Here is a 131,284-nt window from a genome sequence, read left to right as displayed (position 1 = left end):
CATTCGTAGATCCAAGTATGGCCACTTACAATGACAATGTTTGTGATTCACACCATGCTAAAAATACAGTAAATGATTTCTGATACATATATGTGCAATGTACATACCGTTTTTTAATTTTCATTGATGTAAATATGTTGTAATTTTGTTTTGCTTCTTGAATCTCCAAATGGTGGAAATAAAGATTGAACGAATCAATCAATCTATAATTCGCAAATGGGTGTGATTTTTTTTTTCAATTTTTTAAATAAACGCCAAAAAAAAAAAAAAAAAAAAAAAACAAAAAAAGAAAACAATAAGAATACGTATCATCTCTGAAAAATTCGTCAAGATTAACCGAAAAACTTTTTTGTGAAATCATGTGCACAAAACTTATTTAAAAATAAGAAAAACAAGTGAATGAAATTTTCTATCATCAACTTCCCTTATTTATGTACATGTAGCAATATATCATAATCACCTTCATATGGTATTTATGTCTCCCAGTTGATTTGATACGCAAGAGCATGTTTATGTACGAACAATTTCTAAAACGAGGCATGCTATTGACAAATAATTTGATGAAACAAAAGTATCAACAGTTTCGTTTAAAGTCAACATTTCGCAAATTCTGTGGTCGATACTAGTCGATATGTCAGCAAATACAATCTACCATTAAATCGAATGTTGGCTGATATTTTTCATGTAAATTGTTAGGCCATTATTTTTGCACTGAATTGTCTACGGATTTTTCCATTTCCCCGATCATGACAAGGAACACACTGCGGATGTAACCGGTCGACAGGTGATGCTTTCTCCTCCGTGGAACCTGATCCCACCTCTGATGTTTTCAGAGGTTGCTGTTTGCCCTGCTCCAAATTAGTATTGTTTTAATGGACTTTTGAGCTTGAGAATTGTTCGTTATCTTCATATTTCACTAAAATGACGTCTTTAAGTTTGGATGACCTTAATAAAAACAGTAATAGTTTAAACAAAAATAATAATAGTTATACTACCACCACATGAACTACTAATAATAATAAAATCTAGGTTTAAAGCTTTTTTTGCTGGAGTTGCAAGTAGATCTTCTGTGCAACTCGACAGGAGGCGACTAGAAAAGTCTAGAAAAGTCGCTTTAAAGTCCTTCTTTTAGAGACAAGATCCCTTTTTTCTTGATATACGTATCATGAAAGATCTCTTCATCCAACACAACTTTGCTGAAATGAATCATAACAACAGATTTGATATATTTCAAAAATATTGTTTAAATTATATTTGAGAGACTGGTCCCGTAGCTCTCTGATGAGATGCAAAACAGTTTTTGTACAATTGAAATTGTTTAAAGGGTCAGTCGGAAAATATCGTCTTAAAAAAACGATTACCAAAATATTCATTGTTTATAATTTTATTATTTTTTATAGTTTATAATATATAATTCATAATTATGTAAGGTCGATTTCTATGACTGTAGATGCTTAATCCCTGATTAAGAAAAAAAATATGCAACTATGAATGATATTAAAAGTTGAAATACATAGAGTTAAAAAAAAATCTTTAAAAACTATACAGAATTCTTTTCTGCTTTTGAGATATCTAAAAAATTAATTAAAACATCACAGGTCCTCCACATAGATCCCTGTTTGAAGGGACCAGTCGCTGATATCAATTAAGCGAACTCTTAATTTTGGCCAACTTTTATTCTACATGTCGGAACAAGATATTTACAAGTAATTAGGCATTGTAGAATAAAAACCTTCTCGATTTACCTTTCTTCGGAGATAGCAAGCGTCGAAGTGTGGTAATTCCAGTGAAAATAAAAACTCGATTTACATGTAAAAAAAAGAGAGTGTTTTATTATCGTTGAAAATTTTAAAAAATCTTAAGCTATTTTGAAGAAAATGTCTAGACACACACACACACACCCTCCCACCACCAAAAAATCGCTAAACCGACGAAATTTCAAGTTTGGAAGGGACATTATAAAAATAAAAAAAGAACCACATAAATCTAGATTTTTGTCATGCTCTTACTGACCTGAAAAAAGTCGTTCCTAATTGCATGCACAAATGGGCCAAAAGTAATGTAGGAACTATATCTATTACGCTTTAGACAACACAACTATTCAACAGATTTTTCAGAAGTGTTACATACAGTTCAGCATGTATGTTTACTAAAACACCCAATGATAAATATTGTTTAACACTTGTTACTGTATGTTCCAATGTTTCATATTATGAACTTGTGTTATGTTATTTTAGTTTGATATTTTGTCAGATGAATTTTGTATTTAAGCTTGACATTAAACATTGGTCTATGATAACGTAATTCTGAGAAAATGATTAACCAGTATCTTTATTTGTCGAAAGGGTACCTATTGATATATGTTGATTGTTCATTGACCCTCTGATAAAAGAGATAAAATTAAGATATATGTTACTATTCTGTTCTATTTCTTTATAAACTTGCCAAGTCAAAAGGCCATTTCTATCAAAGCTATTTATTTCAAATTTTGTATCGTAATTTATGCTGACATTGTTTGCATTTTTAATTGTAAATAAGATTAATTTTGGAAAATCATAAAAAGACATAATTTTTTTATGAGTGATCAAAGAGATGATGATCTTTTAGATAGTGTTTTAAACACGGGCATATATTTCTTTGACAGATTTAGTTGAGCCAGACGTAATCCCTGGATGTGGTTACTCTGTTGTGAATTCTTGTATACAGAAATACCAGTCTGACACTGCCGAGGCAGGAGGAGACTTAGCCAAAGTTTGCAAGTTGGTTTAATCAATATGTGTGGTACCAGTATATTGGCATTTATATATTTTCCTGTTTTCTCAATAATATTTCAGATTAAAGTACAAGGTTTTTGATAAGACTCGCTTTTGTGTATTTGCACAGGAAAATTCAAATCTTCTGTAGACCCGTGGTTGTAAGAGGAGAAGGCGGGTACCTATCATACAGAAAAAAAAATCATATTTGTTTCATCTACTTGCATTTTCGCCCTAAGTGCCGAGTATAGGTCAAAATTTGTAGCTCTCCACCGGCAAGTGGTGGCGTCTCCATATGAGTGAAAAATTCTCGAGAGGGACGTTAAACAACAATCAAATAAACAAAATCTACTTGCTTTTTACCTAAAGGCCCTAGGACGGCTCTGCTATTTTTAGAGCTGGGAGTCAAAGCCAAGTTAAGCTTACTCTGCTACAGAACTCCCGATCTGTACACACAAAACGGAATTAAGTTGCTTATCATTTTTAGCTCACTTGAGCTTAAAGTTCATACACGTTTTCTGATCGAAGTTTGCCTGTCGTACATCCGTCTGTCTGTTTTTATTCTTCCTTTTCAAAAGCACTTTGCAAGTTTCATTTTCTTCCCAAGGACCGCAGTGCCAGAAAAAGAAACATAATATGAAAGTTTCCAGACCTAGTGTAGATTTACATTTGGTCCTATCATGGCATGCAAGGTATAGGGTAAGACCACAACTGGGGGCACATTTTTTTCATATAAATGTTATACTAGTATAGGCAAAATATTACGAAATCCTTTTCTCCAGAATAGATTGGCCATGTTTGTTCAAATCAAGGCCCTCTGTGTGTATGGTGTTACCAAAATAGGTACCAAAGTTTTACATGAGAAAATATAGGAAAAATGTAAAAAAAAAAAAAAAAATAAAAAAAAATCTTCTCAAGAACAGCAAGGCTCTGATTTCTCATATCAATAAAGGTAGCCTGCTGGGGTTTTCATTGCGCATATTTAAACTTTTCAAGAATATATTAAATATTCTTAATGTGATTAAACAAAATTAATTCATAACAGATATCTTTAAAGAAATTATTTATTTGACGATTTTTAATAGATAGTTTGACGGTCACCGTTTTCGTGTGTTTATGACGTTATGATAAACTGAACTGAAGCTCTTTTGCAGGTCATATTTTTTTTATATTCAGTAAAAAAAAGTCTCTTTATTCTCTATACAGAGAGACAGTCAACATAATTGATATTAACTCCTCCGAAAAAAAAATATTGACGGTCATTTGAGACTTAGTTTTGACGGGCAATTAGAGTTTTCCCACAACATTATTGATTTTGATTCTGATTAGAAGATTAATTGTGACGTAATGATACCGTCGCGACTTCAAAAAACCTAAAGTACCAATAAAAAAAAGTAACACAATCATGTCAACTTGGATATTCGTTTGCACCACAATTAACGTGCTGACAATACATTGGATAAAAATGAATTGCTGAATTTTTATGAATAAAATGAAAATTTAATGTTAATATACTAGTACCACACATATTGATATGAAAATTTTATGATTGTTTTTTTTTTCCAGATAACAACAATTAATGACTATGTTTTCGGGCCACGTTGATTATATTAGCCCCCTTGGAACGAAGATATTGCCCACCGCTCCGCGTCCGGAAATATTTCATTCCCTGGGAGCTCACATAGTCAATGTTGCATCCAACCCCAGTCATTTGTACTTGGATCTTAGGCATAGGAATTTGCAAATCTCAAGTCATTTTAGGGGGTTGAAAATCTTAGCGCAAACATCACACACTTTTGGTGCTGGATAACGATTTTTTTTTCGATTTGAAAACGCAGATCTGTTGTATTTTACAAATTTCCCATTGAAGATTGATGGTAGACTACTTATCATGTCTTGAGGGGACCTTGGACAACTGTGAGCAAGATATGACTAAATACAGTACTTATCTCAAGTCGACTCTGGAAAACGCGAAAGTTATGATGAAAGGATATGGATGTAATGGTAACAAATTAATAAATTTGTAAAAGAGCTCTGGATAAAAAAAGTTTTTAGCCAGACTTTGCTTCAAATATTCATATTCCTTTTGATATTCATATGTCTACAGAAGAAATATGGTTCAATACTGCCGACTCGGTATTTAACAATAATCGTTCAATCAATCATATTTTCTATATTTCAGGAAGCACTTCAAAATTTCGACACTGGAGTCCGTTGCTTCTTCTGCTGGGCATAGTTATATGGGGACTTCACATGGATTGATAGAATTGGACTTTTATTTATGAATTTATGAAATATTTGCTAGATTTTCTTCTAAGCTGAAACAATGAATACTTTTATTTTAAAGTAGGAAACATCATTTAATATGACAGGAATTTTCTTTAAAAGAATAACAATATCAGTAATAATTTTTGTTTGAAATAAGGTGAAAATTTTTCTACTTTTAAACTTACTTTGTATTGAAATCAAATAAGGGAACGAGTTGTGTTTTGAAGTGAATTATTTCATTGCAAAAATACTTTTGTATATTTTTTACGATACAATTTCATTAAGTTACAATTGATTTACAAGCAAGTGAGTTGACTGATTGATGAGGGAATTTAAATTGTCACGGAGAGAAAGCAAGAAAATATGGAATATATACTAAGCATTTCATAGGGATTTTTCAGGGAGAAGATGATCATTTGGTCTGCATTTCTTACCAGATGTAAAATTTTGTTCAATTGGTTTCATGATTTTGTTTATTTTAATTCTTTATTTTCCTTATATTTTATTTAATTTATCTGTCACTTATCGATTACTTAGTATTTTATCAATGAACATAAAATATTCAATAAGAAAATCCGACTCATATCCGTCGACAATCGGTAAAGTTTTATCTGTTCTAGTTATCTTTGATTGATTGACTGATTGTATGTTGTTTTTTACGTCCTATGTGAGAATGTTTCACTCATAAAGAGACGTCACCCTATATATATATCGGGCTTCCAATGTAGACCTACACCCATCACTCTGGGTCGTTGAGCAGGGAGGGTTCTTTATCGTGCCAACGCCCACATAGATACAGTTTTTTAAAAGTCTCATCCAAACGATCAGTGATTTTACTTCTAATGCCGGGCGCTTAGCGAAGGAACAGCCCCACTACCTTTGTTTACGTCTTAGATTTGACCGAAAATCGAACCCGGGCCTCCCGATGACAAAAGCGAACGCCCTACCACTAGGCTACCCTGACCGGTAGTCATTTGTGAAACAAAAATGAAGTTGGCATGTAAATGAAAACTAAATTCTTCAAATTCTTCAGTTGGTAATGCATGTATGTGTATACCTCAACTTCCACACTCTTTGTCAAGGTGAACTAACATCTGTAAAAAAAAAAAGACTTATTAACAAACTTATAAGTTTATAAATTTCATTTACGTGTGATTAAATTGATGTAAAGATATAATTGAAGCTGCACATGTTTGCAATTGTTCTTAGGATGCACTACTTTTATGTTCTTTAATACGTCTTTCATTCTTACTTTCAAAAATGTAATTTCTTATCTGATTTTATTCGTAAATAAAATTGTCGAACTGGACGTAATGCACCATACATCAATCAACCGATCAAAATGTTTTAATCAATTAAAAGGTGGTGGTTAAAAAAATTGCTTCATTTCTATGTGACGGTATAAAAAAAACTACAACAACCCTTTCTGTGATACTGTTGGAACAAGTGGCAAAAATGACCTAAATTTTAACAGTGATATACATACACAAATATTTCAGCTTTATCTTTACGCCTACGAAGTCTAAGTGATTTTTGTTGCATACATGTTTCTAATAACCGACTCAATACCAAATAAAATAACATTTCAAAGTATTTTCTTTTTTTTTTAGTTAAATATTTAATTCACTATTTAGAAAGCCCTTTTTATATGTTTAAAAATGCTATGCTTTAAATTCTTAATGAAAGTATAAATTAAATGTTATTAAAGGTGCTTAGACACAGATTTGAAGTTAATATTTTCTCAAATTTTCTGTATAATATCACGACTTACATATTGCAATAGCATTTCACAAGAAAATATAATTAAAAGCTTATTTTATCTGGAAATTATTGGAACTACGAATTCCTGGACGCGTTTGATTAAAGCATCCTTGCACTTTCACAAATTTTATCTTTATCCTTAATATTAAAGAAAAGAAGCGATTTTGTTGTGTATTAATGAAAAACATTACACCTTTAATCAAGAAAATTCAGAGTAGAAATGTGCGAAAGCAAACCCCCTCACTAATATCGTCAGTCCGTGCTCAGTGTTGTATACAGAGTTTAACAAATTGAATACACCCGTGAAACGTAAATTGTTTTTGTAAACAGGGCACGAGCTCTGTTATTGTTAATGTTTACGATTCACCGAGTGTGTTCAATTGTTAAAGTCTGCACACACCACTGAGCACGTACTGACAATACTGTGAGCGGGTTTTGCTTTCGAACATTTCTACTCTGAATTTTCTGGATTATAGTTTTAATATTTTTCATTAATACACAACAAAATTGCCACTTTTCTTAAGTATTAAGAATAAAATTAAAATTTGTGAAAGTGCAAGGATGTGTCAATCAAACGTGTCCAGAAATTTGAAGTTTCAATAACTTCGAGATGAAATAAGATTTTTATTATATTTTAGTATGAAATGCTATAGCAACACATAAGTCATGAAATTATACAGAAAATTTGAGAAAATATTAACTTCAAATCTGTGTTCAAGCACCTTTAAAACTAAAGATTAAAATAAAAACAACAAAGCCATAAAGGAATTGTACACAATTTTTATTTGAATCTATCAAAAAGTACACAAAAGCAGTATTTACATGAAGAGAGCTGGATGGAATCCCTCCAAAATCTGAAAATTAAAAAAAATATTTAAGGCTTTAAACGATGAAAAAAAGAGAAATTAAATGAAAAACTGCAAAACAAAAATCGTGATGCTTAACATCGCAAAAGTTCTGGTTAGAAAGATCCGTTCAAGGAGTACCCTAATATTTTGGTAATATTTTTTATCTGTACACGTACAATCTAATATCATAATCATGCATGCTTGAGTTTCTGATTGACAGTATCTATGTAGTTTTTGGAGATCATGTCTTCCCCCAGTCTGTTGGAAATATCATGGGTATTAACTGCAACTGTTATTAGTAGACCTGATTATATTCATATCTAAACAATAAATTAAAATTTGGACGGAAAACGTTTTCATCAATGCGCTACGCAAATTTTACGTCGGTCAAAGAAAACAAGAGGCCCATGGGCAACAACGCTCACCTGAGTAACTTTGGCCCTGCTGTTCTTCACCAGACTTTCCCCCATGTAATACACCTATTGTGGTCCCATCCTATCCCAGGGGTCATGATTTTAACAATTTAGAATCTACACTACCCCAGGATACTTCTACATTAGTTTCAGCTTTTCTGGCCCAGTGGTTCTTGAGAAGAAGATTTTTAAAGATTTTTTCTATATATTTCAATGTTAAACTTGGATTCCCTATTGTGGCCCCGCCCTACGCCCGGGGGTCATGATTTTAACAATTTAGAATCTACACTACCCCAAGATGCTTCCACATTAGTTTCAGCTTTTCTGGCCCAATGGTTCTTGAGAAGATTTTTAAAAATTTTTTCTATATATTTCAATGTAAAACTTGGATTCCCTATTGTGGCCCCGCCCTACCCCCGGGGGTCATGATTTTAAAAATTTAGAATGTACACTACCCCAGGATGCTTCCACATTAGTTTCAGCTTTTCTGGCCCTGTGGTTCTTGAGAAGAAGATTTTTAAAGATTTTTCCTATATATTTCTATGTAAAACATTGATTCCACATTGTGGCCCCGCCCTACCCCCTGGGGTCATGATTTGAACAATTTATAATCTACACTACCCCAGGATGCTTCCATATAAGTTTCAGCTTTACTGGCCCTGTGGTTCTTGAGAAGAAGATTTTTTAATGACCCCACCCTATTTTTGTCTTCTCTTGATTATCTCCCCTTGTGAGGGGACTTGGCCCTTCATTTTAACAATTTAAATTCCCCTTCACCCAAGGATGCTTTGTACCAAGTTTGGTCAAAATTGGCCCAGTGGTTCTTGAGAAGAAGTCAAAAATGTGAAAAGTTTACAGACGGACGGACAGACAGACAGACAGACGGACAGACAGAGGGACAGACGGACGGACGGACGGACGACGGACAAAATGTGATCAGAAAAGCTCACTTGAGCCTTCGGCTCAGGTGAGCTAAAAATATTACTTTCATTTCTTATCATTTAATTATGATTTTGAAATAGTAAAATGAAACTTTCCTTCAGTTTACTATTAAATTTACGCATCAAAAACAATGCGTAGGAATATATCACAACAATGTTGCTGAAATTCAAAATGGCTACAGGCCTAACGAAGAAACAACGTTCTCAAATATTGTCGTGTCACTACCAACCTTTTCTAACAATAATTAACAGTTCTTTAACACAAAAAAAAACTTACCTGTTGTGTTATTAATTTTTTGGTATATCCCAATGGGTATATTTTCCCCGGTAAGCTATCTAGGTTCGTAAATTTAAAGGGATGTTACTCAGATATCCTAACAACTCTTTCTATAGCTAGGTCACAGAAATTTTGGATTTCATTTGTGCATCTCATCATCTGAATTTCAAACCGAACATATAAATATGTATCACAACCTGTCCATGCTGTAAAATCTGAAAGAGTCTGTTGCCTACTGTTTAACATTGAAAGAATTCCGTCCTCATTCATGCAATGTCGTTTTTCTCGATCATTCGATTCCTAAGAATTAACAGATTAACGACATTTCCCCGCTTTGGTAGCATAAAAACATTTCTTCACAGTTCTATTGTTCATACCAGTTATCTAAAAGTCAAATATTTAACATAGGTGTGCTGATTTCTTTCCTTCTTTCCCATTACCGTATTGTTGTCATCAGACGACCTGATTTGTTTAGCAAAGGGGGATAATTCAAAAAGAAACGAAAGTAGAAAATAAGTCAGGAACGTAACGGACAAGTTTCGAAATTCAGGAAAATATCTGTTAGAGAAAAAGTATTTAATTGTTCCTTCATGAACTTCTTGAAGCGGGAAATATACATGTAAAGACAACCAAGTAGTTCCGGTTGCAAAGTGCAAGCGAACTCCAAATTCTATTGATGCAGTTATCAAAAGAATTTTTTATCCAATCAGAATCATTTATTTTATAGAAATTAAATGATATTCATATCTAAACAATAAATTCTTTCTTTTGGATGTCGTCGGTCCTATAACAGCACCTGGAATTCAATGCTAATATTTACATTCTCTAATTTTCTCTCCTTTATTGTTAATTTCATTAATTTTTATTATGAATTTAGCGACTTTCTTATACAACTGGTGTGCTAAATAAACGTAAGAGCCGTTGTGACGTGGAGAATGAATATTGCGAGGGGGAAAAAAATAACAAAATAATTTTAAACGTACAAATGTTAAATTTGTATAATAATTTAATAGGGTAATTGTTTTTTATTAAATTAAGCCAAAATAATATACCATTTGGTGTTCCTGCTATGTATTCTACCGTGTAGTGACAAGGTTCCCTATGTGTCATAGGAGATTAAGTGTTGTAGATTTCCAATGGATTCCATAAAAAAGTTATACTGAATGCAAATGAAGCAAAACTTATTCAAAAACTTCTACATGAAATGAAGAAATCTCTTGCTGTGGCCTTCAATTCGACATTTAAACTTATATAGAGGACTTTTTATCAATTAACAATATTCATTTTCATCCCTACGTTGATTCGATATATCCCTTTGAATTCAAAACAAAAGACACCAAAGAGTCTGACACATCTGTTTTATATTTGGACATTTTACTAGAGAAAGATATTAATTTCAAACAAGCTTTATGATAAATGTGATGACTTAAACTTTTCTATTGTCAATTTCCCTTATCTATGTAGCAATATCTCATTATCACCTGCATACGGAGTATATGTCTCCCAGGTGAATCGATACGCAAGGGCATGTTCTACTTACGAACTAAAACGTAGCAAGCTATTTGACAAATAAGTTGGTGATACAAGGATATCAACAGTTTCGTTTAAAATAAACGCTAAATGCAAATTCTATGGTCAATACAATGACCTTGTTAGCAAATACACTCTACATGTATCGTTACGTCTAATATTGATTGACGTTGCCTATACAAATTGATAGACCATTATTTTCACACTTAATTATCTACGGAATTTTCCGTTTACCCGATCGTGACAAGGAGCAAATTGCGGGTGTGACAGTCGACCGGGGATGCCTGTTCCTCCATAGCGCCTGATCCTACCTCTGATATTTTTTTAGAGGTTCCGAGTTTACTCTGCTCCCAATTTGTATTGTGAGCTTGATTACTGCTCGTTATCTTCAAATTTCATGCAAAAGTTTTTTTTAAATAAAAACAATATTGTCATGTTAAACAAGTGCAGTGAAAGAAGAACTTACGTTTTTTCAAATGAATTTATGACACACACGTTTCTAATCAAATTATTACAGGTGATTTAAGTGAATTCGAGGTATTGATAATGGAAGATTTACTTAGCATTATCATCTAACTTGTATGTATAATCCAGTGCTACATATGACATGACAAGTAAATGGTCAAAAGCGGGTAAAAGGAGATCGTATAACGAATTCCTGTAGTACTTTGTTTCAAATAGTAACATTTTCCACAAAAAACAGCTGATAATAAATGTTGATCAAACGTTTGAGTAAACACAATCCCATTTGCTATCTTAATTTTTTGGTGATTTTATGAAAAGTTCCAATTTTATGTTGTGAGCAGGGTGTGGCCTCTAAGCGACGGAAGTTGCTTAAAATACTTTTCTATCTATCTTTTTCATTTTTTTTTAGATATACTTCGCTGAAAAACACATGCTTCCGAAAGAAGCATTAATTAAGGACTTTTTTGGAAAGACCTAAGTGACTTTGACACTTAATAATCAAATACCAGGACGAATCTTTGGTTTATTATCACTTTTTTTTATTACTGATTAGTATACTAAATATCTTTACAAGTTTTCAATGTACAATGTATTTCCTGAATAAAATCAGTCTAATTTGAAGATACTGACCAAAAAAATGTTTTTTAAAGTACATTTTCCCCTCCCGTCCCTTCGAAAGGATATATTCCGTTCAAATTTTAGTACATATCAAGCATGTTATGGTATACCAGGTGAATTACCGGTGTATAGCAAATTTGTTCAGGATTTCAAACGATAATTTTACTGTGATGATGTTGAGAAGCTCTTTATAACAAAACACTTTAAGTATTTTTTCATATTTTCAAGATCTAATGGTTGTGATTCGGTTAAAAGTGGGTCATTGAAAGAACATATAAAAAATGCACTATTTATTTCAATTAGATGTTGAAAAGTTTAATCAGATTTGCATGTAAACCAGATCTCATATTGTCTCGAATCAACTGTAGTTTGCAATGTCATATAATATTTAACTTTAAAGAAATGTAAGAGATTAAAATAGTACAGTTTAATTGTACTCTCTTGTGTCATGCATAGTGAAGGTAAATATGATATTCAAAACATCTAGATTCACCAAAAAATGAGGTAATTTTCATTTTTAGATATTTCTTTTGCAGAATAAGGAAACTTTTATTAAAAAATATGCCTTTTCTCTGTAATAACAAGCATGACTGATATTTTGGAGGGATTTTTTGAGCCCCCCCCCCCGAAAAAAAATCATAATGCATCTTCCTTGCATCGGCTTATGTACTTTTAATGCTTTTACAAGAACACGTTCATATTGTGACATTTGAAGTAGGTGTAGTGGACTCTTCTAGAATTCAATTTAAATTCTTTTGAAGTATCAGAAAACATTTGTTTTGAAAAATAAGAATTTAAAATCAAAATAAACATTTCTTTCTTCCTTTTAGGCTTTGAGCCTTGAATGACATCGACACATATGCAGAAACCTCCCATTCTTTTCTTTTTAAAGAAATACATGTAATTTCTTCCGGTATATACAGTCAACATCAGCGCACCCATAACATAATAAGAGTACTAGAGAACATTTCTTTGTACATGATAACCTTCACAAAACAAGTACGTGTATTTTTTCGACTATCCTCTAAATACTCCTCGTATCCTGAATGTTTTCCCCTCTATCCATTCCACCTTTTCAGGTATTTAGCATCGTACTTCGAGTAAGATTTTGTGAATCTTTGTGGAAAGTATTCAGAAACCTTTTTCATTTTCCTTTTTATTACGATCGTTCGTTTTGCGGGTTAAATAGAAAGTTCCGATTGATAAAAGCCATCAAGCAGCTATGATTTCAGGAGGGATTTTCTTAACAGCGTTTTTATTTATAGGTAAGAACTTTATCGGTATTATTTGTCTAACTAACATGAGCATCTAACCTCATAATTTTTATTTTTATTAAAAACAACCAGGGTAATTAGTTGAATAATGTTACTAAAGATATTTTTTGACATAAATTATTAAACTTGATACTTTATTCATAGTTGTCTAACCTAGAAAAGCATGCATGAGCAAATCCGGAAATAGTAACGAATTTGCACCTATGATTTTGTGTCAATTTTGATTTCCTGAAATCTTGCAAAAGCAAACACGCACAAAATTAACGCCAGTAATAAAATGAATTCTTTTCAATTTTTTGTCTTGTTTACGATTCATATTCTTGACTACGTTTTTGAGTTTGATCACTGGTTCTAATATCATTGTAATTTTATACACGTATAATTTTTACTTCTTCTGTTTACCAGAATGCGTCCTCTGTGCCAACACAACACAAGGAGGTGAGAACATAAATTCTGTGTAGAATATTTGAATTTAGAATAAACCTCTACAAACGTAGGGCTACTAGCACTTTGAAAAAAATTAAGGTTCATTGAACCTTAAAAAAGAGAGATAACTCTTATTGAAATATATCACTATTAATCATTTTATAAAATTGTCAAATTATAATGTCATTTCTGTCAAATTTTGCCAAGCAAAGTATGTTAAAATGTGTGCATTTAAAGAGCTACATGCGATACATGTATATGCATATTTTTGCCCCCATAAAAGTCAAATTTTGAAAATTTCTTGAAATGTGTTGAATGGTATATATTGTATGAAAATCTGAATCTACAAATAATATTATAGTTTTGAAGTAGTTATTGGCAATTTTTGTTTCTTTGACGTCACAAACTATTTGGATTTTGTGTGATTTTTCAGAAAGAGGACAAAATGGACAAAATTTGTTCAAATTTATTATATAATTTATAGAGCGCAAACCTGCTCCATTAAAATATTCACATATTTCATTGATATTAACATTCTACATATTATATCAAAACATTACGTTGGAGCAGACGTGAGCTCGCTGACTTTTACTCAAAATATCGACGTAATGTACACCTTTTTTCTATATAAATCATGGAAAATTTGAATTTACGTCACTTTCCTGAAGTCAAACTAAAATATGCCATAATTGGTGATGAATATATTTTAATGCTTTGAAGTCTACAGATATTCCCCTGATTTAGAACACAATCATAGATTTCTCCGTCCGAGTTTGATTTTGGGGGCAAATATTGGCCATTTTCGAATATAGTCCTTTAAATTAAATTTTTTTCATAATATGTTAAATTTTATGTCAGTGATCAGAGTCATGATGAACCTTAAATCCATGAACAGCTGAATGTATAAAATTCTTTTAAATAACTTTCACATTAGTGCCTTATTAGAAACAATTAACTAATTAGTTAATTAATTAGTCGTTATTTCGTAAGTTCTATGGTCGATACAATGACCATGTCAGCAAATACAATTTATCATAAAGTAAAATGCTGACTGACGTTTTTCATACTTATTGTTAGGCCATTATTTACACACTGAATTGTCGACTTTTTTTCCCGTTATTTCCCGATCATAACAAGGAGTACACGGCAGGTGTGACCGGTCGGCAGGGGATGCTCACTCCTCCATGGCACCTGATCCCACTTCTGATATTTAGAGGTCTGTGTTTGCTCTGCTCCCGTGTTTGCTCTGCTCCTAAATTTGTATTGTTTAATGGACTTTTGAGTTTGAATACTGTTCGATATCTCCATACATTTCATTAACTTGGGTTTTGCTATAGGTAAAGCTCCAGATTTTACATTTCAAATAATTCCGTACTTACTTACTCTACTAAGGACTTTTGCTGCGAACGTCCTTTAAACAAACACTGCAACTAAACTATTAATAAATCCATTTTTCCTCGCAGCTTATTTTGTGCATAATACCATCGCATTGTCAAAGATAAAAAAAAATCCATCTAGAGTATTGAAATAAAGAAATTTCTCTACATATTTTTTATTACTTGTGAACTTTACTTTAAAAAAATTCTTCTAGTCTCATCTATCATTTGATAGTAATTCTAATTTGGTTTGAACATATGTTCTTGTCATGGCCGTGGGAACGGGGGTGGGGGCGGGGGCACGCTCCCTCCCCCCCCCCAATAATTTTGCCGATATATAATATACTATAGAAAACATAACTACTATATGCTTGTGCCCTCTCAATAAAAAGGTCTGATGACCTTTAAATTTTTTTTGCTTGTCAAGGAATTTAGGTAGTTGATAGCCCCCCAACTGAAAATGTATAGTTGTGCCCCCTCAAAGTGAAATTGCTTCCTACGGGCCTGCTTTTGATGTATAATTGCAAACGGATTATGCAGAAGTTATTATAACGTTTCCCATCTCCCTATTAAAAGTTTAAATCAAGTCACAATTAATCATTCAAACTTTAAGTACATGGCCGTAGGAACCGGGGGGGGAGCACAGGGGCGTGCCCCCCCCCAAATAATTTTGCCGATGTATAGATTACTATGGTAAACATAGATACTATATGCTTGTGCCCCCTCAATAAAAACGTCTGATGACCTTTTTTTTCATTGCTTGTCAAGAAATTTTTGGCAGTGCCCCCTCAACTGTCAACTGAAAAATGTATGGCTGTACCCCCCCCCCCCCAACTGAAATTGCATCCTACGGGCCTGAAGTACATGTACATATGTACTTATACTATAATAATGATTCCATCTGGAATTTAACTTTAATAAGCTATTAAAACCGAATTATTTTTATTACCAGTACTCTATTTCATTTCTTTCCTGTATACTAATATGTTTGTGTTAATTAATGTACAATGTATTTTGTTCATGATTAATTTTAATTCCAATTTTGCTAAGTATTTTTGTTTTCACTATTATTCAGTAACAACCGCTCAGTTAGTGACAGAATTTGTCAACCCTACCATACAACCAGGTAATTTTTCTTAATATATTAGTGGTAACACCCTCTATGTATGGGTAATTTTCCTTTAAAAATCAACAAACATTATTAGCCCCCCTTTACGGGAGACTCAAATCAATTTCAACATATACTGCAAACTAAATTTCCTTCAGGTACCACTAATCTTTGCGAGGAAGAAATCTTGAAAGTTTATCGCGTGAATATCTGAATAGTTCAGAAACTGATCAACACGAAAAAAAATTCGAGATCAAATTATAAAATTGCGAGAAGTAGAAAGTTTGATTTATTTATCGAATTTTCTTGTGGAAGTTCATCTCCCTCCAGTGAAAACAGCAATTCAAGTATTGCGTATCTACGAAAGCCCAGAAGGCTCATTCGAGATTCAAAATCTAAATATATCGATTGAGCCTTCTAGGCTTTCGTACATGTACGTACATGTATCTGTATATTATTATGAAAAACAGAGATAGGCAAGCTTGAATTCGTTGTTTTCTAAAGAAAACCATTCCAAATTATTTAAGATATTATTGAAACAATGAACTTATCGATATGAAGTACTTTATACAGACAGTTTTGTACATAAGAATTTGTGAAATTCTTTTAAAAGGAAGGAATTGTTCCAATGCCGCTTATTGTTTTGTGAGGTTTAATTCAAGAGTAACTGCTGATCCAAGTAACAAGATTTTTGTTTGCAGGTAGGCGTATTAATGTTGTCATACAAAGTTGTTTTTTTAACAAATCTTTTTAACTCTCAAGAACGGAAAATTAAGCAATAAAAAGCTATTTTCTTATATCATATTACAGTAAATTCAAGATTTTTGATTTCTTCTTTTATCATATAAATAAGATGAAAACATACAATGGCTACTTGAAAAGAAACTTTTATCTAATATACAGTTTTATACATATATATAAAATATCATAAAAGTGAACGAATTTAGGCAAAGACTGACGGACAGCTATTCTACTGAAACATACTAGTATCCCCCCCCCCCCCAATCCATTAAAAAGTTCAAAATAGTCAACCTACTCTTATCATCTTCATTCATAAATATTTATAGGAAACAGTTTAATTCTTCTTTGAAGCATCTTGAATACAGGGACATGTTGAAACTGCTTTAACAGTCTTTGGTTTTGAAATTGTGCTATAGGCACTGACTGCTAAACGCTCCTAGAAAACGTAGATTTATTGTGTTCTTTAAGATTTTTTTTTCAATACTCTGTTCCATAAGCATTTTGAGCACACGTACAAAACTGCTCCAAACATAGCACCACTTATGTCCATATGACTCTAAAGCTTTTAACTCTCAATGTCAAAAAAGAATCATTTCATTGAAAAAGGAACAAATAGCTTAAGAGGTGAGTCCGATTCTACATGTAATAATTTTAAAAATTGTTATCTAAGATATACATGTGAAATGCTAAGAGGGATACAGCAGAGAAGATTCAATTTTGATTTTAAGATTAGTAATTTAAAGGTCAAATAAAAGGGAATTTATTGACTAGATTTTTTTTGAGGGGGGGGGGGAGAGTTGAACCATGTACTAAGTAAGCTTGTTAAACCTTTTGCTCACACACATGTATTCCTATTTTAACCCTAGCTTCTGCATGGGTGCCAAGTCCTATGGTGCGTGTAAAAAAATTCATCAACCTAAATCTGTAAACTAGAACATTTTAGGAGAATCTTAAATCCTTTAGTATCTCTGAGGTATTTTCTTTAATCAGACTGATTTTTTCTTTTACTTTCCTATTCATTTTTTACATTTCTTTTCATTTTTCCTTGTCAATCTTTGTACAGTGCATTTGTACCTGTGCAGTCTTTTAAATCTTAGAAAATATTGATCACAGATTATGACGAGATGTTGCTTCTTATATTTTGTTGGTTTGTTGTTTTTTAAGTGAATTGCAAACTCTTGTGTCATGTCTCCGCGGAGTTATTGAATTTTGTGATGAAGGAGATTCCATCAAAGGTTCAGACCGGTATGTCATTATGAAAGCTCTTGCGGACTCTTGCAGGTGTACTTCAGGATCATCTGGTAAAGATTGATTCATATTTCATTGTAACTGTTTTTTTTTTAATTGAAACACATTAAAATAACAATATTGATGAAAATTATTACGATTATCTTTGTGTATGATTTTTGTAAGTTACTCTATTGTATATTTCAGCTCACTAAATATATTTTGTATTGGCATAAAAGTTAGATATACGTAGATGTCATATTGCTGTTTATATTTTCCATGGTGTCAATGTATTTTAAATATCACTCTAAAAGTCCACAAAAGGAAATCAGACAAGTACAAACAACAAAAGATTTATTTGAGGTTTTTCATATAAGTATGTAGATAGATAAAATCAATTACACGTGCTGTAAAGATTTCCTTTTCATTAATGTTACAGTTGTATGACGCTGGAGAACATTTATATTAAGCCAATGTCAATCCTGTCACTTAATGTACAGGAAATGAACACCTTCCTACTTTGATAGCCTATTTGATTTACCAAGAAACTTTAATAATCTTCTTTAAATCAGATCTTTAGATCCGCTCACGAAGATCTCTTTTCAGGAGTACCAAGTACCAATTTACTTGAATGAATGAATGGTTTTTGAATTACTTTGAAGTCATGGGTTCTTCTTGTGATACATGTATAGAGAGCACTAATAGCTCTCATTTTCCGTATCAATAATGATAACTTTGGAATTAATATTTGAATTTAGACGTGAGAAAAAATGACCTAAAAGAATCGGAATAATTAAGATAAACGTGTAAATTTCATGGAAAAAAATAACTTTGACTGTTGCAAAAACTTTAAAACTATAATGACCGTAGTAAGCTTTTGTTGTTTGTAAATGGGTGACCACAAGTTATTTAAAAATATTCATTATTAATTCAAAAATAGATGAATTAATCTGCTAATCCAAGAATTCGTTACATTTGAATTTGATCCAATTTATTTAGAAGAAGCATCGTTTTATTTGATGAATTTGCGGCGACAATACTAAGAAAAGATAAATACTCATGTACATGTATTACAATGCTAATATCTCAACTCTCTTTCTTTTTCTCTCTCAAAAATTTTCGGAATCCTATTTATCATAATAATATATATTGGTATATATATTTATATTCATATTTTAGGAAGCATCTCGAAATTTCGACTCTGGAATGCCTTGCATCTGCTGTTGGGAATAGTTGTCTTGGGACTTTAGACAAAAATGTGGACTATGTGATTTAACAATGTTCAAATATATTGTGCTTTCCATTCAATAAATAAAAATTATAAAAATAGACTTAATGCATATCTGGATTTTTGCCTTGTTCTTTTTTTACAACGATTAATAGATGAGTTTAAACTGTGAATGGGTCTAATTCTTGTCACATAAGATTTTTTATGGAGATTTAATAATGCTTCCTTTTCTTCAAAAGACTTTCGAATTTCGAGATAGGAACCCTTTTTAAAGGGCGCAAATAGCTTGATATTGGGGTTTAATATAGTCAACATGCTGGGCTAAATAAATTTCTGATATTTAATTTGCTTACTTATTTTCGCCAACGATTGCTAATAATTTATCCATTACAACATTTTGAAACAGATATTTTTAGGTGAACTATCTCAGGAAACAAAGAAAATAATGACCATGCAATATAAATTCTATTGAATTATTTCATTGTATAAAAATAATATGTACACTTTGAGGTAATATTGTACTTGCATGTTTGCAATCGTTCTTTGGATGTACTAGTTCTTTTATATTTTTACTAGTCTTACTTAAAAGAGAAACGTGGTCATTCCTAAAAAAAAATATCTGCTAACTTAATACTCTTTCAGTAAAATTACAGTGTTTGTTTTGGAACTATCCCTGGTAAGTTTTTTACATTCCTGGAAATAAACCCTAATCCATACCCGGGAGGTCGTGAGTTCGAATCTCGGCCGCGACTGACCAAAGTCGATAAAAAATGGGTGGCCACTGTTCCTTCGCCATGCGCTCGGCACTTTGAAGTGAAAGTTGCGGGTCCTTCGGATGAGACCTTAAAAACCGAGGCCTCGTGTCACGGCTGGCGTTGGCACGATAAAGTTCCCTCACTGCTCAATGGCCCTGAGTGCCGAGTAAAGATCAAAATTTGAAGCCCTTCACCGGTATATGGTGACGTCTCTATATGAGTGAAAAATTCTCGAATAGGACGTTAAACAACATACAATCAATCAATCAATCAATCAATCTAATCAATACCTAAAAGACATTGTAGACGAAAGGTTCTAGTGGATGTGTTCCAAATACATTTTTATATAATATTAAGTATAGATAAACGGATTATTTTATCCCATGGCTGTTTCAGCGTTTTCCAAAGTGATTGGATGAACTTAAAAGAGGGGGAAAAAATATATTTTGGTTTAAATTATCACAAAATTGGCATTTGATTATGAAACAAGAGGCCCACGGGCCAGATCGCTTAGCTGAGCACTCTTGCTAGGATTGATTGATTGATTGTATGTTGTTTTACGTCCCATTCGAGAATTTTTCATTCATATAGAGACGTCACCATTTACCGGTGGAGGGCTTCAAATGTTGACCTTTACTCTGTACTCAGGGCCATTGAGTAGTGAAGGATCTTTATCGTGCCAACGCCAGTCATTTAAGGTCTCATCCAAATGACCCGCAACTTTCACTTCAAAGTGCCGAGCGCATGGCGAAGGAACAGTTGCTAGTTTTTTTTATCAGTCGCGGCCGAGATTCGAACTCAGGACCTTCCGATCACGAAGCGAGCGCTCTACCGACTGAGCTACCGTGACGGTCTTTGGCTAGGAACAAGGAAGGAATCAGTTCAGTATTGAAAAAAATTAATATAAATGTGGTTCCAACATTTGATCTTCTATTGAGACCTTGCCCTACCTCCAGGGACATAACTGGAACACATTTGAAACTACTCTACCTGAGGATGCTTCTAAGTTAATAAGACTAGCTTTGATGTTCTTGAGAAGAAATTTTTTATTGATATATCCATTATATTCTCTTTTATAACTTTAAAAACTTTGATCCCCTGTTGTTGCCCCACCCAACCCCAGGGGTCATGATTTGAACAAACCTGAATCTAAACTACCTAAGGATACTTCCACACTAATCATGGCTTTGCTGTCCTTGAGAAGAAAATTTTCAAGATTTTTTCCTTTATATTCCTATTTAAACTTTGATCCCCCATTGTGACCCCACCCTACTGCCGGGGGTCATGATTTGAACAAACTTAAATCTACACTACCTGAGGATTCTTCCATATAAATATGACTAATGATGGCTTTGCTGTTCTTGAGTAGAAGATTTTCAAGATTTTTCCTATGGATTCCTATCTAAAACTTTGATCCCCCATTGTGGCCCCGCCTTACACCCGGGGGTCATGATTTGTACAATTTTGAATCTACACTATATAAACAAGGTTTCACATAAGTTTCAACTTTTTTGGCCCAGTGGTTCTTTTTAAAGATATCACCAAATTTTCACTATTTCTGCATTTTCTCCCCTAGGAAGAGGGAGTGACCCTTCATTTGAACAAACTTGAATCCCCTTTACCCAAGAATACTATGTGCCACGTTTGGTTGAATTTGGTTCAGTGGTTCTGGAGAAGAAGATGAAAATGTGAAAAGTTTACGACGACGACAACGACAGACAACGGACAAATTTCGATCAGAAAAGCTCACTTGAGCCTTCGGCTCAGATGAGCTAAAAAGCATTACCCCAACCCAATTCTCACTTTCTGTGACAGAAGAAGAACCCGAACACGAATCTTTATGCAGCTTTAATTGGACAACCACGCCACTAAAACACAATTTTCGTGATGGTATTTTAAAGATTACAGGGTTGTTATTCTGCTAAAAGTGGGTCATGGAAAAAATGATATAAATTGAAAATTTTTAATGGACTATTTGAAGAAGCTTAAGCAAGTCCATTCTTACCCGTAGATTCTTCAACTGCAGAATACAAGCTAGTGTTTGTGATTATGAATGTTGCCCAGCACAGGCTCTTTAAGTCACCATGGGTGTCGGAAGATAACTCTGACTCAACCCATCGGTTTCTTAAACTTAAAATTTGCCCATAAACGAATAGAAGCTGTTAACATAGTAGCGTTCTTAATCATAAAAAAGTTCGGTCTTGCATTCCACCATATTTCAATTTGAAGTCTACACCCTTCATTTCCTACAGATACCCAAACTGTTGCTTCCAAACTTTTCAATTATAAACAAACCTTACAGTGCCTAGATATTGAACATTTTAAAAAAAATCCTCATTAGTGTTCTTGGCCTTTTTCTTTTTTAAACTACATTCCCGCTGGACACGTAATTACTGGTGATGTTAAGATAATTGAAAATGATGACCTAAAAGCAATTATTTGAAAAAGGTCCTAAATACATGGAACTTTTAGAAAACTTGAAATCACAACATTTTATCAAAATCAGTAACATCAAAATATACGATTTTCAGCACTTTATACAACCATTCCCCACGATAAATTAAAATTCCGGGCTTTTTGACATCATTAAAGGAGATGGGTGAACATGACGAGCGATAAGCCTATAGTGTGACAAACATGAAGATGAAAAATTAAATTTTAATTATATCAAAATTTTCCTTGCTATTTCGTCTAACATAAAAATATACTTTATGTAAAATCTCTACAATTTGCAAAAATCCCGCAAAGATTGAAATTATTTGCCTGTGAAATATCAGACACACACAAAAGCGGGCTAAAAGAGTCATTTTCTCATACTATAATACTATTTTTCGATATGGGTGGGTCTTAGCTTCACCTTTTTGAAAGTTAATCCTCAAAGTTTGCATAATAATATACATTTTTTGGTTACCAAAAATATGGAGCAATGACCCACTATACATTAAAAATATACTTTTATGACATAACATTCGCAGCTTTTCGAGAAATACTTGAAGTCCATTAAGTCAAGGGTCATATCACAAACATGATTTAAATGCCACACTTCATCAGGACTTGTGTAGTCTAGTGGTTAGCGTGCTAGTCTCGAAAAAAAAAATGATACTCAGGATTTTTATTGCTAGGGTTCGAACCACACGAATAACACATTAATTTTTTTAATAAAAGAATAAATTTTGCCGATAAAATTTTCCTCAGAAAAGTTTTGTTTATCATAATTTCATAAATTTCAATAATGAGAACTTTACTCTAAATACTAAATTCACAAACTGAACATGATTTTTATATATCTGAAGCTATAGGCTTTCTGCACGCTATGTTCGCCCATCTCCTTTACTTACTTTGTCATTGGTCATCATTTACAAAATTATTTTGTTAGAAAAAACATTCTGATTGTTTACACAAGTACTTTGAAGTTGATATTAAAAAGATACTAGAGTTTCTGATTGACAATATCTATGTAGTTTCTGGAGATCAAGTCTTCCAACAATCTGTCGGAATACCCATGATTATCAATTGCGCTCCGTTATTAGCAGACCTATTTTTATATTCAAATGAAGCAAAATTTGTTCAAAAACTTTTACAGAAAACACTTGCTGTGGCTTTCAACTCGACATTTAGATATACTGCAGTATCGACGACGCATTACCAATTAACGATAGTTACTTCCATTCATATGTCGACTCGATATATCCCAGTGACCCCTATCAATTTGTTTGTTTGTTTATTGTTTAACGCCCCACTCGAGAATTTTTCACTCATATGGAGGCGCCACCACTTGCCGGTGGAGAGCTGCAAATTTTAACCTATACTCGGCACTTAGGGCCATTGAGCAGTGAGGGATCTTTTTCGTGCCAGCACCTACTGCAACACGGGATCTCGGTTTATTCGGTCTCATCCGACGGACCCGTCTCCACGTCCCACAGTGGGATTCGAACCAGCGACGTAAGGATCAACTCCTTACTCCGCGGCTCTAGAGCTAACGCTCTAACCACTGCGCTATGCGGGCGACCCTATCAATTTGGATGAAAAACATTCGCCTTAATGATCGATTGTATTTGCTGACAAGGTCATTGTATCGACCGTAGAATTTGCAAAATGTTGACTTTAAACGAGACTGTAAATGTCCTTGTTTGATCAACTCATTTGTCAATAACTTGACTCGTTTTAGATATTGTTTACACGCAGAGCATGCTTTTGCATATATATCCCAGTGAACTTGAAATAAAAGACATCACAGAGTCTGACACATCTGTTTCATATTTGAATGTTTTACAGACTATAGATGAAAAGGGCCAATTAACAACTAAATAGTATAGAAACGAGATGACTTCAGCTTTTCCATCGTCAATTTTCCTTATTTAAGTAGTTAGATTCCGCTATAACCTGCAAATGGTGTTAATGTCTCCCAACTTATTCGATACTCAAGCATGCTCTGGGTATCAGTTTTAAAACCGAGGCAAGCTACTTACAGATACGTTGATGTTACAGGGATTTCAACAACCTCGTTAAAAGTCAGCATTTCGTAAATTCTATGGTCGTTATAATGATCTTGTTAACAAATATAACTTATCATCGGTCGTATTTTGGCTGATGTGTTTCATACCAATTATAAGCCATTGTTTTTATACTTAATTTGACTACCAAATGTTCCGTCTACCTTATCAATACATATAGCTGACAGCAGGTGTGACCGGTCAACAGGGGACGCTTTCTCCACCTAGGCATCTTATCTCATCTCTGGAATTAATGGGGGTCCGTGTTTTATGCCCTCTTCAAAGATTATATTGTTTGTTGATTTTTTTTTAGATTGATAACTGTTCGTTATCTTCGCCTTTTTCATTGTACATAAGCTTTTTCATACAACTCTTTCTCAATCATTTGCTGACAAAATTTAACAAGGATTTGCATATAAACCAGAATTGTACTGTCTCAAATCTATCACAGTTTGCATGCAATGTGCGATGATTATAAGTAAGGTTCTTACACCCACTAGGAGCTCTTTTTTTCAAAAATGAGAGTTTTTTTAGAAACTGAAATGTCTTATGGTATATAAAGAATTTTAGAAAAATCAAAGACCTCCGATACCCTTCGAAAACTTTTTGCAATACATTCTTTTATTCATGTTCATGACTAAATCCCAAAAACAATTCCATGCACTCATCTTATTACTGAAGTCATAAACACTTAATTTTGTCATCATTTGCTCTGCTTCAACTTTCAATACTTAATGAATTTGAATACAGTTCTTTAAACTTATTATGAATATCATACGACTACAAGTTCAAATGGTTATTTTTTAAGTACATGCTACATGTATCCTTTTGTTCAAGTAGGATATATTTGTAAGGAATAATGCACCTGCTAAGGCCTTAAAATATTCAATGATATCGGTGTATATGCAGAAATCCAAGTTCCTTTTCTTCTACAAGGAGAAAGTGTTATGTAAATGTCATTTCTTTTGCATATTAGTTTACAACAGCACACCCATAAACAAATTAGAGAGCTCTTTATTGTACATGATAACCTTCACAAAACAACTACCATGTGTATTTTATCAACTATCCTCTAAATACTAGTCCCATCCTTATTGCTTTCTTCCAGTCAGCTCTCCCCAATGTAAATCATGTAAATCTTTGTAAAAAAAAAAAATTCGGATAACCGTCACTTTCCTATTGCTTACAAGCATTTGTTTTACGGAATAAATAATTCTCATTTTCAAATTATAAAAGCCACCAAGCAGCTATGAATTCAGCAACTAGTGGACTGATTTTCTTTACAATGTTATTTTTTACAGGTAGGTACATTATTTGAACTGTTTATTTCACTACCATGAAAAAATGGACTCGGTTATTAATTGTGGTTTTAGAATTTCCTCGATAGTTAGTTAAATAATTTTACTTAATATATTGTAACCTTTATTAAAATTGATAATATTTTTCTGTATTAAGAGCATATTTAATTGAGCAAGTAGAGAATATTCCCACAAATAAAAGAGGACACCCATAAAGAAAAAAATTGGACCTCAATTGTTCTGTGATATATATATATATATATATATATATATATATATATATATATATATATATATATATATATATATACCTTTTCTGTTATATACCTTTTGTGTTTATCAGAATACGTCCTTTGCTCCAACACAACTCAAGAAAGTGAAAGTAAGTATGAATTTTTATGTAGGACTTTTGGATTTAATAGCATAACACTTTAGTTTTATAAAACAGCTGAATGTTTTTATAATTATCTTTGAAGTGTCTTTCAAATCAGCACTATATTGAAAACCATGAATTAGATTTTGTTTGCTCCGAATTTAACATTAGATGATGCCATAATTACTTACCTTCTACTAAACGCTTTCGGTGTAAAAGTCCTTTTACACTGAAAGTAAATTATTTTTCCATTTTTTTCTTCGCAAAATTAAATACTTTAGAAGAAACACAGATTAATCTGTGAAAATGGCTCTTGCCCTGTTCCAAATGGTAATTTATCTTGTGTATCGAAAAAAAGTCTCAGCAAATGTTTTCTTTTTACTGTGAGTTTTAATTCTAGAATTCTAAGGTTTTTGTAATATTCGTTCATCTTCCATTAAGTATTTTTATCATTTAATTAGGATTTTCGGTTTGTTTTAAACATTTCTTACTTTCTACCAGTGTTTTCAAAGTATACTGATTCTAACATAATTATGAAATTCCATTTCTTAGTTCAAGTAAACAATTAGTCAACAACTATTTAAAGAGGGTTATTAGCTGATTTCATTATTCTATCAAAAGATAATGTATTCCTCATTTCCAGAAATAAATTGCATTTCTTACTTGTATGCAGTTATATGAATATATTTGCATCAGGAATGTGTCCATCTCTATGTATTATATAATGTGCTAATATACGTTGAAGTCAATTTATTCGCGCATAATTACTTAGTAACGTAATTTTTCTTTGAACAATATTATTCAGAAACAAATGCTCAGTTGGTGACAGAAATAGTAAACCCGACCGTACAACCTCCAGGTATTTTTTTATGTATATCTATTAGTGTTAGCATCATTTTTGCATTTATAAAGTTTTATTTTCACGAATTAGGAAGATTGTGACGGAAAGATGATGAATAATATGTCGAATGTTCTTTCATTATTATGCTCATTATTCCTTTAAAAAATTCAACTCGCGTATGCACCAGATATGTAAAAAAAACATCATAATTTAATAAGTTATGTCAAAAACTGTTTCATTTTTTTTTTAAAAAAAGATTTGAGTAAATGGCGACCTCATTAATTTAGAAATACCTACTATCATATACAACAGCTTTGCAAATTAATGAGAATTCTTACATATACTTTTGAAAGTAGGTGAATGCCCTTCGATCGATGTCTGCTATGCGACGGCTTATGCAGACATAACTGCTGACCACAGTAACAATGTTCTTGTCTGCAGGTTTGGCATTTTAAGTCATTTTAAGAAATAGAAATTGCTTGTTCAATGAATTTACTCAATTCCACAAAACAGAAACTTCTAATAAATGCAAATTTTAATGATTATTTCCAGTTCAGGGATTTGTATTGTTTGTAGTTTTTTTTTTCTAAGATCGATCACTATTCGTTAACTTCACCTATTTGATGTGAAAGATTTCTGACAAAATGAATAAATGAATTTGTAAAATTGATGGCCCTTGGTGACAGGGTAGGGCAACAAAAGGATATCAAATTTTACATAGGAATACATAGGAAACAACATGTTAAGAATCTTCTTTTCAAGGAGCACTTGGCCATTAAAGATGAAACTTCATAAAAGCTTTGTGGCGTAGTGTACATATACTTGTAGATTCTAAATTGTTTAAATCATGTCCTCCTGGGATAGGATGGGGACACAACAGGGATAAAATTCATAACTGAGAATATATAGGATATATAGGGAAAAACTCAAGAAGCGCTGAGCCAGAAAAGATTAAACTTGTGAAAGCTCCCTGATATAGGAAAGATTCTGATTTGTTCAAAAGATAGCCCCGGAGATAGGGTCACAGTAGAAAATCAGATTTAAAATAGAAATGTAGAGGAAGAAATCTTTAAAATTGTATTAGAACAATAAAAATGATATAAAAACATCGGGTGTTGCAGAATAAAATTTGTCAAATTATGCCTCCAAGGGTAGGGTAGGGCCACAAAAGGGGATCAAATTTTATATGATACTAATAGGGAAATATATTTTTCTCGAGAACACCGGGGCCCTAATAAATGTTTGCAGAAGAACAGCAAGGTGATGTAAGTCAGGTGAACGTTGTGTTCTATGGGGCTCTTGTTTAGAAAGAACATTACATCTTTTCCTTTCAAATGCGCGAATAAATAGTAGATGAACTATCTAAAAAATATGCATTCAATTGCAATTTCATTTTTTCCTGTATGATTTTTTAAAGCAGAATAAAGCAATCTTAATATGTACATCTGCCATCTGTTGAAGCTCAAAAAAAAGTTTGAGGAACATTACGACGAGCAGTTGCAATGTACATTGATTCTGAGTTTTCTCTTAAGTAAATGGAAAACAATGGTGTCATGTCTCTACGAAGCTGTCCAAAGCTGTGGTGATACGGATATCCTCGGCAGTTCATATATCATTGAAAAGGCTATTGCCGACGCTTGTGAATGCACTTCAGGATCGTCTGGTAAAAAATTGATCTGATTATACCTGCACTTAATTTGAAACACATATGAAATAAAACTATTTGACAAAGAAAACAATCAGATTTATACTTGATTTTTTTTTAAGTTAATCCGCAAAAAAAATAATGGTAGACTCATTTTAGCTGCATTTCGAATTTTTTTCTTTTCTTTTTTCTTCGACATGTCGGAAAACAGCAAAAACGAGTGATAATGAATGCATATGCCTTTAGTTTCACATGCTCATCACATTACTAGCTCGATTACTATGTATTTCTAAAATTTATTTTTATCTCTGTATATTTTTGACATCATTACAGGTATTACAGTGTCTGGTGGCATCACAAGAATGCTCACTGTCGTCTTACTGCTTCATGGATCCGTGTTGAATGTCCACATGTATTTCAATGTGAATTAACTAAAATTTGCTGTTTAATTTCCCAGACTTTTTTATATAATGTGAAGAAGAAAAAGTAATAAATTGTCGTTTTCTTGGCAACTTGATTTGATATTTGATTTATATTTATTTTGAATTATACATATAATTTATACGTTTGCATGGCTGTACCTTGTATACATGTAGGTCAAGAGAAAAATAACCGTAACAGTAATCAAGTAAACAATACATATTGAGAGCAGAGCAAACAGTCCCTAAAAACATCTATATAAGAACAGGTGCCATAAAGGAGTAATCATGCTCTGTCAAACTGTCACACACCCGTTAGCCCGTTGTCTTGATTAAGTTTGTTTGTTTGTTTGTTGTTTAACGTCCCTCTCGAGAATTTTCACTCATATGGAGACGCCACCACTTGCCGGTGGAGAGCTGCAAATTTTGACCTATGCTCGGCACTTAGGGCCATTGAGCAGTGAGGGATCTTTTTCGTGCCAGCACCTACTGCAACACGGGACCACGGTTTATACGGTCTCATGCGAAGGACCGGTCTCCACGTCCCACAGTGGATTCGAACCCGTGACGCAAGGATCAACTCCTTACACCGCCACTCTAGAGCAGTCGCTCTTACCACTGCGCCACGCGGGCGACGTCATGATTGAGTAAACAGAGTAATCAGGAGACAATTCAAGTATGAAATGAATTGTATTAAAAACGTCAGTGAACATTCGACCACATGACATGTTCTTTATGCAAAAAAGGTCATTGTATCAACCATAGAATTTAGGTTGTGAAATGTTAACGTTAAGGAGGGATTCTTGTCTGGTTTCTGACTAGATGAAATATTCAAAGTATATTTGCTTATATGTTTTATATATTTAGATGTAAGAGATTTAAAAGATGATATTTTTCTTTCCTCATCACAATTGTACAACTTTAAATAGAAATGGTAAACTGAGTTTGAAATCTAGCAGGGACTATATTTTTGGCTGAATGGCGGCGTATGAAAATATCTTCTTTTCTGCCTCTAAAATAATTATAGAACAATGAATTTAGTTATAATTTTTACACAATCAAAGACTTGGAGAAAATTTTTAAGTGTAAGTTGAATTAAAAATAAGGGACTAAAGTTTTAAAATATATCAAATAAATATGATTTTCTAAACAAACTACAATTATGTTAGCTTTTAAAAGCTTCCAATCTAAGTTCAGATTTGAGCCAAAAATCCGTAAAAAGTGTTTTTTCTCTCTTAGTAAACGGTCAAAACTTTTTGTTTTTATATCATTTTGTATCTTTATGTGACAACTTTACCATATGTGAAAATAAGAAAAATTTAAATATAGAAAGCATATAAAAACAACTAAAATATCTTAAAATTTTAAGAAAAATAGAGAAAATTCGGATTAGCCAATATCCATTTTAGTTAAATTATTTATGTCAATTTGGTAATACCAGTACATATACTTTGCCTCGCCTTAGAAATTGTTCGTTCGCATAACACTCTCGCGTATCAAATCAAATGGGAGACATACACACCATCAACAGGTGAGACTGGAATATTGGTACACAAATAAGGGAAGTTGATGATAGAAAAAGTTGAAGTCATTACGTTTATCATAAGTTCAGATATTATTTTGCCATTTTTTCTCGTAAAACATCCAAATATGGAACACTGTTGTGTCAAACTGTGGTTTCTAGTTTAGTGGAAAATACCGAATCAATGTTTGAATGAAAATGAATATTGCGAATTGATAAAACATCCTCGATATGTAAGTGTCGAATTGAAGCTTAAGGTCACAACAAGACTTCTTCCTTTTAGATAGAAGTTTTTGAATAAATAGTCTTCCATAAGAAGACAACAACAGATCTTTTAATTCATGGGCAAAAATAGTACCCTTGAGAATTCTAATAATTCTTTTTCCTGATCTCCAAATACTGTATAGATATTGTCAATAAGAAACTCAAGCATCATTTTATATCAACTTCGGAATACATGTACACGAACTTGTCTTTAGAATAAGAATGATTTTTGATGAAGAGAGTTTTTCTATGACCAATTACAAGGTATGAAATTTTAGATTTGATTTCCTAAAAAAAAAAAATAAAATAAAAAAAAGGAGGTGTGCATGATGTCAAAAGTCTGGTCTTGAACTTATCGCGAGGAATAGTTGTCTAAAATATTGAAAAGCTGTTTTGATGCTACTGATTTTCTTTAAATTTGTGATTTTAAATTGTGTAAATGTTCTTTGGATTTTTTTTAAGAAGTACATACATTGGCATGCATTGGCAACTTCTAGAATGTATGTTGTAGAAGACCTTGACACTTTGTCAGAATGGATTAAATGTATCAGATGTATGTTAAAATCTCGCATGAAGCGATTGAGGGGCAGTATGAAAACCATCTATCCTTCTGTATTCAATAATTTAGAAGTGAAAAAAGAATTAGATAGAATTCGAAAAAAGAATTAGATTACAGGATCAGTACGTACTGGACCCTTGTGACAAAGCAGGTAACAACGTTGTCTTTGTTTGTAAGGCTCATTATATAAATTGTATTTTAGAGGAGCTGGGATTTAATTCTACAAGTGGTAATCCAACCTATACCCATAGTTCCCTTTCTAAGGAGGAAATTCTTCAAAATCATATGACAGTTTTCAATATTTTTAATATTCCCAACAACTAAAATGAATTTGAATTACCATATCTATATTGGATTCCGAAACTTCATAAAAATCCATACAAACAAAGATACATAGCGGGTTCCAGTAAATGTTCTACCAAGCCTCTTTCTTTACTCCTCTCTAAGATATTAACAGTATACGTAGTGAAGGAGAAACTTCAAGAGTACTATGCAACAATATATTCGAGAAGTGGTGTAAATCAGATGTGGATACTAAAAAATTCAAAGGAACTTTTGAAACATTTGAAATCACAAAATTTTACCAAAATTAACAACATAAAAACTTACGACTTTTCAACTTTATATACAACTATTCCCCACGATAAATTAAAGTCCAGACTTTCTGACATCGTTGACAGCTGTTTTTTTTTCAATAAAAACGGAATTCTTAAATTTACTTACCTTGTCATTGGTCATTTGCAAAATTATTTTGTTAAAAAACAATCTGATTGTACAAATAGTACCCTGAAGTTGACATTAAAAAGATGCTTGAGTTTCTGATTGACAATATCTATGTGGTTTTTGGAGACCAGGTCTTCCAACAATCTATTGGAATTCTCATTGGTACCAATTGCGCCCCGTTATTAGCAAACCTATTTTTGTATTCATATGAAGCAGAATTTGTTCAAAATCTTTTACGTGAAAAGTAGAAAATCACTTGCAGTGGCCTTCAACTCGACATTTAGATATACATGTATATCTCGACTACGCATTGTCAATTAACAATGATTATTTCCATTTTTATGTCGATACGATATGTCCCGCTGAGCTTGAGATAAAAGATACCACAGAGTCTGACACATCTGTTTCATATTTGGATATTTTATTAGAAAAAGACGTTAATGGTAATCTAACAACAAATTTCGAAAATACTTAAAAACAAATTTATCTGATTTGGCATAAAATGGGGAAATACATATCCACTTGAAAACAAAACAGAAAACTCCAAAATTTCAGGACAAGCAACATAATCTGAAAGTTATTTCGGGGAAGAGGGGAAGGCACGCTAATACAGAATAACGAAAGTAAAATTGAGTTAAAAAAGAAGTCTTACTCTCAGTTTTCTAATTTGTAAGGAAAAAATCAACAGGGTAGGGTGTCACATTCTATAACACTTATTAGCGTCCTGGACAACCTTGGCTGATTAATCAAAACTGCCATTATGTCTAAATCACAAGTTATTTAACTTTACGAAAATTCTGTTTTTTCATATTCATTTCATAGAAAATATATGCGTAGGGGAGGTCACTCAGAGGGATTAGTAAGAAGTAATGTCTCTATATAGGGTCCTGGGTAACATAAGATCATACGATTCAAAATAGACCAATTATGAAAAATCAAAACTTTTGCATATAGGGTAAAACGTCTTGTGATATATGACAGTATTTGAAAAAAAAAAGAGAATTCGCTGACGAGACTGTAGCTCTACTGATTTGTACACTGGAAGAGAAAAGTGGCACTTGGACTTTAAACTTTTCAACTGCAATAAATATAACAATGATCCTTGGTTTAATCTCTTTCTGTGGCATAATTTATTGCAATCAGACTAAAATCATAGCAGTAACCTTTAGAAAGAATTTTACAGGAAATTTCTATTTTAGTAACCATGGCAACATCGTTCATCAAAATAAAAAAAACGAGAATCATGCATGTATCCCAGTGAAATCTACTTGCATGCCAAGTTATATTATAAACTGTAGGGGAGTAGGTTTTGAAAGTATTTCACAGAAATTTCTATGTTTAGTAACCATGGCAACACTTCACAGAAATCTAAAACCGATAAAAGAATTATGTATCTTAGTGTATTCTACTTGTGTGTCAAGTTATATTAAATTCAGACCAAATCTGTTGGAGGAATAGATGTTTTGAAAGTGTTTCATAGAAATTTCTAATTTTAGTAACCATGGCAACACCGTTCATCGAAATCAAAAACTGATGAATATTAATGAGGGTGTATCTCAGTGTAGTCTAATTGTGTACCAAGTTCCATTGAAATCAGACCAAAACTGGAGGAGGAGTAGCATTTTGAATTTTTTTTTACAGGCAGACAGACGGATAGACGTCTCTGACCAGTAGAGTAAAACGCTTCGGGTATTACAAGATATTTTTTTTTCTAGGCAAAAGTAAAAATGATTTTCCATAGTGTTTCTAATAATTAAGTAGTACACATATAGTTTCTAATTATAATTTTACACAAATGTTAGCCAGAACCCTAATAATTATATGGTTTACCCCCCCCCCCCCCTTTCCATTAGGAAGGGCCTTACCTTCTTTTTCTGTTTTTATATTAGGTGTTCATAGTGCATCTCCTTCTACTGTCATAATAGGTTTTAGGTTACGTTACTTATCAGGAAATTTTGAAGTTCAGTATATCCTTTTTTTCTTCTTCCCCCTATAAGCAATTATGGATCCGCCCCTTTTTATCACCTTTCTAATTGTAATATTAATTTAACCAAGCATGCGTTCTGAGGATTAAAAAAATGTCAATCTACAAGCAGTGGCAGTAAGCAGTTGGCAGTGCCAATTGTTAGTTGACAGTACGTTGAAGCAGTTGGCAGTGGCAATGCATGAGCAGTTCAGTGGCAGTAACCAGCTGGCTGTCGTTTATGGAGTTATAAGATAAGTGAATTTAAGATGATTTAAAGTGACAGTACGGCGCATCTCATCAAAAAACTGACTAGATAAAATTTTCCGACAAGATTTGGAATTTTTTTACTACTCATAAATGTATAAACTTTCAGAAAATTACAACTTTTACAATTAAATAATTTGGATTATTTCATTAAAATTAATAGTTATTTATGGGACGTAAATATATACATCGCAACGTGTTCGGGGTTCCACATTCCATGCTATGCACGCATGCGTAGTTTTCATAAACAAAACAGCATGGTTAGAGGGGGAATCCCGGTAGGCCTGCTACATTGACCAAGTCGACCAAAAAGAAAAAGAAACTGAAAATAGAACTTGAAAAAGCAACTTTCATGACTAAAATTTAGTTTGGGGATTAATAAAATCGCTGGATAAGGAAGAAACGGGAACTCGGCGACACTCACGCAGGGCTCTCGAAGGTTCTATTCGACAGGTTTGTTGATACTTGTTATCATTTCTCATTTTTCCGTCGCTTTCAAAGAAAAAAAATAGTGTAAACTCAACATTAAAAATACATCTTTGACTTAAAAACATTGTTGCCATTTGAAATGCTAATTTTTTTTAACTGTGCAGAAAAATATTTTGTTTGACGTTTGCCGCGATAACGTATGATTAGTTGGTTTTCCCTTTCTCGGACCCCAATACACAAAACGTAAACATTTGTACTTTTAATTCTGTTAAATTCGCCTGAATGCAGACTAAAATCTTTACGATTATTATTTTAGATTATTTTATCAGAAAGTTATGATAATTTGTGTTTTTGAAAATTGCTTTCACCTAATATTCATTATAACTGTAAACTCTACAGTGTAGGCACGTGCCGTTTTAGAATTCACGTGGTACAAATAAACAGATCTAAGATTGCTCCAGTTCGTACGACCCTTGATTTTCCGGCAGATTCTAATTACGTTAATTTTGCTTGAGTGGAGAATATTTCTGTTTCTCAAACTGCTTACATCAACTGTATACCTTATTTCTTAATGACAATAATTATTGGGTAAATTTGGATGAAATAGCACACATTTTGCAGCCGTACTGCCGCTTTAAGATAAATAAATAATACCTTTTATTGCTAGCGCTCTCGAGCGCTAGCAACTACGTGTCTATATTTCTGAAATACGCATGCTCGACTTCACGGTCGGGGATTCTGGGAAAACTACTGTAATGGACTGTACGAAAACAATTTCGTTTTGTCATACAAAAATAGAAATGATCCGAATTTACACTGGCCTTTCCTGTCTGATATGCGCGATATACATTTCGTAGGTTAGAGACAGTCAATACCAGTCTAGATCCGGATTCTGAATTTTTTTTAAATTTATTGTCTAACCTCCACATAAAAGTACAAGAAAAAATTTGGCCATATAATGCCAAGATTCTAGACATCTAGCTTTCCTTACAGTTTTACCACCTTAGTGGATAATTCCGGCAAGCTCGGAAAAAACAAAAACAACAACAAAAATCTTTTTCAGAGTATATGGGAAAGACATGGCAATTTAGTGTTTATCATCTGAAAATACATATGATCTGAAGTTTCGTGTTTTGTTGTCTAACCTGCACGTAAATGAACAAAAAGTAACAGTAACTCGGGTCTTATGAAACCAAGACTGTTATTTCTAAAGTTGTAATGAATACATAGCTTTTTCTAATCTACCTTCATGGATCTTTCCGGCAAGCTCGGAAAACCGCGGCAACCTCGGATATGTTTTCCGAGCTTGTCGGAAAGGCCCGAAGGTGCTCATTGGTTCTACTGACCTTTTATTTTTCACCTCGAAATTGAAATTACAGTAAAATACAGAATGCTTAAAGCACAGTTAGGAGTTATGCCATTGCCGACGTGAAGCACACTCTTAGATTCACCATTCTGAATTGTGACACCCCCCCCCCCCCAACACACACACAAACTCAACCCCCAGTGCACCAATCTGCCTTCCTATTAATAATTAATCGATTCAGCAAATTTAACAAATGGTTCGGATATCTTCTTATGTATTTTATTATGCTACAGCGCTAGCTCACCAATCTTTTTAAAAGATAAGCTTGTAGGCCTTTCAACTACCGCTATGGTTCGATGTAAAGATAACTCACTACCGGAAGTTGGTTACAGTAGGTGCGAGATATATATAGCTACATTTTGTGAAGTATGCGTTCTTCTTTGTGAATGGTATACAGAATATGATGATAATGCATTTAATTGTGGAAATGTATATATATGTCATTATAGAAGAAGCACAACAAGGCACACACAAAAAAATGTGACAGATATTATATTTTCTTCTTCATAACAACTGTCAGAGAGAGTTTTAGTCTATATAGTCTGTTTCACATTCATTTTCAAATTGATCTTTTTATTCCAGGTAGAGTGAAGACAATCTCCTTGTTTTAATCAACCCTTTTGTTAGCTGCAGAACTGTAGCTCTCTGCTTGAGAAAATTCGGACAGATAAAGCAGAGGGCTACAGATCCAAGCGTTGTAAAAACCTATTAATACAAATATCGTCGTATTACTGTATCATTATAAATTTATTCATATTTTTAATGAGAATCTGTATTAATGGTAATCTTGGGCCAAAAAAAAAAAAACAAATATATACTTTTATTGTCAACTGAAATGAAAAGGTGATCAACTTGAAGAAGAATTCAATATTTTTCGTGCGACTATCTTTTAAATGAAAATTCTGATACAACTGTTATAAGCCATATCTTTCTTTTAATTATTCCGATTTTTTTATTATTACTGGCCTCTTTCTTCAATGGGTTGATTTTTATTCTCCTGATCCAGGCTAGCTAATGCGACGTGCTTATGAATGCGCATCTAGCGTATTCCGGAAACGTTGGTTTATTTTTAGTTTTCTACTTTCGTTTTTCCTTGCAATGGCTGATTTCGAATGGCCATGGCAGTACAATTTTCCACCCTTTTTTACGTAAGTTTAAAGTTAAATTGGAATTTTATTATCTCCTTACATCATTTTAAAATATTATTTCACATAGATATTGCTTAAATACGATAAAGAGTGAAACCAACACTACCGCACACTCTGTATTCATGGTATTGAGCTGTTTACTTTGTCAAGAAATGTAGACAGATTTACCTGCTAACCAGGAAGTTCCAGTAGGGTAGTAAGACAATGAAAACACTAAATAGTCAGAGTTGGTAAAGGTTGGGCTTATCATCGACTCCTAAAAAAAACTAAAAAAGAAAAGAATCAAAGACCTTGGTAATGAAAAAACTTAAATTGAAATACATGTAGATGTTGACAGTTATGGTAATTAATCACGGTAATCACTAAGGTATAATTTGATAAAGAGAACCAAGACACACAGAGGATATCTATATTGTGTGATTTGATATTTTCTGTATCGAACTCAGTGAAATATTGTACATGTATATTCAGGTGGCTTGCTGAGCAAATATACACCATTTCAACGAGTTGGATAAAGCAAATATCAAATCACACAATTATAGATGTTCTATTTATGTCATACTATTTCCTTTTTTTAACAAGTTTTTGAGATAACCCCTGTGAAACTAGGAATGATTTCTACCCAAACTGATGACGTGTAAATTGATGACGTTGAATTGTTGACGTTGCCAAAATAAAGCTATTTGTAGATCATGTACAAAGTATGAAATCTTGGAATGATATCTTGACCGCTGCATCTTTTCAAACATGTGACAACCTAAGTATGTTTGAGTTTTTTTTTTCATACAAACTTTTGACTGGAAGTTTGTAAGGACCAAGGAATCATAAATCCTTCTCTGAAATCATTCTGTTTACAGTGACGGTGCTAGTACTGGCTACCTGTAACTCCAGGGCAAGTTTTATGTGTAGTATAATGTAAGAAAACATTGTTGAAAGTGTCTAGACTTTCCTGCGTGGTCAAAGGAATCTTGCACCAACATTACTTAACTACTAGGCCTAATGTTTAACTTGTACGTTTCCTATGAGAATGAGGGGCTGCTGTCATTGCATTTAGCAGTACGATATTGATAGATTTGACATTTCTTAAGGAATCACTGTCTAGTTAGTAGAGTATGCCAGGACATCAATGATGGTTGGAAACGTGGGATAATTTGCATAACGGGCATATACAGGCCTCACATGTCGATTTTGATAGTCCCCGCCCACTGACGTCAAACACAAAGACAGCCGCACAAGAATCACATACATATAAGGCCTTCATAGCTCCTGACCTTTCGCTAGGCGAAATTTACATCCGGTAGAATGATCAAGAAATCAACTCAACTAACTTTCAAAGAGTTATCACAGAGAAAAAAATAGAAATGGAAATATATTGAGGTATACTGAGTCTTTTCGTATTTTTGAATGAACATGTGTCCATAAGGATTCATTTCATAATACATGTACAAGAACTCTCAAAAACAGAAGAGTTGATAAATTTGCATCTTGAAGCTTGGGATTATTCACACCATAAGTGCTATTGATAAAGCATATCCATGGATTAAGCATAGGTTTATCTAATGGGTAGTATACACCACAGGTATGAGATAAAAAGTAATATGTCATGTTTAATTGACAGCACATATAGTGGTGTATAATTTTACCAAATGAATAGTCAAAAGACAGCCTTCAATATTTCAAGGAAAAATCATTGTACATGTATACTAGTTTTTGGTTGGTGTCTCTGTCAAGACTACTAGCTTATATGAATGCTACTCTTACATTTCCAAGAAGATGTAAGTAAGATGGAACTTTTATGACACCACCATAACAGTCCTTAAACCTTGCTCTACCAATATTGATGGATGTAATCCAAGTTTTTCATGTGTTGAATTCCACTGTTTTGTTATTCAGAATTCAACCCAATCTTGACACTAGGAAGAAGCAGCTGGAAGCTTGGTGTGCATTGATTTTGGACTACCACAGAAAAAACAAATCCTACAGCATAGACATTACTGAGATTCAGTCATCACCACTATTTTATAACAAAAAAATTAATCGTATCCTTTTTCATAAAAATTGACAATTTCAAAGTTTTAGTAATTTGCTTTGGAGTAGCATAAAAGTGTTAATGAATGTGTTGAATTATATTTAAAGTTTTTCTCATACTTTTGATTTCATTACCCCCACCCCCACCCCTTTCAAGTTAAAATACAAGATAAAAATGATTTGACATACAAATACATTTTTTAAGAGAAAGGAAATGTTTCTTAACCAATTAAAGGCAAATTACCTGTTGATGGTATTCATACTGTGTTAGAAGAGTTGAGAAAACAAGGTACAGTTTGAAAGCTAAATTTTGTTGAAAGTTGTCCATTTTATGACACACAGAATTTAAGATTTTATGTACAATGTAGTGTACTTAAGATATTTATGTTGAACTGTTAAACAATCAAGACTTGTGGTTCTGTTAATAATTAAATACATCTAGCCCCTTTTATCATCAGTTTAAATCTATAAATGACCTGGATGCTATGAGATGTAATTTGAGAATTTTGCAGGTCATATAGAATGGAAGGATCCTAAAGCAAAAAAACAGGGATTAATTATGTGGAGGACTCCGGAGGAATGGGGGAAAATAATCTATAGCTGGGTAAGTAGAGTATGGTGCCATTCAGTTATTTTTATTCAGTTTAATAAAACAAAAGTATCTTTGATGTTTAAAAACACATCATTTCTCTTTAATTATGAATTCCATCCTGTTATTTATACATGTAATAGATAAAGTGTAGCCTCTTCTCCTATTAGAGAAATTTTTATCTGCAATGTTTTTTTTACACCATTTCACCCTTCGACCACTCGAAATACAGAGCTTCAAACCAGCTTCCTCAAACAATCACTTAATCACTTGTCTTCACAGAGTAACTCAATAATGCAATTATTTGCAACAACTTTTATTTTTGAATTGTCAGTTTGAAATCTATCCATAATTTTTGCTACTGAGAAATTATCCTACTTTTAAAAATACATTGTACACCATGAATACATGTAAATAGTTCATGAGAAATACTTGTCAGAAAGAGAAGTTCACATCAAAACTCACAGAAATTTTTTGCACATAGATAAAATTAACATACATGTTTCCCCCTCCCCTGAAATTTGATGTTTGATGATGAGTTACAGAAACTTATTAAATTTTGACCTTCACAACCTACTTTTCATGAAATTAAGGCACAAGAATTTATTAATACAATGCATTTTCAAGCGCTAGCATTGTTTTGAAATGCCACTTTCCCTTATTAGTGGTTCACTGTGACACATCACACTGCTTCATTTTAACCCAATAAGATAATTGTATTACACCTATTAGTAAGATCATGATGTAGTAAAGTTAAATTAATAATTTATATTGTTTGTGTTGACAGGTAACATCTAAGAGTTTACAGAACTCTGTGTGTACACTGTATGAATTATCTGAAGGGGAGGACTCAGAGGGAACAGGTGACTGCTATTTATATTGCTGATTCAATGCTGTGTTGATTTCATCAATTCAGTTGCTGTACTTTGTTAGTAATGTGTTATACTTGTAATTCTCTAACACTAGCTCATATTTTAAGACTTGTTCATAAAAAATAAAGTCTGAGAATGCATTTCCATTTACATTTTTATGAAACATTTTAGAATTTCATGGACTGGAAAAATGGTTATTACTCAGAGCTCTACAGAGTCTACAAGATCAAGGGAAGGCAGAACTCATGAACTTTGATGGAAATGAAGGAGTGAAATTTTTCTAGTCATAACATACATAATCCTCAAGTTGATGTTAGACTTTCCCACACTGGTCTATCATATAGAGTGTGCATTCCTAATGTTAGAATTGTAAGCGATATAACCTCTGTCATTTTACTTTGATTAAGACATGTTCAATTACAAGTACAATGTACATTTATTTAAAAAAAGTAACACAATATCTGACTATATTTACATCTGAAAATTTTTAAACAGCAATACATTGATAATTTACAAGTTATTGTCTTAAAGTTTTTTCACTGTGTGTTCATTAGGACAACACTTGTGAAAGGGGCGGGGGGTTCTTTCCGCTTTCTTGAATTTACCATGTACATGTATTACTTTAGATTGGAATGCTTTTAACTGTATACATTTATATTATTTATATAAATAATTTTTGTAATAAATCATTAAATATATATGTGGACACAGTTAATTTTCTAAAACAACACAATCAACTATTAAGCATAGCAGAATGTTAAACTGGAGGTACCCAGAGTGCACAAATACTGTCAACCTTGTACAAATCCAAGTAATCAAACTAGAGTTGTGTCCCTTTTCGTGTGATGCCAAAGGTTTCTGATCCAAATACAACTCTTGGCAGATTTAAACAAGGATTGTATAATTCAGATTTGAACCATCAGCTTTCAAAGATGATCCTGATGCAAAATTTTCAAAATATAAAAATTCTTGTCTACCTCTATCATAAAGTGTTCCTGTAAAGAGCTATATAGTTCTACATGCATATTTTTGCCCCCCAAAAGTCAAATATTGAAAATTTCTGGAAATGTGCTTAATTCTTTAGTATGAAAAATATCTGAATTAACCAAAAATATTGTAGTTTTGAAGTAGGTAATTGACATTTTTTGTTTCTATGACATCACAAACTATTTGGATTTTGCATTATTTTTCAGAAAGAGAACAAAGTGGACAACATTTGTTCACTTTTTACTATATAATTTATAGAATGCAAACCTGCTCCATTACAATATTTACATACTTCATTGATATCATCATTCTACACATTATATCAAAACATTGAGTTGGAGCAGACCTGCGCTCAGTGACTTTAAGTCAAAACATTGACATATACACCTTTTTAGCTCACCTCGACGAAGTCGAGATGAGCTTATGCTATACCCCCGGCGTCGGTGTCGGCGTCGGCGTTAGCGTCGGCGTCCCAGGTTAAAGTTTTAGGAGCAAGTCCCATTCCCAAGTAACTATAAGCCCTACCTGGACCAAACTTGCATGGATGATGCATCTAGGGATGGACACTACCACACTTGCTTCGGATGCTGGATCTGACCTAGATTTTCCAGATGAGTGACCAGGTTAAAGTTTTAGGAGCAGGTCCATTCCCAAGTAACTATAAGCCCTACCTGGACCAAACTTGCATGGATGATGCATCTAGGGATGGACAATACCACACTTGTTTCGGATGCTGGATCTGACCTAGATTTTCCAGATGAGTGACCAGGTTAAAGTTTTAGGAGCAGGTCCATTCCCAAGTAACTATAAGCCCTACCTGGACCAAACTTGCATGGATGATGCATCTAGGGATGGACACTACTACACTTGCTTCGGATGCTGGATCTGATGTAGATTTTCCAGATGAGTGACCAGGTTAAAGTTTTAGGAGCAGGTCCATTCCCAAGTAACTATAAGCCCTACCTGGACCAAACTTGCATGGATGATGCATCTAGGGATGGACACTACCACACTTGCTTCGGATGCTGGATCTGACCTAGATTTTCCAGATGAGTGACCAGGTTAAAGTTTTAGGAGCAGGTCCATTCCCAAGTAACTATAAGCCCTACCTGGACCAAACTTGCATGGATGATGCATCTAGGGATGGACACTGCCACACTTGCTTCGGATGCTGGATCTGACCTAGATTTTCCAGATGAGTGACCAGGTTAAAGTTTTAGGAGCAGGTCCATTCCCAAGTAACTATAAGCCCTTCCTGGACCAAACTTGCATGGATGATGCATCTAGGGATGGACATGGCCACACTTACTTCGGATGCTGGATCTGATGTAGATTTTCCAGATGTTAACCAGGTTAAAGTTTTAGGAGCAGGTCCATTCCCAAGTAACTATAAGCCCTACCTGGACCAAACCTGCATGGATGATGCATCTAGGGATGGACACTACCACACTTGCTTCGGATGCTGGATCTGACCTAGATTTTCCAGATGAGTGACCAGGTTAAAGTTTTAGGAGCAGGTCCATTCCAAAGTAACTATAAGCCCTACCTGGACTAAACTTGCATGGATGATGCATCCAGGGATGGACACTACCACACTTGCTTCGGAAGCTGGATCTGACCTAGATTTTCCACATGTGAGACCAGGTTTAGATTTAGGAGTAGTCTCGTTCCCAAGTAACTATAAGCCCTACCTGGACCAAACTTGCATGGATGATGCATCTAGGGATGTACACTAACCAACCTGCTTCGAATGCTGGGTCTGACCTAGATTTTCCACATGAGTGAATTTTAGCCATATTTTAACCAAATTAGCATGGATGATGTATCTAGGGATGGATACTTCCAGACTTGCCTTGGATTCTGAATCTGACGTACATTTTCCAGATGAGTGACCAGGGTAATTTTTTGGAGTAGCTATATAATATTATGGCCTGTTATGATTAAACTTGCATAGATGGTGCATCTAAGGATGAAAACTTCCAGACTTGCTTTGGATGTTGGAACTGACCAAAATTTTCTTGATTACTAAACAGGTCAAAAGTTTTTTGAGCAGATCTATAATTAAATCAAACTTGCATGGATATTGATCTTGGGATGTACCCTAACTAGAAAAAAATATGATGTGAAATTTGCCTTACATGTAGATAACATTCGTCGAGGTGAGCTTCGTAATCTTTGATTACCTATGTTTTACTATAAATTAACAAAATTTTTAATTTACATCATTTTCTCCTGCATCTTATCTCGAATACGGCATCATGACTGATGAAAATAGTCTGCAGATATCCACCTGGTTTAGAACATAATTATAGATTTCTCCATCAACGTTTCATTTTGGGAGCAAATATTGGTCATTACCAAATGTAGTCATTTTAAATAATCTTCCTTGCCCAAAATTTCGTTGAAAACAATTGGAGCAAGCAGAAGGAAAAAAAAAACAAAGATTATAACATACAAAAAGTACATAAAGTGTGATCTACATCAAAATATTTTTCCACATTCTTCAAGTTACCTTTTTTCATCTAATTTCATCACAACTTTTTGAGATATCTTGAAGATATCTCGAAGAACATCTGTATGGCTCAGAAGAGTTGAAACTTGTATGAAAGCTTCCTGACATAGTTTAGATTCAAGTTTGTTTAAATCATGACTCCTGAGGGTAGGATGGGGCCACAATGGGCGGTCAAAGTTTTTCATAGGAATATATCAGAAAAATCTTTGAAAATCTTCTTAAGATTTCTTCAAAGCCATGATTAGTCATATTTATATGGTAGAATTCTCAGGTAGTGTAGATTCATTTTTTTTTAAAATCATGATGACTCCTTGGGTTAGGGTGGGGCCAGAATTGGTGCTCAAAGTTTTACATAGGAATATATAGGAAAACTAGAAATATGTCCATAGGACATGAATGCCCCGCCGAGGGTATATTATAATTGCAACATTTTAACACAAATCGAGAAAAGTGAGGTCAAGGTCAAAGGAAAGGTCAAGGTGAAAAAATATTGATGCAGTTGAATAGCTTACATCAGTATGTATCAGCATATGAAGTTTGACACTAATTTAAGAAAAGTGAGGTCAAGGTCAAAGGAAAGTCATTGAAAAGGTTACATCAGTATGTATTAGCATATGAAGTTTGAAAAAATATTATGAATGGTTTCTTTAAAACTGAGCTAAACACTAATTTAAGAAAAGTGAGGTCAAGGTCAAAGGAAAGGTCAAGGTCAAAAAATATTGATGCAGTTGAATAGCTCTCTTCAGTATGTATCAGCATATGAAGTTTGACACTAATTTAAGAAAAAGTGAGGTCAAGGTCAAAGTAAAGGTTAAGGTCAAAAAATGTTGATGCAGTTGAATAGATCTCATCAGTATGTATCAGCATATGAAGTTTGATAACACTATCTTGAACGGTATCTTTAAAACTGAGCTAAAAACTTATTTAAGAAAAATGAAGTCAAGGTCAAAGGAAAGGTCAAGGTAAAAAATATTGATGCAGTTGAATAGCTCTCATCAGTATGTATCAGCATATGAAGTTTGTTAAAAATACCTTGAATGGTTTCATTAAAACTGAGCTAAACACTAATTTAAGAAAAGTGAGGTCAAGGTCAAAAAATGTTGATGCGGTTGAATAGCTTACATCAGTATGTATCAACATATGAAGTTTAATTACACTATCTTGAATGGTATCTTTAAAACTGAGCTAAACACTAATTTAAGAAAAGTGAGGTCAAGGTCAAAAAAGGTCAAGGTCAAAAAGTGTTGATGTGGTTGAATAGCTTACATCAGTATGTATCAACATATGAAGTTTGATTACACTATCTTGAATGGTATCTTTAAAACTGAGCTAAACACTTATTTAAGAAAAGTGAGGTCAAGGTCAAAAGAGAGGTTAAGGTCAAAAAATGTTGATGCAGTTGGATAGCTTACATCAGTATGTATCAACATATGAAGTTTGATTACACTATCTTGAATGGTATCTTTAAAACTGAGCTAAACACTAATTTAAGAACAAGAGGCCCATGGGCCACATCGCTCACCTGAGCACACTGGCTAGGAAAAAGCACAAATGAGTTCAGTATTGAAAAGATTACTGGGGGGGGGGGGGGGCTTGAATTTTAAACTACCTGATGATGCTTCCATGTCAATATAACAAATGGCTTTGTTGTACTTGACAAGATTTTTTTTCAAAATTTTCCTGTAAAAATTTGATCCCCCATTGTGGCTCCTCCCAATCCCAGGGGTCATCACTTGAACAAATTTAAATCTACACTACCTGAGGATGCTTCCATATCAATATGACTGCACATAGCTTTTCTGTTCTTGAGAAGAATTTTTTTTCTATATTTTCTTATGCAAAACTTTCGATCCCCCATTGTGGCCCCACCCTATGGGGGTCATCATTCGAACAAAATTGAATCTACACTACCTGAGGATGCTTCCATATCAAAATGATTAAACATGATTTTTTGTTCTTGAGAAGAAGATATTTTCCTACATGTTCCTATGTAAAATTTTCGATCCTCCATTATGGTCCGACCCTATTCCCGGGGGTCATCATTTTAACAAACTTGAATCTACACAACCTGAGGATGCTTCCACATCAGAATGACTAATCATGGCTTTGCAGTTCTTCAGAAGAAGATATTTTCCTAAAATTTCTATTTAAGACTTTGATCCTCCATTGTCGCCCCATCCTAATCCCGGGAGTCATGATTTGAACAAAATAGAATCTAAACTACCTAAGGATGCTTCCACATAAATATGACCAATCAGGGCTTTGCTGTTTCTGAGAAGATTTTTAAAATTTTTCCTATATATTTCTATGTTAAACTTTGATCCTCCATTGTGGCCCCACCCTACCCCCGGGGGTCATGATTTGAACAAACTTGAATTTACACTACCTGAGGATGCTTCCATATAAATATGACCAATCAGAGTTTTGCTGTTCCTGAGTGGATGATTTTTAAAGATTTTTCTTATATATTTCTATGTAAAACTTTGATCCTCCATTGTTGCCCCGCCCTACCCCCGGGGGTCATGATTTGAACAAACTTGAATCTACACTACCTGAGGATGCTTCTGTATAAATATGACTCCTCATGGCTTTGCTGTTCTTGAGAAAAAGATTTTTTAAAGATTTTTCCTATATATTTCGATATAAAACTTTGGTCCTTCATTGTGGCCTCAACCTACCCCCAGGGGTCATGATTTGAACAAACTTGAATCTACACTACCTGAGGATGCTTCCATATAAATATGACTCATCATGGCTTTGCTGTTCTTGAGAAGAAGATTTTTAAAGATTTTTTCTATATATTTCTTTGTAAAACTTTGATCCTCCATTGTGGCCCCGCCCTACCCCTGGGGATCATGATTTGAACAAACTTGAATCTACACTACCTGAGGATGTTTCTACACGAGTTTCATCTTACCTGGCCCTGTGATTCTTGAGAAGCAGATTTTTAAAAGACGCTATTAATTTTTCACTAATTCTTAATTATCTCCCCTTGGAAGAGGGCATGGCCCTCATTTGAACAAACTTGAACCCCCTTCACCCAAGGATGCTTTGTGGCAAGTTTGGTTGAAATTGGTCCAGTGGTTCTGGAGAAGAAGTTGAAAATGTGAAAAGTTTACAGACAGACGGACGGACAGACAGACTACAGACAAAATGTGATCAGAAAAGCTCACTTGAGCTTTCAGCTCAGGTGAGCTAAAAATGAGGTCAAGGTCAAAGGAAAGGTCAAGGTCAAAAAATGTTGAGGCAGTTGCATAGCTCTCATCAATTTCTATCAGCATATGAAGTTTGATAAAAAATATCTTGGATAGTTTCTTTGAAACTGAGCTTTGAACAGAGCTAAACGCAAAGTGTGACGGAAGGACAGAGGGAAGGACGGAAGGAATTAAGACGGACATGACAAACACTATATGCCCCAGCCATATTCATGGTGGGGCATAAAAATTTTTAAAAATCAAATCTCTAATAAAAAAAAAAAAAAAGAAGTCTATGAGCGAATGCTCACTAATAATGTTTTACTTGTCTGACATAAAATGCAACAAGGAAAATGTTTTTCTGATGTTTTTTATTCTGCATGATCATCATAGTGTTCATTTTAAAGTACACAGTACCAATCATGAAACAAATTTAACATTTTAAACCCAGGCATCATAGCTTCTACATGAATATGTATAAACCTTTTACAAATATTTGAACATTTTGAGGGTTTACAGCACTATTACTAGTAATATTTCCTCCTTGCATTCCTTAAACCTTGTAAACAGGTTTCCTGCACCTACATGTAATTTTTTACTTCAAAACACTTGTAACCATATCTGTCCACTAGGCAACAGTCACCTGATATCAAGATTACCAGTTGTGTTTCAAGCAGCTTGTTCACGATGCATAAAGGTATGCCACAATTTTCATTTTCCAATCTACCACATAGTCTCTGGTAGAAGATGGTCCCAAAAGTTCAAAAGAATTTCAAGTTTTGTGGGGTGACTTGTCCTCCATCAAAGCAGCTGGACCACTGGCTATCATGAGGTTCTTGCGAGTGAAGTGAACACAGAGAACAGGGGTGGCTTTAGTTGGCCAAGAACCAATCAGAAGTCCTGGACTGTCATTTCTATCAATTAAAATTCATGATATTCTTTTAAATACTATAAATGTGGATATTTATAGAGGGTTAAACAATGAGTGAAACATTCATGTTGGGGTTATTTTTGCGGACATTATGGAATGAGAATTTACAAAATTTGCTGGTTTGTTGTATAGTATGGTACCTTATATGAAACCATTTGCATGGTGATAAATTTTTGAAACTTTTCTAATTGTATAATCTACAAAAATTTTCCCAACACAAATATTTCCATGTTGTCAGACGGTATTGCATTCACTTCTTCTTGATGATTTATGGATTCTTTATCATCATTCTTGAGAATCAGTTATTCATCAAACCATTTGATACAGAATTAAATCCTGTTTGTATTGACCCTTAAGTTAGATGTTTGAAAACAAAATAAAAGGTAAGTTTTGTTAATAGGTCCTGTAAATGGGATACATAAATACACTGTCAATTGAAGTCTATGAGGCAAGGTATACAGGTATGCACATTGCTCATTATGCACAATAGTCTGCAATTTAATGTTTGCAAAGTTTTCATCAAGGGCAGCATACTTTTCAAAATTTTCTGCACATGGAAATTTTTAATAACTATTACCCTTAATAATTTTAAAAAACCACACTGGTTTAGCAAAAAAAGTTTCACAATAACTGTGGTACTGCTTTTTTGCAGGACAAATGGATATACATGTACATAGCCAGTAGTTTGGTAAAATATTTAATTATCTGCCAACAAGAACTTGGTCATTCATTTGCCCTTCAAAAAAGCAGTACCACGTTTATTGTTAAAGGGTTATTATACTGTAATTTCTCTTAAACTACATTCTAAAAGATACATACATTGTACATGTATAATTTGAAAACTCATTGGAAATGTTCATATCTGAGCTATTATTGAATACCTGTTCAGTAACAATGAATTTATATATGTAATATTATGAAGAAGATGTACTACAGTCTTTTTATAACTTACACATGGACAGAACTTGGTATGCTGGTGTCGGCTTCTGTGTCCACCTCTTGTAACACTTTCAGTACATCCCACAATTTAACACAGTTGTCTAAACCACCTATAAAAAGCAGAACATATTATTTCACTACACTTTCTCTATCAGTTTTAAAATCACCCCCAAATGCAAACAGTCATGATTTCTTTTTTCCTTTTTAACAGTGTTGAAATGTTGATCCTAAAAGTCTCAATCCTGAAAGTATACTTGACTTTATGTAGCTTTTTTTTATCCAAAAAAAAAAAAATTCTACCCATCCAAGAAAAAAATATGCTGTCAAGTGCCCCCATAAATCCAGAAATAATTAAAGTGATCAGAAAGTTTTTATCTCATTTAATTCCTTTGTAGTAAAGTATGCCTAATGTGGACCAACCTGATGATAGAACCCCTCCATCTCGACTAAAGCACAGAGTGTACACAGTTTCTGTATGTCCTTTCATTTGAGCTAGAAGTCCCCCTGTGGCGATATCCCATAACAGTACCATACAGTCCACACCTGAAGAAGTCAGAACATATTAAAGTCAACTACATGTAAATTTAACGATTGTATATTTCAGTCTGGCTTCATGTTTTATTCTAATTTTCTTCAATTCATAACAAAAAGTCAGGTTGGGCAACTGATCTTTACCTGAGGAGGCTAAAAACCTTCCTTCTGGTGAAAAACAAAGTGTTTGTACTGATCCCTAAAATAAAATTAAATATATCCATTTATTTCTAGCTTTTAGATAAATATTCATGTAATTTTCAATATATATACATGTACATGAATATGTAATAACTAATATATTTTATACACATACATGTAATGTACATGTATTTCATAAAATTACAATTATTGCAAATAATTAGCAATGTTTTTTCTACCTTATGCCCAGTGAAGACCCGGACACAGTTCCCATTAAGAATGTCCCAGAGCCTTATAAAACGGTCATTGGATCCTGTAGCAATATAGTTGGCATTGGGATGAAACTTCACACACTGAAAAAAAGGACTGTTTAATGCATCTTCTTAAACTTGAAAAAAAATCTTTAACATTTATTCTAATTTTATTTTAAAAACATATCAGCAAACTGTAAATATAATGAGTAGATACATATAAGACCTTACATCCATGTCTGAAAGATGTCCTGAAAATATCCTGATTGGGACATGATGGTCTGTGGCCCACAGTCTGGCAGTCCTGTCATGTCCAACTGATACAAAATAGTGACCATACGGACTACAAATAAAATGTCCCACTGTACAATATTTTCATTATCACAGAAACCTTGTAAGTTATCAGAGCAATATTGTATGGTATCTAACCATACAAATGTAAATACATGGACATGGATACAAATATTACTAATTCTTAATAGTATAGAAAGTTATATTTAAGTACTATTTCAGGTGTTAGAGTTAAATTCATAAATTGATTACAGTCCAATCTAATTAAAATTAGAGTTGTAATTTTCGCTCCTCTACGATACGCTTCAATACAAGATCTAACAACACCCCGTCCGAGGTCACCTCAGTGTGACCTTTGATACAAATCAATTAACCAATGAAAAATAACCAATGACGTCAAGAATCGACCAATGAGAAAGTGTTTGTTATATGCTTATCGCTCGGCATTTAAAAATGGCTGCGCCCATTGAGAAAGTTACGAATTCGCTAAATATACAATTGAAGCCTCAACAGCTGGACATTTTGCAGTGTCTGCGGAACGACTTTACTTTACCGGTCCCCAGAAAAACGCGCTAAAATATAGTGTCGCCGTAGGCGACTTCAGTATATATGAGATCGCGTGAGCGATCGAAAAAAATTAAAAGTATGAGGTTTTTAGCCTTTTTGACCCCAAAATCGAATTCTACAGATAAAAGTTTAGTTTAAAACTTCGTTTTTAAACGAAGTTTTTAACCTCGTTTTCTGAAAAAAGTGATTAATATTGTTTATTCAGTGAACAGGAGACAAAAAATAATTGTCAACAGAGCGCGTGCGGCGCATGCTTAGTGCCGTTTCTTTCGTACTTAGCCATTTTTTCATGTAAACAAACCAAAGAGATGTCGTTAAAGCTGAATTAAGATCTTGCAAAAATACAGATGCAACTGAATATCTAATTTATCTTTAAAAAAAAAACAAGACACTAACCCTAATCCCTCGGATGGTAAGCGAGGACTAACCCAAATCTCCCGGGCGGATGCTAGACTAACCCATGTGCGAGGACTAACCATAATCTCTCGGATGGATGCGAGACTAACCCTAATCAGTTGAAAACTTGTGCAAGGACTAACCCTAATCTCTCAGGTGGGTGCAAGACTAACCCTAACCAGTCAAAAAATGTGCAAGACTAACCCTTATCAGTTGAGTGACGTAAATCTTACGTCATAATGCAATGAGCGCGCGGATCTTGCGGATCTGGGGACCGGTAAAGTAAAGTCTACCCGTGTCTGCTTGATAGGAAGGACTGCATGGCAGTTTTACCGACTGGCTTCGGTAAATCATTACCTTATCAACTACTTCCGTTGGTACAACGAGAAATCGGCCGCACTGGGATTGTACTTGTTTGTTGTCCCCTTGTTTCGTTGATGAAAGATCAGGTTGAGAGAATAAATGCAATTAAAGGTGTAACGGCCGCATATAAAGGTATATTTTATTTTATTCCCAGTTTTTGCTTCATGACGTTTTGTAACCCACTTGCGAACTGATATTGCTATTCAACAGGTCTGGTACAATCACTAGAATTATCTACGTAGCTTGAAATACCTACATAGCTTTATTTACCTACCTGAGGTAGCTTTATTTAGCTACTTAATCAAACTTATTTCTGAAATTAGCATTTTCCTTATGAAGTGCAGAAAATTACACTTTGATGCAGTGATAATTTTCAACTTTGAACACATCTGAAAATAATTCATGAAAAAATCACTCGTAGAGATGTGTGTTTTTTCTGCACAATTGCAATCAAAAAAGTTCTAAAAGTTTTGGGGCTATGTACAACAGTTAACTTGTGACCAAACAGTTACATCCAGAATGAAATAGCAAAGAAAACCAGTTTTGATTAACATGAGCACAATGTAAAGTAATCATACTTATCCACGCCTCACCGCACACAAGGTGGTGTAAAGTTACTCAAACAATGGAAATACATCTTTTCCTTAAAAATGTTCAAACACAACAATGTTTAAACTATATCTGCTTTGGATTGCTTTTTAAATAATTCCTAGAATAAATATTACTAGACATTTACTTGCGACTTTTTGTCTTCTAAAAAAAAAAAAAAAGCAAAATTGTGAAAAGTTGCCCTAAAATAGCTAAATAAAGCTACCTGAGGTAGCTAAATAAAGCTACGGTAGGTAATTCTAGCTACGTAGATAAATGTACTGATTGTACTGGACCTGTTCAAGAGGAATTTTCTATTCAAAGGAACTATTTAATTTAACAAACACGAATACAACAGGAATAAAATTTATACAGCTTTTTAAAACACTTACTACCAAACAAATACATAAAATATAAGTTATAACACGGGGCATCAGTCATTAACTCAATATTTGAAAATTGAGACAGGATAATTGATCTCAATCTTGGTTATACTTGAAATACTATTGAAACCTTGCAGAAATTTTGTGACTTTATATGTTTAATAAATACCAAGTTTAAAGTTTGGCAAAGAGAGCCTTAGTTTTGTTCTGCCATGTATGGTAAAATATTACAATAAACTTTATATCTATGGTCTGCACAAAAAAATATCATTCATATGCTTGTTTTCCTGTGATCACCTGCTGCATGTCATCCACTTAAGCATGCTAAAAGCATTCCCTACTTTTTACAGGTCAAGGTCTAGATAAAGAGATTTTGAGTGGCGAGGTAGACATCATATTTGGAAGTCCGGAGTCACTGTTAGGTGAATGGCGGGCTGAACTACAGCAACTCAATGTCACTGCAATTGTTATAGATGAATTTCATTTAATATCAACGTGGTAAGAATTTTTAAATAACATTTTAGTTTTGATATACAGTACATTCAAAGAATTGTAAAATGAGTGAAGAAAATTTTCCTCAATTGCTTCATGAACTAAAATATTGTAATTATATATGTTATATGTTTATGCCCATTAGGCCCTGATTTGGTAATAAATTCTATTCTTATGTATTCATATATTTCAGGGGACAAGATGATGAACATATTCACAAGAGAGCATTTAGGAAATGGTTTGGTGATCTTGGAGAATTACGTTCCATCTTTCCAAATGCGTCACTGCTTGCCCTTAGTGCCACTTGCACACTGAAAGTACGGAAACGTGTGTTGAAAGTGGTACTGTATAGGGGATTAATTTCACGGGTTGTAATTTTCACGTTTTTCTGTCCTCTGACACGATCGCGGTTTGTTGAATTCGCGGAATTATATATTTTATATAATTAAAGTTATCTCCCTTGTCTATATCCGTTTAATCCATAGCATGATCAGTGTTATGTATTCACTTCACAAACAACGGGGTAGGTTTGTATAAAATAGGTAAGATCTAATAATTAATTGACGATTAATTAAAACAAGTGCGGTGATTAAATGTCCTTGACTATAAACGTCGAATGACTTTCCTATATGCTGTAACGATGGGTGCATATACACGTCAAGATCTTCTTTCCTTATAGGGATAAAATATCGCGGCGAAAAAAAAAAAAACATTGGACGGTAATAAATATGTTAATGTAGGTCGACGAAGTAATATCCTTCCACATCTTCAGCAAGTTCGATAGTTATTAGAGTGATTTTTTTAAACCAAAATGTCGATAAAAACTAATACGCATGATATTGCAGGTAACAAATACACGTGGTACCATTAGTTAATAATTAGTTAAATACGGGTAATCAAACCCATGGCCCACGTGTTTTGATTGATAAAACATAAAGCGTTGGCTATTAAAACAGCTTTTTAACAAATACATGTTATTATCTGCTGATTTGAATTAAAGTTAAGAGTGATAATTAAAATAATTGAATGACAAGTACTACTCGTGATTACTGAAGGCCCATGCACTGCACGTATATATACCTATCGTAGTATATTCTAAAATTTCCAAATAAAAATTGGAAGTTTTTGAAAACTTATTCACTGTTTCTTGAATTCACGGATTTATAAACACCGTGAATATAGCGAATATTAACACCGCGAGTTATTTTCCCCCTATACAGTATCCTTTAAGCCAGATTTTACATTTGTGTACTTGTCACCGGACAAAAGAAACATCAAGTATGTTGTAAAGAAAGTGGCAAATGACATTGAAATGGCAATGACATGGTTAGTGGATGGACTGGTGAACATGGGAAGTCTATTTCCAAGAACACTAATTTATTGTAAATCAATTAGTGATTTGGCAAAGATTTATGATTATGTGTCAGACGAATTGCCAGAGGACTTGTGCTCATATATAGCTATGTATCATTCAGAGACTGAAGAATCTATCAAAGAGACTGTTATTGTCCATTCGGGAGAAAGAGAGCCCTATAAGAGTTATTGTTTCCACTAATGCTTTGGGTATGGGGGTGGATTTTAAAGATCTACACAGCATTATTTTATTTGGTCCACCTCATTCTATACTTGAAGTGGTGCAGGAAATTGGACGTGCTGGGAGAGATGGTGAAAAGTCTGTGTCTTTGCTACTTTATAATTCCCATCACCTTGCCCGATGTGACCCAGAAGTAAAGAAACTCTTTAAGAGCAATGACTGCCGAAGAATACAGATGATGGAATCATTTCTTAAGGAAAGTGAACTTGATAAAGTAAAATCTTATGCAGGAAATTGTTCATGCTGTGACGTATGTCAGAACAACTGTTTATGTGGGGATTGTTCTCAACTGCCATTGGAGAAACTGTTTTTAGGGAATCATGTAACTTTTCCCAATGATCATGAAACTTCAGAAGATTCTGATTCTTGAGAATAATTCTTCTCGACATGGGGATAACAAGAATTCTGTGAGCACCAATTATGGCCCAGCTCTGATTTGAATATACACTTTCATGTTAATATACTAAAGTTCTTTTAAAGAAATATTGGCATGGACAGATGCAGGGATAAACAGGAAGTTGACATCAAATTCAAACAAAAATGAATCCCATCACATGGCATGCTTAAAAAAAAAGCATGCTAAAATTTCAGGCATCTGCGAAGAGTAGCTGCTGAGAAAACCTGTGAAAATTTGTTAAGACAGACACAAACATAAACGCACAAGGTAAACCAGTATACCCCCCTCTCCTTTGGGGATATAATAATTATAGGAAATGCTAATAAATTATATTATTTGGACATTTGGTATGATATATTTTGTGAAGTTATTAAATATTCAATACATATTATGCTTATAAGTTATATTATCTGTACATTGGTGTAAGATATTTTGTGAAGTAATTAAATATTCAATAACATATATCTGCATTTTAGAGTTATATATTAGACAATTATTGCTGGGTTTTTTTGAGGTCAATAAGATGATTTAGAAACCCGAGGTGTACAATATTCACCGAGCCTGAAGGGCGAGGTGAATATTGTACTTCGAAGGTGGCTAAATCATCATATTGACCGAAAAAAATGGCAATAATTGTTTTATTATATGATTCAATGATTAAATAACACACTCATTAAGCAATCCATGCCATCTTACTTGTTCACATCTACTGAAGTACTAGCCCAACATAATGAGAGAAACAGGGTTAAAAAACAGTTGTATTATTCTGGAATTTTTAAATCTAGGTTAGGTGCAATGTAGAAAAATAAATGTCAGGCACATATACAGGATTGATTTTGAAAAAGGGGGCATTAAAAGGAAAAAATTGAAATTGACAACTTACTTGAAAACAAATCTTTGACTGCCCCCCCCCCCCCCCCCCAAGAAAGGAAAAGAATTCTCCCAAATCAAAATTTTATTTGGTGGAATGTAAAGGTCCATAAACTTTTCGAGGAAACTCATTGAAATTTTTTATCCTTAAAATTTAAATTAAAACTTAACATTCTCAAAAGTTGGAGAGAGGGGTAGGCCTCCTGCAACCCCCCCCCCCCTTTCCCAAGAATCTATGTGCCTTAATGTTAAGTTCGTATGAGTGGATGTCAGGTGCAAGTGAAATAACTTTCCAAAACTATTTGCATCAATTTGGAATTTCCCTATCTATTTTTGTTCCAATGTAGAATAAATAATTCCTTATACTGACCTGGAAGATCATGTGCAGGTCAATATAACGTAGTACTTTTCTAACATTGTTGGATCTCAGCCAATCAGAGAGATGGGAATTATTCAATCATATATTAATCATATTTACTGAAAATAAAATAAAAGACGCTATTCTGGGACTACCGGTAATCATATTTATAGCCAAGTGCTGAAACATTGCATAAAATATTTTAGATCAAACATTTAAGAATTTTAATGAATGAACAAATATTGAAACCATTATTATAATAATCAACATCATTAATAAAACTATTTATCTTAAGACTCTTGCCTATAATTGATGCCACTTATAACACCTTCCATGCTATATTGATATAGTTACATACTAAAACAAATGCTCATTGACTAAATAATGAATAAGGTACCGGTATGCATCACAATTTCACAGTCACATAGTTACATACTAAGACAAATGCTCATTGACTAAATAATGAATAAGGTATGCATCACAATATCATAGTCAAACGAAATTGGCAAGTTCAAAATTTACAGTCTCTTAGTCTTCCATATGGTGACCATGGTCTATGGCGATGCAGTATGGTTGACAAGCCTTGAGAACAATTTGAAAATGGATTCCTGTCTAAACCAGTTGTTTTTACTTTTACCTTCCTGTTTTCATTTTTCTGTAAAATGTTATTCTCCAGTAAATCCTTTATAACTTTCTCAACATCAGTTGCATAGGAAGGAAGATGATGAAATCCTTTCCTTTGGCCAAATTCACCTGCCTCTTCGAACTGTTTTGTGAATTGTATGAGCAAAGGATACTCTTTCGAATGTTTCAGTATACTTTCCTTAGTTTTGTGCCCAGTACAAGAGACCTTGCTGTCTCTGTTAAGCATTTCAATGTACTCATCCAAAGCAATGTTGTTATTCTTGCCACCTTGGATATTCACAAATCTGTTTGCTATGAATCGTTCCTCCTGGTCAGCGTTAAGAAGTCCTGAGGACAATGCCGTAGTATGAATGGAGCAAATGGAATATTTGATTTTATTTGTTTTGTGGTAAATTGGAAGCTCATACTTTGCAGATCGTACGCATCTTCCACCATCCCCCATATCTACTGCACTGTCAAAATTTCGATGGAGCATAACAAGTTTAAAAAGCATCAACACATAATCATGCAATTCTTCATTGCTGCATTCTTTCTTTTTCTTTGTCTTACTCAAAGAGATGTCATGAAATCTAGACTCGTGAGCTTTTAAAGAACTTACTCTTTTATAGTCCTTTTCACAATGATGACATTTAAAACGACCATTTTCTAATGTCGAAGTCCAGTAGTTTTCCTCATGCTGAGGATTTTCTAGAACACTCCTTATTTCCTCACAAATATCTTGACCATCTTCAAAGAACCATTTTTCCACCAGCTCCCTACACACGTTATTCAACCACTGAATGCTGTCATTGGGTGTCATTTGTGAAAAATCTGGAAGTGGAAGATCATTCATGTCTACTGACCCCAGCTTGTCCATAAAGAGCACTACACAGATGGCATCAAGAATAGTATAATAAAGCATCTTGTATCCTCTGTATGCATTCTTTACTGGCCCTTTAGCACTTCTATGGCCCAAAAGGTTCCTGTAATAGTGGGCAGTACATGGGTCACCTGCCATGCCAGTGCTGTATGTAAGCTTATAAATGGCCTGCAAAATTAGATTTAGTAAAATTTACTCATTTAAACAATATTTTGCACCTAGGAAAAAAAATGCATGGTATTTCGTTATGACAGAACTTTGAAATATAAGCAATTTAAATGAAGTTCTAACAGAACGTAGTTAATCTATAAGAAGTAAATCAGTAAGTAAATATTCACTGACTGCCTTAAAAACTTTTTTTTATTTTAGAAAGTATTTTATAAGACTTAATAAATAGTAACTGTAAGGATATAGGTAATTTTCATTTAAATTTTACTTACTTCGAGAAAATTCATCAATCTGTGAAAGTCTTCTGATTTTGAAATGAATCCCTCTAGCCGTCCTTTTGATGTCAGTGAATCCTTGAGTGCAACCTGTGCACACTGTATTCTCTCATCAGTGAGACGATCCCCTTTAAAAAAAAAACATAATGCATAATACTGGCTTTCAAAATGTTGCATATTTGGTTGCTGTGGTTCAAGATCAAAGAATATAATTAACACCTTGATTTGTGAATATCATCAGTTTACACATCTTGGATTCATTACATGCTTTTTCACTATCAAGTATAGAGTCAGATTTACCAAGGTATTTAAATGCCTCATTGACATACCTCCAAAGAAAACAGCATCAACAACCTCTTCATTCTCTAATGGGACATACAGGTCGGTAAGATGTCTAAGGAGCCGAATCACTTCGTCCGTTTTATTTTCATTCGTATCAAAGAGTCCCAAAGAATACTGAAAAAAAATTCACCTCTGGTTAATCATATTATCTACATGTACAAGTTGTAAAGTTAAAATTAATGATTTTATAGAATGTGAATCTTACTTGTGTTGTTTTTAGTCCTGCAAAAGCTGAATGTTCATGATCCAAGTGCTTTGGGAAAATAGTCTCAAAGTGCTTTGACACTTGGGGAACATGTCTAATAATGGCTGAAGCAAAAATAAATGTTAGTTCCTTCAATAACTGTGTTTGTTCGAGGACAGAGGGGATGTATGTGAGGTTTTCTTCGTATCCATTTGACCCCGCTGGACTGGTGGTGGTGTACCTGTCAACAATGGCATAGATTTGGAACAAATGGAGACTCTCTGTTTTTCTCTCACTGGTTCGATAAGAAGGGAGAATGTCCTTGTCCCAATTGTCACCCACCAACTGGAATTTTTTGGCAACCTCTTCCTTGTTGGTCCATTTTATCTATAAATATTTAGTTCTTGTGTAACATATCTTTTGATTTGATAAAAAAAATTTTGTGTTGCCTACGTCACAAATTAGTCAAAAATGTATCAATCTGCTTGTCAACACATTTAAAATTTGTACAATTTGAAGGCATTTTTGAAGGGGAAAAAGTCCTAGTTTTTATTAAGTGTAATGATAAAATATTAAATTGTTATAAGGAGTGCATTTCATAGCTACTAAAGATATACTTCTATAATCTTGGTTGGAACAGTTAATGCTTTTTTGTAAGCCACTTTGCAGTTTATAAAGTTTAAATTCATTTAGTAAATAAATGTATACTAACTATACCTAACAATACTTGTACAGTTAAACTGTCAACATGTATTATGTTACGTGTGTTAACTTTAAACAAGAAGAGCTGCAAAAAACATAACCTCCCTGGAAAAAAAAATTTACCTTTAGGATTTTGATCTTCATCCAACTTATCCTGCCAACTTGTCAGTTTATTGTGAAGTGTCTGGGGATGAACACATAGTCCAGCTTTACAAAGTGATTCAATGGTCTGTAATGAAAATAACAGTTTAGGTTTGATTTCCTTCATTTCAAGCGAAGGTAATAATTTGAATTTTTGAAGGCTGAGGGAAAAGAACCTTGAAATCTTAAATTTAAGTATCCTGCAGCCCCCCCCCCCCCTTTGAAAAAAAATGCACTTACTCTTTGTGTACAACCACCACGAGCAAGGATAAAGGCTGTTATGTAGTGCAAAGCGGACATCTCTTGATTTCTTCCATGCAAACATATAGCACTGGAGAGCATCACATGAAAGAAGGGTTTGCTGAGAATCCCTGGGGGTGGATTTTGCACTATGGATGATATAATAGAGAGAGTATGAGGACATCTGTTCTGAAGATCTTTACTCAGATTTTCCCACTGAAAGTTAATGAAATCTTCATATTCTTTTTTTTGAAGAAATGAACCAGACCCTCGATGACAGATTTTGCTACACTCATCCTCTATTATTTTAGTCACTGCATTCACCACAATGTTGGGATTTTGCTGACATAAAGTGTTCACAATAGTCTTGTCTACATTTTTGTTGTCCAATATGGCTTTACATACAACTTTGTGTGAAGGAGATACAACAAGCACAGACTTTTTTCCACTTGGGTAATTAATTGACACCTACAAAGAACCAATGATAAAATTTTAAATCCTATTTTGTCCCTAATACAAACCAAATTACCATGTATATTTAAACATCTTTATGTGTGATGAACTGCTATCAATTCAGTTGTTGAATAGATTAATTATCCAAATTATTAGATTTCATTTTTACTTTTCAAAATAAATATGGATATAATTAAGTATTATAAAAATGTAGAATAATTGATTGAATGACTTATACATGCATATCTTAGTAGGAAGAAATGCAGTCTTACCATATCAAGCTAATCCTGGAAAATTGTAAACTGGTCAGAACAAACAGGAAACTCTTGAAGTAATTAACTGGAAATAACTGCAAAAAATAAAACAAATAATAACTAACAAATACAACAAAAGGCCATAATGCTCATCTGATTCACCATGCTCCTGCTGTCCTTCAGAAGATTTGTTTTATGATTTTTCCCCTAATATATTCCTTTCTATAATTTTGATCCCTTATGTGGATCCATCCTAGCCCCTAGTGGTCATGACTAATTTGCACTTTAAGCCATACTTTTCTAAGGGATATGGGGACTGAGTCCTACTAAACAGTCTATTCATAATTTTAACACACTTTGAATCCACACTGAATATTTGCAGTTTAATCCCCTGTACATTGTAGAGCTTATTACAAAAAACAAAAGAAAACCCAAAAAAACCAACTTATGTCAGATAAAACTTTATTATTGTGGCCCAATGCACCCTACACATACCCCTGGGGCCATAAATCAAAATTGAATCTACACTACCTGTAAAAAATGGGGGGAAAAGACAATGGATGGATGACTGACAAACTTTGATCAAAAAAGCTCTCTTGAGTCTTTGCTCAGGTGAGGTAAATAACAAAACATAAAAAAGAAAGTTTAATAAAGTCAACCAAAACAGTCACATGTTAAAATGCAATAAACATGATCAATCTGATAAAAAAGAATTCCAACAAAATTAAAATGTATTTCATGTATAGCTTTCACAATAAATGAATGTTTTGGATGACCATTGAACATGAAGCATGCATATAACAACATAAAATTGAGAAAAGTCTCACCTCTACTTCCCCTTGACCTTGAATAATCTGGTTAGATTTTTCAATTTGTTTTTCAATATCTGAAATACATAAAAACCTATTAAAGCTATGAAATAAATTCATGATGACATTTATTAGAGTTTATGATTTTTTTTAAATTAATGATACACCATATTTACACCAAATTTGCATATTATACAAAGTTGATTTTACCATGATTTAATTTGAAATTTTTAAATAGTAACTCTGCTAATGACCTATCATTGATTAAAATACCTCCACTGGGGGGATCTCTTATGTCCACAAAAGATAAGGATTTCCTTGCTGGCTTCTTGTTTTCTTTGTTAGCAGGAACTGTAATAGTAATAATATGAATATTAGGAAAGACTAATTTGGGGAATTGATGTACTGATAATTGATATACTGATAATTCTTATATATCTTATGTATCATGTCTTATGCAAACACATCCCCCATGCATGTGTGATCTGTGCCTGGCATTTTGGAAAAAAATCATTAGGCACTTCAGAATACATTTACATGAATGAGGAGGCTGGAGCACAAGTTTCAAATTCAAGCAGAAGATATGACACTTGAATTGTTCCTTAGTATCATTATGCACTAGAAAGGCACAATAAACATGTTCAAATACATGTACTTCAATATTTAATTTATGTATTTCGTAGGCACTTGTACAAACTATTTGGAAATTTGACAACATTCTTGAACAATCACTATGACATTTATTAAATTATCATACAATTAGTCTAATCTATCATACCATTCTTAATTGTCATACCATTTGGATGTGGCAAAATATTTCTAAACATGGATTCAGCTAAGGTATCAACAGACTTCTCTGCTTCACGAACAGACACCTGCTGATTTTAAAGAAAAGAAAGAAAGCTTGATTTGATTCCATTTGTCCACCATATAATTAAATATATGAAAAAATAAACCTTATCATTAACTGTATGGAAGTCAAAATCTAGATCATGTAGATTGCTCATTTATATAATGAGTATAGGCATGATAAATTTTTTCCCTCTGCAATGTACTGAATTGAACAAAATTGAATTCACATATTCCATGAAATCAAAAAATTCATATAGTCAGTCCAATCCTTTTATGTTTCATTCATAACAATTAAAATATTGTAAAAATTAAAAGTCGAAAAACTTAAAATATTGAATACCTGTTTCAAGATGTCTCCATCAAGGGTACGTTTTGTGTTGTACCTAAACACGCTTACTGGCGCCAACTTTACTGGAGTGACTTTTCTGATTTGTACTAAAAGAGGATCTGTTGTTGCACACACTTCTGATTTTGAACGCTTCCACTGAACTCTTTTGCTCTCGCTTCGTGACAGCAAACGATTTACTTGGCGATGGCACACAAACACTGTATCTATCCAAGGTAGCATTCAACGACTTTCTGAAATGTTCTCTCATACTCACAGCTTCTCTTTCTATTTTAAAAACTTTTTGGACATTTCGAAAACACTTTTGGCATACACCTGCGTCTGGAGGAAATGTGGTCCGAGTGTCCTCAGGAAAACCACAAACATTTTTTATATCACCCACTCTTTCGGTTGTAAGTCTTAATTTTTTGTCTACATATTTGTGAATCACAACTTTTCCTTCGTTGTCCACTGACTTACTTATGAAAGAGAACCCGCAAATTACGCATACATTACCGAGGGGATAAATTTTAACTGGCGTCATGGGCGCCGCCATTTCGTTCTTTCGGATCTAAATTTAACTTTCATAACGTTCGGAACTTTTCTTGAGTTATCGAGTTGCGGTACCTTCAAAATTTTTACCAGCGTTGATTTCATTGGTTAATTCAAAGGTCACACTGAGGTGACCTCGGACGGGGTGTTGTTAGATCTTGTATTGAAGCGTATCGTAGAGGAGCGAAAATTACAAGTCTAATTTTAATTAGATTGGATTACAGTCCAGGAGCATGAAAATATTTAAGGAAAATACATGTATTAAATCTGAAGTGTTAAAGCCAAAAAATACACTGTACATGTATGTTCTTAATACTTTCTTGTATTTCTGTTGGCTAGGAGGGTAAAACATGAAAATTCATTTATTAAGGCACTAAGGTGAAATTTTCATAAAATGATAAAGAAAAATTTAAAAGAAACCTGCCTAAATTCTACATCCCAGACTGGGTGGTTATGTCCCTTGTAACAAACCAAGTTTGTCCATGTCAGCAAACTCCAGAGCCTCACTATTAAAAATTCACATAAATATCAACTACATGTAAATAGTATGCAAGGAGTAAATATCTTATAAAATCCTCCATATACCATATACACAAATATAATGATAAGGTTCTACATAATATAATGATCTTCTGATACCAACCTTACTGTAGCCACACAACAGACCAGAAGTAGATACAATGTAAGTACTGAATACATGGTTATTTTTTTTGATCCACATAATTTTCACCCTCTCACAAATGCAAACAATTTTGCCTTGTATTTAATAAGGTTGCCCAAACACAGTTGTGTTAAAATAAAGCTGTCTTATTTGAATTGTCCCATCTTAAATTTGCCCACTTAAGAAGAAGGCAAAGGGGCAAAAATAAATCACAGGCAAAAATTTCCCTGTATACAGTATACAAATTATCTAAGTTCGCTAAATTGTGACATTATTCAGGAGCATCTAATTATTGTATCCAACATGGCAAAATTACACAAAAAATTCCCATGCATAAAATATGATTTACAGGAGTTGCATGTAGAGTAAAAAAAATCATTTTAATAACATCTGCACTACTCAGACACACTGTACAATTAAGTTCCTTATCATTTGACAGTACATAAGGTTAAATGAGAGAAGTACAGTTTTACATTATAGAACAGACCTGTGCCATCTTCTGAACAGGACACCAGATACTTCCTGTCCTTGCTAAAACGAGCAGCATACACAGGTCCACTGTGACCTGTTAGGAGTTTGAAGTCTGAGGCTGTTCTGTCATCCATCATTCTCTCAAGTACATCATCTGAAAGTGAACAAACACCACTTTACTAGCCTTTATCAGACGTGATGTCAAATACTGTAGTCTTAGTTTCACTATAGAAATAATTTTGACACAGTATTACATGTATAATACTATACAATCTCTTCTATCATTTAAAATGATGTCCTAAAGAGGACCTTTTCTCAGGGCTCAACATTAACTAAAATATCCTCTTGTCCATCCGACAAGTTGCCAAGAGATTGTCCAAATTCATTGTTTACTTGTCCCACTCTAAGGATCTTAGAACATTGTTTTCAAGAATTCAGTAGTGTACTTATTTTGATTTATAAAGATTTGTTTAATCATAAAAATGAAATAATGACTAACTTAAAATACAGTTGTACTGTCTGTAATCTTGTCTTGATTGTGCTTGTCCCTAACAATGTCTGGAGACTATTGACTGCACCCTAAGGATTGTATCATTATATATTTATTGTTTGCAACTTTTAAAAAAAATCACAGTGTGAAATGAATTCTGTTGGATTTTTTTTCTGTCATAATTACAATATTCCATACTTGTACAAAAAGGAACAGTTGGACAAGTATATCTTGAGATTGACTAGTCCAATCATAAAATGAACTGGACAAAGAACAATTGGACAAATGTTAATGTTGAGGCCTGTTTCTGTTTCACTTTTATGCCTGACCTGAGACACAATTAGGTTATTCTTTTTTAATAAAACCAGAAGCATATAAACGATATTTACAAAAAGAAAGTGAAATGAAATATTAGAAATATTCTATATACATAATTCATTATACTAATACTTTGCAAAATCAGCCTTTTTTTAATGAACTATTGAAAAAAACAAACCTGCATCTCTGTCTATGCTATCTAGCTCTGCTGCAGTCTTCATACCCCGGAGTTTTTGGCCAGAGATGGTGAACACTCGAATGGTGGAATCTGCAAATCCTACACAAAGTAAACTGGAGTCTTCTGATATGTCAATGGAGGTAACCCTAAAAAATAGAAATGGAAATTAGGACAGTGAACCCAATGACTTCATGTACATGTATTAGTCACATTCCTTATGAATAAAAAGAATGGTTAGACAAAATATTCCTCCCACTTTTTCATTATAGCAGAAAATATATTTAACAGTAGTGCATGTATCACATCAGTGTGTACATAAGCCACTTACAGATGTAATCATATCTTTCCATGTTTTACCTGCATCTATTATCTATTGACTGAGATAAATATACTTTTTTAGCTACAAGCAGAACATGCTAAGAAATGTAACTATTGTGTATTAAGAATTCTTTTTGCTTACCCTTGGTAAGTATTGAGAAGTGTGTAAAAACATATTGTTGGAAGATTATCTCTGCCAACTTTCACTCTCTTCAATGCCTCTCTGTAGGCAATTATCCTCTCCATCTTATCCTGGTCTTTCCTGAAAAAAAATTCACTGCATTATGAAATATTTTAAGTGCATTTGGGGGTGGGTGGGGGGAGTGATTGTTGCAATACAGTGAAAGTTTACTTACTAGGATTTTTTATCAAATAGCTCAATAAGTAGCCGATTCTGTTAAAGCTTACTGTTCAGGAAGTGGAATTCTGTTGAGTGCTGGAGCATGAGGATCATTTTTGGACTTCTTCATCATAAGGGGGTCTTTCTTTGGCTTCTTTTTCTGCAAACAACACATACTGAATAATTAAATTTAGTGCTAATACATGTACCTCAATAAGAAACAAATGAGATGTCATTATGAACAATAAAGCTGAACACTACATGTACCTACCCATATATAAGAAAAGTAAAATTTCTATCATTTTCATATGATACTCTTATGCACAAATATAATTTTAGAAAAAAATTATCAGAATAATTAGTTGTTCTCCCAAACTGGGTGATGTTTGCACTTTGAGGCTTGTATTAAGTTCACCTGTAATTTTTACCTTTGGTTTGTCATCTCCTTCTGTTGGCTCATCATCGTCTTCTATTGGCATGTTAATGTCAGGTTCCTTTAGCAGACCATAAAATACCTTCACTTTATTGGCTGGAAAACATAATAAGTATAAGTTTGTTAAGATTTACCCAACTTAAGGTCAGACGATACGTTCCTCAAATATCTGTTTTTTATATCTTCGAATTATGTGGAAAATATTCAAAATTTTAATTGCCTTCTGATTTATAAACAGGTTTCTTATTTTCTTTTAAAAAATGAAACACCAAAAAAGTGTGATATTGGCTAATTAAGTTTTTCCCAAAAGGATTTTATAGGAAAAACATCTTCTGGTATCTTGCACAAATGCCTGGTAAGGTACCTCAATTTTTTGCAAGTAAACATGTTAAAGTATCAATACTTCAATGACAAAATCTTAGAAAAAATTATATATTATTGAGGAACGTATCGTCTGTCCTTAAATGTAGGTACTGAACTTGGGTACTGTGTATGTAGATTTTGATTACAATTTTTTAATAGTAAAAATTTTGATTTATTATGTGTACAGTCCCTGAAACGTTCTATTTTCCTATTTTTCCGTTCGCTCACCGTTCGTTCAGCGTGTGTTCACCGTTCGTTCACCGTGCGTTCACCGTTCCCTCTCCGTTCACAGTTTTGCGTTCTGCGTTCACCGTGCACTCGCATTCACCGTTCACATAGCGTTCAGCGTTCGCTCTTCGTTCGTTCACTTTGCGTTCACCTTGTGTTCAGCGTTCACTTATCGTTCAGCCTTCAGTGTCATTCGGAACTCCGAAGTGAATGACTTATCTGTTTGTTAGAAAGGATTTACGGGTTTTTTAATTTAATAATTAAATATCGTGTTTAAAGAATCGTTATCTCTTTGGAAAAAATATCCACAATATTCCAACATTATTTTTTTTATTATTCTAACTTTGCTGTAAGGTTATTTATTAATCTACTCTGGGAAATTAATGTTGTTATAAGTATGTACCTACATGTATGTAGAACAATGCTGAAAAATTTAATTGAAATACGAGCGATATAATTAGATACTTCAAGCACTGCAACATTTTGTTGTTATGTTATAGACGACAAATCATTAATGGAGAGATAAATTATCCAAGTTAATTAAGTTACAAACTGCAGCAAAATTACAAAAATATTTATTTCTAACACTGCAGCAAAATTACGAAAATATTTATTTCTATTTAAACACATTTTTTCCCAATTACTACGGAAATACATGATAGAACTAGTTATGAGAATTATACATAGTACTGCGGATATCTTGTTCATTAAATATCTTTGGAGCGAATTACATTGATAGTGTGGTTATAAAAAAATATTTTATTTTAAATGTAATACACTACAGATGTTCTCTTCTATAATAATATAAAGTCTATAGTTATAGAGAAAATAAATTCTTCCTACACTGTAACTTTATATTTTTGCCATTCGATATGATTAAGAGCCCCCCCCCCCTTTCCCTCCTAAATCGGTTACTTAGTCAGTATTTCCAGTATATTTTATAAACATTTAAAAAGGAGTTAATGTGTTTTGTACCACAAAAATTTCAGTCTCAAGAAAAAAAAAAACAAAACAAAAAAACATGCATCTAATAAAGTCATTAAACAATAGTACAATGTAGTTCAAAATATACACGTGTCGGCGGTGGTATTTTAAATTGATAGAGAGTATGTTTCAAATTGAAGTGTTAATGCCCAATGTATTTTAATTATTCATTTATTTAGAAATGTTGGAATCAAATCTAGAAATGATTAACAAAAAAAATAAAACTTGTTGGAGATACTAGCACTTCGTCTTCAGTGTAACGAGACTTTCACACCTGCACAGTGTCGAATGATTTTGATTGACAGGACAAGCACGTGGACTTCGTGTGAACTTGAAGCAGGAAAAATAAAAACGAGTATGGCCGTCAAACAAATGGATTTGTTGAAAAAAAAAAAGGTTTCTTTCATTGCCTGATATATTTTTAAAAAATGAGGAATTTTTGTTTGTTATCGGTACAAACATTTGGTGAAGCCTGAAAGGGGGGGGGGGCTAAAACGGAATATCTCTCTCTATCTCTCTCATTTGTCTGTTTGATAAAAACTATGACATCATATTGCTTAAATATCAAGTTCTGAAATTTAAACCTTTAACAAATAATATGAATATGTATGCCTCGTTGTATAATCTTGTCCAAGTATAATCAAGGGGAAATGTCTACAGGTACATGTACATCATTTTACATGGAATCGCCTTGGCAAGGAAATACATATGAATGGGTGTTACAACCGTTACAATTCATTCTATAAGTCAGAAGTTTTGTCTTATTTGTATGTTTTTTAGCATCAAATAAGAATAAACACATTTATTTTTAAACTAAAATAATTTTATCTTTTATACTACTATACTATATACTTATACAATACTCCTTTATACTTCGATAACAATGACAATGTTTTACAGCAATAAAAATTGTGTGATTAAAAAGTTGTATTTAACACACGTAAAAAACTTAGTTTTACTTAATGTGCATGTATCGTCTTTAATTTCTTAGGACAATTTTGTTGCATTTATTTTATTTATTTATTTATTCATTAATTTGTTTATTTTTTGGCACATGACATTAGAATACAATAGAATAGTTTCAATGCAAGGAAAGATCAGAGGGATTCCGAATAAATCGTTCATCTTGCGTTCACCGTTCATTCACTGTTCACTTTGCGTTCGCGTTTGCGCTCCGTTCGCATTCTGCGTTCGCTCACCGTTCAGCGTTCACACATCATTCACCAAGTTGCGTTCAGCGTTCACACATCGTTCACTCACCGTTCGCTCTGCGTTCGTTCAGTGTTTGTTCAGCGTTCGCTCACCGTTCAAGTGGGAAAGTAGAACGTTTCAGGGACTGTATTTCCTGTAAAATCTCACAAGAATGCTTACCATCTCTTTCACTCTCTCCTAACATTGCCCCACTTGTGGCCTCAATCTGTTGTTTTGTCCTGGGTACTCCATCAAATACTGAAAATAGAATAAAATCTGAGATTTAAATTCTTCACTTGAGACCATCATTATTGTTCAAACTTTAAATTTCTACAATTGAAACAACATGGCTATGATAAATTATCGTAAAGTATTCAAATGTTTACAAAAATCTTCCTGTTTGTTTCTGCTTTAAATCAAATTCTGGTTGACAAAACATCCATCCAAAAGATTTTAACCAGATCTTAATACACGAATAGATTTGCAATCACCATCAATAAAAAGATGTTCTTGGATGATGTTTAACAATGGCTTCATTTTATTTTCCTGTAAATAACGCTTCAGATGGTTGTACGAGTCTCTGGACATCTTCATCACAAACTTGCTGGCTCTAAAAAAGATTTAATATTATCAAACATTAATATCTCCAATAGAACTGACAGAAAGGTGTAAGAACTGGGAATCAAAAATAGCTGGGGCTGCCATCTCACTTTGAGAAGTCTCCTTTTTTCAACATGCATGTGATGCCAAGTCCATTACACAGAGTTTCATGTTCTTATGTTTGACATTGATTTATGTACTAGTGCAGACAAAATCCTACCATGGCAAACTTACTTAAAGCTTTCCATGAGCTCATTTCCTTTCATGTGTTCTTTCTTTGTTACAGTAGATAATTTCCTTAAGTCTTCCTGGTAGAAGTCCTCTTGCTCCTTAGAAAATCTCCGGAAGAACAGTATAGCTGTCAATAATACATACACAACATGATATATCATTCTTTAAGAATAAAAGTTTACCTTTGATGTGATTTTCAACAAAAAAAAATTTTCTAAAGCACTTCTCATTTATATTCAAACTTTCAATTTCTACATTAACATTGCTTTATAAGTAACTTAAGTTTTAGATTATAAGTTGTCAAGAAAAACAATTTTAGTATGCTGATATAACTGATGCTTCGTCACTTAAGGACACTGGAGTTTCGTTGTCATTCATTAGATAATAAAAGACTGGCAAACTCTTAATTTAACCATAAACACTATCAAATAATTCTACATACCATAGGATTCATGTTCATTGTATACCATCTCAAGGTACATGTGTATGAACACTGGATAGAGGATCATTGAAAGTTCCACCTTTTAACATCATACATATACAATACTTAATTGCAAGGTTTAAATAATTCAAATATTTTAAAATACTTTTAATATTTGTTTCTGTAATACACATAATCAGATTAATAAAATATATGATTTTACTCTCGATAAAAATCATACTGATTCATGAATGGATGGCATTTTTTCTTCAAGTCAAAAACATCAATCTTTCACTAACCTTATGAGCATCTAAGCAAGATTCTATGAATGTTTTCAGATCTGTATAATAGTCTGCAAACCGACTGGGATCATCTGCACTGTAAGGAGATATATAATATCCATAACAAAATCAAATCATAATTTACCACAGAGAAAAAGATCATTGTAAACACTGATTTGTGTAAAGTTTTTCATTGCATTTAAAGTGCAAAAGTTTTTACTGTGTAGTTCACATAATCAAAGTCCTTCATAGTATGTATGAGGGCCGTTCAAAAAAAACGCGGACTCTGCTATTATTTACTCTTACAGACGTCATATAGAATTGAAATTTCACAGGAACATATTTCTAAAAGATTTCAATAAATTCTTGGTAAATTTTTTTGATTTTATTTAATGTCTCATAAAATTATTGCTGTTTTGATACTGCTGATGGTGATGTACGGAGCACGGCAAAAATGTTGAAAAACAAACTTGCGGTATCCATAATTTTATTCATTTATTTTCAAAATTTCATGATACTATTCAATAATTTTCTATAAAATTTCTTTTTATTGTTGTATTATTAAGTATTTAAATTTCTGACGTAATATTTGAAGTACTAACAGAAATATTGTAATTTTTCTCCGATGTGACCCCTATGAAATCAACTGCAAAAGTGACGTGTTGTGATTTGACGGAGCAGCGCACTTTTATCAAATCATGAATCATGCTGGGAAAACGCCGACAGAGACCCAAAATAAGCCTGATGAAACATGTAATAACCAGCGGAATTTCTGATACATCTCTACAAAATGTAAAAAAGAATTTTAGACTGAGACCTTAGTCAAAAGGCAATCCGGAAGGGATGGAATTAAGAAGTTCATCGACAAAACACTGATCTGGACTGCTAAGAATGTGATTGAGATCGACTGACGTCAAACCTTACTTCAGAAATATCTGCAGTTTTGGGTTTTAACACAAACTAAAATACACAACACTAGTTTTATAACTTTTAGGCTGGATCAGAAATGGTATATGGATGTTTATGCTGAGTAGATAAGGTAACCCAAACTATACAGTATCAAATACTAAAGTAAAATATTTAGAAAATGAAAGCTCCCATTTTTTAAAATGCCCTTGACGTTGAATGTTTTACTGCGCCGTGACTTCATGATATGTCCTGTTAAATCACCTAAAATTGATACGAGTTTACAATATTTTGATATGAAATTTTGATGACCATATACTAGTATGTAAAGATTCTTTTATATTTTTTGTGACTTTTTCCTTGATTATGTCGTCAAATATATTTTCTGTGCAACAAGTCCGCATAATTTTTGAACGGCCCTCGTATATATACATGCAATTTCTATTGCTTTTACATCAATAATGAAAAAGAAAATAGTCTCTATGTCATATATGTGTAGTGCAATATTAAAAAAAAAAAATAGATAAACATAAATCAACTGAAAAAGAGGACATGTCTTGAGAGTTTCCTAAAGGAAACTTGTGGAAATCCACTTCATATCAGAGGACAAGTGTGTGCTTTAAATTGAATATACAGCATTGTAGCATATACATCATGTAGCAGGGTTTGACACTAATTTAAGGCATGTCCGACACACAGAGTCTTAGACTAGTAAATGAATGTTCCAGATGAGTAAAATGTACCGGTAAGTGAACTAGATCGGCTGGCTATGTGGATAAAATAAATCATGTAAATTTAAACATTTCAGTCTTTTAAGTAAATATTCTAAAATATTTTAAGGAAAATTTCTTTTTTGTCAATTGAAAACACAGCCATTGCCCTGTAAAAAAAAATTCCTGCATGGTACAATCACTATTTTTAGCCACAGCTGTAATAACATGTGGATTGTCCCAATTAATCAACCTAATTCAACTGGCAAGGACCTATCTAACAGTCTGTCAAAACACATACAATGTCTTTGTTAAAGTATGGTTTCAAAAGTTATCTCATTAAAAAATAAAAGATTATAAGAAGTAAATCGGCAAGTTTGGTCAGGGTTATTGATTTAATATGGTAAGGGCTAGTAGTGAGCGTAGCAAGCAATGCAAAGCACCACTTGCACTGCAAGATCTTAAAGCAATGCTGGGTAAGGTAAAGTGAAAATTCAGACTGTGCACATTCATCCAAATAATTTTTTTCTCCACCGTTGGACCTACAATTCTTTTTGAAATGCATGGCGACACAAATATCATTCTTACGGAACCAACAAAAGTACAAAAGAACAACTAAAAGTACTTTAAAGGAAATTGCAGATTAGATTGTAGATTTGCTTTGATTTAGATTGTTTGCTTTGTTAAAAAAATGCATCTTTTAGACTCTGTTATGGAAATGCAATTAAACTTCAACATAGTTTAATGCCACGATCTACTAGACATTTGAAATGCCTCGTGCCTTTGAAGGGGCCGACCTTCTCAAGTTAAAAATGAACAGGTTTCCAGTAATGAAAACACAACTGCGCTCGCCCCAACAGTCACACCGTCAACATATTAAAAATAACGGGCAGTACTTAGTTGCCCAACTGGTCTAGTACTCATAAAAGTTAATGTCAAACCCTGTGTTGCACTGATTACCTTTTGTAAGCTGCCAAAGCATGTGACACATCAGTTTCTGATTGCGATGTTGTTTGTGGACGCACATCATCATCTTTAATGGAAGCTTCTCTCTTTAACAATTCTTCTGTTCCCTGTCATTTAAAGTATATGAAATTAAATCAAGCTACTTCGAGTAGCTAAATCTTAATCAAGCTACTAGGAAATCCAAGCTACGTATCTAAAGTAGTGTCAGATTGTATTGCCATTGAGGCTTAATGAATCCTTACCTTCAAGTTATTTTTCTTTAAAAACTGTAAAACTGCCAAAAGTGTTTGTTTATCGGAAACATCAGCTTTGGGGGCATTCTGGAGAGGTAGAGTTTGTTGCATATTTCCTTGTGAAGTTAAAGAACCAGTGAACGGAACTTCGTTGCCCGCCATGTTTATAATATTATAGTCTCCAATCAAAAAAGATAAAGTTTCATCTTCAAGAAGGGTGCGTCGATTTACCCAAATGGACCCAAATGGACCCAAATGAACCCAAATGGACCCAAATGGACCCAAATGGCGACCCAAATGGACCCAAATGGACCCAAATGGCGACCCAAATGGACCCAAATGGCGACCAAATGGACCCAAATGGAGTTATTTAAGACTCAGAGAGACCCCAAATAATGATTAAATAGGAATAGAGTATATGCAAAAAAGAAAAAAAATCATCAAAGAGGAAAGGGTTGTTAGCCGTTATTTAAATAGGCACGTTATACAATTATGAACATTTCGAACGTGTCTATTTAAATAACGTTGCCCAGCTCTTGCCACGTGGAGGCCACCCATAGAAAGAGCCACAATTTATGTTTTGGAAAAATATGCCAAAGTTCCGAATGATTATTTTCTTAAGAAATGTTCAAGTAAAAAAGGAGCATTGAATCAATAAAGAAAAAGAAAAATGCTTAATTAAACCATACTCTTTTAAAAAATATTCCAATTTTTTAAAGACATGTCTAAATTTGAAAATGTAGATCACAACATAAATGACCTAAATATCAAATCATCCATATAAAGTAACCAGAACATATTATTGTATGAGGCATGATGGAAACTATGTACAAGCACTAGTACTGAAATGAAGTGTAAATCTTATACGTAAAAAGAGCATATGTGCTCTTTTGGATTCAAAGGAAAACGAATCGTCACTGTTGAGAAGTCCGTCGTAGCCGAAAATTAATTTCACAATAAACTCCCTTTCCTTTGCGCCACATCCCTCTTTGTCTTTCAGGTAACGTCTAACATTATCTTTAAGATGCTTCGTTTCCGATATTCACTACCCTGACCATTACGACAAAGATGGAGTGCACATGAATTCATCAATTTCCATCAGGAATGATAGACCCGCTGCATCAGGCATGAAGAAATTTCAGTGTCGGTTGGCCAGAATTTTGTGCAGACATTAAGAACCAAATCTGTAGTGCCAACTTGTAAATTTTCAATTCATCACATGAACATTTATATTGAAAAAAAAGTTTGGAAGATTTGAACTATTGAACTGATGTTTTACTAACTATATTTCATATTATCATAATTATGATGGCTATTAGATGCACGTTCCTTTATTGTTACTAGCGTATAGATTACCTTATGCAAGTCGGCGGTACACTGTATAAAGATATTAAATTCATGTTTTCAAAAAAAAAAAAAAATTATTGTTTAATATGTTTACTCATGCTGTTCCTCTAAAATATCGATAATATTAATAATAATACACCATATACAAATAAAACATAGAAATATTGCTATCCTTCATGAAATGAATACATTTCTACAACTATGGAAGGTACATGCTACAGATTTATTTCATACAGTCATTCTACATTACAAGGACCATATCATCATTTTAGGTAAAAAGTTGAGTATGACATGCACGTAAAAAGACTTTTCAACGTACTTGAATTATATCCACTTTTTCTCTATAAATACTTGTATCATTCTTTTTTCTTAAAAATAATTGCAATAATAATAATAAAAGGCTTACAATCTGATTCAATTTAATGTTGCACTTCAATTGTATTCCATTTTGGTAATATTTCTAGGGGTGTGGTTAAGTGACCCTGTTAATATCAAGCAACTATTTAGCGGTAAAAGAAAGAGATTGGCGCGTGGTCAGGTAAATTGTTTATCAAAACATCCTGGGATTCTCAAAATACATAGTAGCACAAGTAGCTTGGCTATCAATTAAATCAGTAGCGATTGATCCAACTTTCAATCAAACAAGAAGCGACTGATTCAACTATAATTGATAAAATAACAGTCCAATTTAAATAAGAATACTTTTAAAATAGAGTTCCAATTATTACATTAAGACTATCTGCACTTAGCTATATGCTTCAACAAGAAATATATAAGAATGATATATAATTATTATATTATACGCCTATTAGCCGATCTTATACGAGTTACTTAATTAACTCAAATTAAATAAGACGTTACAACTGTGCATTTATCTTTATAAGCAAGATAAAAAAAAGTTATTTGGTCTGGTCTTGTTTTTGTAGAATGACTGTTAACATTCTTTGTAATAGATAAAAAATGTTTATGAGTGGAAAAAATCCTACCTTTTTGATCCGCTCCATTCCCATCAGATAATCGAATTTTCCGTCATCAGAACGGCACACTACACACACATAGTCCTCTGGAATGTCCGAAAATAACTTTAAATCCTCTGGTGATAAGTTTTCACAAACACTATGAAACCATTTAGTACACACAGCACAAAACACACAAGAATTGACACAGTTTTTTCTGCATCCACCACAGGGCCACTCATTTTTCTTCTTGTGTGATTGTTTACGCACCATTGTGGGTACTGTAATGCAAAATTCATAATGTTATAAATTTTTGTTGGAAAACAATATAGTATTCTAAGAAATTTTGAATTTAGATAACGTATATGAAATAATTTTAAAACAAAGCTATTTTTTTTATAGTTCGTATAATTATATATTGTGTAAAATGGGAAGATCCTAAATGATATGAAACTTACTTTTACAAATAAATTATTTGACACAAATACCGAAATATCTTAAAACTCTGCTTGATAAACAAATGTCTCCAATGAGAAATAAAAATTAACGATCAAGCACGGTGAAAAATAGACAAAAGATATTATGCTTACTTTGATAAAATCCCTTTAATTGATCCAGTATTGACGTTTTTTTTAAAAAAAAAAAAAATTCGATTAATTATAATGATTGAAACTAAAACTAAACTAATTAAGGCACTTACCTTTGCATGGCAGGATAACTTCCAAAGTAAAAAGCACAATTGAAAAAGACAGTGTTTTTATAGGATCCAATGGGTCTCATCATTAAGTTCTCAATTGTATCGAAATATTTGAGTGGTCAAACCATTTTACTAAACATTATTGGTTAATGAATTAATTATTTTCTCAGAAAAAATATAACTTTGTGAAACTCTTTCCGATTGGTAAGCTCCTTTATTTTAAAATAATTTAGTTGGACATTATGTTTGAAGTGATATAATGAATAAAGGAAATAATTTTTCTATAGCATATTTTGGTAGAAAATGTTTTGAAATAAATATAAAAAACATTCAGCAGGATTTATTTTAATTCAAATCACCACTACATTTTCAACAATATTTATATACAATGCAAAAATTATAAATAATTTTATTCGTATTTACACGCTTGAGGTCTTGTACTTTTATGAATGTATTCTGATTTTGGTATAAAGTCTATATATGTCCATTTGGGTCGCCATTTGGGTCCATTTGGGTCGCCATTTGGGTCCATTTGGGTCCATTTGGGTCGCCATTTGGGTCCATTTGGGTCCATTTGGGTTCATTTGGGTCCATTTGGGTCCATTTGGGTAAATCGACGTGCCGTCTTCAAGAAGGATACACAGTTTAAATATAAGTTTACCATTTTATTTCCAAATCTTTTTTATTTGATATATTATGTATAGAAATTCAATTATTCGTGTAAAACATAATGTGTGCAAATGTCAAACTTTTCTTCCAGACTAATCTTTCTTGTTAACTTCCGTCTTGAACAGGTGAGATCTGCGTTATTGAAAGCCAGAAAAAATCCAAATAAATCATTCATAATTCATCACCATCATTAACTTTTAGGTTTGAATTTGTACAATTTTGTTATTTTTAGATATTTCTGATCAAGATGAGAGCAAAGGTACGTTAAATATTTTTTTTTGGCACAGACATGTTACACATGTATGTAATCTGCATTGATGGAGTGAAAACATGCTTATCATTCTAATGTCATATAAAATATCTGCATTGCATGTTGTTATTATGTACGACAATAAACTAAAGTGGCCCAACGAAGAATTTATGTTCTGATTGTTTATGACGGTACATATTTTATTTTTGCAGTGGAGGAAGAAGCGCATGAGGAGGTTAAAGCGCAAAAGGAGAAAGATGAGGGCAAGGTATGTCCAGAAATCTTGGCAATATTTCTTGTTATAAGTCTTCCCCAAAAGAGGCATTAGTTTTAATACGTCCATAGTCGGTGAAACTGTTGAGGCGAGTGCAGTATAATTTTGGTTACAATCAGGTTGGCACAACCCACCAAATGGTGGTTTTACTCCCATTTGTTGGACAGTTACTAGTCCAAAGTATCTGACGTTTTCCAGGCCTTTTTCATGATTTTGATATTTTATGTGCCAGGAAAATGTCGGAACCGGCGCCATTACGAAAACTGGAAATTTCACCCTCTCCAACCAGAGCTCATTTTCAGTACTTGCGAACTGAATTAAATGCCAAACTTGCAATTTATTAGTTAGTACATTGCTTCTAGTACTCACCAATATCGATGAAAAGAAAATGTCACTCCAGATTTCGATACAGGTTTTGCAAGATTTTAAATTGCACTAAATGAAAAGAAAACTCGATGGTCTGATAAAATGCTTTCACCAGACTGTATATTTCATAAACAAACCCATAAAAACGATGGTGGTGAGTATTAAAGGCATTGTACTAATAATGAGTTGTGAATTCAGCATTTAATTCGGTTCGCAAGTATTAAAAATCAGCTCGAGAAATTGCGCCTCCACTTGGAAGTGGCAAATTTCCAGTTTTCGTAATAGCGCCAGTTCTGACATTTTCCTGGCACGTAAAAGTATCAAAATTGTGAAAAAATCCTGGAAAACGTCAGATACTTCAGACTAGACAGTTACCTAAATTGGAGTCGGTATTTACTGACCATTTGGGAGAGAAATTTTCTTGGAATTTCGATTTCATGGAATGGTGCACAATTTTAATTGGTGTGGAATTAAATAGGTATTACTTGGTCTTGCGAAAGAAAAAAAATTGGGAATTCAACATGGATTTTTTTCGTGCTGTGATGTTCAAATGCTTGACAAAATCGTCATGTACCCTTAAAAAGTGGAACATTTCACTTCTTTTTATTTTTGAAAACTTTTTCTCATTCTCTGGTTTTGCACCTGTCGATCTTTTTCTTTCTTTGTCTTGTCGAGTTGACCTCAAGGTAGAAAATTTTTCAGAAAAATGGTTTCTGAAGCACATTTTGCAACTTGCATTGAGGAATAATATTAACATGGGTCTTCAATTTGTAAAAAAAAAACTTAATGTGAACTTCAGGTTGGCTCATAATTGTGAGAAATGTGGTGTCCCTATTGAGCCATTTACAAAAGTCTTAACAGCTAAATAGGAAGAACAGAAGGTGCTTTGTTTACAACACACCAGAACACAACATCACACTAACACTAAACTTGCTCTCACACTTGTATAACTTTACATAACATGCTGTCAGCTAACACAAAACCTGCTAACGCAGTTAAACATAACATGCAATTGTGCTAACACAGAACATGTCTTTGCACTAACACAACTTTACAAAACACATCATAGAACTAACACACGAGGAATTGTGTAAAGTTCTGATCACAGCTAGTTGTGTTTGTGAGATGGCATCAGAGCTCCAGATAAGGTGCGTATTTGCAGAAATATGCATTGGTTTATTTTAAATACGCATTAAAAATTAAAACAGGGCGTACAATTGCGCATTAGCAATCATAAATAAGCATTACACTACGAAAGTACTGCATACATGTACGAAGGATTGAATAATACAAGTACTAGTTATGTGAATTGAGGTCAGCTCAGTGTTTGAATTTTTATCAAAAGGAAATTTTGATTTATAAGCGTATTCGGAATAACCTAGGCCGATTTCCAGTTCGGGAGTAAGATTTGAATATTAAATACTCGTATTTTGTCTGAAAATATTACAGATTTGCACTGTTCATATAACATCCAAATTTTCGTTCTTGACGCGGACATGTCGATATTGTCAAAATTCCGCAAAAACACGCATGGTGTCTAATTTATCCTTTATCACTGTATGTTTAACAGTTCTTATATATTTACAATTTTCTGTGGCAATAATATTATCTAAAGTCCGCCGGCAACCTTTATTAATTCATGAAAATAAATGTTTTTCCTTTCCACATGGCTTCTTTGCTATAAATAGCGCCACGCGACGACTTTTCATGCAAACGGGGAGTAACTCTAAAACTTTTACCTCGATCGATGCAACAATTTATATAGCAAAACCTACTATATTTCATTAACCTAATTGATAAATGCAGAAACTGTCCTTTTTCTTTTTTACATTCCTCTTTTAAAAACGCTTATTTCGATAACGAGTTAAAAATCACATTGGATGTCAAAAGAGCAATAGATTAACAAAATACTCTTTGATCAATTTGCTGAAAAGCCAAAATCTGCATTGATTTGAAAATCAGGGAGTAAATACACTTTGAGGTAAAAAATTATCTGGAGCTCTGGGCATATCGTGTGTAGTTAGTGTGATGATATGTTTTGTGTTCATGCGATGGAAAGTTGTGTCAGCATGATGGCATGTTATGCAAAGTTGCGTGAGCAAAGTATGTGCCATGCAATGTTGTTAATTTGCTGTTAGATTTTTGCAAAAGGCCACATCAGGACACCCATAGAGAAATACTGTAAAAGACAAGTATTTCGTACTATTGAATTTTTAAAAATTATCTGGAAGAGATTTGGAATGTTGATATTGCTGTAGCACATTTTGCTACATCCCATCCATGAATTGAACATGGGTCTGAAGTTTAAAATGATTATTTCAACTCTTGCCAATATGAAATTAAGTTGGCTTGCACTGTGAGTAACACTGCGAAATTGTGTCATACCTTTTGCATATGAAATGATAGAAAGAAAGTCTGAATGATGGTTTGTATTGCATATTGAAAACCGGATGCCTTAGTCCTGTACTAGCTATTTTGATTCTTTGATATGCAGTGTGAATTGCAATTTTATTGTAGACTCTCTTCATTATTTGTGAAATCATTGCTCTATCTTTCAGATCAAAGTAGACAGCCCCCCTTCACATTTCAAGTTAAATCAGGAACAGGGAAGGACTTGGTGTGAAAGACATTTGACTTTAGATAACCCTATTAATTGATGAAGAGAAGAAGAGGAAAAAAAGAAGAGGAAGAAGATAAATGTGAAGCGTGGCCATTAGCCTGTTCAGGCTTCACATGTCATGTGGTATTTCACACTGGGGACAGTAAATCATTTACTCATCGTCATTATCAGTAATCATCATCCATCATTAAGGTCGTGTAACTGGACACCCAGGGAGATTGTGAAATTGACCGCTGAGTGTTCTCTACTTTGGCCTCTTAATACTGTTTGCTGAAGCTTTCAGCTAGGAGCAGCCTTTTCTGTTCTTGATTTGTATTTGAGTAATTAAAAAAAAGTAAAATTGCATGATTTTTCTTAAGTGTTATTGTTTAAAATGAGGAGTAGCATTCAGCATCAGTTTCCGTTTTTAGTTTCCTATTATAAAAAAGCAAAGAAGTTTTTACAAAATCTTGATTTGAAGGTGCAAATAATTTGTGATAGAGTAATTATTTGCATATTACAGGTATAAATAAAACAAAACCAATGGAGGTGAAATGCTTTATGTATGTATCTATATATATAGAGTGAGAGAGGGAGACCGATAGAAATTTCATATATTTATTTTTCAAAATAAATTCTGTTGCCCACCTGACATAGTTGTTCAGAGCGTTCCCTTGAAAGTTGCAGAGTTAAGTAGTTGATCCTTACGTCACAGGTTCGAATCCACGAAGTGAGGTGGAGACCATTCCTTTGGATGAGACCATATAAACAGGTCCCCAGTCATAGTAGGTGCTGGCAGGAAAAAGATCCCTCGCTGCTCAGAGGCATTTGTGCTGAGTACAGTGTGCTGAGTACAGATTTGAAGCCCTCCACCAGCAAGTGGTGCTTTCTTAAACCTGAACACGACACGTAAATAGGCATACGACATTTTCGTTAATACTATCTACGATATCGGCAACGGGGTATACTCTTAGCATTTGTTACACCTGACTACTTTATTGTCATGATTATCGGCGTGGAATGGCGACCCATGTTCGTGCTGGTTATCTTGCATTACCTTTGTTTACATTTTATTGCAGTTACTTGTATTTGTGTTTGTTTGTATACTGCACTGACCTGTGCAAATGTAAGTTTCTTTGGTGTCTTACTCTCCTACATTATTTAGAAGTACGCAGTTATTTTTTGTCGCTACCGAGTGCTGTAAAGCATACGTCCATCTACACCGGTGACGACTGAATACACTGAACGGTGATTAAGTGAGCGGCTTTATATAGGGGCCCTCAGATATAGCGAGAGAACACTGGAATATGGCGGACAAATTCCTTTTACGAATCGTATTCAGATTTAATATTCGTGAGAAACTAGACGAGGGACGTTAAACAAGCAAACAAAACAAAATAAATTCTAAATACAGTTGAACTTCGGTATCTCGAATACCATGGATATGTCGAAGTGATTTGGAAGTCCTAACCACAGATTTCTTGTGTATTTTACACTCGGACCCTCGGATATCTCAAGTTTTTTTAGGTCCCATCGAGTTCGAGATACCGAGGTTTGACTGTATAATAAAAAACGAAAAAATTTTGTATTGCTGTATCAAAGCTTAAAAAGATTACTAAACACTCCTAAAAATTTTATTTTTGTAAAGGCCAAAAAAATTTAATCTTGTTTTTCAGGCACCGACACATCAGGTCAACCTCTGCCGCATTGATCACGTGTATTGAAAAGGGAAAATCTCGGATTTACTATTTATTCAAATTGAAAAAGAAAATTGAGTTATTTCCCTTTGCATACATGCTTGTATGCATGTAAAGACATTTTTATTAGATAAATATTGTTAAAATGGTATTTGGGTGAATTAAAAAAAAATGACCAAATGCATATTTATCAACCCACACTAAAAATACAGGCAATGATAATAGATTTCTATGTCTCAGCATATGTCTTTAGATAGTGTCTAAATACCTGCCAAATATCTCGTTGATATATCAATTAACAAAAAAGTTATGCCCAAAAATGATGCTAAAATTGTCAGGAGTGCAACACCTTTTTGTGACATTTTGAAATTTCAATATTTTTTGGAGATCTGTAAAATAAAGAATAATGCTTCATGTTGAAAATAAAGACTTTCCTGATAATATTTAAAGTATTGAGCTTTAAATGTGGACTGTCATAACTTTTCTTTAATCAAGTTGTGGTCATGGCTGATGTTTAAAAAAATGTTATACCATGTCAGGAGTGCAACAGAAAAAATGTAGTGTTGCCAAAAAAACATCAATTGTAAAATTCTGATAGAAAATTAAGACAAAAAAGAATTTTGGAAGTGTAAAATAATAACTGATATACATTTTAAAACTTAAAAATGTTATATAAATCACAAGCAGCATTAATGAGAGTCAAGTATTTGTGCATACCCAAAAATGTCAGGAGTGCAACATTTGATGTTTTGCTCCCAAGCATAAAAAAACTATCATCATTATATGATTTTCTGATTTTTATTTTGGAAAATAAAGACACAAAGAACATTTTTACCAAATACATTTATTAATTACAGGATCTGTCTGTGCTTCAGATCCATATTTCTATGGTCAGGAGTGCAACACATTTTTTTAAAGATTCAAGTTGTGTGACGAAAAGACTTCTATTCATGCTTAGAAGTATTCATTAATTTATAATGATCTTTTTGTATAATTTAATGCTAAATTATTGACAGTTTTATTATTAAAATCCTTTCTTTTTCAATTTTATCAATTCAGATGTGTTTTTATCTTTTTTGTGATTTTTTTAATGAACGTTAAAAATAAACACACTAAAACATTGTCATAAAATTCAAGTAATTCCTCCTCAACTTCACTGAAACAACAGAACAAGTTCTTATGTAATTTTCACTTCACAATTCTACTTTAAAGGCCCCAATGCTTTTGGTCAGGAGTGCAACAAATATGTTAGAATTATAAATCATCCACTAAGAATAAAAATAAAGAAAAAATGATGAGTAGAATTTTTCTGGTGGGTTACTCTGTTTGTCTTCTAAAGGAAAATATGCTTTAAAATATATTTTATCTTCTAAATATACATTTAAGCTAGTGTTTTGGCATAAAATAGGGTATAATTCCAGATAAAATGCGAATTTTAAATACTTTCATCTGTTTTAATTATGAAGTATTGGACTATAAGTATTGCACAATTTCATTACCACTTGATGTTGCCAACACTTTATGAATTTTTGTGTTCTATGGTTTTAATTTTAAACTTTACTGCAGTCAGGAGTGCAACAAAACTGCTTCATAATTAGAGATGCTTTTTAACTATCTTTACTAAAAAATAAGTTGAAAAAAATGCTTGATACTATTTGATTTTCAAAACACTATGTCTATCAACAAATTACAGAAATTTTACAGTCAATTCAGGGAATAGTTTTCATCATTTCACATATATTTTAAATACAATTTATAGATATTACACTTTGCAAATAATCATGTTTTAAGATCTTCAAAATATGAAAAACTTGCTGTAAACGATGAAAAATATCAACACGACAAATTGATTTACAAAGTAAGAATGGGTTATTGTGTGTTATAATTTTTAAAACAATGTGAAATAAAATACATATCAGATGTCAGGAGTGCAACACAATAATGTAACATAGGGTCACTTCAAAATCTAGTATTTTTTGTAAGAGAACTCGTATATAACAATTCTTTTTTGGCTTAGATTTAAAGAATTGACTTGAACGGACAAAAAAGTGAATTTTGGGGAATTTTATTGCTTCATATTTTTTTCATATTAAAACTTTTCAAACCAGAATTGAAAAAATAATGTAAAATAACAATCAAAAAGCCAATTTTTTGTCATATGTACAAGAGAAGATACTCATTCAAGGTCTAGATTTAATCATTTATACCCCTTTTACCATTTTGAAGCATAAAAAACTATAATTTCTTGTGATTATGTATTTTAGAAAGTCTTTTAAGGTGTAATGATATTTTCTTTTTTCAAAAGAAATTTTACTAATAAAAATTCTGAAATTTTTTAATCCAATTGTCTATTCTATTGCCACTTCAGGATTTTAAACTAGAATGCATTTGCAATATGATGATATAAGTGAAAAATATGTTACAAGTAGTTGAATTTTGCCAAAAAAATTCAGTTTGGTGGTCATTTTTTTTTAATTCACCCATTTATGAATTAACTATTTTATAAAATGTTAGGCATAAACTACATGTACGTGTATCTAAAGTTGATTCGATTTATATTTAATATCAGAGTACATAAAAGTAGCATCGGTTGATACATGTAACCATTTTGTTGTCTGACGAGAGTAAAACACCTGAAAAAAAGATCTGCCTGCCGCAGCGGATTTTGAAATTTTTGACCTGAGAAACTCAAGATAAATATTTTCGGCGTTATAAAGCCTCTGTTCCTTCAAATGCATTTACAAGTTCTGAGTAAACAAGATTATTTCACTGCTATGACGACCAACACTAGCGAATTCAAACAAAAGACGGAATCCTACTTAAAACTGAAACTAATGAAAACTTTTTATTTATATGCATTATTAACTAACAAACAAAAGCAATCTATTAACTTGGAAAAATGAAGGAGATAGCTTGAATAACCCATTAATCAAAGTATGTTGATTAATTGATTGTATGTCCTTTTACGTCCCGTTCGAGAATTTTTCACTCATATAGAGACGTCACCATATACCGATGAAGGGCTTCAAATTTATACCTTTACTCGGCACTCAGGGCCATTGATTGATTGATTGTATGTTGTTTAACGTCCCATTCGAGAATTTTTCAATCATACCGATAAAGGGCTTCAAATTTAGACCTTTAGTCGGCACTCGGGGCCATTGAGTAGTGAAGGTTCTTTATCGTGCCAACGCCTACCGTGATACGGGGCCTCGGTTTTTTAGGTCTCATCCAAATGACCCGCAACTTTCACTTCAAAGTGCCGAGCACTCGGCGAAGGAACAGTTGTTACCTATTTTTTTTTTATCGACTTAGGTCTGTCGCGGCCGTGATTCGAACACACGACCTTCCGATCACGGAGCGAGCGCTCTACCTACTGAGCTACCGTGACGGTCAGGGCCATTGAGCAGTGAGGATTCTTTATTGTGCCAACGCCTACCGTGACATGGGGCCTTGGTTTTTAAGGTCCCACAACTTTCACTTCAAAGTGCCGAGTGCTTGGCGAAGGAACAGTTGATACCCTTTTTTATCGACTTAGGTCAGTCGCGACCGTGATTCGAACACACGACCTTCCGATCACGTACGGAGCGAACACTCTACCGACTGAGCTACCGTCACGGCTTTGATCAAAGTAAAAGAAGCTTTACCAAGAGGTTCTGTTTTAAAATTAACAGTTTTTCAAAATAGATATGACATAATTAATTGAACTAAACATAGCTAGAAGCCTTTTTTCATAAAAATATCAAAAATGGGTGAAACGACACACAAAGTCATGTATTTTGTTACTAGTACTAAGGATTGACCTATTGTATGATGCCACGCCATGAATATGGCCGGGCATATAGAGTTTGTCATGTCCTCCGTTTGTCTTGATCGTTCCGTCACACTTTGCATTTAGTTTAGTTTCAAAGAAACTATACAAGATAGTCTTACCAAGCATTATATGCTGATACACATTGACGAGAGCTATTCAATTGCATCATATTTTTTTTACCTTGGCCTATCCTTTGATCTTGACATTACTTTTCTCAAATTGGTGTTTAGCTCGGTTTCAAGATGTGTTTATCAAACTTCATACCTTACCTTACCTTAATTCTCTCTGCGCCAGAGGGCACACAAGGCCTGAACATCTCTATTCCATTGGGGCCGGTCTGAGGCTGCACGACGTGCCGTGTTCCAAGATTTCCAGCCTGCATTCCAGTCCACCCCGTCCATCCGCCGCCATGTTGTCTTGGGGCTACCTCGCTTCCTTCTCCCATCAGGCGTCCACCCGAGGGCCACAACACCGTCATCCGTTGGATCCTTTCTCAGCACATGGCCGATCCAATTCCATCTCCTCCTCCTCACCTCGCCACTGATGTTTTCCGCTCCTGCCATCCCCAGAACTGTCATGTTTGGGACATGCTGCTGCCATCTGACCTTGAGAATCCTTCTGAGGCACTTGGTCTGAAAGATGTCAATTCTCTTTTCCTCTGTCTTGGTAAGCTTCCAAGTCTCGCATCCGTATAACAATACGGAAAGGACTAGGTTCTTGAAAAGGGAGACTGATCTTTATACTTATGTCTGTGGCCTTTCAGATGTTGGCTAGCCTCTTGAAGGATGCACAGACCAACGCTATCTTCCTGATGTCAGCAGTACCTCCGCCGACCTTGGTGACAAGTGAAGCTGTCTACCTCTTCGGCTTCACTGTTTCCGACTGTCAGGCTGGCTTCACTCTTGCTGTTTATTTTCATCACTGCTTTTCATGGCATTCAGCTTCATCTCAACTTTTGCTGAGTTGTCTTCTATTTTTGTCGTCTTGGACTGAAGATGGTTCATTGTCGATGACAGTAGGGCAATGTCGTCCGTAAAGTCAAGGTCTTCAAGCATAGTGGTGAAATCCTATCGAATTCCCGATCTCTCTTCTCTGACTGTCTGTTGCATCACTCAGTCTATAACCAGGTACAAGAAACCTGACATACAGCATCCTTGTTTAAATTGACGCCGGTCATCACAGGGAAAGGGGATGTGGTCTCGTTGTCAGTCAATCACAGAACACTGAAAATGTCATGCAGGGCTTTGACCATCTTAATCAGTTTTTTGGGTATTCCATATTTCTTCATGATGACCCACAAGCTGTCCCTGTGCACCGAGTCGAACGCTTTCTCAAAGTCAAAAAAAAGGAGTGTACATGTACAGAGTAGCATTCCACTCGTTGACTTGCTCCAGGATGTTCCTGAGGATGAAGATCTGATTGGCAGTCCCTCTTCCTCTCCGGAACCCCGCCTGCTCTTTCCTAAGAGTGTGGTCACCTCCGGCCTGTATTCTGTTGATGAGGATTCTGCTGAGTGCTTTGCTGGCTAGGGGCAGCAATGTCACCCCCTCCAGTTGCTGCAGTCCTTTAAGTTGCCTTTCTTGAGAATTTTGCAGATCAGTCCCTTGGTCTACTCTTGGCCTTTATTCTTCATCAGCTCCCCATCCTTGCTCTCCACTGCTTCTGTTTGTCTATTACTCTTTCTTGTCAGCTCCTTTACGATGCTGAACAATTCCTTCTGCCTCCCGTTCCCGACCGCTTTCTGTGCCATCCATCTCCTCTTGTCCTCTTTCGAACTTTTCTTGACTGCTTTGTCTTTCTGTCCGTAAGTTTCCCTCGATCTAGTCTTGACTCTTTCTGATTCTGTGCTGTCTAACTTTGCCATGATGTCTTTTCTTTCGTCTATCAGCTTCCAGGTGATCCAGAGCTGGATTTTGCCTGTTTTGAAGCCGAGTACTTCCTCTGTTGAATTCACATAGGTCATCCTTTGCTGCTCCCACATTTTCTCGATATCTTCAGTTTCTTCCTTGTGTTCTTTTAATTTCTCTCTCACGCAGTCATTGAACTTTGTGCTTACTTCTTTGTTTCTGAGGCGCTCTACATCCAGTCTTGCTTTCAACTTGATCTTGTTCTTGTGTGTGCTGAGGGTTAGCCTGATTCGAGTCCTTACCAGGTAGTGGTCGCTGTTGGCATCCGTTTCCCTTTCGACTTTGATGTCAAGAACAATAGATCTCCACTGCCTCCTAATGAGAAGGTGGTTAATCTGGTTTTTCGTTATTCCAGTAGCAGACACCCATGTTGCTTTGTGAATGTTTTTATGGGAGAACAATGTTCCTTTGATTACAAGTCCGTTGGTCTGACAAAATTCACACAGTTTTCTCCAGTCTCATTTTGTATACCAGTAGTTTTTTTCGTTCCCGTTATGATTACTCCCTACCTTGCCGTTGAAGTCCCCCATGATAATAATGATGTCGTTCTTGTTGCATCCATCCAATGTCTCCTGTAGCTCCTAATAGAACTGGTCCTTCTCTTCCTTTTCCTTTTCATTATGTGGAGCATAAGCTTAGATCACCGACACACTTCTGTATCTTGTATAGAATCGTGCTGTTATGATTCTCTTGCTGATGGATGTCTATTCCATGAGTGATTTCACTACCTGCTGGCTGATCATTATGGCAACTCGTCCCTCACAGTTCTTCATTCCCCGCTGTATATGTTGGTCTGGCACGAGGTCAGTCTCATCCTCTCAATTCCTGTCCATCTGCACTCACTGATTCCCAGAATGTCGAGCTGGTATCCTTCCATTTCTCTCGCAATCTGTGCTGATGCCCCTCTTCTGTACAAAGTTTGCACATAACAATGTCCGATGGTGAATGTTTGTTTGGGTGTCATAAGAGCTAGGCTTCCCAAAGGCTTTCAACCATCGTCGTCCTACATGTACTGCGACTGTTGGCGGTCCCCGCTTCACCTGGTCTTCTTTGCTCTTCGATGTCCATTGTTTCTGTAACTGTCTTTTTTCCGGGAGGAGGTAGTCGGCCTCTTGCCCAACCCCCAAACTTAGAGGACCAGTGGTTTTATGTCAGGGTGTCCTTCCCTTATGCTATATTGGTCCACGGCACCTTCTTCAGTCTATTCAGTGCACCCCTCAATAAATGAGGGATCCCCTATCCGCCACTCGGGGGACGCGCCTCCTAGCCGTGCAGCCCCAGCCGAAAGTCAAATTTCATATACAGATATATATTGGTGAGAGCTATTTAACTGCATCGAATTTTTTACCTTGACCTTCCCTTTGACCTTGACATCACTTTTCTTGAATTTGCATTTAGCTTAGTTTCATAGAAACTATTCAAGATGTGTTTATCAAACTTCATGTGATGATACATACTGTTGATAGCAATTCCGATCTATATTTTCTGCTGAAGAGACACTGAAAGTTCTTACTTTACGCCTATTATCTGAGAATTTGTTCTGACTTAAGGTAAGTCAAGAACATTAGGCAAGTTCAACGTCACTGCAGCAAAAGTGTACAGTTTTTACCTGGTCCTTGTAACTTTCTAATGAAGAGACACTGGAAGTTTGTACTTAACTAAGAATGTTTTATGTTCAGATCTGACAGATATTTGGGGTTTCCCACTGGAAAACATGGACCTTGCCAATATACTCATATGGGAGCGGGAGGTATCATTTTGTGAGCACCGTTTGTACCTGTAATATTCTTGTCTGTATGAGTTTAGCCTTTGTACTAACGAGAGGGTTTACATATATTTGTAGGCAGTGTGTCTGTTGCCTATTCCTACTGTGTATTACATAATTATAAATAAACATTGCTTAAATTAATGCATGAAACAAAGACTAGTAATGCACATGGTTAATGTATTATATAGAGTACCTTCTAACGAGTGTATCTTCAGATATCAGACGAGGGGGCTTGTCCCCCGAGTCTGATATCTGAAGATGCATGTTAATAGCACGTAATTCAACTACATGTTCTCATGCACTGAATTAGCCATGATCTATCAAAATTTCATCATACCATTTTATATAACCAATGAAAAAAGAGCACGTGATTCGAAAAGTATAGCGCGCTGTATTTCTTGAACTTTCTAACTCATCCATTCATATTCTGAACGCCATGGATGACGGTTGTGGTTTTATGCTTTCGCAATTCTTATAGACACGGAAACCGAAATTATGAGGGAAAATTCCTTAGATCAGTTAGGGAACCAGGGGCGGGTTGAAGATTCTTTGGGAAGTATGACGTTTGATCTACCGGAACTAAAAATTGAACCTATTATGGATTTCGATATAGGAGATATTTTAGACATGATGGAGACTGAGTTGAGTGCGTTAATTTCACCAGTCGTGAGGTCGACACGAAGATGAAAAATGAAAGGTTTGTACAAGTGTCCGATTATTAAATTCAGCGATTGATAGACTCTCAAAAAAATATCCTCGTAACGTTCAAGCTAAGGAGTGGCGTGCGGCACGGGAAAATGTCCACTTTTGACCGAGATGACTAACAGCGATTTCTAAAATACTAGAGATCTGTGTTGGAATTAGAAAAAAAGGAATATCCACCTCGCTCCCTGTACTACATTATGTGTGGTTTGTTACGCTTCGAGTTTATGAGAGACGAAAACATTAATTTATAAAAATGTGCATGTGTGAATTTCGTTTTGGATTTAAAACAAATTGACGTGCAAAATTTAGAATTTTTTTTGTAGACCTAAGGAAAGGTATACCTTCACTATGTTTATATGTGCTTGTATTTTGCTCATAAAGTCAGCTACTTTGTTTATATTCTTTTTCTTTATCAATGTAAGGTCAAGGGTCATTGGAATTGTTGCATCATTACCCTGGTGTGTTCTATCTTGATAGAGCATGGTTATTAGAGCACAGTTAGTCATGGTGTATCAAAAATAAAAACACAGTGGACATCAAAGGAAAAACACTGCAACAATGATACAAAACCTAAATATATGCATTCGATGAAATAATAATAATTACATATAGCCTTGTCGTAAAATCGTAGATTTTGCCTAAAAATTTGCCCAACTTAAATGACTTTTAACTTTCTCACATGCATATTTATTAAATCTATAAGTTTTAGTACTTTTGTTAAAACTATGTACGTGCGTATATCTTAAAGAATGTGTCATATGGTTTATATGAATTTATGCTTCGTTTGTTCCCTAATGCGGTATACCCACGATCAATTAATCTCGGAAACACAACCCCTTTCACACACACCCTTCCCCCGCCCGGTTTCTACGGGCCTGTTATTATGTTAGAGGCAAGCAGACAAAAGTAAATCCGGACCTTTAAAGACACGTGGATGTACATCTATTTTTGGGAATGGCCCAGGGCACTGGAAGTTAATGTAGCCAAAAGTATGTAAAAGTATTGGAAAAGAAAAGGAAAGGTATGGCACTCCTTTTGAGGCAAAAGGTTTGGAGTACCCCGTGAATGTTTCTCAAACGGCCTGACGCGATAAACCGTCGACGTCCAGAAATACTTTAAGTGAATATCTATATTACTTCGTCTGTTCCAATGTCGTTTATTCGAAGAAATAAATTCTTTTTACACCTATAGGTGTCTTCCTTTAAGGAAGCTCTATAACCACCAATTAAAAATTTTTTTAGACTTTGACAAAATTAAAAATAAAGTAAAAGTGTACATGTTGAGTTTTTCTAGTTGATTTTCAACGTAGCTAGCGTAACTGCCATATTCCCCATGAAAAATGTTCAAATACAGTGAATTATAAGTTTATAGAAATCACTGTTGTTTACATTTGGAAAATTCCTGCAAATATATATTGTATTCAATTACTTTATTTTTATTCTAAAATATACTTTTATTTATTAAAAATCAATTCATTCAATGACATGTGTATTCCTGTTTCTTTTATCTTACATGTAAGACCACCCTTACCGCATAAAACTACTGTTTAGAGCTTCCTTAATCATACTGATTCTCTATGTGAAGATTATGAAGATACGTGTTGACAGATTGGCCGACACTGTGTTTACTGTGCTACACATGCATTGTCTTACATGTACAATGCATTCGTTCTGACTCTAACAGTCATGTTATTACATCTAGAGGATTTTCAACTTTCAGTTTATTTACAAAATGTTTAATTTTCAAGAAAAGTATTTCATATTTTGGAATATTCAGAAATTTAGCTTTTGACCATTTGATGTGGACGCCTGGTTAAAGCGTGCAAGATTCTGAGATTGCCTCCCCCTTAGGCCTCTTTCCAGGAGAGGTTGAGAAGCGGGGCCGGGGGCGGGGGGGGGGGGGGTCAGAAGCTGACGAATTTTGAACATTTACAAAATGCTTCTTTTAATCAGGTTGGAATATAATTATGATGTACTATTTTTCAATCATGTTTCAATTATTGTACGTTAATTTCTATTATTAGTTTTTTATTGATAAAAGTAAATGTGTAAAATCTAGTAAAGGATAAATAATGGTTTATGCTCAATTATCAACATGTACACAGTTATTATCTATACTTTTACAACAAATATATGACATATGTTTTCTGTGCTTGTATTTTAATTGTACAGAAGACATTAAAAAATTGTTTTTTCAATCGAACATGCATTAGCATGTACTAGGCAGTCACAAAATAATGTCTGCAAAATAAAGCATAAGACTTTGTTCTTAGTGTGCATTTTTTATAAATATAATAACAGTAGATCCTCACCAAAAAAAAATAATGTAAATTTCTGAGAATAATCGGAAAAGATTCTAAAATTTAATGAGATGCCTCCATTATAGATGAGCAAAGTGCTCAGTTTATGAGAACAGCTCTTGTTTATTGAAGATTGTTTTAGTTGTTTAGTGTTTTTCGCTGCATTATGCTAACTTGATTGTGATTGCCTGGTGTGAACATCAATACTATTTCTGTTGACATATTCAATTTTAACTACCTTAATTGTACAAAATTTATTTTTTTTTTTATTTTAGAATTCTTTTATTCTCCCATAGACTTGTATATATATATATATATATATATATATATATATATATATATATATATATATATATATATATATATATATATATATATATATAGTATACCTAGGTCCGGTTTCCTAACATAGAACCAAATTAAATTAAAACCAAATACTATAATATAGATTCAGTTGTATATTCCCATACGTTTAACTACTTTTGAACATGCAACTTTTCAACATTCATGAAAACGACTTCCTATTATGTATCATATCTAAATCGATATAATTTATTCAGTGATCTGGGAGCTATGGAGTGCCTCCATAGCTGTCAAAATTTCTTATATTTACTCAGGTCAACTGAGTGCACTTTTAAAATAAAACATAGTAAATGAAAGTACTCGATATATACACAAGCAACATTATATAATGAGAGTAGTATCTAGGTCATAGTTTAGATATAGCAAGATTTTACTTCATAAATTGTGATACTCGATTTTGATGTTTTTGTAAAATAAACGTTGTTGTTTGATGTGTAGGTAGAATAAACTGGGTTATGCAGAAGAGTATCAATAAATGCTGGAATTTAAATTTTGGGAAAGGGAAATAATCCCAGTACTCAATTTGTTTGGCATGCTTAATCATTTCCCTAAAATTTGATAAAACGTTTGCTACATATATTAACCTTGTAACAACTTCAAGAATTGTGAGTTTACCCCTAGGAAATACAATTGCAACTCCTCGGGTATATATATCTTACACCTCAAAATTGTCGGTAAGTGTCAGAAACGTATGTATACATCCAGCCCTCAGTCTCGGAGACGTACACATTACATGTGCAAGATCATTGTAGAAATCGTATTCTCTCTGTCTCAAAAAAATATAAAAAGGATGTGCATGTATATTATTAGTTATCTAGATTCAATCAAGGGTGTATGGGGATTTACCCCGGGGTGTATTCCATACACCCTGAGACCGACCCTTGATTGGACCAGGATAACGAATTTATTTCCTATCTTTTAAACAATTAAGCTGGGGAGTACCTATGTGTAAAACATATACAGCGTTCCGTGCAAACCACGAAGCTCGAGCAAGTCATGAAGCCAGCCGCAGACGATGTTTGTTAGAGACGAATGCTCAATAGGAAAAAAAAGATAGTTTTTACTTTTAGAAGTTTGGAATTACGATGATTTTTTTTTATTTATGTACTCTATTTATTTCAGTTTTTTTATCGTCTCTCCCTTTTGCTAGCGTGCAGAGAGAGAAAAAGAGAGACAATGCATTGTGACGTAAATTTTTTTTAGTACCCCCGCTGCCCCCCCCCCCCTTGTGACTACGCCTATGAATGCTAATTCATACTTATCAAACAACAAGATGTATCATAGATGTAGGTGCTGAAGACAGACTCGTATAATTTAGTAACGACTTAAACGATCTGAGCAAAATTATGATATTTAGGGTAAACTTTTTTAAAGATTGAATACATATGATATATAGATCGTAATTCGTGTTAAGTATAAGCATAACTTTCCAAAGATCACAATTCACTTTCCTCTATTTCATTTCCAAAGAGCATTAATTTTTAGTATGGTTTATAGTAATTTTCAAAACTGTTGCCCACTTTCCACAAAATTTTACATTCGGAATCCTTGCCAAGTCTGCACTGAAAATACTTTCTAAGGGTGTATAACAATGATGGAAGCAAACAAAAGTAATTTCGACTCAGAACTGTAAACAGATCTAAGTCTCATGCGGGTTTACGTCCGATTTTCAGAATAACATACTTGACAACAGCATTTTATACTCGACAATTTTTGGACATTTAAAAGCAGTAAATTTCAAAAGAATTTCCACTGGTCATTTATACGTTTTCTGCCATCCAAATACTTTTCCTATCCGGGAAACACAAAAGACATAAAGTTGTATCAACACATTTATAACCAGACATCAACATGATAAACAAAATGAAATAACAAACAGCATGTATTCAAACATACGAACAAATAAATAAAAGCTTTATAAAATAAATATGTATCGACATGGAACAAAAAATGTGACTACATTACTATATATGATATACATGTAATGGCAATTCCGATATCACAGTTTTCTTTACCAAACAAGTGACATAGCATGTACTATAATTATATAATATACATATGTAAGGGATATCACAGATTGCTTCTAGATATTTGCATGACTTTGTGTAAGACTGTGGATCCTTTTATTACAATTCATATATATATATATATATATATATATATATATATATATATATATATATATATATATATATATGCCTTGAAGTTGAGGACAATTCGCGTTATAAAAGATGATTTACATATTTGAATTATAGCAATGTATGCTCCCCCGTGGAACAGATATCATGCCAAAACTTTAAGGAACAAATTGGATTTCTTCTCTGGGAGGTTTATTTTCTTTTTTTAATTTAATGTTATTCTCAGCAGTTGGCAGTTAAACAAAAATTAAGAACCTCAGCAAGAAATCAAACACGCACGTCTAACATGGTAAATAAGAGAATTCAAATATCAACTTCTCTCTTTATCTAAAGATATTTCTACCTTCTAAATACTCGCGATAACCTATCCACCTGTACTGAATACGACATAATGCCGCATTTAAATCTCTTTCAATAAATGAAAAATTAGCACCTTAAAAACCTGCCATATCAATTTTGCTTTCTGAGCTTTTATGGAAATACATCATCTTCGACATTGATTAAAATTAAAATTTATGTATTATAAAGACGTAATGCTCAATCTTGTATCAATATTTCATTCTGAAGATGTGCTTTCATTTCAAACTTTGATTAAAGTTCTAAAAAATATTTCAGAGGTACACTTTCATTTGACATATTTAGCTATAAATCAGATGATATATGCTTCCACTTCATCCTTGAACATTACATATTTATGGTATTTCGGAATGCCAGCCCTAATTTATTAAATTTCTTCGAGTTCTAATTGATAACGGTACTTATATATCAGGCACTTAGTCTGACACATGAATTCGACATAATCGTGTAGATAGCAAAATTAAAAGGCAGGCTTTAGCTAGTATAATATAAAAGCTTTTAAATTTCATTTCAATTTAAACCTTTTGTATACTACCCAATCATTTCACTAAAAGAGTTTTCATATCTTTTTGTCATCCATAACGTATTGTGAATGTATTTCGAAAACAACCCCAAAGAGACAGAAATAGAACATTATACATGTATGAATAATTGAAAAAAAAAATGAATAAATAGTTTGGGACAAAACTTTTGAACAGGATGATCAGTTTTATTATTTAAGGTTCGTGTTTCAGTGGTTGAGGGATTGTCCACGCATTATTCTTTAAAGCAAGTTTTACCACGTCGCCATCAAAGCCCAAACGTCATTGTCAACATCGACAATATAGACATTCTCTCAATAAGAAGTAAATTATAACATTGAAGGCTCATTGCATTTCAATTCGAAGATTTTTTTTACACCTTTATACTGGGCTATAATTTTCTCATTCGATCTCGAATCTATTGCTTGTATAAAGTAAAAGGTCTGTATAGATTGCGGTAGTATGCAGTAACCAAACGGCAAGAAAACATTTAACAGAACAAAAATAAATAATTAATACTGCAATTCATTCATACTAGTAACTAATCCTCTCGTAACGTTAATCCCTGCTAATCACCCTGACCTTATTCCACAATGGTTAATCTGTTGTGAAAAAATATCACAGTCAGCATTTTATCACACATTCTTGAAAATTTTCACCGTGTGTTGCCATAGTTCCCTGACCCAAATGTGACCATGGTTGTCAATAGCAACGACGTCGGGCCAGTAGAGACCATTTTCCTCTGAAAGAAGCAGGCGGATAAAGGCGCCGTTGATGTCCAGAAGATGAAGCGAGTTGTTGTTGATGTCGCAGACTATTATGTTCCCATCCTTATCACATTTGACGTCACGAGGGTCAAAAGGTTTATCTAAAGTACCTTTGGGGGGACCTTTGTAGATCAGTTTGACCTTGCCATCGCCATGGAGTATGACAACGTGTTCTCTTTCAATGTCGGATACAATCATGTCGCCACTGATGTTGATATCGATGTACTCGGGATAAGCAAAGATCTTGTCTCCGTTGATATCGCGTTCTATTTCCCGTTTCAGACGACCTTCTTTGCTGTACACCTGCAAGCAGTTTTTGTGTTCCGGTTTGTAGCGTCGGCGCAAGTCCTCCACTGCACAAACAATGACGTCACCATGGCTGTTGACGCTGATCCCAGCGGGATGAAGAGAAGATGTAGCGAAAATGTCGACTTCACCAACAGAGTTCACAACTTTGATATGCTTGCTAGGGAAACAGGAGACAAAAAGCTCGTCAGTTGCTTTGTTGACGACCATATCCCGTACCTCGTTGTAGATTTCCACGCTTTTTACGTGCTTTCCGTCGACATTGTACAAATGGATAGCGGACGACTTGGCCTCTGCTATCCAACACTGATCTCTGGAACCTGCGCACATTGCCAAGACGAAGCTCGGTAACTCAAACATGGTGATCTGGTTGAAGTCGTTTTTCCAGCTGCTGAAAGAATTTGTCACCGGATTGTAATCAAATTGCTTTCTCTCGTTGGGGCGTGGAGAATTCCCTCTTTGATATGCATCTTCAATCGACAGTTGTGACAACCTAGGGTTGAAAGTAACTTGTTGATTCGGAGTAAATGAGTAGCTTTCAAATGGTGATATCGGAGAAAGCGAGTCTTCTACTCCCGAATCTGCAAAATATGATCCGAATGGCATATCGCTGTTTGTACTTCTTTTGGGGGAAGCACTTCTAGTGCTGTCGTGCCTCTTAGGGGAAAGACCCCTCCTGCGATTCAAACTCACATTCCTGGTTGGCGAAGGTGTTCTACTGCGTCCGTTTCGAATAGGGGAAGGTGATCTCGCTCTACCGTTCCGGATAGGCGATTTAGACCTAGCACGTCCATTCCTGATGGGTGACGGGGTGCGAGTTCTTGGGTTAACTCTTAGAGGGGAGGGTGATCTCGACAGAGTCGGAGTGGAGTCTGGATCTACGATACCCGTAACATGGTGACGTTTGGTTGCTTTGGCTCGTAAATGTGAACGTACACAATCAAAACAAAGTTTCTGGTTGCACTCAATACATTTAACCTCCGCTTCCCCAGTATCACACGAATGACAAATACTCACATAACCATTTTCTGATGTGAAACTCAGCCTGGGGAAAACATATTCATCCATTTCAGGATCTGCTTTTTTGTAGTCTATTGCTGGGTCCCCGGCTGCTATGATAATGCTTGTTAAGCACACTGGGCATTTAACCACATTTCCAGCCTTACCCGATAAGTGCGCTCTCACTGTGTTCGGCAAATCGACTGGATTTTTCAAGATCTCCGGTCTACGAGCACGGAACTTGGCGCATTCACACACACTGCATTGCTTACAGTAGCGTATTGGTTTATTGAGCGTCATGAAAGTCTTATTCATTTTTCTATTATTTCCTTTCCACGGATTATTTATTCTTTATAACCTTGGCTGCAATTCAAGTAATAAATTGTATTAATTCAAGGCAGTAGAAATTACATAGCTATTGCAACTAAAAGTTAGATAACTTCAAAGATTACGTTTAAGAGATTTAAGAAAAAAATTTCAAGAGTAAGTTAGTTAAAGAACCAATTTATTTCATTAATAGTAGATCTTAAATGTTCCAGTGCAATACATGTAAAAATTTAAACGTTGGCTTAAATGATATTTATTTGTGAAAGTTAAAAAAGGTCTGTATCGGAATTACGGATCGCAAATATTTATGTTTAATTTAATGTTAGTCGTGATAAATATTCAATTGTTCCAGGAATTCAATTAAATTAAGGCATTAGCTCTTTGGGCTGGGCAATAAAGATTTCTTTTTCTCTATTGATCTATGATGTATACTATGGTAAATGTTTAGGATCCTCCGAGAATGGTACAATGATATAATGTGACGTGTTATTAATGGAATTGATTTTGAAATCGGATAGAAAGGATGATCTCATAGCGAAGTACATAGTTTTAAAACTTTATGATCATGCCCTTATTTAACAATCGATTTTTACACAAGTTTAATAAAAGCCAGTTCTGTTAAACAAGCTACTTCATCTGGGAGGATTGGACGAACACACAAAAACATCGAACGATAATCTGTAATATCTATACACATTGAAGTTTCGTAATTACTTTTACTATCTCCCCTTACATAAATTAAAATGTTTGAATTGAAAATGGATTAGGTTTATATTCTTTTTTGACACCAAATCTTTATGAAAACCTTGTCTGAAAATGTTATTAAAATTGTAATAAGTTTGTATGGTATGTTTACATAATACCTGCATGCAGTAGAATTGGTCTGGAATTTCACCAGCCTTGATCCTCTGTTTGGGTGCTTTAGTTTTTTCTTAAGGCTTGTGATAAAAGACCAGCGCTTACCACTGCAGTAACCCTGTTTACTTAAACTTTTTGTTAAATAAAATTTTAAAAAGTGTTATGAATTCAAACATAATTTAAATATTATTTTAGCCATATCGGAATGATATGTCTGAAAACATTCTAGGTTTAAAACGGCGTGCATTTTAATTTCAGAACCATAATTTGAATTTTTATCAGAATCTACAAGTTGGATTGTAATTCATTTTTACAATGGAATTTTCATGCTTCGTTTCAAAATTACAAACTATCGATTGCTTTCGATGGATCAATGAAGGCATTTTATTTCACGCTACTTTGACCACCTTTTTTCTATAATTGAACCCTCTGAAGTTCGTACAAAAGTTTCATTAGAGTTTGTAGTAAATGATATTATTGAAAAGATTTTTTATGACCACGATTATTTTGATGCAAAATACAAGGAGAGAATGCGTCAAGATCATAATTACTATTACCCCTTCTAAGCCCGAAGAGTTCCTTTTAAGGAACATTTAAAAAAAAAAAGTAAACTTGCCCTTTACCTAGATTACTCAAAGTTTGTCAGAAGTACCCCTCGTAACCTGATGAAATACACTGACTTTTATATACAGACAGAATCACCAGGTTTTATAAGTACCTGTAGATAAACTGAACACGTAATCTCATTTCTTGATAAGGAATTGGCTGATTTTTGTAACGGAGCCAGTGACTTGGGAAAACAAGATGACAGATTAAATTTTGATGAATGCACCTTTAGGAGAGGTACTTATGCATCATAAAGTGGGATTTGTCATTCGTTTTGTGAATGTTTTAAGTGCGTTGGTCGCACTAAGGTATTGAACGGCAGGAAAAGTCACCAAAAACACATAGAAGAAAAAATAAGGGCGCATTTCTGAAACGAAAAAGCGTAGTTTGGAAACGATAGAGATATCAGCATTATTAGCAATAACATATTTCTTAATCGGTAAAATGTTCACAGCAATAACATATTGATACAGTATGGGAAGAAATGGAATTTTTAATTATGTTTAAATAAACTTCACGTTTTCGTTCAATATTTGGACTCAAAAATTATGCTCTTGTATGTTCGTTTCAGTATGAATGTCTGAGAGAGAGAGAATATGAATGTGACTTTCTAAGTGCTCCAACTCTATTGATTTTCTAATGTTTTAACCATTGTTGACCAATCCTTTTAAATTATTAGTGAGCCACTGTTAAATGACCATAAATAATTATTTAATAGTTTAATGATTTTCACTGTTTGAACCAAATTTAACTAATGAACTTTTATATTGTTAACATTTCCATTGTTTTCATAAATCAGTTCTTACAAAAACGCAGAGGTTGAGAATCTGTTAATTGCGAAAACAAATGCACCAGCCAAGAAATGACTGCATTGAATAAATGACAAACGAACTATTTTCCAGAAATAATTCCTTTTTAATCAATTGTATCTTCTTGTCTAGTTTTTCATTACCTGATCAGATTTTCTTTAAAATGTTCAGAAAAATTAATTCAACTTTCCCAATACTAGTAAAATTTAAACGTACTGGGAGATACAAGTTCCAAATAAATAAACACAATTATATATTACACCGATAAGAAAATTAAATCGTACTTAGCTATTTCCTTTTCAATAACTTAAAGCCCTGTCGTATTTTATAACGGGCAGAAATCTCACCGAACACAGGTAGATAGGTGTAGAAGTAGGTATTGATATCATTGTTCTGTTTGGATAATCCAGGTCCATACCCTTTTCAAAATCGTTTATTGTGTATTTAAAATCGTAACAAAGAAGGTGAAAACTTTTTAAAACTGTTTAAATGTATTGGGCATTTTAAATTAGAAATGTTAAATAGCTTTCCATTTAAGTATTGCATTCTAATTAGTATTGCACGGATAATTGTAGCATGTTTTAAGCACTAAATATATATAATTTTCCATCTAACCATATAAAATTAAGAATTTAAAAACAAGGGATGCAGAGGCGCGGTATATCTTATCCCCAATTTTAGTAAGAGAGAGAGAGAGAGTTTGACATTTTAAATAAGAAATAAATATTTTTTGCGAATTTTCATAGCTGTTTTTTTTAGATAAATTACAAATTGAAAAATGAAAACTTTTTATTCTTTACTAAGATGAACAACAAATCTAAGCATTCTAAAGCTATGCGGAACACTTTATTTAGACCCCCTCCCTTTATTTCAAATAAAATGAAAAAAAAATCAATGTAGAAACGCGATTTGATTTAATATTTCCAATTTAATTTTTTAATATGAAATAAGCTGAATATTGTTCGATGAATGGAAAAAGTTATATTGATTTTATAAGGTATAATTACTAGCATATCAAAGTAAGGGGCTACTTTATATGTTCACACAGGCATAAGTCGTGCATCTTTGTAACTTTTAATATTTTAATTAAAATTCGAAATATCAAGGTTATTGATTAGTTTTAATTTTTGCTAGAGAAAAAAATGTCTTTTCTAAATTAACATTGATAAAATTAATTAATTTATTTTCAAATAAATTCATTTATTAATTAAAAGTACTCTATTATATCTGATATCAACAATACAAAAAAAAATCAATTTATCAGTACACTTACCATATCGAGCCTCTTATTTAACACCTATTTAAAAATCTGCAGAGGGTGCAGTAATTAAAAACTGCTCTATGACAATGACCCCAGATCTCAGATTTTTTTTCCAGGTGAATACACATTCACTTTCTCCTTACAAAGGAGCTACACTTGTGTAGTAAATTTGCTTTTGTTCTTTTACTTACGTCTCTTGAGTACATTGAAAGAGATTTGGGGATTTAGTTTTCTGATGTTTAAGTCAGGTAATTAAATATGCCCTGTAGTTGACTTTGAACGTAAAATATATGCAATATTAAAACCTATTTTCAAAGAACTGAATATCAGCAATTTTACGATGTCCCTCAATTTAAAAGCAAAATGAGAGTGTCAAGCATTATTAAATTTAATTCTTATATAGAATTTTAATTTCTATTTTGCATAAATAATCGAAAAATAAAGACAGTTATGTAAAAGAAATAAGAAAAAAAATCAACTATATAAAACACTAATATATGTAACGCCAAATTAATATAATTTATTCAAATATTTGCACTTAGTTTCAAATATTTACAGCTATCTTGAATTAATTTAACTTATCACCAAAATGAATTTTAAGACATGCACATGTAATAATTGGATCAGCCGACCTAGTTTTATATTCTAGTGTAGCAGAATTTATTCAAAAACTTAAACATGAGAAGAAGAAAGTTCTTAGTCTTCTTACTTTGGCTTTCAATTCAGCATTTCAATATATCGACGACGTTTTATCAATCAATGAACAACTATCATCTGTTAACTCTATGTATCCCAGTAAACTCTACATAAAAGGCACCACAGAGTCAGCCACATCTTTTTCATATATACACGTATTTGTAGTTATGTAGTTAGCCATTTTCATCGATGGTCAGTAAATCATCCATGTAATAATAAAATGAATGTTTTATTGACCTTAGACGAAAATGGCCAACTATCATCTAAAACTTTCAATAGTAATATTTCAATATCACCTGCATACATGTATCATGTTGATGTCTCATCACTGATTTGGTATGCTAAAACATATTTTGAGTACGTTCAAATTTTAAAACGAGACAGACTACTGACAAATAAGTTGATATTACAGGTATTGAAATGCAAATGTGTACATGCAGAAGCTGATGGATCTTCCATCTCCATATAATATCCATATAATGTTACATGTAGAATGTATACTAAAGAGTATACATCAACAAAATAGAGACATATATGCGCAATCTTGAGTCGCTTGGTTCATACCCGGACATATACTCATCCTTGCTCTTACTGTCATCTTGAAGAAACTCCCACAAGAATTCCTCCGAGAAATTACTCGTCAAAATGAAGATGATCACTGGAATATACGCACATACACTCTGCAAATCAGTCAAAAAGGAAATATCGGTGTATTAGATGAATGATCTGATCAATATTGTTTACAGTGAACCAAATATCACCTCAAGTATTATAACCAGAACCAACGCACGGAAAAGGTCATCAAGCTTTGTACAGCAAAAAGGAAGCGAAATGGAGAAAAAAAAATGTGTACTTTTTTGCAATGAAAACTACAGTGTATTAAACTGTAATCTAGATCACAATATAAAACTGGAGAAAATCAAGAAGAACAAGCTATGATTTAATTGTCTTGGCAGATTGCAAACCCAAGAAAACATGTACAAAATGTAATCGACATCACTACACTAGTATATGTGTACACGATGTCCAGTCCTGAGCATGCAGTAGAAGTACACAGACAACGACATATGGAATGCCAAGGTATCAATAACCTCATAAAGCGTTGTTAGTCTACATTCTACTTCATCCAGATCTTCTCAAGTTCTACTAAAGACAGCTGTGACAGAGGTAGAGTCCGCGAGTGGAAAAGAATTTCAAAAAACATCATGTTGATGAGGGATCACAATAATCTTTTATCAACCAGAAGTAGGCATCTCAACTCCAGCTTGAGATTACTGGAAAAGAAGTGCTTAACGTTGCAGGATTTGGATCCAATAAATCCAAAGTGCTTCATTTAGACAGAGTTCATGATCAACCAGTGACGAAAAACTTATATACGTCACTGGTTCAACTGAACATCCCATCAACACATAATAATATGTACTTGCTGTTACCAGATTGGTGTTCCGATCCAAACGCACTCAGTAGGAGTAAAACAACTTCCACATATGCGTCGGCTGAAACTTGCATATATCAATCCAAGAGATCGTCATTTTAAATAGAAATCCTTATTTGAGCAGATTATTACTGGGACTTCATCATGTACTATGTAGTACGTGGCTATGGACACGAAAATTTGGAAATGTTAAAGGGGACAGAAGGCACCTGTGATTTGAGTTTTATTCAGGGTTATAAATTACTATTCATACATGAATATGAAGTTTTCTCTCTTAAAATAAAGTCAAATAAATATTCAATAATTAATATAAGGGTTCTTAGTTAGGTATTTGCATACATATTTGTATGATTTTATTTGCCAATTCATTTTAAGCGATACACATGTAATGTATTTGTTGTTTCAAAGTTTTAAAAAGCAAAAGTATGAATGTCCAATCTACATTACTGCTATAAATAAAATGCTTGTCCAATCCTATGAATACCCTAAAAATTACCCGTCCCATCGTACTTTGCACCGGTCCAACCCTATAATATTCGATGGTTTCTTAAGTAGTGTGTAGTGTAGTTTTGTATCTCGTCTGTGTGGGGCTGATAAAGAAATTTTTAAAAAAGGAGTTAATAATTGACTAAATTATTTGAAATAATTTTTAAAAAAATCATTTCAATGTGCAACTTGAATACTGTAGATTCCTTATTTTACGCGAGTACTTAATATCGCGAAATGGCTAACGTGCGTCAAATCGCGAGAAAAGTAATTCGCGAATGGGTGATTTATCTAGAGATTTTACATACATTAAAGCACCATAAAAATAAAAGCGAGTAATTTTATTTCGCGAGTTGTGCTTCTCGCGTAATTACGCGATAATTTATTCCTTGCGTATATTTAGGAATCTACAGTATATTACATTAAATCGTTTGTCAAAGAACTATATATGGTAAGGGCGTATTCCTGCCCCCATAATAGTCAAATTTTGAAAATCTCTTGAAATGAGAAAAAGTGCATATATTGTATAAAATAATCCAAATTAAGACAATATATTATGAAATTGGAAAAATTAGTTGGCTTTTCTTGTCTCTGTGACGTCACAAACTATTTGGATTTCCGTTATTTTTAAAATAGAGGCTAAAATGCACAGAGTTTGTTCAATTTTGACTATAGTATTTATAGAGCGCAAGCTTGCTCAGGTATCATATTCACATATTTCATTGATATTATCATTCTACACATTATATCAAAAGATCTAGTCTGAGCAGACCTGCGCTCGATAATTTCCAATCAAAATACCGACGTAAAATACGCTATTTTCTCTCAAAATCATTGCAATTTGGAATTTACGTCATTTTATTGACGTCATATCTAACTAATGATGTCATAGTTGATAAAAATATTTAATGCTTTGAAGTCTGCAAATATCCACCTGGTTTAGAACATAATTAAAGATTTCTCCATCAAAGTTTTATTTTGGGGGCAGATACTGGCCACTACAGAATATAGTCCTTTGCACGCGTACCGTTCTCCGCCATATTGGATTCTGTACTGCACCTTTCATTTAGGAAAGTGTACACCGATAGCACACCAAAGGTCTACACACCTGCACTTGATTAAGGAAGGTAAGGTGTACCCTGTTTAAATCAAGTCTGTCCGTTTTAAGTCTGCAGTGTCGAATGTAAAGAGAGGTAACTCGAGTTATATTTTCACTGGATTTCGTAAAAAAGAGTATATTTTTCCCTCATCGAGAATTTCTACTTCCTTCAGTATAATAATTGTACAGTGTAAAATTCTACCATTCAGTGAGTTTTCCTATGTTTCATATTGACGTCTAGAATCCCATATTTAATCGATTTCCTCTAAGGTGCCATCAGAACCCTTTCCTTTATTTTTTTTAGATAGCCTTCTGATGGACGGAAATATTTCTCATTATATTATACCTATAGTTTAAGTCAGATTATAAATGCGCATCTGGTGTGCACAAAATTGGTACCGTATATGATTTACATTATGACCCCTGGGTTGAGGCCTGTGCTGGTGGACTGTTAGTCTTCGAGGGTCTCTACACAGCCCAGTAGCTAAGTACTTTGGTTTTAGCTTGAAAATACGGATATATATTTAATTGCTTTGGTAAAGTTAGAAATTTATTAAAAATTAAGGATTATCTCCCTCATGCATAGCTGTGATCTTTCGACGTATTTGGCTCCAGTCTTTGGCTTTTCAACGTTTCGACATGAGCATCACTGAAGAGACATAGTTTGTCGAAATGCACATCTAGAGTATGGAAATTGGTACCGGAAAAGCTTTACAATACTCGGTTAATATTTCTTGCAAAAGAAGGGAAATTGATACCACTTTATGAAACTTGAAAGAATATGACAAAATGACTGATACTTGTTCGTACTTTGGTTTCATATGTTTGAAGAAAAAGTTGTGCAGCACTAAGTCATTTTAATCCATGAAAAAAATGATAATGAAGATGAGCATGTGACATTTCCCCCCTCAACTGTGTATTTTATTATATTTGAGAATTTTGTTGATGAACAGGATTAGATATATCGGTCTTAAAATAAAAACAAACATTATGCAGGAGAGATTGTGACAACATGCGTTATTTTGAACTAACAAAATTAGCAAGCCTTCGTAACATCAAATATTCTTGTTTATATTGTCAATAATTAAGAGTCATCATTTCAAATTTTGAAAAAGAAAGGCACTATTTATGAGTTACAGATTTAACAGACCCTGACGATTCACTTTTTACATCAATATGTCGAGTGCTGCTAGAACTGCCATTTCTGCCAATTTTGTGCTCCAAGTTTGAAATTCGTTCTTCTTGACCTTTAATTCTTTTACTTTGATTTTTGATTTCATCACTCTGTTGCGCTATTTTTTTGCCTTGCTCTCTTAGTTTTTCATCTTGCTGTGCTATTTTGTGATTTTGTTCTTTTATTTTCCTTTCTTGTTCTTCAGTCTGTTTCTTATACATTTCTAATGTAGATTTGAGGTTGGTATTCTGTGTAATTAATCTTTTATTATTATGCCTCAATTTTTCATTTTCCCGTGTCAATAACTCTACATTTTCCTGGAGTGCTGTGACCTCATCCACTTGTTTCTGAGATTTCGATTTCAGTTGAAGCAAGAGGCCTTCCCTTTCCTCGAATAATTTGTTATTGTTTATCTCAATTTTTTGCAAGCTTTCATGTAGGTCTTCATTTTCAAAGATAAGTTTACACTGCCTCGTATCCACTTGCAGTAGGAATTCCTTTATTTCCTTGAAGTGTAGATCTATTTCCAAATGGCCCTCCTTTAGTTTTGTCTCCTTGGTACCAAGAGTTTTATCCAAAATATCTAATATGCTACATAAACCAACTGGTGCAACTTCTGTTTAAAAAATGATGACAGTTAATTGCATGAATATGCACTCATTTATAATATGTAGGGATGTCAATTTTGTCAATAATTCATATTCGAATATTCAATGAAAGTATTCGAATATATTCGAATATTCGATAAATAAATAAAATCTGGTTTATTTAAAAATGTACATCATCATCATACTCTCATGGCAGGTTTTTTGCGTCGGTATATGGAAGTAAAATTGGAGGTAGACTTTAATTTTAGGTATACAATAAGGAATACTGTATTTGATATTTGTCAGTGTTTAAAAGAAATAATTGATCTAAGTGTATACAATCGAAATATAATTTTAACAATTGATATCTATACAAGGTCAAACTGACGAACCAGTCGTCTAACCAATGGGCAGGATTGTCGTTTACTTTTTCGACTTAAATACACGCAATTAATTACAATTATCTGCTTAATAAGAGATATAATATAATCTTTGATATCTGATGTTTTGGATGTCCGTGTTTGCTCTGCTCTTATGTTGTATTGTTTAATGGACGTCTGAGCTTGAATACTGTTCGTTATCTCCATATATTTCATACAATGTTTTGAAAATATAAACAAACAATTCCATAGACATTTTTCCTAGGTCATTAATTTCTCGATAATGATTTAAAATTCAGGAATATATTCAACTCGAGATAACCAAGTAATTGATGCATTATTCTGAAATTGAGCCCTTTACAATATTACAGGCTGATTCTATCAAAGATGTAATTCAATGATCATAAAATTTATTTTCATAACTTTACTCTTCGTGTCTCTTAGACATTCAAGAAGGGTTACATTTTGTTGTCCTCGATTCTAGATCCGATCATATTAAACTATTGAAAGTAATTTTTGTATTATACATCAATAATCTTGTGTGTTTCTTTTATACCTTACTTAGAATGAAATAATTTAGAAGATCTATAAGAATATAAGAAAGTAGTGAAAGAAATCAGGAGATCGCTGGTAAATAAAACGGGGATAATTCCAGCACTGTTTTAATTAAAATTTATCTCTTTTTTGGGAAATCTGAAAAACACCGAATATTCGAATCTTAAATTCATATTCGAATATTAACTCATCGAATGAATATTTTAATGTTCGAAAATTCGTTAACACCCCTAATAATATGTAAATGTAGCATGATAATTGTGTCCACATTCTAAAAGGTTCTCGATTTGGAAACAATAGATCTCTATATAAATATTTTTTCTGCATGTCTGATTAATCGCTACATGCGTAATTTGCCTAGCAAAATGTTTTTTTTTATTTTTGTTTTTTGAGAACTGTCCTGGTCAAATTTTAATGAAAAACTATTTTAAGTCCAATAGAAATTTTTAAGGCAATTACCTGCAACAACATATATGTACTTTTCATAATTCTTTCTTATGAATGTGACATGGGAGATATCTTTTTGCATGTCCCTCTTAGGATATATCCGACACTCACATATAACTGGTAGTTTATCTCTGCTGCCTGGTAATGTCATATTTGCTATTACAGAAACTGCAATATTGTACTTGGTGGCACACAGATCAAATAAAAGAGGATTCCATGTGATATCCCTAGGATCTTTAAGTGTAGTTAGCGCTGTCATCCAGTCTTCCTTAGATCTCAAATACAGGTCTTCCTTTGCTCTCTAAATAATTTACATTTATCTACTTATGTTGCGATGTATAAGGGTTTCCTTCTTAATTTAAGTGCAATCAAATTGTTGAAAATCTACAGATTAAATTTAGTAAAGAAACTTCTTTTGGTTCACAATTATATAAGTTGTACTTGCCTGTTGCAATTCATGTTGTAAATCTGTAATCAAGGAATTTTTGTCCGTCAAGCGCATTGGCTTACAAATCCTTTCTAAAACTTCTGGGTTATCCTCCGTTTTTAAGTTATTTTCCTGACACCATTTTTCGGACACACGGTACGATGACTTTTTATCACAAAGACTTGTAAACACAAATTCAATCTCTTTCTCGAGACAGTTCATATAATCTGAAATATTAGAATACTTGTATATGTTCAGTGTTATAAATTACCTCTTTCATATATATTTTTTTTACATGCAGTACAGTTTATTTTAAATTTTAGTGATTCTTTTTGGAACCTCATGTTTTTCAATGACTGCTAATGGCTAAACATTTCTAAAATGAATATTGTTTGTCTTTTATTTAACGTTCTTTTTAATAAGTAAATCACATTACATAAACAGCATTAAGCACACAAAATAAGATGCATAATTTTATCATCTTATAAACATCCATATAATGTATATTAAATTCATAATCATAGTAAATCAAAGTTTTCATAGTGATCACTATAGTAAATCAAAGTTTTCAAAATAATCACTATAGTGTCATAGTGATCACTATAGTAATAAAAGTTTTTATAGTTATCACTATAGTGTCATAGTGATCACTATAGTAAATCAAAGTTTTCAAAATAATCACTTTAGTGTCATAGTGATCACTATAGTAATCAAAGTTTTTATAGTTATCACTATAGTGTCATAGTGATCACTATAGTAATCAAAGTTTTTATAGTTATCACTATAGTGTCATAGTGATCACTATAGTAATCAAAGTTTTTATAGTTATCACTATAGTGTCATAGTGATCACTATAGTAATCAAAGTTTTTATAGTTATCACTATAGTGTCATAGTGATCACTATAGTAATCAAAGTTTTTATAGTTATCACTATAGTGTCATAGTGATCACTATAGTAATCAAAGTTTTCATAGTTATCACTATAGTGTCATAGTGATCACTATAGTTATCAAAGTTTTCATAGTTATCACTATAGTGTCATAGTGATCACTATAGTAATCAAAGTTTTCATAGTTATCACTATAGTGTCATAGTGATCACTATAGTAATCAAAGTTTTTATAGTTATCACTATAGTGTCATAGTGATCACTTTAGTAATCAAAGTTTTCATAATTATCACTATAGTGTCATAGTGATCACTATAGTAATCAAAGTTTTCATAGTTATCACTATAGTGTCATAATGATCACTATAGTAATCAAAGTTTTCATAGTTATCACTATAGTGTCATAGTGATCACTATAGTAATCAAAGTTTTCAAAATAATCACTATAGTGTCATAGTGATCACTATAGTAATCAAAGTTTTCAAAATAATCACTATAGTGTCATAGTGATCACTATAGTAATCAAAGTGTTAACTTTGAAAACTTTGATAACTGTAGTGATCACTATGACACTATAGTGATAACTATGAAAACTTTGATAACTATAGTGATCACTATGACACTATAGTGATACATGTAACTATGAAAACTTTGATTACTACGACATGCATTTCGTCCCGCTTCATTAATTTTTGACGGAATTATGGCATTTTTAATTCTTAACGGGAACCAGATTACACTTGTCGGTAGGGGACTAGTATTGCTAATGCAATACTCTCAGAATGCTTGTTACTATAGTGTCATAGTTATCACTATTGTAAATCAAAGTTTTCATCCTTATCATTAATGTAAATCAAAGTGTCAAAGTAATCATTATAGTTAACTATAGTTTTCATAGTGTCAAAGTTATCTCTATAATAGTTATAGTTAACTTTAATATTTTTTGTAAGGGTATTTTCTTCAGAATCTTGCACACCTACCTGGAGGGCTTATGCCATTAACCCATTCCATACACACATCTCTGGTTTTAAATGTATGGTGAACACTGGATGAGTCGTTGAGTAATTTCGAGAAAATTTCTATCTTAGATTTGCTTTTAAGTAGCTCCCACTCTAATGGTTCTATATTGAGAACACCATTCGCCATGAGCGATGTACCAAGTTCAATGACACTTTTCTTCCTGACATACTGTCTGTCTTTGTACATATTAAATATTTTATCCAGAACGAATCGCAATTGAAAGTTGTTTCTTGTATGGACAATAACTCTTGGAACCGCTTCCTGTGCACTCCTCTCCATGAATGTTTCTTAAAAGCTTCAAAAAAGGATATCTCATTTGGACATAAATTTTCCTCGATTATATTTTGAAACCATAAACAGTTTAAACAATTTTAACCAGTATCATGATTATACTGTATATCAAAACATCGTAAAGCTTTGATTTAGACAAATAATTCAAAAAATGAAAATATTTGTAAGCCAAATGAGCTTAATTCTGTTATCAAAATTCCCAACCTGCCAGAATTGTTCGATCTAATATTGTAAAAGTCTTAATCCTTGATCTTGTCCGGCATGCATGCGTCTGTATTAAATAGCGGTGATTGTTATTTCTTGTGTTCAATGAATTAAACAGATAAAAAAAATCCAATATTATTGATGAATATATTGAACATTAAATCCAATATTCCTCTTTCAGTACTTTTTCTTCCTTGTCAACAGAAAGATTTTTGTTGCCGTTTTGTAGATAAAAATGTCTGTCATTATAACCTTGTCTTTTAAACCTTTCGTGTGCATGTATATCATTCAGTTCAACAATAAAGATATTCAAAATCATTTGAAGGGAGATAATTTTGAACGCTGTTAAATGATTAAATGTTTGTTCAGTTGTAGTTTGGTGTACAGAAGACACATTTTATTTGAGGAACAGGTATAGATTCTTATGGAAAGGTAAGGACAATTTCTCATACTCATAAATCCTGTGAACAGGGCAAGACACTTACCCCTGGAAACACCTGAGGTGGATCGGTTGCCTATGAGGAGTAAACATCCCCCTTTCAACTGATCACATCAACCGTGAGCCCTCTGTATTGGTCAGGTAAGGGAAGTTTCCCGAAGGCAAAATTACTGTTAAAATAATGATGAAACATGTCAGTCAAAATACGACCCAACGATAGGTTGTATTTGCAAACAAAGTCATTTTGCCGACCACATAATTTGCAGAACACTGAATTTAAACGAGATTGGTGAAGCCTTGTAACTACAACCTATATATCAGTTGCCTGTCTCTGTTGAAGAATTGATAGTTTTCAGAAGATGCTCTTGCATAACTTATTAGTTGGGAGAGATAAACACCAAGGAATTCCAACAAGGGCGTTCGGAATATTTTATATTTTTCAGTCAAACCTCGTTTTCTAAAACTCGATGGGACTGAGAAAAAACTCCTACATATCCGAGGATTCAAGATATTGAGGTTAAAATACAAAAAGAAAAGGTTATTGGAACTTCAAACTCACTTCGATATATAAATGGTATTCGAGATCTCCATGTTCGAGATAACTAAGATCAACTGTGTATGATTGATTTTTTTTTAGCTCATCTGAGCCGAAGGCTCAAGTGAGCTTTTTTGTTAAAAATTTGTCCGTCCGTCTGTCTAAAAACTTTTCAAATTTTCGATTTCTTCTCGAGAACCATTGAGCTAGTTTCAACCAATGTCAACCACAGAGTATTGTTAGGTAAAGAGGACGCAAGTTTAGTCAAATGAAGGGCCACGCCTTCTTTTAAGGGGAGATAACTTTGATTTAGTGAAAAATTAATGTCATATTTTAAAAATCTTCTTCTTAAGAACCACTGGGCTAGAAAATATTAAACTTATGTGGAATCATTCTCTGGTAGTGTGGATAAAAGTTTCTTTAAATCATCAAGCCCGAGGGTTGGGTTGAGCCTCAATGGGAGATCAAAGTTCTACGTAAGAATACATATGAAAAATCTTTAAAAATCTACTTCTCAAGAACAGCAAAGCCATGATTGGTCATATTCAAATGGAGGCATCCCCAGGTATTAAAGATTCGAGTTTGTTCAAATCAAGACCCCAGGGGAAGGGTGGAGGCATTATGGACCATCAAAGTTCAAAGGAATATATATAGAAAAAAATCTTCTTCCAAAGAACAGAGAGGCCATGATTAGTCATGTTTACATGGAAGCATCCTAAGGTAGTGTAGATTCAACTTTGTTCAAATGATGACCCCCAGGGGTAGGGTGGGGCCTCAATGAGGAATCAAAGTTTTACATAGGAATATATTGAAAACATCTTCTTAAGAACAGCCAAGCCATGTTTAGTCATATTGATATGCATCCTTAGGTAGTGAAGTTTGAAGTTTGTACAAATGATGATCCCCGGGGGATTGGGAGGTGCCACAGGGGGGATCAAATTTTTACGAAGGAATATATAAGAAAAAAAATCTATAAAAATCTTCTGTTCAAGAACAGCAAAGTGATTTTTTATATTGATACGGAAGCATCGTCAGGTAGTTTAAAATTCAATCCCCCCCCATGTAAACTTTTGAATACTGAACTGATTTGTGTATTTTCCTAGCCAAAGTGCTCAGGTGAGTGATGTGCCCCATGGGCTTCTTGTATATTTAAACTTTTAATTATACTTAACTGATTTCTGCTTTTTTCTAACCAAATGCGCAGGTGTGAGATGTGGTCCATGGGTTTCTTGTTTTTAATAGATTGGTCTAACGTGGAGGAAAAAAGGCAAAGTTGAACCAATTCTACATGTCGTATTTATAGTAACACAAGATTCTGCAATATTTAAACCCACTTGGAAAATTACTTCAAAATATCCATAACAAAAATGAATCGCACCTACGTTCTGAACAACAACCAGTCAAATTTTTGCATATGAAAAATAAATTCTTAAAGTAGCATAAATAAGTTTATATGTATAAATTTCTTAAACATTGTATTTGTATGAGGTCTCCTAAATTTTTCATCTAAAATAATGACATTTTTGAATTTAAATTAGTCCAAGATTTAGAATACATGAAATTAGTTTTAAAAAATGGTTATATTATTTATTAATTATTAATCATACTTTGATAATTAAACATTGGCAAATGACCAGATGTGGTAAAAATATACTGGTGAAATATACAGAATTTTGTAAATTTGTTTATTATAATTAATATCATTAACAAATCATTCAAATCATTTTTAAGAAAAAATCTACATCAATATTGTAAACATCAAGTCGATTTATCAATGATCGACCTCATAAAAGGGATATACACACCATGAAAGAACTGTTAATTCCTGAGAAAATAGATGGCGGACGAATATTCCCTACATCAACTCATCGATCTAGCAATGAAAATAACTTTCTATTGATACACTCTTTTTTCACTCGGTACTCCAAGACCTTTTTCAATCCTTAAGAGACAACGATTAAGGAACTCTTAAGCAACTTATATGGAAAACTGCGCAAGTTATCCTCATCAGTAAGATTTTAATTGGCATTAAAAAGACTTACACTTGTCAAAGTATGAAAACAAGGTAATAAGCAATGAATCTTCTCATTTTATTTGTTTTATAATTTGATGTTAAATGACTGCGGCTTTCTTGTGTTCGCTATGTGGCTTATTATATTTTTGAATTTTGAAAATATTTGTCGGTAAATGAACAAAAGCAAAGTTTGGTCTTGGAATTATTACACGCAAAACATTATGCGGTAGAAGATGCAAGAGAGGTAATCTGAATTTATTTTATAATTAACAGTTGACATGCTTTCAACTGTACGAAATTCATGAAATAATGTATTTTAAAGACTTATTTGTTCCATATTATAACAAACTGAAAAGACAATACTCGATAGCATCAGCTAAATCAAACCAATGGTTAAGAGTGACTATTTCGAATTTTGAAGAAAAAAGTCCTTATTTGTGAATTACAGATTTGACAGACTCTGACGAACCAATTTTTACATCGACATGTCGAGTGCTGCTAGAAGTGCCATTTCTGCCAATTCTGTGCTCTAAGTTTGAAATTCGTTCTCCTTGATCTTTCATTTTTTTTACTTTGATTTTTAATTTCATTACTCTGTTGAGCCATCTTTTTATCTTTGCCCTAAAAGATTTTATTTTGTTTTCTAGTTGCAATTTCTGTTTTTCTCATTTTTTTTTTCATTGTCAACAACTCTACATTTTCCTGAAGTGCTGTGACCTCATCCACTTGTTTCTGAGATTTTGATTTTTCCTTTTCCTCCAACAGTTTGTTACTGTTTATCTCAACTTTTTGCAGGCTTTCATGCAGGTCCTCGTTTTCACAGATAAGTTTACACTGCTTCTTTTCCATTTGCTTTAGGTATTCTTTTACTTCTTTGGAGATGTTATCTATCTCCAAACGGTTTTGATTCTGTTTTTTTCTCCTTGTTTCCAAGTATTTTATCCAAAGCAGCTAGTACTGTGCATAAACCGATTGATGCAACTTAATATTTTTGTTGCTTGAGTAATTAACAGTGATTTCTTATTTAAAAATATTGACTACAAGCATGATGATTTTCGTTATTCAAAAAGGATCTTCTTCAATTTTATGAATAAAAGATGTTAGATAAAAAATAGACTTTAAATCTAATCTGAAAGTATTAAGTCTTTTACCTGCAACAGCATACCTGATCCCACCTCTAAATTTTGAGGTCCGTATTTGCTCTGCTCCAAATTTGTATCGTTTCATTGGACTTTCGAGATCGAATACTGTTCGTTATCTTCATATTTCATGTACTTTTTTTTATATTTCATTCGTATGAACGTCAGATGGGGAGTATCTGTTAGCGGGTATTTGTTTGGATATATCCGACACTCACATATAACTGGTACGTATTTATCCCTGCTGCCTGTTAATGCCATATTCGCAATTACAGATATTACAATATGAAACTTAGTGGCACACAGATCAAACAAAAGAGGAGTCCATGTAATATCCTCAGAATCTTTTAGTATAGGGGTCACCCAATCGTTCTGAAATGTCCAATATCCCTCCGCTCAGTATGGTACGCTCTTGCTGTGTTGTCAAATGTTCAAATCGTGATGATACGAAAGGAAAACAGAGAGGTCTACACTTTTTCAGGTAAGTCTTTCAAATATCTTTTTAAATTTTCCAAAATCAAGATTGAATCGTGGTAGGCCCCTATTTCCTTGTGTATTAACAACCAATATGAATACAAGTATACATTGTTTTATATGGTTTTTGTATTCATTATGCCACACACAAAAAAAAACAATTGTGTCATTTCATAAGAAGAGAGTAAATTTATTAAGAAAGTTAACAGTTATTTAATGTAAAACATCCACATACATGCATATAATTGTGTATTTAACTGTATAGTATACTATCTCATTGTAGTGATGGTACTTACAAGTGGACAAAGAAATGTAATATATAAGCATCAAAATTTCTTATTTTCATATATTAATGTATATCTGTTTAGTTTATACATGTAAATGATACCAATATTGTGTGACGACAATATCTTAAAAACTGTTGTTTTATTTATTCCTCTGCTATTTAGCTTAGAGTGACAAATGCACTCCCAGTCTAGCTCTTAGCCGATCTTTATGTTTTTCTTTAAATATTCATGTATTTGTTATAGATTTCCCAAAGATGGTCGAAAATGTCGTGCTTGGATAAAGACAATAAACAGAGATGATTTTGTGCCCATTGAACACACCTGTGTATACTCAGAGCATTTTGTGAGTGGATGGCACAGTGATGACCCGGAAGATGTGGATTATGCTCCAACTATTTTTTAGTACAAAATGAAGAGAGTTAATCCAGAGAGAGAAGAGAAATAAGCCAGAAGAAATTTACAGAAGGTTCTAAATTTCTTCAATGAGACAAAATGATAAGATGAATTTAAAAAAAATGAACCCTTTGAACAAAACTATATTAAAAAAAATGAGAAATAAATGTGGCACATCCCAAACCATTTCACCAAACAAGAAAATTAAATGGTTTACATTTATTGAATTTAACTTAACCATACAATGCTTTTTGCTGTATTATTTCTAGGAATTTCAAGTGTCATTATAGAGAGAGCAGGAGCGAGAGAAGAAAAGTCTGGGCTTTTTTTTATTTTTACATTCCTACTGCAAAGGTAAGAGGAAAATGGGTATGTTATTATTTGTATTAAGTGCTGCACCAAGACTTTCAGAGTGGGAATAGTTTCTTTCAAGTGATTTAGAAGTCCCAAACATTTATGAATATTTTATCCCTTATATCTCAAATACACTATACTCTTGATGTTTTACTCAGTCCCATGTAGATAAGGATAACACCATTTAAATGTACTGTAAATAATCAATTTTATTATATAGCTAATCAATAGTCTATAATGAAAAGTTTGTATTACGTAAATGAGTATGCCCGAAACATTCCGAATATGAGCGTTCAATACCGAACGCCCCGTTGAAACAAAAAATGTAGTCTGGTCAACCTCTCAATGGCAAACCTGTATAAAAAAACATTTTAAGTCATAAACAATCAATGTAATTACACAGTGACATCATAACCATATGGACATATTTAAGATATGAATTTAATTTTTTGAGAATTCATGAGATACATGAACTACGACGCTTTATGTCTGCATATTTCATGAAGCGCGTTAGCGTTATTATCAGCGTTGTAGTTCACATACCTCATGAATTCTCAAAAATTAAATTTATATCTTATATTTACATTATTTTTCTGATGACATGCCGCATATTTTTATCATTCAACGATCATTTTTGAAAAAAAAGTTTGCACTATTTGACTTCAATCACATCACAATGGAAATATTCTTACTCATCCCACGGTAGTTCATGAGAACATGAACTTTTTCTAATTAGCAAAGAATCTGAAGGAAAAATATTTGGAAATGTAAATATTTCTAGATAAACATTTATATGGGTTGGTATATGATCAAATCTTCCATAACACATTTTGGACTTTTTGGGATTGGACCAACCCATATTTATATTCCTATAAATGTTTAAAATGATACCTAATTTCTTAATTGAAGAACAGTTACATTTTATGGTATGAAAATGATACGTGTGAAGCAAAAAACTCTACAAGTTTAGGCATCATCCAAGAACAGAAATCTGAATCAAAATAAATTTGCTCTATAATACAGTTGCTCTGCCTGGCTGCTGTCCACACAACAAAGTCACCCCATGCACAACCCATAATGGCCATTTCGCCTTGAATCTGGGCATAACATTTATACTCTCTTTTCAACCTTGATCCCTCATCAGTGTCTTCCAAGAAAAATACTCTCACTGGTTCAACTGACCATCATCGTAGAAGGAAATCAACACATACTGATATGTACTTGTTGTTTCCAGGTTTTCAGATTTCCGATTCAAACCCACTTAGCAGGTGTAAAACAAATATCACATATGCGTCAGTTGAAACTAACAATATCTCATTCCAAGTTATCATTCATTTGAAATAAAAATCCTTATTGGAGCAGATTACTTTTGGAACTTCATCACAAACCATGAACTTGGTAATGGTAATGGACCAAACAATTTGGAAATGTTAAAGGAGGCAGAAAAAGAGGAACCTGTGATTTAAGAGTTAATTCAGGGGTATAAATTACCATTCATATATGACTGTGAAGTGTTCTCTCACTTCATTATAAAATACAGTCATATAAATATTCAACAAACAATATTAGGTCCCTTATGTATTTGTATGCAAATTTGTGTGATTTCATTGATTTGCCAATTTATTTTAAGCGATACACGTGTGCATGTATTTTTCTTGTTTCATATAGTTTAAAAGAGAAAAAATATTAATGTCCAGTTTACATTATAGTCGTTAATAAAATGCTTGTTCCATCCTAATGAAGTACCTGTCTCATCATACCTTGCACAGTTCACACCCTGGTGATAGATATTCCCTGGTTTTTAAAGTAGCGTGTAGTATAGTGTTGTATCTCATTTGTGTGGGGCTGATACAAAATTTTTAAAAAGGAGTTAAGAATTTTAAAAACCATTTCAATGTTATCGCTTACATGCGAATGACAACTTGAGTATATTACATAAAATTATTTGTCAAATTCGTACCATTCTCTGACTTATCGGATTTTGTGCTACACCTTTCATTTTTTCATTTAGTATAGGAAATGTACACCTAGTGTTCATTAAAGGTCTACACCCCTGCACTTGATTAAGAAAGTGTACTTTGTGTAAAAAGTTTGTAATGTCGAATGTAAAGAGAGGTAACTCGCTCTATATTTTCACTAAATTTCGTAAGAAAGAGTGTTTTCCTCTGATCGAGAATTTCTACCTCCTTCAGTGTAACAATTGTGCATTGTAAAATTCTACCATTCAGTGAGTTATTCTATCTTTCCTACTGACTTTCAGAATCCCATATTTAATCTATTTCTCTAAAGTGCCATTAGAACCCTTTCCTTCATTTCTTTTAGATAGCTCTGATGAATGGAAATATTTCTCATTATATTGTAGTATAAGTCTTATACATAACTTTGTTAATCTTAAAGGGAATTGATACCAATTTATGAAACTTGAAAGAATATAACAAAGTTATTGATACATGTTCATACTTTGATTTCATATTTTTGAAGAAAAAAGAGTTGTGCAGCACGAAGTCATTTTAACTCCATGAAAACCACTTAATTGACGATGATAATGAACATGTGACAACATTCTTTTTCCACTACTGTGTGTCTTATTATATTTGTGAATGTTTTTAATGAGCAGGCTTAAATATATCAGTCTTAAAATCAAAAGAAACAAAACAATATGCACAAGAGATTGTGAATCTATTTCTTAGAACTGACAAGCTGCTTTTCAACCTTACGAACATCATTGTAAACCCTTTTGTAGGGACTAAATGTGTCATTCTGAACTAACGGAATTGACAAACCTTGGTAACATATTGTTTATCTTGTCAATAACTAAGAGTCATCATTTCAATATTTTAAAGTCCTATTTATGAGTTACATATTTGACAGACCCTGACGATTCACTTTTTACATCAATATGTCGATTGCTGCTAGAACTGCTACTTCTGCCAATTGTGCGCTCTATGTTTGAAATTCGATCATTAATCATTTTACTTTGATCTTTAATTGTCTAATTCTGTTGCGCTATTTTTTTTTCTTGCTCTGCTAGTTTGCTATCTTGTTCTTTAATTTTTCTATCCTAGTCTTCAATCTTCTTCTTACACATGTCTAATCTATATTTGAGGTTGGCATTCTGTGTAATTAATCTTTTATTTTTATCCCTTAAAGAATCTATTTCTTTTTCTAGCGTTGCAATTTCTGTGTTTCTCAATCTTTCATTTTCCCGTGTCAATAACTTTACATTTTCCTGAAGTGCTGTGATCTCATCCACTTGTTTCTGAGATTTTGACTTTAGTTGACGCAGAGGCATTCCTTTTCCTCCAACAGTCTCTTACTGTTTTTCTCAACTTTTAGCAAGTCTTCATGCAGGTCCTCATTTTCAGAGTTAAGTTTACACTGCTTCGTTTCCATTTGCTTTAGGTATTCTTTTACTTCTTTGGAGATGTGATCTATTTCCAAATGTTCTTCCTTCTGTTTTTTCTCCTTGGTTTCAAGGATTTTATCCGAAGCATCTAGTAGTCTGCATAAACCGACTGATGCAAATTCTGTTTGAAAATAAAATCTGAAATTACGTCTGGAAATAACTGATAAGTACAGTAACGAAAAAATTTATTGTCATAACCTATGAGCCAGAAAAATAATGGCACATTTACAAAGCACCCATGCATGTAAAGAATAAAGTATATTCCGCTTATCATTAGTTAAAATTGTAAGACATTATCAAGCAATTGTAAAGTAGGGTGTTTTATAATATTCTTATCAAGAACATACCAAGAAGTGACTGCAAAAGCTTCAAGAAGCGAAGAAACATGGGACAAACTTCATTTATTAAAGTATGTTCAAATTAGGAACCTTGCTTTCCTTATGGGAAAAGTTATCTAAATTATTTTTTTCGTTTTAAAAATAAAATCAAAACAGTGCTTGGAATAAATGTGCAATCATCCAGATGTAACATGGTTATTTTTTTACCATGCAAATCAATGTCCTCAAGTTGGACAAAGTAAATATATAGAGTAATATGTTTATGGCATGACTAGTTACTAGTAATTTCTTATTTAAAAATTGCCTACAAGCATGGTGATCTTCAAAAAGGAACCTCCTTAATTTTATGAATAAAAGATAAAAGATAGACTTTAAATCTAATAGGAAAGTATTAAGTCTTTTACCTGTAACGGCATGCATGTATTTTTCATAATTCTTTCGTACGAATGTCAGATGGGAAGTATCTGTTAGCGGGTATTACTTTGGATATATCCGACACTCACATGTAACTGGTAGGTATTTATCCTTGCTGCCTGTTAATGCCATGTTTGCAATTACAGGTATTACACTATTAAACTTGGTGGAACACAGATCAAACAAAAGAGGATTCCACGTAATATCCTCAGAATCTTTTAGTATAAGGGTCACCCAATCTTTCTAAATTGTCCAATCTTCCTCCGCTCTCTAAAAGAGATTGCATTCATCTAACACTATCCGAATAGCTGTCTTGTTGAAATATATATATATATATATATATATATATATATATATATATATATATATATATATATATATATATATATATATATATATATATATATGAGAGAGAGAGAGAGAGAGATGACTGGAGTTAGATTGTGTTAAAATCATCTTTCTTAAAATGTATAATATAATTACTATAGGAACCTCTTGTGATTACTTGCCTGTTGCAATTCATGTTTTAAATCTAATATCAAAGACTTCTTGTCTGTCACACCCACTGATTTTCAAATCGTTTCTAAAACGTCTGAATTATCCTCCGTTTTAATGTTACTTTCCTGACACCATTTTTCAGACACACGGTACGATGACTTTTTATCACAAAGACTTGTAAGCACGAATTCAATCTTTTTTTTTTTTTTTTTTAGAAATTCCATATAATCTAAAAATATGTTAGAATACCTGTTTAGTATCAAACATTATCTCTTTCATAAGTAAACTTACTTATCAGACTTATCTTTTATCTCTATGCCACATACTTCATGAATAATATGATAAACTTCTTTCTTTTACAACTTTTATCAATATGATATTGAATTATTGAGACTTTGACAACAGAGTATTGCTAAACTTTTATATAACAGTATGTATTGTTCAACAGTTGATTCTACATATAAGTACTCTGAAATGGATATTAAAAAGATGCTGGAGTTCCTCATTGACAATATCTGTATAGTCTTTGGAGACCAGGTCTTCCAACAATCCTTTGGATTTCCGATGGGCACTAATTGTACTCCCTTATTGGCCCTGTTGTTATATTCCTATGAAGCTGAATTTATTCAAAAACTTCATGAAAAGAAGAAAACTTTTGCAGTGGCCTTCAACTCAACATTTAGATATATCGACAACGTTTTATCAATTAACGATAATTACATGTACTTTCATTCATACTCGATATATCCCAGTAAATTTAAAATAAAAAAAACACCACAGTAATCAATACATAGGGTTCACGGCGGGTGTGACCAATCGAAAAGGGATGCTTGCTCCTCTCCTCTTAGGCACCTGATCCCACCCCTGGTGTTTCTTGGGGACTGTGTTTTTGCCCAGTTCACGATTCGTTTTGTTTACTGAATTTATGAGATAAATCAGTGTTCGTTATCTTCACCTTTTACATTGATTAAGTTGGTTAATTCCATCCTCTATATTTATATGAATAAAAAATTGGTTCTAATTCCTTCAGAATCTTGCACACCTACCTAGACGGCTTATGCCATAAACCCAATTCATACAGATATCTCTCGTTCGAAAAGTATCGTGAACGCTGGACGGGTCGTTGAGTAATTTAGACAAAATATCTATCCTAGATTCCTTTTTCAGTAAATCCCACTCTGATGACTCAATATTGAGAACTCCATTCTCCAAGAGCTTCGTACCCAGTTCAGTAATGCTTCTCCTGTTGATATATTTCCTGTCTTTGTAGTCAATAAAGATTTTACTCAAAAGAAATCACACTTGAAAGTTCTTTCTTGTAGGGACATTTACTCTTGGAACCGCTTCCTGGGCACCCCTCTCCATAAATGTTTCTTTAAATAGCTTCGAAAAATGAATTAATTTGATCATAAATTGTCCTTGATTATATTTTGAGACAGCAAAAACTTTGTTTTCGACGGTACCATAATAACAATACAGATTTAGAATATCTTAAAAAACAATTAATATTCAAAAATATTAATATACTAGTAATGAACTTTAATCATTGCATAAATATTTTAAACGTCACATGAAATAAATGTACTGTTATTAATTTCAAACCTGCTAGGTTTCTTATATCCTACAATGTCAATGTAATTCCCTGATCATGTTCGACAATATTAAACACTCAAAACTCATTTCTTCTGTTAAACAATTCAACGTGTTGATAAATATTTTCGAACGTTTTAACCGGTGTAACTCTTTCAGTATTTTTTCCTCCTTGTCAGTTTTCTGACTTTTTATTTGATAAAAAATGCTGCTATTATAACCTAGTCTTTAAATATTCGATTTTAAATACATGTACCATGACTATTTTTCGATTCAACATTAAGTTATACAAAATCATTTAAATGGACAAAATTTTGAACGTTGTCAAATCATTTCTAAATGTCTGTGTAGAGAACGTTATTAAACCATATAATGTCTTTTTTCAGTAATTTTGTTGTACACAAGTTCACTTTATATGAAGAACATGCACGAGCGAGTCAACATAGAACTTATCAATTTCATTTTCATTTATTGATTAACCAAACATGATCACATGAAAACAAACATCACTAACCTTAATTACAAGTTTTCCACGCGCGGATCCAGGAATTTTTTTCCAGGGGAGGGGTCCACACGAACTCAAACAAATATTGGACTGGGAAATAATATTTTGACAAGCAAAAAAATGTAACCAATTTCCCCACCCAAACCTGACAAACCTACCTGTGTTTGGGGGGGGGGGGGGTCTGAACACCCAACATTTGATTTGCTTTGCTTTTCAGTAAATCCCACTCTAATGGTTCAATATTGAGAACACCATTCTCCAACAACTTCGTACCCGGTTCAATCCAAGGGGGGGGGGGGGGGGGGTAAAAAAAAACCCAAAATATGAACAATTCTACCTTAGGTTTTCTTTTCATAAAATCCCACTCTAATTGTTCAATAATGAGAACAACAAGAGCTTCGAAAACTTCTTCGACACCCCCCCCCCCCGCCTTTACATTCTCGCATGTTTTCTAGTTTTTTTCTATTTATGGGAAATATATTGTTGGATGCATGGGGGACTGCAGGCCCGTAGGAAGCAATTTCAGTTGGGGGGGGGGGGGCACAACCATACGGCCATTGACTGTGTGTGCATCTACGTGTGTAAAACTTTAACACAGTTATCTCTCTTTGAATGCCTTCTTTTATTATCACGTACATATGTCACCATCGTCGCAAACCACGTCCAAAATGTACGATCCTCTTCCATTCTATATGCGGACTCAGGACTGTGGCTTGAGACGATGATACGTCTCTACTATTTCTTTACCCATAAGGCGCAAATTCAACGAGTTTATATGTAAAGATATCGACTACGAAACATATCATTTTAAATCATAAGGAAAAAGAGTTCCTCAACTGATACATGATGACTACAAATTCAGCCAATTGACGTAAACAAATAAAGATATGCCCAGTGATTGACTCTCTCTTGAAAGCTACTTTCAAATTAATTCCATGTAATGCTGGTTTCGAAGCTATTCATTAGATAAAAGGACGATATATATCAGTAAGGTACCAAGATCTTCAGATTTTTTAAAAATTCCATAAAATGCTTTGTTTTCCTTCCCTACGTAATGTTTGGAATAAGGAGGAAAATTGTAAAATTCAAGCATGTAAAAATTGCCTAATTTCTAAATGATTTAACATGGCCGTAGGAACCGGAAGCACGGGGGTTGTACCCCCCCCCTTAATAATTTTTGCCGATTATATGGAATACTATAGAAAACAAAACTACTTTACTGATGTGTTCCCTCCATAGTTACGCCTGATGACCTTTTGCTTCATGTCAAGTAACAATAACCCTACATGTTTCGGATGCTGCACCTGACCTATGTTTTTCTGATGCATGACCAGGTTAAAGTTTGATTCAAAAGGAGTTTTCCACTTTACCTGGGCCAAATTTGCATAACTATAATTATAATTGCATATACATGTAGGGATGCACCTCAGCTCACTGGCTTTGGAAGTTGTAAAGAGCACGGTTCAAGTTTTGGAGCAGGCCCATTTGCAAGTTCCTACATATTGTACAGCTCTACGGTGAAACCCTATCTGACCTATTTTTTTATGAGTGAACAGGGTCTATTAAAAATTATGGACCCTACCTTCAAAAAAATGTTTAGTTGTTGCATCTAGAGATACATGCTAATATTTTTAACTTTTTTATTGAAAACCTATTTTGAGGACCCTACATGTATGTGAACATTTATTTAAATGTTAGTATTTATAAGACCTTGTATTACCTATAAATGTATTGTAACACTCTTTTAGGTGACCTTCGTATCTTTGATTACCCTCTCTTTGTTTTTGTTTGTATTTTTGTTTTTGTTTTTATTATTTGTTTTTTTTTTTTTGTTTTTTTTTTTTAATTTTTTTTTATTTATTATTTATTTATCTATTTATTTAAAGAAGTGAGTAAAGAAATTAGGTAAGTTAGAGTGACAACTTTCAAGTATGAGAAAGTGAGTGATCGAAATACGGTACGTTATTGTCTTCGCCTTCACATTTCCTCACTTTGTCGCACTGATGTTTTTGTTCACTCTCACTTGAGCAATCGAAGAAATTAAGTGATTGCCCATATCGTTACTTTATAGAAAATGGCACATTACCTTTTGATCATATATCTCTATCATGATTAGATGAATCTTCAATGAATTATTTTCTCACGTTTGAAGTTTAAAAACTGTATTTCTTCTTCTGATACAATTGAAAAACGTACACGGTGTATATTCATGTATTTCAGGGGGGGAAAAATCTCAAACAAATATTAATCTAACTGAATTGAACTGGATGAAATTTATTAATAAAAACGGAATTTAATTTTATGTCAAAAAGCTTGCGCTTAATATATTGCTTCTAATGCCCTTTCCCTTTATACAGTGTACGTGATTTTATGATGACGAAATTTTTCCACAAAATATGCATGACTAATGAAAGACTAAAATGACGATCGAAAGACGTTTTAGAATTAGTAAAGCTTATAAAGACGGAACAGATCTAGCTAAAATCTGATTAACCAAATGTTAGACATCTTAACTACCTATATTGAAAGTGCTTGGTTTATTTTTAGAAACATAAAACATATGTTCACCATGTCCAATGTGACTCAGAGGACAAAGAATGGAATTTCTGAATTTGACTCAATCTCCGTCTTCCTAATTGCTATTAAGTCTAATTAGATAATGTTTATTTTTCTTTTTAAGAATTGAATGTTGACGATGTCAAGTTTCTAATGCAAAAAAAATATTTATTTTTGATTTTAAAAATGTTATTTATCGCTTGAAGAAAAACTTCGATGAAATCGACTGTGCCTAGAATTTCATTATTAAAGCTGAGGCTTATAACAATTTATATGTACCAGGTGTATTCTTTAAGAAAGAATTTGCTTTAATTTGTGAATATGTAAACAACTTGATGTGTGTACGTCTTCTGTAGATTCATTTATAAGTAGTTCATGTCAGCTCCATTGACATTTATGATCAAATATTCATATCATCATCCAAAATTATATAGATCCGTATAAGCATATGAAATCATTTTACTTTTTGAAAAGGAAAATACAAAAATAAAGACGTTTTATCATAGATATATAAATTTAATTTAAATCTTTTGGATGCATTCTGGGCGCTTTTTACAAAATAATTATACTGTATCATTTGGGTATAGGTTTTATATTTTAACAGAATGCTCATTTTATTGCATGTACATGTTGTTTCCGATTGCATTCAAATCTGGGTTTGCTTATGAACCTTGCCAAGTAAATGACCTAGAATAAATGTTCTTGAGAAGTATTTTTAGTCATGATAATAAATTTGAACTCCCTGGAGTACTAAGTTTACATGCTTATTTTTTCAGTTCGATAATACACACTTTTTACCGGTATATCTTTTACTTTGTAACAAAGCTTATAGTCTGTATTTGTAAGGCTCATTATTTTTCAACTGCATTTTTATAGGATAACTTGGTTTTTATTCCACTTTCAGTAGGCCAATCTATACTTACAGTTCACTTTCTAAAGGAATTCTTCAAAATCACAGTTCAGTTTTTAATACTTTTAACACTGATTCCTGTCAACCAAGGTGAGATCGATGTAGCCTTCGCAAACTTAATGAAAATACTTACAAACAACGAGATATTGCTGGATACAGCAAATGCTCTACCAGGCCCCTGTCTTTACTCCTCACATTAATATTAACTGCTATAAAGGAGAAACTTAAGACGTATTGTGCTACAACATATTCTAGACAAATATGGATTCTCAAAAACTCCAAAGAATCTTTAGATAATTTAAAATATTTCTTTTGGTGGTGGGGGAGGGGGTCAGTAAGTAACATAAAACATTTTTTCTACACCATTAACAACAATACCTCACCATAAATTAAAAACTAGGCTTTTTGATATCATAGACAACTGCTTATTCAATAAGAATGGAAGTCGTAAATTTTCATATTTTGTGATTGGTCATCAATAAAATTACTCAAGCTTGTTAATAATTACTCTGATTCTACTCACAAGTACTCTAAGTTGAAATAAAAAGGATACTGGAGTTACTTATTGACAATATCTACATGTATGTGTTCTTTAAATACCAGGTCTTGCGACAACCTAATTAAAATTCGATGGGCACTAACTGTGTTCCTTTATTAGCCGACCTGTTTTTGTATTCCTATGAAGTGGGATTTATTCAAAAACTTCCACACGAGAAAAAGAATACTCTTGTTGTGGCCTTCAACGCAACATTTAGATTTATATTAGATAGAGTTTTATCAATTAAGAAAAGTTACTTTCGTATGTCGACCCAATATATCCAAGAAAAAGTGAACTCGAAATAAAAGAGACTAGAGAGTCTGCCACATCTGTTTCATATTTGAAGTTTTACAACTATAATGTTCAACTAATAACTAAACTGTAAACTAAGCTGACTTCAAGTTTTCCATCGTGAACTTCCCTTATTTATGTACTCTTATTTATGTATTCCGACATCACTTGTATATATTGTGTATGTTTCCCTACTAAATCGGTACGCAAGAACATACTCTAAGTACAATCAATTTTTAAACCAAGGCAAGCTATTGACAATTAAGTTGAGCTTGCAAGGATTTCAACATTATTTAAAATAAGTTTTTAGCAGATTCTAATTATCGTTTCAACAATATAAAATGAACTTGTTTGTAAATACAACCTATTGTTGGGTCGTCCTTTATCTGACATGTTTCATACCATTTGTAAGGGCATTGCTTTTATATTAAATTTGACTACGGAGTACTCCGTCTACATTAATACATAGGACTCACAGAAGGTATGACCGGTTGAAGGGGATGCTTACTCATCCTAGGCACCTGATCCCACCTCCGATGTTTTCAGGGGTTCGTGTTTTTGCCCTGTTCAGGATTCGTTTTATCTATTGTATTTATGAGATTGATCACTGTTCGTTATTTTCACATTTTCGTTGCAGCAGTGTTGATCAGAACATACTGTATTTATATCATATATACATTTAGCTCAAATGATTTCATTTTTCATGAGTTCTATATTCATTGTACTAAACTGAGATATCCAAAAACGTCCATCTTATTCAGTTAAACAAATTTGATCATAATATTTATATTTATTTATTTAATATTATTCTGTAATTTTGTGCTGTTGAACTGTGGAAGAACAAAGGTAAAACAATGTTATGTATCTTGCATTTCTTAAAAGATATGTAATGGTACATGTATGCTTTTTTATTATTTGCGCTGGGTTAATGGATGTTAAGTGTATACTCGGATGAATATTTCAGACTGTTGTTTAATCTTTTGTTTGTGGTTGCATTTGTTTGAATAGAAATAAATTTCAGTCTGCTTACAATGACAATTGATTTTATATTCTGTATCTATTTCACTCCAGTAATAATTTGCACATCAGAGGACAGAATAATGTAATATTGTCTTCATAAAGAAATATAAAAATCATAAGACACTTGGATTTTAACCATACAAAGGTCAAATTTAGTTTAGTCATTCTGAACTTTACAAAAGATATATTTTCAGAAACTTTTTAATTAAATGAGAATTTCTCTCTGCATGTCAAAATATCAAACTATGTTTATCTGAACAAAATGTACATATTGTCTCCTGGTATATTACACAAATTTAATTTTAAAAAATTAGGCACTTTTATTTAAATTTTGATGTTTTGCACAGGTATTAAATTACAATCAAAAACTGTTGATGGGAAAATATTCGATTTGGAATTAAAGCATATATTGATTACTTTAATCCAAAATATTCTTTTAGGAATTTTTGGCAATCAGGTATGATATGTCAATCAAAAACTTGATTGTAGATTTTTATTTTTATAGTATTTGCCATCAAATTGATCAAACTTGTGATCTCGTATTTAAGAATGGATATTTAAAGTAATATTTTTTATTATCCAATTATAAATCTTTTTCGTAATTATTGATTATCCTTAAGAATAATGTCATATATCAGACTGCTGTATATTGCCATCATTTTTATAATACATAAAAGAAGGTACTCGAGCAGCAAGACAATTCAAGGTTAATAGGTTCGTATCTGATACTAGCTATATGAATTTTGAACAATTATCTGCCTGATAAGTAAATCGTATATTTTAATTTGATGTTCTTTCAAGCTTGTGATCATTAATAAGTCAAGGCGCCTGGCTGTCACAAATACATGTAACATTTTCAAAAGTATCACAAATACTGTCAACATAGTACGTGTAACGAGATTCTAAAACACTAAGATAATATGAATCCAATTATATAAAAAGAAATGAATGAGACAGATTGCTCTTTAAACCCCAAAACAACAAATTCACATATTTGCATATAATTCACATAGTCTGGAAATTGAAATAAAAAGGAACAACATTTTGAGACACTAAATAAGAGGTACCCGTACAGAAAGATAGGCAAAGGTTAATAGGTTTATATCTGATAAAAGGTGCGTGAATGTTTAACAATTAATACATCTATAAGATAAATAAGGTGTGTATTTAATTTGATGTTCTTTCAAGATTGAGATCGTTAATAACTCAATCCGTTTCGGTCTGTCACAAATTAACGTTATACTTTTCAAAACTACTACAAATACTGTCAACATTGTATTGTTCGTAAAGAGATTGTTATGACGCCTGTGTACTACAAACTTAAATGTATCCAAATTTGAACTAGTACTTTTTCAGTATATTGAATAAGGCAACTTTTTTCCACACCATACTAAGACAAGCTAACCCTTTTTATATGAATTTGCATGTAAAATGTAAAAAAAAAAAATAATAATAATAATAAAGAAAAAATTTAAGAATAAACCCTGTTATTTTAGGTTTCATGGGATATTTTCATA

The 131,284-nt window shown here is 33.3% G+C and overlaps 9 protein-coding genes, 2 long non-coding RNA genes and 1 other non-coding gene across 15 annotated transcripts; 6 read left to right on the top strand and 6 right to left on the bottom strand.

Moving 5' to 3' along the window:
- The first annotated feature begins 12,918 nt into the window (after positions 1 to 12,918).
- On the top strand, positions 12,919 to 19,357 carry LOC133179425 (uncharacterized). Its single transcript, XM_061314185.1, has 6 exons — positions 12,919 to 13,139; positions 13,554 to 13,586; positions 16,026 to 16,076; positions 16,672 to 16,759; positions 17,964 to 18,100; positions 19,206 to 19,357. Exons 1-6 carry the CDS (start codon positions 13,097 to 13,099, stop codon positions 19,274 to 19,276), a joined length of 423 nt encoding a protein of 140 aa, XP_061170169.1. The 5' UTR covers positions 12,919 to 13,096; the 3' UTR covers positions 19,277 to 19,357.
- Positions 19,358 to 20,786: 1,429 nt separating this feature from the next.
- Positions 20,787 to 20,859, bottom strand: Trnat-cgu (transfer RNA threonine (anticodon CGU)). The gene has a single exon. It is a non-coding gene; the product is annotated as a tRNA-Thr (tRNA).
- Positions 20,860 to 25,604: 4,745 nt separating this feature from the next.
- Positions 25,605 to 29,171, top strand: LOC133179424 (uncharacterized). Of its 3 annotated transcripts, none has more exons than XM_061314183.1 (6): positions 25,609 to 25,803; positions 26,144 to 26,182; positions 26,979 to 27,032; positions 27,371 to 27,455; positions 28,547 to 28,677; positions 28,993 to 29,171. In XM_061314183.1, exons 1-6 carry the CDS (start codon positions 25,752 to 25,754, stop codon positions 29,088 to 29,090), a joined length of 459 nt encoding a protein of 152 aa, XP_061170167.1. In that variant the 5' UTR covers positions 25,609 to 25,751; the 3' UTR covers positions 29,091 to 29,171. The 3 variants fall into 3 exon arrangements, with proteins under 3 accessions (XP_061170168.1, XP_061170167.1, XP_061170166.1); XM_061314182.1 differs by having other exon boundaries at positions 25,614 to 25,803; positions 27,368 to 27,455; XM_061314184.1 differs by lacking the exon at positions 27,371 to 27,455 and having other exon boundaries at positions 25,605 to 25,803.
- An 8,068-nt stretch (positions 29,172 to 37,239) lies between these two features.
- LOC133179422 (vacuolar protein-sorting-associated protein 25-like) lies at positions 37,240 to 41,506 on the top strand. Its single transcript, XM_061314181.1, has 6 exons — positions 37,240 to 37,319; positions 39,213 to 39,358; positions 39,583 to 39,636; positions 39,860 to 39,951; positions 40,724 to 40,799; positions 40,980 to 41,506. The coding sequence occupies exons 1-6, from the start codon at positions 37,270 to 37,272 to the stop codon at positions 41,090 to 41,092; spliced, it is 531 nt and encodes a 176-aa protein (XP_061170165.1). The 5' UTR covers positions 37,240 to 37,269; the 3' UTR covers positions 41,093 to 41,506.
- Positions 41,507 to 47,855: 6,349 nt separating this feature from the next.
- On the bottom strand, positions 47,856 to 73,879 carry LOC133179067 (transcription initiation factor TFIID subunit 5-like). Of its 2 annotated transcripts, none has more exons than XM_061313777.1 (19): positions 73,727 to 73,879; positions 73,479 to 73,591; positions 70,921 to 70,999; positions 70,643 to 70,721; positions 70,204 to 70,327; positions 69,861 to 69,979; positions 69,550 to 69,627; positions 66,599 to 66,699; positions 66,239 to 66,330; positions 65,973 to 66,092; positions 65,513 to 65,658; positions 64,543 to 64,680; positions 63,819 to 63,900; positions 50,526 to 50,637; positions 50,283 to 50,396; positions 50,047 to 50,101; positions 49,792 to 49,914; positions 49,385 to 49,481; positions 47,856 to 48,415 (listed from the first exon to the last, which is right to left on the bottom strand). In XM_061313777.1, exons 1-19 carry the CDS (start codon positions 73,877 to 73,879, stop codon positions 48,274 to 48,276), a joined length of 2,067 nt encoding a protein of 688 aa, XP_061169761.1. In that variant the 3' UTR covers positions 47,856 to 48,273. The 2 variants fall into 2 exon arrangements, with proteins under 2 accessions (XP_061169761.1, XP_061169762.1); XM_061313778.1 differs by having other exon boundaries at positions 49,792 to 49,922; positions 50,055 to 50,101; positions 73,727 to 73,877.
- On the top strand, positions 51,851 to 55,338 carry LOC133179209 (bifunctional 3'-5' exonuclease/ATP-dependent helicase WRN-like). Its single transcript, XM_061314001.1, has 4 exons — positions 51,851 to 52,043; positions 53,233 to 53,380; positions 53,568 to 53,778; positions 54,850 to 55,338. The coding sequence occupies exons 1-4, from the start codon at positions 51,869 to 51,871 to the stop codon at positions 55,336 to 55,338; spliced, it is 1,023 nt and encodes a 340-aa protein (XP_061169985.1). The 5' UTR covers positions 51,851 to 51,868.
- On the bottom strand, positions 57,105 to 60,036 carry LOC133179208 (uncharacterized). The gene is made up of 6 exons (XM_061314000.1): positions 59,892 to 60,036; positions 59,779 to 59,783; positions 59,088 to 59,453; positions 58,870 to 58,996; positions 58,538 to 58,668; positions 57,105 to 58,265 (listed from the first exon to the last, which is right to left on the bottom strand). The coding sequence occupies exons 1-6, from the start codon at positions 60,034 to 60,036 to the stop codon at positions 57,105 to 57,107; spliced, it is 1,935 nt and encodes a 644-aa protein (XP_061169984.1).
- Positions 61,684 to 62,937, bottom strand: LOC133179421 (uncharacterized). The gene is made up of 4 exons (XR_009720118.1): positions 62,858 to 62,937; positions 62,462 to 62,543; positions 61,939 to 62,016; positions 61,684 to 61,742 (listed from the first exon to the last, which is right to left on the bottom strand). It is a non-coding gene; the product is annotated as an uncharacterized LOC133179421 (long non-coding RNA).
- A 3,564-nt stretch (positions 73,880 to 77,443) lies between the features above and the next one.
- Positions 77,444 to 81,241, top strand: LOC133179420 (uncharacterized). The gene is made up of 4 exons (XR_009720117.1): positions 77,444 to 77,511; positions 77,619 to 77,645; positions 77,849 to 77,904; positions 80,835 to 81,241. It is a non-coding gene; the product is annotated as an uncharacterized LOC133179420 (long non-coding RNA).
- A 6,754-nt stretch (positions 81,242 to 87,995) lies between these two features.
- Positions 87,996 to 88,823, bottom strand: LOC133179272 (uncharacterized). The gene is made up of 2 exons (XM_061314061.1): positions 88,803 to 88,823; positions 87,996 to 88,721 (listed from the first exon to the last, which is right to left on the bottom strand). The coding sequence occupies exons 1-2, from the start codon at positions 88,821 to 88,823 to the stop codon at positions 87,996 to 87,998; spliced, it is 747 nt and encodes a 248-aa protein (XP_061170045.1).
- A 6,810-nt stretch (positions 88,824 to 95,633) lies between these two features.
- Positions 95,634 to 98,831, bottom strand: LOC133179066 (uncharacterized). The gene has a single exon (XM_061313776.1). It carries the CDS (start codon positions 98,829 to 98,831, stop codon positions 97,080 to 97,082), a length of 1,752 nt encoding a protein of 583 aa, XP_061169760.1. The 3' UTR covers positions 95,634 to 97,079.
- A 17,763-nt stretch (positions 98,832 to 116,594) lies between these two features.
- On the top strand, positions 116,595 to 117,401 carry LOC133179419 (THAP domain-containing protein 3-like). Its single transcript, XM_061314180.1, has 2 exons — positions 116,595 to 116,674; positions 117,198 to 117,401. The coding sequence occupies exons 1-2, from the start codon at positions 116,595 to 116,597 to the stop codon at positions 117,355 to 117,357; spliced, it is 240 nt and encodes a 79-aa protein (XP_061170164.1). The 3' UTR covers positions 117,358 to 117,401.
- Positions 117,402 to 131,284: the final 13,883 nt, after the last annotated feature.

This window comes from Saccostrea echinata, unplaced genomic scaffold (genome assembly GCF_033153115.1).
Source record: "Saccostrea echinata isolate AGI-Se365-2 ecotype Australia unplaced genomic scaffold, CSIRO_AGI_Sech_v1 ptg000004l, whole genome shotgun sequence".
NCBI lineage: Eukaryota > Metazoa > Mollusca > Bivalvia > Ostreida > Ostreidae > Saccostrea > Saccostrea echinata.
Note: the sequence above shows the minus strand (reverse complement) of the source record. Positions and strands in the feature narration are given on the sequence as shown.

Coding starts and splice junctions, on each gene's coding strand:
- LOC133179066 (XM_061313776.1), bottom strand. CDS start 98,831: ATGAATAAGACTTTCATGACGCTCAATAAACCAATACGCTACTGTAAG.
- LOC133179424 (XM_061314182.1), top strand. CDS start 25,752: ATGAATTCAGCAACTAGTGGACTGATTTTCTTTACAATGTTATTTTTT. Junction 25,804..26,143: donor TACAATGTTATTTTTTACAG/GTAGGTACATTA, acceptor TGTGTTTATCAG/AATACGTCCTTTGCTCCAAC. Junction 27,033..27,367: donor CCCGACCGTACAACCTCCAG/GTATTTTTTTAT, acceptor TACTTTTGAAAG/TAGGTGAATGCCCTTCGATC.
- LOC133179208 (XM_061314000.1), bottom strand. CDS start 60,036: ATGAAGGAAATCAAACCTAAACTGTTATTTTCATTACAGACCATTGAA. Junction 58,997..59,087: donor CAGGACTAAAAACAACACAA/GTAAGATTCACA, acceptor ATTTTTTTTCAG/TATTCTTTGGGACTCTTTGA. Junction 58,669..58,869: donor TGATGCTGTTTTCTTTGGAG/GTATGTCAATGA, acceptor TTTTTTTTAAAG/GGGATCGTCTCACTGATGAG.
- LOC133179419 (XM_061314180.1), top strand. CDS start 116,595: ATGGTACGCTCTTGCTGTGTTGTCAAATGTTCAAATCGTGATGATACG. Junction 116,675..117,197: donor AGAGGTCTACACTTTTTCAG/GTAAGTCTTTCA, acceptor TATTTGTTATAG/ATTTCCCAAAGATGGTCGAA.
- LOC133179422 (XM_061314181.1), top strand. CDS start 37,270: ATGGCTGATTTCGAATGGCCATGGCAGTACAATTTTCCACCCTTTTTT. Junction 39,359..39,582: donor TTATAACAAAAAAATTAATC/GTATCCTTTTTC, acceptor AACCAATTAAAG/GCAAATTACCTGTTGATGGT. Junction 40,800..40,979: donor GGAGGACTCAGAGGGAACAG/GTGACTGCTATT, acceptor GAAACATTTTAG/AATTTCATGGACTGGAAAAA.
- LOC133179209 (XM_061314001.1), top strand. CDS start 51,869: ATGGCAGTTTTACCGACTGGCTTCGGTAAATCATTACCTTATCAACTA. Junction 52,044..53,232: donor TGTAACGGCCGCATATAAAG/GTATATTTTATT, acceptor TACTTTTTACAG/GTCAAGGTCTAGATAAAGAG. Junction 53,779..54,849: donor TTTTCTGTCCTCTGACACGA/TCGCGGTTTGTT, acceptor TGTATCATTCAG/AGACTGAAGAATCTATCAAA.
- LOC133179067 (XM_061313777.1), bottom strand. CDS start 73,879: ATGGCGGGCAACGAAGTTCCGTTCACTGGTTCTTTAACTTCACAAGGA. Junction 64,681..65,512: donor TAGCATAGACAGAGATGCAG/GTTTGTTTTTTT, acceptor GTTCACTTTCAG/ATGATGTACTTGAGAGAATG. Junction 48,416..49,384: donor ATACCAAGTTCTGTCCATGT/GTAAGTTATAAA, acceptor TTTAATTGATAG/AAATGACAGTCCAGGACTTC.
- LOC133179272 (XM_061314061.1), bottom strand. CDS start 88,823: ATGGGGGACTTCAACGGCAAG. Junction 88,722..88,802: donor TGGGGGACTTCAACGGCAAG/GTAGGGAGTAAT, acceptor GAATTTTGTCAG/ACCAACGGACTTGTAATCAA.
- LOC133179425 (XM_061314185.1), top strand. CDS start 13,097: ATGATTTCAGGAGGGATTTTCTTAACAGCGTTTTTATTTATAG. Junction 16,760..17,963: donor AACAAGATTTTTGTTTGCAG/GTAGGCGTATTA, acceptor TTGTTTTTTAAG/TGAATTGCAAACTCTTGTGT. Junction 18,101..19,205: donor GTGTACTTCAGGATCATCTG/GTAAAGATTGAT, acceptor TTCATATTTTAG/GAAGCATCTCGAAATTTCGA.